At 46.3% G+C, this 144,179-nt stretch overlaps 1 protein-coding gene and 1 long non-coding RNA gene across 3 annotated transcripts; one reads left to right on the top strand and one right to left on the bottom strand.

Annotated features, from left to right (window-relative positions):
• Positions 1-49,373: 49,373 nt before the first annotated feature.
• On the bottom strand, positions 49,374-136,871 carry LOC135385168 (uncharacterized). Of its 2 annotated transcripts, none has more exons than XR_010420333.1 (3): positions 136,805-136,871; positions 136,035-136,182; positions 49,374-57,278 (listed from the first exon to the last, which is right to left on the bottom strand). It is a non-coding gene; the product is annotated as an uncharacterized LOC135385168 (long non-coding RNA). The 2 variants fall into 2 exon arrangements; XR_010420332.1 differs by having other exon boundaries at positions 136,035-136,125; positions 136,805-136,859.
• A 3,480-nt stretch (positions 136,872-140,351) lies between these two features.
• Positions 140,352-141,242, top strand: LOC135384296 (uncharacterized). Its single transcript, XM_064613503.1, has one exon. It carries the CDS (start codon positions 140,352-140,354, stop codon positions 141,240-141,242), a length of 891 nt encoding a protein of 296 aa, XP_064469573.1.
• The last annotated feature ends 2,937 nt before the right edge of the window (positions 141,243-144,179 follow it).

Genomic DNA, 144,179 nt, shown 5'->3' with positions numbered 1-144,179 from the left:
TTCCAGATCTGTCACCAAAGGGACCTCTGTTGCTGGAACAGCCCCACGGGTAATGATGGCTACTCCACCGGATGCACGGGTTGTGTCAGTTCGATCTTTCCGGAAAATGTTATACCTTCGGAATGGATTTTGTGTATGTGCATTTAGGTATGTTTCTTGGACACAAAAGCATATTGCATTGTACTTTTCAAAAAGATCATGAATATCGTCCAAGTTGGAAAGCAACCCACGACAATTCCATTGGAGGATTGTGTGGCCCATCAGAAGTACAGAACTGAGAAACGTGCGTACAATAATTTGTTATGTCGACCAGAAAGAAGGATTTCCATTTCCCATGTCTCCTAGGTCTTACTCCTCTGGGGAGGAGTAATCCTTGGCTTCCGGGGTTTTCTTCTGGCCTCCGCCAAATCCTTTTCTGATATCTCGGGGAGTGAACCACTCCTCGAGAGGTTTCCTCTTGAGGGTGTCAGAAATGGTGAGCTCGTGCTCCCCAAGGAGAGCTCCGAGCTCGAATCATCATCACACTCCATAGAGCCCGCCTCCATGGAGGGTGATGACGAGGGTAGGACTGCTGTCGCAGTCACTACCGTAGTTTCATCTTGGGGCTTCTTTTTTACCCCATCTTCACTTGCTGATAGTTGGTTACTATGTGGAACATATGTTTGCGTGTGTACAGTTACCATCTTTGGTTTCTGTTGAAGCACTGCCGAGAAGGATCTCTGTGTGATGAAAGGGGATACTCTTTTCCTTGCTTCGGGGTAACTGATGTTTTCAATAACCTTGATACGTAAAATCTCCTTTTCTAATTTCCATTTAGGGCAGGATCTCGAGTAAGAGGGGTGATCATTAGTGCAGTTCACACAACAATCAGGCCCTCTACACTCTTTCGTATCATGGCCCTGCTGGCCACAACGAGCACAGCACGACGACCCACGGCAGGCATCAGCAGCGTGCCCAAAACGGTTGCACTTAAAGCAACGAAGAGGGTTTGGGATATACGGACGGACCTCCGCAGACAAATATCCAACTTTCAATTTATCAGGCAGTGAAGGACGGTCGAAAGTAAGGACAACATTTCTGGTGGTAATATATTCATTGTTTTTCCTTATCTTAAGCTTTCGAATATCGATTACTGCCTGCTCCTTTAGGTTTTCAAGGATCTCCTCTACTGGGACATCGATCAGCTCAGCAACAGCTATCACACCACGACACGTATTCAAGGTCTTATGCAAGGAAGCACATATGGGGATACCAAGCATTTCTCGGGCGTTCAGTATCTTTTTGCAGTCTGTCTCTGATGTGCATTTGATGAGAAGGTCACCAGATCGCAGTTTCTTGATTTCGGTGATGTGGTTGGAGAGGGAAGACACCGCCTTCTCAATAAAGAAGGGCGACATTTTCCCAAGTGGTGTACTTTTTTCTTCTTCCGGAGAAGTAGCCGACAAGACTATGTATTTCGACAGAAAAAATTGAGCATTAGATTTCGAGACATCGGTCCGGGGGCGTTTGCCGCCCCCGATCGGAAGGGAAGAGAAGTGTTTAACCATACAGGTTTGTTGAAACGAGTATTCCAAAGAGTCGCCCGTACTTCATACTCATACATACGGGAAGGTCCCGGAGTTTTGACAACCCATCGGCCGGGGCTTGACCGCCACCGTTCAAGGTTTCTACCCTTCACCTCACATCCCCTCGGCACGGTACGGATTACACCTTAGGACTGGGGGCTGGGGTCCGTGGTGGCGCCACTCACCAAACACCAGCCGAAGCCGGTGCCCCCTGCGGGGGACTGAGCTGTGGCTTTGCCGTTGTCGATATGACATCCTGATATATTATTTGAATGCTGTGTCTCTGTAGCAAAGCCATGTCCCTTCCTAATCGAAAAGTTTCATGGGGAACAAAAAAAAAGTACCAGTTCTCGCAAGCTCTTGGATGAATGCAGCAGTGTTACTGGCGACTACAAAAAGAAGAAAAGAAGGCAGTATTTATGTATGGAAACGAAAGAGCCCTACATGTGGGTGGCTAACCCTGGCATGCGTGGGATTCACCGAAGATGGTATGATACAAAGCTTGCTATAGCTTGAAATTATAACACAAATATGTTTGCGCTCCTCCTTTAGACACATATGGTGAGGCAAGACAAATGTTGCCACAAGCAGAGAACACGTCTGACCTAAATGTAGCAGAACTGTATGGGCGAGGCAAGCGGAAGCGTCTTGTATTGTTAAGGCTGCGGTCCCACTATCCTCCTTTCACTTTGCGCTTAAAAACGGGTCACCAGGGGGCGCCACCATCCCTATCTAGTTGGTGTCCAGCAACTCCACGGCTCTCTCTGAACATGTGCCCTACAAAATCCATACTCCCAAAACAGCTGTCAGGAATGTGTTTCCCTACAAGCCTATATCCCTTCACAAAGGCGAAGGTAAAATGTTTTCAAGAGGGATGAATGTTTTCGGAAGGGTTTTCGAAGTCCGCGTGTAGCAGCACCGGAGGATGAAGTGTAAGTTTGGCGTGAGCTCCGGTGCTGCGAGATCATGATCATTCATTCCGAAACGGTCTGCCAAGCAGAGCAGCACTTCGATTCCGGCAACTGCTACCATGCCAACCATGGTGCCGACATTTTCCAGTGGGCAAGGGACTATGGTTTTTCGATCGTTGCCATATTGGACACACGACCCCTAGCTCTGGTCTGCCCGGGTGGACGCACACTTCGCCGCGCACAACACTGATTCCTAAATAATCAAATACGGTTACTCCATCGGAGCCTACCCTGCGGGGAACTCATCTCAAGAACTACAATATCTGCGCAGCGACGGCTACCACAGCTGCTCACAAATCAAGAACTTGAGGATCAGAAACCCACCGTGCCCTGGTTAGAGAGGCTACTATGGACCCCTCCCTCATTCAAGAGCATTTTCTGCAGCAGTTGCCAGCTGGGACCCGTCGCATAGTAGCTGCGGCAGGCAATGCCGCCATAGACGACCTCGCAAAGCTGGCCAATCGTATAATCGACTTGACTCCTCCACCTCCTCCGATGTTAGCTCCAGTCGAGCAGCCGCCAGACCATAACCTCCCTGAGCAAGGCTTCTCCAGCATCGCAATAGCAAACGCAGCAATAGCAAATTTGACAGCGATGGTGGCTGGCATTTCAACTCGGGAACGATCTCCCCAGCGTTATAGCCGTCCGTACAATCGTCGACGAAGCTCACCGAACCGAAGGCGCTCTCTCACCTGCTCACCAGCCGTACTCGGACAGCAGCCCTTTCTACTGGTAGCATTATAACTTCGGTGCAAGGGCTCAGCAATATCCACCCCTATACAATTGGTCAGGAAACGACCCCACCAGCAAATGAAGGCGGCAGCAGCTGGTGACAACGAAACCCGCCTCTTTATTCAGGACAAAATCACCAACACACACAAGATTCCCGGTAGGTACCAGGGCGGATCTCAGCATTGTGCCACAACTCTTCCGAACGGAGTCTTGACCTGAATTAGTCTCAAAGCCATAAAGGGGTCATCCATCTAACCTTTCAGGCGCCGTTCTCTCACCTTAAACCTTTGCATGCATCGAACCTTACAATGGGTTTTCGTCAATGCTGCAAGCCCCAACAGCATCTTGGGAGCAGATTTTCTGCGCCAATTTGACGTGATGGTCGATGTCAAACACCACCGACTAATCGATAACGCCACCGGGAATTGCGAGCGCTCACCAAGCCACTAGCAAGACCATCTTACGGCCTACCACCTCGCCCCACTACTTGGCCATCCGCGATGCTTCACCTGACGTCTCCAATCTGTCCTGATGCTCCAGTGCGCGACTCCATCACACATCACATCATTACGAAAGGGTCGCCACTGCATGTGCGGCCGCGGCGTCTTCCACTTGAGTCCTTGGCTGTAGCTCGTAGTGAATTCGATCACATGCTGGTCCTCTGCATTGTTCGCCCGTCAACCAGCCCGTGGGCCTGAGCATTGCACATGGTGCCTAAGAAGGACCCTGGGGACTGGAGGCCGTGCGGAGACTATCCTGCTCTTAAAGGCATCACGGTGCCTGACCGCTACCCTATACCGCACATCCAGGATTTTGCGGCGCACCTTCACGGAGCATCGGTATTTCATCCACCGTCAACGATTCTGCTGATGATGTCGTGTCATACTGCGTCTACCGCGTGCACTCGTAAGAACAAAAGTTTTGCGGGCGTGACTGCTGGACTATCGCAATCTCGAGGGCATTCAAGTTTGGAAAAATCAACATCACACGACGTGGACCTCAAAACAACATTACGCCGTCGCCACAGACCAGGAGCCGGATTAGAAAGGCGAGACTAGCCGTAGCCGACACGAGCCAACCCAGTGTTGTGTCTGAGGGAGTACTGCGCTTTGCGCTCGAATGCAATCTTTGAAATTCGATTACTCAAAGAAAAATGGATTCAAAAAGAAATATTTCGTAACTGAGATGTACTCTTCCTAGGCTTTCATAAAATCATAAGATAACCCTGGGTTGAAATTCACTTTACAGTTCCTTTAAGAAGGTTCAACGCCCTCACACATCTAGTTTTCAAGTCCTTGATGTGGGCAACAAATGTAAGTTTTTTGTCAAAGATGACACCAAGGAATTTGTTTTCGCTCTTCACAACAAGTTCTTGACGGTTCATTGTAAGCGAGGAATCGGGGAACTTCCCTCTGACTCTCGAAAATGGGACACACACAGTTTGTTTTGTTTTTTGTTTTTTTTTTTCAGCTGAGAAGTTGAAACCGTGCTCATTCGCCCACTTTGCAATTATTGATGGTGAGTTGAAGTTGTCGCTCACGTCTCGATATGCTAGCAGAAGAGCATGAAATTTGAACATCGTCCACATATAGAGAGTAATAACCGAAGGGGGAATGACATTTGCGATGGAATTCATTTTAAGAATAAACAGGGTGACACTGAGCACAGATCCTTGCTGGACACCATTTTCTTGTACACATGGGCGTGACAGCGTTGTGCCAAGTTTGACCCTAAAGGTGCGTCCCCTAAGGAAGTCAGTGATACATTGCAACAGTTTACCACGTATTCCACCAGAGTACAAATCACGAAGGATACCATACCGCCACGTGGTATCATAAGCCTTCAGTAGATCGAAGGCTTCTCACAAAGGCTTCTCTGATGGACGTTTCCAAGCGAACAAGATGGCCAACAGTGGAACACCCCGCTTTGAACCCACACTGGTATTTGTCTAATACAGTAGAATCTCGATGATACGATCACGGATGATACGAATTATTTTCCGGTCCCGGCCGGAATGCCTATTCTTCCCATGTATTAGAGTTCGGATGATACGAACGCGTTATCTTGCCTTAAAGCATGGTTCACACTAGTGTGTTCTGCTGCGTGCGGGCGCCCGCGTGCGTTGTAAGCAATCCGTTCCGCTGTTCACATACATGCGTCCAAATGCGTGCGTCACCAAACCGTAAGCCAATGAGCGCCGAGCGGGTTTTCCACTCCGGTGGCCGCCATGTTGAAAACAGTCTCGCAGAGAGAAACCTACTGCGCACGCTCGGAAGGCGGCCTCGCGATTCGTTCTCCGCTTGCGGGCTGCTGCGTGCGTCGGAAAAAGTTGAGCTCGGGCGAACTCCTTGCGTTCTGCTGCGGTAGGTCGCGCAGGTATCTGTTGCCATGGTAACCAGCGCCCGCACGCATCCGCTCGCAGCAGAACACACTAGTGTGAACCATGCTTTACGGTACGGAATGAGCCGAGGATGCGACAGAGGTCGTTCCCCCGTGACGCGAGAGCGCGCGAGTCATGCTGCTGCGTCTTTCGAAAAGGGAGGGCGATCCTCACCACGAACTCTCTTACATCATGTAGTGCAATGCAAGCAATAACTTTCCTTTTGGTGGTGTTGGTGGAGATAAGATCAAAGGGATTGAACGGCCCGGAACCTTATCACCTTATCTCTGTTTTGACCTTTGTACCCCCTTCGCAACAATAAACCGCGAAGCTGTGTGACATCGCTCTGGCGGAAAACAGCGACCAGAACTCCAGAACACGTGGAGGGAACATATCAGGACAACTTGTGGCAACATTCCGCGTCATCATTCCGCAAGTCGGCTTCACCTAACGCCTTCTCACTTTAGGAGAAGCTCGCTTTAAGGCCCGTTCCGACATACAGCGCTTTGCTCCAGAGCAGTGGAAAACAGCGCTGTTTTTCCCTCCTCTCCCGGCTGCGACTCGATGGAAAACAGCGCTTGGCGAAGTTGAGCTTCGGTGAACTTTCCCATCGGTGTCTCCCAGCGATAGGCTCCCTGAACCAATGAGAACGCGGCGCCGCGTTCACGTGACGGGGCTGCCTTTTTTTTTTTTTCGATCACGTGAGATCACCAAGTACAGCGCTGGGACAAGCGCTGCAAGTGCGAACCCCACAGTGGAAATACAGCGCTGCTTTGCAGTGCTGTTGTGCAGCGCTGTGGAGCAAAGCGCTATATGTCGGAACGGGCCTTTAGACCACTGTCGCGCGACTCGCGGGTGAAAAGCACGTGCTACGTCTTTTGAATCATCTCGCGAATTTGGGCAGCATTGGCCAAAAACGGAGACGCAAAAGCGTTACAATCGACCTCTTTAATTGACAGTAACGGAAAATGAACAGTCACTGTCTATTTTCTTGCCTCAATTTTTATTTTGGTTTAATTCGTTCGATACGAATTTCCGATTATACGAATTTTTTCCGCGACCCAGTGAGATTCGTATCATCGAGATTCTACTGTAACCCATTTTGTTCAAGGTAGTGTACAAGACGATGGTTGACAATTCGCTGGAACGTTTTCCCTAGGCAACTTGTGAGGGCTACAGGTCTGTAGTTGGATGGATTTGGGGGATATTTCCCTTGTCTCAACAGTGGGATAACTGTAGCCATCTTCCATGATGATGGCATCTCCCCCTTATCCCAGACCTTATTGAAGACTTTGAGCAGACCTTGTTTTGACCCCTCTGACAGGTGCATAAGCATGGAATATGTGATACGGTCTGGTCCAGGAGCACTGATTTTTACTGAAGACAGTGCTCGCAAGAGTTCCACCATTGTAAGAGGCTGGTCATAAGAATGCCTCTCCCCACCTTTGACTGGAATAACGTGTCTTTCAGATTGTTGCTTCACGAGGAGAAAGTTCTTGCTGTAGTGAGAACTGCTTCATACATCATGAAAATGTGTTGGCAAATAAAGAAAGCGACAACATACGTGCATATAGCGCGCGCGCTCAGCCCACTCGACGCGGGACGGTTGAATAAACTGTAGCAGCAGCGTCATAATCATCACCAGCACCGCCATCGGTTACGCGCAGCACTGCGCGTGACCCGAGCTCTCGTTTTCGGTTCATCGCCATTAACCGTCATTAAACCCATCAACCTCAGTAGAGCCTGGTCGCCTCATTTCTCGCTCTACAACTGGTGACCCGAACGTGATGTCTTAACGTTCCACCATCATGAACGGCGACCAGCACTCCACCAGCTCTTCGCCTCCCAGCCGGCCACCGCCACTTCCACCGCTTGAGGCTTCCGTGGCACCGCTCCACCTGCCGCCTTTCTCCATCTCCGACCCTCAGCTGTGGTTCGCGCAGGCGGAGGTTCTCTTCGACGGACGCCGCGTCACTTCTCAAGACTCAAGGTTTGGCTACGCCATCGCAAACCTTCCTCCCGAAGCTGCGGCGGAAGTCCGCGACCTAATCATCCACCCTCACCCCGAGTTACCCTACGACACCTTAAGGGACGAGTTAATTCGCCGCACGTCTGCTTCGGAGGAGCGGCGATTGCAGCAGCTTCTGAACAGGGAGGAGCTCGGCGATCGACGGCCCACACAGCTACTACGCCGCATGCGCGACCTCGCGGGCAACCCTACCACGGACGACTCACTACTACGCGAGCTCTTCCTACAACGTTTGCCCCACAACGTACGCATGATCCTGGCCGCCGGCGAAAATTCCCGCCTGGATGACTTGGCGAAGATGGCGGACCGTATTATGGATTTTGCTGGCCTTCCATCTCCAGGAGCCGTTGCCGCCCTGGCCCCCCGCACCTCCCCTCCACCGGTAGACGTTGCAATCAATGCCATCAGCACGTCGCTCCAGCAACTCCAGACTACGGTGGCGGCCCTGGTGAACCGGGTGGACGCCATTCCCCCGCAGCGACCACGTTCCCCTCGGCGCCCGTTTTGCCGTCGCTGCTCGCCATCCCGTCAACGGTCTCCTTCGCCCTCTCAGCACCACTTCTGCTGGTATCATCGAAAATTCGGCGATGCCGCAAGGAACTGCCATGCCCCTTGCTCGTGGCCGGGAAACGCTCCCCCCAACCATTAACGGCTGGCATGGCTGGGGGCGACAACAGCCGGCTCTTCCGGATCACGGACCGCGTGTCCGGCTGTCGCTTCCTGGTGGATACCGGGGCTGACGTGAGCGTCGTTCCACCAACCCCCGCAGAAAAACGACACCGACAACCAGACTTGGCTTTGCAGGCCGTCAACAAGTCCACCATCTCAACTTACGGTCAACGCTCCGTCACCCTTGACCTCGGCCTGCGCAGAGTATTTCGTTGGGTTTTTACCATCGCCGACCTCCCCTTCGCAATCCTTGGCGCCGACTTCCTCCACCATTTCGACCTTCTTGTGGATATTAGACGCCAGCGCCTCGTCGACAACACTACTTCTTTGCACGTTTATGGAGCCCCAGCGCATATAGCCGCCATTAGTCCCACCATACGGCTACCGTTGCCCACTGCTTTCGCCGACATTGTCACGGAGTTCCCCGCTGTCCTGCGCCAATCGCACGCCTCTTGCCCACCTCGCCACAGCGTCACTCACCACATCGTGACACGAGGCCCCCCTGTCTTCGCTCGCCCCAGACGGCTGGCTCCGGAGCGCCTCGTCATTGCCAAGAGGGAATTCGAGCACATGCTCGAACTGGGGATCATTCGGCCTTCCTCCAGCCCGTGGTCTTCCGCTCTCCACATGGTGCCCAAAGCAACACCTGGTGACTGGCGCCCATGTGGGGACTACCGTGCACTCAACATCGTCACGGTACCGGACAGATACCCGCTTCCCCATATTCAGGACTTCACCGCGAATCTTGACGGAGCGACCATCTTCTCCAAGATAGACCTCATCAAAGCCTATCACCAAATTCCCGTCCATCCCCCTGACATCCCGAAGACTGCTATAACCACCCCTTTTGGCCTCTTTGAATACGTGCGGATGCCCTTTGGCCTGCGTAATGCTGCGCAGACATTCCAACGATTCATCAACGAAGTGCTCCGCGGCCTGGACTTCGCATTCGCATACATGGATGACATCCTCGTCGCAAGTCCATCTCCGGAGGCTCATCGCGCCCACCTGCGCGCCCTGTTCTCGCGCCTGGAGGACTACGGAGTCTCCATCAATGCCGCGAAGTGCGAGTTTGGCGTTACCACCCTTACCTTCCTGGGACACACCATCACCCCGCAAGGCATCCGGCCACTCGCATCCAAGGTCCAGGCCATCCGAGACTTTCCTGCCCCCACTTCTCGCAAAGGACTTCGTTCATTCCTCGGCCTCGTGACTTTCTACCGACGTTTTGTGCCTCGCTGTGCTGCCTTGCTCCAGCCTCTCTACGCAGCTCTCGGCGCTGACCCTCCGAAAGGGGCCCGTGCCGCCCCTCTGGAGTGGACACCGGCAGCAGAACGCGCGTTCGAAGAGGTCAAGCAGGCCCTGGCAGATGCTGTGCTGCTCCACCATCCTCGTCCTGACGCCGAGACAGCGTTGTTCGTCGACGCCTCCACTGCTGCTGTCGGCGCAGTCTTGCAGCAGCGTCAGGATGGCCACTGGAAACCTCTCGGTTTCTTTTCCCAACGCCTCTCGCCAGCCGAAACACGCTACAGCACCTTCGGGCGTGAGCTCCTCGCCGCCTACCTGGCATGCAGACACTACCGCCATTTTCTCGAGGGCCGCCCGTTTGTGCTGTACACCGACCACAAGCCTCTCATGTTCGCCCTGCGATCGGCCTCCCTCAACCACTCGCCTCGTGAAACCCGCCACATGTGCTACCTCTTGGAGTTCACGACCGATGTGCGACACGTCGCAGGCGAAGACAATGCGGCTGCCGACGCACTCTCGCGGCCGGACGTCAATGCTCTCCATCCGCCCCCCGCGGTCGGTTTGGACGGCATCGCCCAGGCGCAACAGGCTGATGAAGAGCTCGCCGCCCTTCGTTCATCCCCCGCCTCATCCACCACTTTTCGGGAGATCTCGCTCCCCGGTTCGACGGCAAGTCTATGGTGCGACACCTCTACTGGTACCCCGCGCCCTTTCGTTCCCCTGGCCTTCCGCCGGCCTGTTTTCAACGCCCTCCACTCGCTGTCCCACCCTGGCGTGCGCGGCACGCAAAAGATCGTCGCAGAGCGCTACATATGGCCTCGCATGAATGCCGATGTCCGTGACTGGGCGCGGGCCTGCCTGGCCTGCCAGCGGTCCAAAATCTACCGCCACACCATCTCGCCTCCATCGCGGTTCCTTCCGCCAGATGCCCGTTTCGACCAGGTCCACATCGACTTGGTCGGCCCGCTTCCTCCGGCCAAAGGCTACCGCTACCTGCTCTCGTGCATCGACCGCTTTACCCGCTGGCCGGAGGTAACATGACCCTGACATCACGGCAGAGACGGTGGCCCACGCATTCCTCTTCTCCTGGGTTTCCCGATTCGGCGTCCCGTCCACTGTAACCACGGACAGAGGACGCCAGTTTGAATCGGCCCTCTTCGGTCACCTGTGCAGCGCCCTCGGAACCCATCACATCCGAACCACGGCCTACCATCCGGCTGCCAACGGCCTGGTCGAGCGCCTTCATCGGCAGCTCAAGGCGTCCCTCCGCGCCACTGACCACGGCGACACAACCTGGCCCGAGCGTCTACCCTTCGTCCTGCTTGGCCTTCGCGCCGCGATCCGCCAGGATGACTGCAGCGCGGCCCACATGGTCTACGGCTGCCCGCTCCGCCTTCCCGGATCATTCTTCACCCCCTCGGCCCCGCTCGTGCACGACCCTTCCTCCAACATCGACCGTCTCCGCCAGCTCTTCCGGGACCTCAAGCCCACGCCTACCCGCTCCGCTCCCGCAACACGCGTGTTCGTGAGCCCCGACCTTAATCAAGCCACCCACGTCTTCGTCCGCCGGGACTCTGTGCGCTCCAGCTTGCAGCCTCCCTATGACGGCCCCTACAGGGTCATCTCGCGAGCCGGGAAGTTTTTCCACCTCGATCTTCCACGGGGACCTGACACTGTGGCCATCGACAGGCTTAAGCCCGCATTCCTGGAGTCTGCACCTCTCGTATCGCCCGACCCGCCCTCCCTACGTCCGTGCTCTGCTCCTGTCTCCAGCATTCCTTCCCCTCCACGTCGGGTGCATTGGGCGCCGCAGCTCGCACACTACGAGCCGCCCGCCGCCTCGGGTCCGGCTCCTGCACTCCTTGGCCTCGGCGCCCGACCTTTCCGCCAACCTCGGCCCTCCTCGCCAGCCTTGTCATCCGCCACGGGGGGGAGCCCTGTAGCAGCAGCGTCATAATCATCACCAGCACCGCCATCGGTTACGCGCAGCACTGCGCGTGACCCGAGCTTTCGTTTTCGGTTCATCGCCATTAACCGTCATTAAACCCATCAACCTCAGTAGAGCCTGGTCGCCTCATTTCTCGCTCTACAAAACCATACTTGTTCTACCGTCACTGGATTGCTTTTCTTCTATCCACATCAGGTTATGGGCCCAGCACGCTCAAGGAATATCAGGGGAAGATATGTCTGACTCACGACCATAACACTAGCACCTAGCCCCAGCCCCACTGATGCAGTTTCGCCAAGCGGCCGCCGCGCGTGTATGGCGCTGAATACGGGACCCTCGGCAGACGACGCATGCGATGCGGATACCGTTGCTGCCGTCATTCGCGTTTGTTTTTTGCTATTTTTCACGCGGTGGACAGTGTTTGTCTCCAGTGCATGGTTTGGGCATGGTGCAGACGTGATGGAGTACTGCACCGTCCCGCTTTGCAAGCCGAAGAAAGCAGTGTCGAACACAAGTATTTCATTCCACGTGTTTCGCCCAAATGCTGTCTTACGTGAGAAGTGGCTCGAAATATATCGCGGAGTCTTGACACAAGTAACTTCATTGCGAATTGCGATTGTTTCATTTTATATAGAGTGCACTTTATGGATGGCAGTGTGTACCATAAATAGTTTTATCTAATATAGCTGAGTAGCTTTTACGCATCTCTCTCTGAAAAAACGAATAATGAACCGTGGCTTCCGACCAGGAGTGGACATAAATACATTTTTTGAGTATTTAAATATAAATACAAAATAATTTCTTGAAAGGGGTGTTTAAATACTCTTCATAAATGCTTTTCGATGGGTGTGTTTAAATATAAAATATACAGTATTTAAATGCCGTAACTAGTACCAAAATACTGTGACGAAGATGTCATCTGGAATTACAGAAATAACGATGATCATAACAACAAATCAGCAAGGAAAAAGAGCATTTATTTGTTAGATTATCACGGTAATTTTAATATTAGAAGTTTTTGACTGCATCACTTAGGATTCTTGTGTTCGGCCGTACAATCAGATTCGCAAAGGAGAACAGCATCTTCACTGGTGCCGATGAGCAAAGGCTTGCATTAAATTTGATGAAGATGCTTCGTACAACAAAGTAATAAGCCGCGACCATTGTCTGCAACAACAGCGAAAAACTCTCCATCTAAAATCGTTTTTCGCCTGCATGCTAGCTCGAACTCTGCGTGTTCTCGGCATTTCAATGCCGAAGACTTTAGCATCGGCGCAAAGCGCGAAATTCTCAGACGTGGCACAGTGGCTACGGTACCTACGTTTAGTGATCACGAAGTTTACACAGTCTTGCATCTCCCAGGAGTGCAAAACGAACACAAAAAAGGCACCACAACGTAGCGTCGCAGAAAAGCCACCATCAATAAAAATTCTCAGAGTGGCTTCTATCCGAACAGCATAATAAAGGTTAGCAGAGCATTGTAATGGCAGATCGCAAAAGAAAAAAAAAAAGTGTAAAGTAAAATAAAAAGGGATCAATAAGTAGGAAAACAAAACAAGCAACTGCTGATTTAAAACTGAAGTGCTTGCTTATACAACAAATTATGTTGGACGTCGTAACTGGTGTCAGTCATCTCGTTGCCAGGAACAGTTTCTTCTTACGGTCGCATTCACCCATTCTCTGTGACTGCCCTGTATGTTAACACGGAACGCCTCTCACGTGAAACGTAAAGCCTGAACGCGCGTGCGTCTGTCAATCATAAACGCATGATAACTGGCCCAACACACAAGATGCTGCTGCCAAGTTTATGTGTACGATGTACGGCACATAGTGCGCGAGTTTCACAGTTTTACATGCCACCTACGCTTCAGAGCACAGCCTATTTCTGAGTATTTAGTTTCAGAACTCTTAGCTCTACATGAACAGAGAACCTGCGACAATACACAAACATGTACGCACGAAGAATTAACCACAAGGACCACTCATATTGCACACAGCTGAGCTACAACAGGCGCTCTTCTGGGTACCGCAAGTGGCGCCCCTGGCGGACGCTCCGCGCGTAAATACGGCACTTCCGCTCCTCGAGGCGCGGACGGAAGTCCCATAGGCGAACGGGCGAGTGTTATGGTCGTGTATTATAGAGATGGTCGTGGTCTGACTCAAGCAAGTTCGCGGTGGCCAAGTTGGTGGACGGAAACTACCAGGCATGGAAATTTAAAATGAGGATGCTTCTCATCCGTGAAGAAACCTGGAAGTATGTCACCGAGGCAGCACCGGAGAGTCCTCCCAGTACGTGGATCGCAGGAGACCGTAAGGCGCAAAGCACGATTTGTCTCAGCATTGATGACAGTCAGATTATTCATGTGTGCAATTGTTCCTTGGCAAGGCAAATGTGGGAAGAGCTGAGAAAGATCCACGAGAGGGCAAACCTCACGAATAAGATCTACCTTTTGAGAAAGCTCTATCAGTCGAAGCTGGATAACGATGAAGACATGCAGGTATATATCAGGCGCGTTCTGGAACTGGTGGAACGCCTCAGAGGGATTGGTCAAGACGTCACAGATTTCCAAGTGGCTGCCCTTCTTCTGAGTGGACTTGCGCACAGCTACGAAGCACTTGTTACAGCACTCGATACTCGGCCTGGTGACTATCTCACATTGGAATATGTGAAAGGGAAACTGGCCGACGAGTACAAGAGGAGACACGAGATGACGGCTTCAACGTCTGATACGGAAACTGCGCTTCGCGCTCAAGGTCAGGGCACCGCAAGAAATTCAAGGGACAGCCGGGAATGTTTCTTCTGCAAGAAGATTGCCCACATTCGGCGAAATTGTACAGCATGGCAAGCTCAGAGGAGGAACCTTCAGCGACAGCGTGGGAGGCTGAGAGTCAGGACGGCAGCGTCCGAACGATCGTCATCGACAGAGATAGCCTTCTTTTCGGGAGGTGATTCTTCTCTGAAGAACTGCTACATCGACTCTGGAGCCACTAGCCACATGTGTAATGACCGCAGCTTCTTCACGAAGAATTACAAGGGTAAGGCGGTACTTGTCACCGTGGCTAATGGACAGCATGTCACCTCTCAAGGCATAGGAGACGGAATCCTTTATTGCCAAGTATCCCAGACAACAGTCAAGAGCATTCAAGTCAGAAACGTCCTTTATGTGCCTGCTCTAGAAACGAACCTTCTCTCTGTGAAGCGGCTAACAGAGCTTGGGCACGTGGTGACATTTGAGGACGACCGTTGCATCATTATCAGGTCCGGTGCAATGGTAGCTACAGGAAGAATTCAGGGAGATCTATATCGATTAGGTACAAGCACTACGGAAGGTGCCTACGTCACGAGTTTCGAGCCACAGGAACTGCATCATCAACTGTTTTCATGTCTGGCACCACCGTTTGGGACATAGGAGTTCAGAGGCAGTTAAACGGCTACACAGCGAAGCCTTAGCAGAGGGAATTCACATCCAAGACTGTGACCATATGCATAAATGCAGAAGTTGCATCAAAGGCAAGATGAAGCGGAAATCCTTTCCGAAAGAAAGCTCCCGTGCTGATCACATCCTGGATCTTGTCCACACAGACGTTTGTGGGCCAATGAGGGTGCTCACGCCAAGCAAAAACAGATAATTCGTTACATTTATAGATAATTTCTCCAGATATACGGTGGTCTACCTGTTGACATCGAAAGACTCAGTTTCTTCTAAACATCAAGAATATTTGGCGCTGGTGAAGAATAAGTTTGGGAGATATCCACGAATCCTCCATGCTGATAATGGTTCGGAGTACACTGTTGGGAGGACTAGAGACATTCTACGCAATCAAGGAATCACACTCCAGACTTCTGTTCCGTATAATCCCGAACAGAACGGCGTTGCAGGACGGAAGAACCGTACCCTATGCACCGTACCGTACCGTACCGTACTAAGTGCAAGAAGCATGCTTTTGGGCGCGGATATGCCGGAAATGTATGTTCAGCGAAACGCAAAAAGACTACAGAGTCCTTCTGAAAGGGAGCCGTAGAGTAACAGTAGCGCGCAGCGTAATCATTGACGAGAGTCAAGTGATAGAGAAATTCTGCTGCGAATCGAAACGCTATCCCACTGTTTCAACGGATGTACAAGAATCGGAGAGTGCGGGCAAGTCCGGGCAACATGATAACCAACAGCAAGTTCCGCCTATTTCAAATGAAGTTGAAATCGAAATACAGGCAGGCTCATCGAGAAACGAAGCTCTAGGGGAACAAGACGACATAGAGGACGACGTAGTCCCGCCTGTTCCTGTACCTCGTCGCTCACAGAGAAGCAACAAAGGAGTTCCGCCGGAACGGCTGACGTGCATCACACAGATCGCCCCTTCCAACGATCCAGGAAGCTGGAAGGAATTGCAAGCGTTGCCCCCTTGTGAACGAACAAAGTGGATAGATGCGGCGAACGAGGAGATCGAGTCCTTACGTCAACTGAATACTTGACCCTTGTGGAGTTGCCACCAAGGAAACGTGCGGTTGGGAACAAGTGCATTTTTAAGACAAAGAGGGACAAGGATGGAAACATCGATAGATACAAAGCAAGACTTGTCGCCCAAGGATATTCGCAAAAATATGGGGAAGATTACGACGCTACGTTTGCCCCAGTTGCAAAACTCACAACGTTGGGGATCCTTCTCACCATATCGGCTACTCAAAAAATGAAGGTGCGTCACTTTGACGTGAAGACTGCGTTCCTCAATGGTGATATTGTGGAGGATATCTACATGAAACAACCTGAGGGATTTATTGGACAGGGGGAAGAACATCTTGTTTGCAAGTTGCAGAAATCTCTTTACGGCCTGAAACAAGCCGCACGGGCATGGAATGTTAAGGCGAACACGGTGCTTCTGGAGGAAGGCTTTACCCGAAGCACGGCTGATCCATGTCTGTACACCAAAGTGATGAGTAATAGCCCCATGTATATCTTGCTATACGTGGATGATATGCTGATTAGCCATGTAGATGACTCGTCCATCACGGAAGTATGGCGAAACCTAAACAAATACTTTGAGCTGAAAGACCTTGGTCAAGTAAGCCACTATCTCGGTATTGAGGCGGAAAGGCCACAGGAAGATTGTTTCCTCATTCATCAAAGGAACAAAATAGACGCGCTACTGCAAAAGTATAGCCTCGTTGACGCTAAACCCAGTGCGATACCTATGGAGACAGACTATATGAAGCTTACAGGGGAAGAGGATTTGCTGACTGACCAACAAGCTGTTGGGGAGTTACTGTACCTAAGTACAACAACACGACCGGACATTGCATTTGCGATTGGTATTCTTTGCCGCCGCGTCAGTAAGCCGCGCACCCGGGATTGGAACGCCGTGAAACGGGTGTTCCGGTACCTAAAACATACTCGGGATTTCAAGTTGAAGCTTTCAGCAGACACGGAGATGAAGCTGGTTTGCTTTGTGCACGCAAACTGGGCTGGCAACCTCTCAGACCGTAAATCAACGAGTGGGTATTTTAACAACTGGAAGGGAGTCCCATTGCTTGGTCCACCCAGAAGCAGTTGACGGTGGCCTCGTCTTCCACCGAAGCGGAATACGTATCTGCTGCTTACGCGTCAGAAGAAGTTGTGTGGCTACAAGAACTGTTGCATGGATTTGGCCACAGTGAGTGCGAGCCCACGTGCATCTATGAAGATAATCAGAGTTGCATAAAGCTTGCACTCGGCGAAGTTCTTTCGGTAAGAACCAAACACATAGATGTTCGACACAATTATCTGCGAGACTTAATTCATCGCGGGTTGGTTGACATGCAGTATTGCCAATCAGCCGACGTGATCGCAGACGTCTTTACCAAGCCTCTGCCGCGACAGCGACTGGAAACCTTCAGAGGATGCTTTGGTGTTGTCAAGGGGGGGTTGTCGTAGTTGTCGAGGGGAGGTGTTGGCAAATAAAGAAAGCGACAACATACGTGCATATAGGGCGCGCGCTCAGCCCACTCTGCGCGGGACGGTTGAGTAAACCATTCTTGTTCTACCGTCACTGGATTGCTTTTCTCCGATCCACATCAAAATGTTGACCAAGAACGTCAGCCTGCCCACCCAAGTTGCTACACGGAATACCACTGACCTCAAGCAAAGGAACTCAAAAGCCATTGTAGTCTCCTTTAATCTTTCGAAGCCTATCCCAAACTATTTTGGATGGAGTTCTTTGTGTCAAAGAGGAAGGAAACAAAGCTACACCAGGAGGACCGCTTGGCCTGTTTTCTGGTCCATTTGGCCTTTGCACGTGCCTTCTTAAATGAAAGAAGGTTTACTGGGGTTGGGTATCGACGAAAGATGCCCCATGCCCAGTTTTGTTCCTTGCGTGTTTTCCTGCGTTCGTGAGTCCACCAAGGTTTGGGATGTTTGGGAAGACAACCAGATGTTTGCGGAATGGCTCATTCCAGCGCCTATAATTATTTGGGTGACAAGGTTATTTGCTTCCTCGATCGACATTATCTCAAAAGACAAAGGCGCCAAATTGGCTTCTTCTCTGAACACATTCCAGCCTGCCTCCGACAGTTTCCACCGCGGTGGTTGTGTCATGAGACTGCTTGTAGGGCCTCGGAAATGTAAGACTACAGGCAAGTGATCACTCCCCCGAGGGTTCTGTTCAACTGTCCAGTCAAGAAACTGGAAAATGGATGGGCTGCATTGCATAGTGAAATGTCTATGGAAGAAAAATTTTGTGTTGCAGAGTTCACATACGAAGGTAACCCAGTATTCAGAAGACAGAGTGACCCCGACAGGAGCACTCTTTCCAACATTTTCCCCAGTGCATCTACTTTTGCACTTTCCCACAAAGGATTGTGGGCATTCAGGTCACCGAAAATCATAAACGGCTGAGGGAGTTGATTGCATAGGTCTTCGAAATCTCTTTCCTTGCTCTATTACCACTGATGGGAGCAGGTAGAGTGAACATAACGTGAAAGTCCTGTCAAAGCATACTTCGACTGCTACTGCCTCCAAGTCTGTAACAAGTGGAAAGTGTTTTGCACGTATGCACTGTGGAAGGACTACAGCCACACCACCAGATGCGCGAGCACTGTCTGTGCGATCCTTCCTGAAAACATTATGTCGGCAGAAAGGGTTTAAGTTTTCTTTGTGTAGGTATGTTTCTTAAAGGCAGAAGCAGACAGCTCTGTACTTTTCAAAAATGTTGTGTACATCATCAATGTTACTGTAGAGGCCTAGACAGTTCCACTGAAGGAATACCGGTCCCATAATTAGAATAATAGAAGGTAATAATAAGAAGGTAAATAAGGAAGAACAAAGGGGTTCTGCACATTGTGTGTTAAGGGGGTGTGACCCTTGGCGTGGGAAGCCTCTGTTTCTCCTTTGACTTGCCTCTACCTCGACCTCCATGTTTTTCTCTTTGCTCCTTCCCTTGGGAAGGAGCTCTCAGGTCCAGTATACTTGGAAGACTTGACGATGATTTCTGCGACATGCAGTCATCACCGTCAAGCTCCACTGAGTGTGTGGCAGTCTATGATGAGCTCCCAGTGAGCCCATCCCAAACTGAAAACGCGCCATCAACCTCCGTAGAGAGATCCGAGGAGTGCTGTTATAGAATCTGCCAGATTCTTCGCGCCGATTGGGCGATCATCATTTGATTTGAACGAGGAGGGCCGTTGGCGTTGGAAGAGTGGCAGGTGGCAGACGCTCAGTCATGCATTTTCGCGTCTACCGTCTGCTTGCTTTTGTTCGTGTATTGTGTTCGCTCCGACCGTCATTTCCGTCCTCGCGGACGCGAGCGAGTACATAGTTTCAATGGCTTCGAATGCTACCGATTTAATTTAGATTGTGGCGAACTGCAGCTCCAGCTGATCACAGAGAAACGGAAAGAAGGTCATCGCAGGAAATCCTTCGTGTGAAATTCTGCATGTCTTCTTCCGATTTCCCGTCGGTGAACGGTAAGACAAGTTTGATGATTTCTACTCAAGGAAACAATGCAGAATATTCGGGGCGTTTCACTGTGCGGTGCTGTGATTTGTACAGCTTGAATGCCGCTATAATCATATTACGGGTTCTGGTTGTACTACAGTTATCTCACACGTCACAGTTATTAATTTGCTGTGACTTACGAACGTTTGTGACACGTACGCTTTGATGTTCAAACAGGAAATCAGCATGAATTGCCTGTGCACAACGCCTTCAGCGCTCAATGATAGACTGTTATGCGGCCACCACTTCACACTGGATTGCCTCTTGTGTGAGAGCTGAATTGAAAAGAACAGCTCGACGTGTGTTCGTTGCAATGAAACAGCCTAGCGTTCCCGTGGCCATCGCCGGAAATTTCACCTCTACCTATTGGATATGTGGACTGATTTGCTTCAATTACTCTTTATTGTTCAGACACGTAATGCTCCGATGAAGCCTGTGGCAAGACATGTGTATGTAGTGTTAACTTTTTGTACAATATATCAAGGGAAATAAATTTGGGTCATAAACCTGCATCGCCTCTCGTTCCACAACTTTGATCAACACATTACGACGTTACTCGTAATCACGCAAGGAAAACACGTGAAGTTGGCGAAGCGAGAGCAGACGACAAACCCTAGGAAAGAGTGGGGAGGAGGCTAGGAGGCTAGGGGAGGCGCGCTGTCTGCGCATGCGCACTTCACTCCCGCGCTGGGATCCGAGGAGTGCTGTGAATGGCTCCTGGAGATGGCGTGGTTCGGAGGCCCTCCATTTTCCATGGACGATTGCAACTATGGGAGCTTCCTGGGACAACTACATTACCCCAGTACTCGAAGAGGGCTAAAAGAATTCGAAGGAAACACAGCATCCACAAAAACGGCAAACACGACACGGGAGAAGAGCAACGAATCTCCCGCTCACCGTCTGCCCACCGTCAGAGCCGTATATGGAAAGGGAGTCTAGCCATTCACAGGTCACGCCCGTACCTGAAGCTCCACCCACATTTTCAGCTTTCTGGCCAATGGAGTCTTGAAATATGGGGCGCTATCAATCAACCTATCCTCAGTATTTGTCCACCTATCCTATACGAGCAGCGCCATTTTGGGTAGCAACTGGATTGGATGGGATTGAAATAGATACCTCTCGCAATGTGCACAACTAGTCGATTTTTGGTGCAAAATTGATTAACGCCACCAAGGGTGCGTAAAGCACATCGGGAATGTACCATTTTCACACACGCGTCGTCTCCTAGCGGTTTTCAAGGGAACCACACTCGGAGCGCGTCAAAACAAATCCACACAGGCAGTACAGCGCGACGACCCAACGTCGGTGCCCCGGCAGCGACCGACCCGACCAGGTCGGCTCCCGACCATGGTCCTGCATACGGTTTGCAACACGGGGATGTTAATGGTCCGTTATCGGCAGCCTGTATCGTACCCCAACGATTTCCCCGAGGTGCAGCCAATGCACACTTACGGGTACCTCCTACCCCCAAACGAGAGTTAATCTGCGCGATTTTTAAAAACAAAACCAATATGTCACTGTACAAAATTCTTTATTGCATCCGTCACAAGATACATGGGTTCTTTATGGCATCACTTCACCAGCAATAAAAAAAAAGAGTGTTACATTGAAAGTACCGTAATTTCACGCAGATAAGCCGCACCGCAGATAAGCCGCAGGACGCGTTTTTTTTGGGGCGTTTTGAAAATTTTCTGGCAGATAAGCCGCACCCGCAGATAAGCCGCGGGCAATACGAGACGACTGATTTGTGCGACAAAGGAGACCATAGAGAAGGCCATAAACCCTGTGGTCCATACTCCGGGATCGGCACAGTGTACAACAGAGGAGGTCAGTTCTGGAGTTCTACCAAGATCGGATTGTGCCCTTGTCGGGTGTTTTTCGTGGACTGATGGGTCAGTGATCTTCCAGAAGACGTGAATCACTGTCACCACTTTCCTTAAAGCTGCTTGGGGGAATGCACCAGGAAGATTAATCTACTCGAATGTGGACCCGTCCCTGTTACGCACTGTTCGTGCATCGGCAGGGCAGTGCTGTTCCAGAGACACTGTCGGCCCTTTCGTTAAAATCGGCGTATGGGGAAAATACCAGGAAAAAATAGTCATCAGATAAGCCGCACCGGTGGATAAGCCGCAGGGCGCCCGTGAGAAAAAAAAATCGCGCATAAGCCGCGACTAATACGCGTGAAAATACGGTATACAGGGTGTTACCCTATAAAAGTCTACCCGTACCGCCATGCCGTACTCGCCAATTACTCAATGCAGGTGGCACATTGTGCGATCTTCATATAAAGCTCATAAGGACATAAGCTCTTGGTGAATTTCGAAGTGATTAAGCGCCGCAACACAAAAGTTATAACTCAAAACGTGAAATTCCCGTAGCCAAAACAATCAAGATGGCGGCGTTGAGAAGAGCACTTGCCATGCTGCTCCCCAGACGACGACGTGTCGCATATCCTGCCAGCCGGATGGAACTGCAGTTTTCATTTCGCTTTCCTGTAACTGTCGTATTTTGCTCAGAAGTAAGCAACGTGAGGTACGAAAAACGCCGACGTACTCAGCAGACGACACCCAAAAGGGATGTCGTCTGCTTACTGAGAGGCGCCATCTTGGCTGTTTTGCCTACGGGAACCTCACGTTTTGCGCTATAACTTTGCGTAACGGTGCTCAATCACTTCGACACATGCCATGGATGAATGTCCTTATGAGGTTTATACGTAGACAACACATTGTACCGCCTGCATTGAGTAATTGGCGAGCACGCATGCCGACGCGAGTAGACTTTTATAGGGTAACACCCTGTACAATCACCAGTCCCGCATATGTACTATTTACTTCACAAATATTAACTTAACAGAGGTTATATGGAACAGAGATAGAAGTTGGAACTTTGATTTGATTTGATTTGGGTTTTTCTGGCGCATTAGCTACTAAGGCCATAATGCGCCAAATACCAGTGTAAGTTTTATCTGTGTAAAATTTGTGTATTTACTAAAACAGTGTTGAGTGCTGGGTTAGTAGTTAAAATCACAGATCCTTTAAAAACCCGGTATCTCTAAAAAACATATAGATATTTTCAAAGGGTATGAAACTTTCATCGCCCAGCAAAAGCGCCGGGTGCAGTGGTAAGAAGTTTCTATAGAATAAAACAAAATGACGTTCACGAAGATGCTGATACGCTGGGCATACAATGAGGATATGGAGGACTGAGAGTTGTTCCCCACAGTGATTGCACTGGGGAGGGTCTTCTTCCCGTAAGAGATATCCATGTGTTAAGTATGTGTGTCCCAAACGGAGCCGACAAGATAGCACCTCATACAGTCGATTTGATGCAGATGGGGAAGGGCCTATCTTGGGTTTTATAGCATGTAATTTGTTGCTTGTCTGTTGGTCCCAAAAGCTCTGCCAGTGTCTGTTAATGCTGCTTTTTAAACATAGCCTGAGATCTTTTGATGGAATGTCGAAAGCCGTAATGTCGTTTGTTAGGGCAGCAGCAGCTGCTCGATCGGCCTTTTCATTTCCAGGTATCCCAACATGGCTGGGTACCCAGCAGAACAGTAACCGATAAACCCTGTTAGCTATAGTGCTTGCAATGCGCCTTGCACGATGGACAATGGGGTCTTTTGTGCAATGAATGCTACAGATAGTCTGTAAGGAACTCAAAGAGTCTGTGTATATGACTGATGATTTGATACGATTTTGTAAGATATAATTCAGGGCTAAAATTATGGCATACACTTCCGCTGTGAAGACAGACATGGTGACCTTCAAACGATGTGACCTTGTAACTGTGCCAGTGACCATAGCGCACGATACCCCGGAAACGGTCTTTGAGCCATCAGTGTACAACTCTACATGGCTGCCAAAGCTATCCTTTAACACCTCAAATTCCTGCTGGAGTACACTGTTAGCAGTATCACGCTTGTTGTATCTGGAAAGGGATACGTTGCATTTTGGAGGGGGCTGCCATGGAGGGATTTTCTTAGTTGTCTCAAGAATCATAGAGTTGTATTCTGGAAAGCCATAGTGTTCGACTGCTTGTGACATTCTAACGCTAAAAGAAGGCACGGCTGAAGGTCTGTTCAAGAAGTGCTGTCTGAATTGTGTATCTTTCACACATTGATATGCTGGGTTCTCGGGGTGACCCCTGATTCTAAGTGCATATGAAGCAGCGAGGTAAAACCTACGTCTCTCTAAAGACCACTGATTCGCTTCTATGTATAGACTTTGTATCGGAGAAGTTCTGAATGCTCCCAGTACTAAACGCAGTCCTTGGTGGTGTATTGGATCGAGGATTTTGAGTGTAGATGGCCGTGCTGAACCATACACAGCACACCCATAATCCAATTTGGATAGAACAGTGGAGACGTAGATCTTCTTGAGTGTGTCACGATCTGCTCCCCAGGACCGCTGAGAAAGCACTTTTAGAAGATTTAGAGATTTAATGGCCTTTACCTTGAGGTGTTTGAGGTGAGGAAGAAAAGTCAATTTCCGGTCAAATATAAGTCCAAGGAATTTATGCTCAGGCTTTACGTTAATGTCGTGGCTGCCCATTTGAAGTGTTGGTTCGGGAAACACTCCCCGTACCCTAGAGAAGGAGACGCATACTGTCTTTTCCGGAGAAAACTTGAAACCATTTTCGTGCGACCATTTGACCAACTTGTTTATTGTGAGTTGGAGTTGACGTTCGCACCTAGCGACGCTGGAAGAGGAACAAGAAATCTGAACGTCATCTACATACAGTGAATACCTGACTGAAGGAGGAATGACACTTGCTATAGAGTTCATCTTTACGATGAATAGAGTTACACTTAGGACGGATCCTTGAGGTACACCGTTCTCTTGTATGAATGAGCGAGAAAGTGTCGATCCAACCTGGACCCGGAATAATCGTCCTTGAAGGAAATTGGCAATACAGCGAAACATGCGGCCGCTTATTCCCAGAGTGTGCAGATCTTGCAGAATACCATACCTCCAGGCGGTATCATAGGCCTTTTCAATGTCGAAAAATACAGACACACAATGCTGCCTTCGGACAAATGCTTCTCTGATGGCACTCTCTAGCCGCAACAGATGATCTGTTGTCGAGCACGCAGCTCTGAAGCCACTCTGGAATTTATCTAGGCATTTATTTTCCTCAAGGAAATACATCAGGCGATCATTAACCATGCGCTCAAAAGTTTTCCCTAGGCAACTTGTGAGTGCTATGGGTCGATAACTGGAGGGGTTTGTGCAGTCTTTTCCAGGTTTTAACAATGGGACAACGGTTGCCACCTTCCAGCCAGACGGAAGAAAACCCTCTCGCCAGACAAGATTAAAGAAATCAAGAAGGGATTCTAAAGATGTGGATGATAAATGCTGGATCATGGAGTAGGTAATGCGATCAGGACCTGGGGCTGTAACTTTACTGGATGATAGAGCCCTTTGTAGCTCAGTCATTGTAAAGAGTGAATTGTATGGGTACTTGTCACCGCCCTCACTTGGAATAGTCTGTTTTTCAGCAGATGATTTTATTTTCAAAAAATCCCTGCTATAGTGAGCTGAGCTGGATACATGTTGCATATGTTCCCCAAGGGCATCGGCCTGCTCTTCCAAATTCTGACAAACTACGCCATTTACCTGCAGTAATGGGACAGAGAAACTTGTGTAGTCTCCTTTGATTTTCCTTAGCCTGTCCCATATAAGTTTTGAAGGAGTGTTACAATTCAAAGAAGATACAAAACTTTTCCAAGATTCTTTTTTTGCCTGTCTTCGTGTCCAGCGTGCTTTTGCACGTGCCTTCCTGAATGCGACTAAGTTTGGTGTGGTGGGGTGCCTCCGAAACACACCCCACGCCCGATTTTGTTCTTTGCGTGTAGTCTCGCAGTCGCTTGTCCACCAAGGCTTGGAGCGCTTAGGGAGGCGACCGGATGTTTGTGGGATAGACTGTTGAGCAGCATTTATAATGGTGTCCGTAATAAGATTATTGACATCTTCTATACTTAACCCTTGGAAAGATGGTGTTAGGAGATTGGCTTCTTCCTTGAAGAGATTCCAATCAGCCTGTGACAGTTTCCACCGACGTGGACGTGTATCTAGGGTGGTTGGTACATTATGTACTTTCAGAACTACGGGAAAATGATCGCTACCTCGAGGATTCTGGTCCACTGCCCAGTCAATGCTTTGGAACACTGATGGGCTGCACAAAGAGAGGTCGATAGCGGAGAAAGACTGACTAGCGCTACTTACATAAGTGGGACTTCCTTTGTTAAGAAGACAGATAGCTCTAGAAAGTAATATCTTTTCCAACATTTTTCCTCGCCTGTCGACTCTCGAGCTTCCCCATAAGCAGTTATGGGCATTAAAATCTCCCACTAAGAGGAAAGGCGGTGGGAGCTCGTCAATTAAAGTTTCCAGTGTGTTTTGGTCTACCACAGCTGATGGTGGTAGGTATAAGGAACATACAGTTATGACCCTCTGAAGACATATTTGAACGGCAACTGCCTCAAGTGCTGTTTTCAGTGGAAGGTGCTTTGTAGGGAGGGATTTTGATGTAAGGATAGCAACACCTCCAGATGTACGTGTTGCATCAACCCGATCGTTTCGGAACAGGTTCCATCTCCGGAGTGTATGTATCTGTTGTGGATTAAGATAAGTCTCTTGTACTGCAAAACAGAGTGCATCATACCTGTCCGAAAGATCATTGACATCATCAAGATTAGTGAGAAGCCCTCGACAATTCCACTGAAGGATCGCCATAGTATAGAAAATGAAAAAGGTGTGCACAAGAGGCGTCTTCGTCATTGGAAAGTGTGTACTGTGTAAAGAACCTTTCATTATTTCTTCTTTGGGGGCATTATGGGCTGCCTCGGAGTTTTCTTCCGAGCAGCCGCAAGTTCCTTAGGTGATATATCGGGGAGTGAGCCGCTCCCCGACATACTGCTCTTAGGCTTCCTTTGTGTTTGTGAGCTCACGCTCGTAAAAGAGCCTTGCGAGCTCGTGTCGTCATCGCATTCCATGGAGCTTGCCTCCACAGTTTGCGATGACGAAGGCGGCGTCTGTGAAAATGACGTCGCGGAAGAGGGTTGTGAAACTGTGGTTACTGCTACAGGAGTTGGTGTTTGAGAAAGAGTTGTACATGTTACTTCACTTTGTATGGTATTATCTGTCTGTGTTGCACATGACATCATCCTTGGTTTCTCTTTAACAACAGATGAAAAGGATTTCTGGAACGAGAACGGAGATGCCTTCTTCCTGGCTTCTGGATAACTTAGTTTCTGTGTGACTTTGATGTGCATCACCTCTTTCTCAAACTTCCACTTTGGACAAGACCTAGAGTACGAAGGGTGGTCCCCTGCGCAGTTGACACAGTGATCCGGCCCTCTGCACTCCTTAGAGTCGTGGTCCTGCCTGCTGCAGCGGGCACAGCACGCAGAACCTCTGCAAGCATCGGAAGGATGGCCAAAGCGGTTACACTTGAAGCATCTGAGTGGATTAGGGATATATGGCCGCACCTCTGCAGTCAGATACCCTACCTTTAGCCTTTCTGGTAAAGTCGGACAGTCGAACGTGAGGATTGTGTTGCGCGTTGTTATATACTCGTTGTTTTTCCGGATTTTTATTTTCCTGACATCAATCACTTTTTGGCTTTTTAGATTTTCCAGTATCTCTTCTGATGGAACGTCAATGAGTTCCGCTAGTGACACGACACCACGGCAGGTATTAAGGGTCCTATGCAAGGTTGCTGATATTTTGATCCCGTGCATCTCCTGTGTGTTCAGTATACGCTCGCAGTCGGCTTCAGACGTGCATTGCAGCAGTAGGTCACCTGATCTAAGGCGTTTGATTTCTTTCACGTTCTTTGACAGAGATGCCACCGCCTTTTCGATGAAGAACGGTGACATTTTCCCGAGTGGAGTGTTTTTTTCAGTCTCTGAGTTCACACTGCTTACAACAATGTATTTATTTTGAAAGGCGTCAAACGCCTGTTTGAAAACTTCGGTCCGCGGGCGCTTACCGCCCGCGATCGAGGAAGGAATAGAATTTTTACCCATATAAGGTTTAAGTAAACGAATGTTCCAGATGGTCACCCACACTTCACATTCATACATGTGGGAAGGTCCCGGAGTTTTAAAGAAAACCCATCGGCCGGGGCTTGACCAAGACCCCGACCGCCACCGTTCAAGGTTTCTACCCTTCACCTTAAATCCCCTCAGCACGGTACGGTTAACACCTTAGGACTGGGGGCTGGGGTCCGTGGTGGCGCCACTCACCAAACACCAGCCGAAGCCGGTGCCCCCTGCGGGGAAGTTGGAACTCGTTGACAGTTAAGTTAGACTGTTGAAAGATAAAAGTCACTGAAATGTTAGTCAGAACATAATTGTAGGCCGGTTCCACGTTAGCTCAGACAGGAAGGTCCCATGGACCTCCTAGATTTTTATTATTTTTTATATATATTTAGAAGCTCATCGTACACGATGATTAAAGCCCTTCTTTTTCTGCTGCGGCAAATCCTGAATTCCGCAGCAGGGAACCATGAATTCTGCATTTTTCCGCGGTAAAACGAAAATTGCCAAAGTTCAGGCAGAAAATACCCCTTTTAGCTCTTAGTGTGGAGGAACACGGTTACTGCTCCAAAAACTTTTGCGACTTAGCGTAACGAGGTACATTGTACCTTTCTTCTGAGAGGGAGTGACGTTTGTCACTGACTATCAAACTGTACAGAGTGTGTGCAGAAAAACATGACGCGCATTTTTACGTGTAACTCGTTGTCTACTTATCCGAGGAACTTCCGGTGGCGTACGATGGCGTATTGATGCGTGCGAAAGCTACAAAAAAATCCTGGAAGCCATACTCAGCATAAAAAAAATAAACAGAGCGCGAAAACATAGGCTTCCATGCATTAGAATAGGGCAGCATGGCGGTCTGAGGAGCGGTGTGACACGTACCGCTAGGGGCGCTATCGGTCCCGAAACCGAAACGGAGTTCCACAGCGAAGCTCGTTCCTGCTATAAGAAATTCAGAACCACGGAAGTCTGTCAGGTTGACACCTGACGAAATTTAATTCCGTTTAGTTGAAGGATTTTCCGCCTATCAAGCGGTGATTATGGCAAGTCGTTTTCTGATGTTTGGGACTGTTTCGAAAGCAGACGACTGTTTGTCGTCTGTTTGGTTCTCCGAGCTCGCATTGAAAGATCGCCTCCGTACACTCTTATTTGCTTTCATATTATCTTTGTTTGTTCTCGTATTATTTCAAGTTCCTTTATCTCTTTTCTTATTTCATATCTTACACGTATTCGTTAGTTTTACTTTTGCTGTGTTTTGTGCTTTTTATGTGACTTTTGCCGGTATGCCTCAACTGACAGTTCAGGGGCGCACGCAAGTCGTTCTGTGGTATAATGAACTTCGAAGCCTTAAACAGGTGCGCCGAAGGTTTCGGGAAAGTTTCACCGCCGTCCCCCGTGTAAGGAGACTATTCTTCGTTGGGTGTCACGCTTTGCGGGAGAAGAAACCGTGCACAGCAAAAAACACGACTATCCAAATGTGGTTGCCACAGACGAACTCGAGTGTGCGATCGTAGGAGCGTTTGAGGTCGCCCCTCACATGTCTGTGAGAAGAGCCGCGATGCTTTTCAGCGTTTCGATGTCCACAGTACGGAAGGCATTGAAGTCTCATGTCTTCCGTCCATACAAGATGCAGCTAGTCCACGCAATCAACAAGGATGACTACACAAGAAGAGTGCAGTTCTGCATCGACGAGCTGTCCAGGATTGAGGCCAATCCACTCTACCTTCAGTTTTTACTGTTTAGTGATGAGGCGACGTTTCACATAAACGGCCACGTGAAGAGACACAACGGCCAGTACTGGTCGTGAACTAATCCAAACTGGCTCTTGGAACAGCCGGTGCAGTCCCCGAAGACGACAGTCTGGTGCGGTCTGTGGCTGGAGGGCATCGTTGGACCATTTTTCTTTGATGGCACCGTAACGGGGCACAACTACCTCACCATGCTGCAGAGGGAGTTCCTGCCCGAACTAGCATCCCTTCACATGCAGAAGGAAGTTTGCATATTCATGCAGGACGGCGCGCCTCCCCACTTCGCGACAGAGACTTTCCCAGGAAGGTGGATGGGGCGAGGCTCCCCAACAATGCCTTGGCCTGCCAGGTCGCCAGACCTCACCCCTTGCGATTTCTTTTTGTGGGGGTACGTGAAATCGAAAGTGTACAGCGGACAAGTATCAAGCCTACAACTGCTTAAGGCCAGGATAGAGAACGTTATACGGTTTCTCGACATCGACATCTTGACAAGGGTATTCGTGGAATACCGTAAACGCCTGCAGAAATGCATAGACAGAAGAGGCCATCACATTGACTGCTGGGCAGACCGTGACTGACCGCCCACAGGTGGTGCAAAAAAACGGCCCTTTTCAGGGCTACCCAAAAGATATGCAGAGGCTGCGTTGCAAAAAAGAAAACCCTTCAATATTTTACGAATATCACAACACACTCAGTTCCTAAAAATGCAGAGACCCTCAGAGAACACTCTGTCATAACATTTCTTGACACCTTTCCATGTCACTAATATTTCCCGAATTATTTGAATTTCATTTCGAGGGGTCGATGTTTAAACAAACCCAGCTGATTTCTTTGGGAAGTACCGCCACAGTGAACGTTCCATCTTTTAAACGGAATTAAATTTCGTCAGGTGTCAACCTGACAAACTTCCTTTCTCAAATCAGGACGAGCTTCGCTGTGGAACTCCGTTTCGGTTTCGGGACCGACAGCACCCCTAGCGGTACGTGTCACACCGCTCCTCAGACCGCCATGCTGCCCTATTCTAATGCATGGAAGCCGATGTTTTCGCGCTCTCTTTATTTTTTTATGCTGCGTATGGCTTCCAGGATTTTTTTTTGTAGCTTTCGCACGCATAAATACACCATCGTACGCCACCGGAAGTTCCTCGGGTAAGTAGACAACGAGTTACACGTAAAAATGCGGGTCACGTTTTTCTGCACAAACCCTGTACTTGCTAAGTGACCTCTCTGCATGTACATACAGAGTTTACTGTCACACAGAGGTACTTGACGGCTACGGACACCGAAGCAGGGTTCAGCGTTTGCATTCCACTCCAGAATCCCAGAGAGTCGAGGGTTAGAGAGAGAGAGGGTTAAAGAGAGGAATTAGAGGCTGTTCCAGCACACAGATGGGGCCAAATCACGACCTGGTGGCCTTATCCGTTGGCGCATCTATGCTGTAACGCAAGCCGACCCGGTGCGAGCAAAGTTCGTTCATCTCGCGCATCAACTAAATTAACCACGCGGTTTCTGCAAAATTCTGCGCAAAACCTCATATTCCGCGGCAGACCCACAATTCCGCGAATGTTTGCAGAATCGCAGAAAAAGAAGGGCCTTAATGATGATCAACATTGGTAAAATTTATCATTCCTACAGAATACTTTGCGTGCAAAAAATCGAGAAATCCAGCCCTGAATTCGATTGTTGCAATTTTGCCGTGTTTGCACGTGTGTACATCCTGAGTTTTAAAAGATATCGTAGTGAAATCTTTTTATGCTTTAGTATGCCTACCTACAAGCAGTCACAGCGCAAATTTTGGCGCACAGGTGCAACACTATGCTGTATAAAAAGCGGCGAACATGCTATGTCGCGCAGTTTTGTTCCACATTCGACGCTTCTTGCTCTGGCTGTAGATATCTCCGACAGGTTTGTACGTAGTAGGGCCGCGTTTTAAAGCGGTAATCACCAGTATACGCCTTTGGACAATAATTTTTTGCGTTAGATGAAAGGCCTAACATCGGGCCATATCCTGGCAAAATATATACGAAATCAAGAGGGACCTTTTTGAGAAATACCGCTCAAAATCCATGTTTTTTCGAAATACGCCTAAACATTTGCCTATTTCAGCACATGCCGCTAGGAAGTATAGGCAGGATAGATGTATCAGATGAAAGAGCATTAAAAGCTGAGTGAGCTAATACCAAGTATGGCAATCAGGGACATCTATAGCCAGAGATACCACGCGTCGAAATTGGGACAAAACTGCGCGAGAGGGCATGCTCGCCATTTTTATAGCACACAGCGTTGCACCTGAGCGCTAAAATTTGCTCTCTGACAGCTGGTCTGTAGGCATAATAAAACATCAAAAAATATTCACAACAATATCTTTTAACACCCGGGAGATATACGCGTGCAAACACGGCAAAACTGAAACACCCGAATTCAGAACCGGATTTTCTCTTTTTTTTTTGCACGGAAGCTACTCGGCAAAAATGATTCATTTTACCGCTGTTGATCATAATACACGATGAGCTTATAAATATAAAAAAAATACTGAAAACCCAGCAGGTCGCTGGGACCTCCCTGCCTGAACTCACGTGAAACCGGCCCGTAACTAAATTCCAAACCCTGTTACACGAACCTAATGAAAATTGACGTGAAGTTCCTAAGCTACTCCAGAAATGTAGCAAGTTACCTTCAAGGTATTTGTTACTCAATAAATTTACTTAGTTCTTGACCTGTCTATATTGTTAATTCAGATCTTGCTGTCACAATGGGTGATTCAAGACGTTTCAAAATAGTCTTAATATATACAAAAACGATATCAATATCTGCTACGACAAAAGAAGCCTACATTTATAGGCTTCTTTAGTGAGGGATTTGATGATTTTGATCACGCAATAAGGTACGTGAATGGAGCACAAAGCAAGTTTATGCTCTATAAGTTGTCCCCAACGCACATATCGTAGAACCGTGCCAAGTTTTAACCCCGCTACTCAATGCTCTCTATCATTATCAATAAACTGCTTATCGTTAAGATGCGCGATACCTCAGCTTCCTAATGCTCGGCTAAAACATAATTTGTAACATTCACCATGTAACAACGGGAGTTAGACGCGCCGTGCACGTGTCATCTTTCATCTCAAGTCATGGGGGGAGGACTCAGCCTGCGACGTTTGTAGACCAGAATCGAACAAAAGGAACTTGGAACTTTCTTCAAGTTACTTTGACAAACTTTACCCCCCACCCCCGAAACAAAAGAAAAAGGGAAAGGAAACGAACTCCTCAAGAAGTTACTGAAGCTCAAAAGCAAAGAGCTATGCAAAAAGTTACTGAAAATAGCTAAGCCGAGTAGCCTGGTTACAGTATCGAGTTACTGGTAACGAGTTACCACCAACAACATGGAACACGTGAACAACTTGAGAATCAGTACTACATGTGTCATGATCGTTCTATACCTTCTTTAAGAAAATAGAAGAAAATATTTGCGCACCTTTGCTAATGCGAGGGCAACATACATACAATTTTAGAACCACAATCTAAGAAAAAAGGGTGTGATAAGATGGTAACTTCCTTAGATACCTCGTAGCTCAACATAGCGTCTGATAACAGGTGTAAAAGGGTGGTAAAAGAAATTATCATCCATCCAAATTGCGACAAAAAGGCATACGTCGCCCTCCGCTCACCGAATCAGAAGCGGTAGCTCTATCATTCGTAGGTATAGTAGGTAAAACTTCGCAACTTTTTAGGCACAACATATGCGGCAACTATTACCACCTAAAAGGTGTATAATTGCTCCGCCTTTTTTTCTGAGAGTGCAGTATGGCACATGTAGTGTGACTCGTACCTTTGTCTTTAGGATACTGCGAGAAATATTAACGTATCAAGAAGATGCCTTTTCTTATACATTGGCTTTCTTGCTATGAGGGCCTCTTATTATGGATACCCGAAGTCCTTGTAAAAGAAAAACAACACAGCATACCAGATTGTGTTTATTTCAAGCAAACATCACGGCGCGATAGGTTCATAGTGTTGTAACCGAAGTGCGAAGCGCGGGGCAGATTCTGAAAGTGGAAGGTAGCTTGAAGTCAGGGTTACACTGAGAAAAGTACACCACAAGACGAAAACGTTATTGAATACAGACCAAATAGCTAAACTTACAGTTTTCAGCATGACACGACCAGATCCGCTAGAAAAATCTTGACCATCATCACTGGCTCTGAGGCAGAGATCTGGTGGTGGGCATTGGTTTCTTTAAGCACACTCTGGTAGTGGTCCAGCATGACATTCTGAATGAAAGATCAGGATAGCTTCCATTCACTCACAATTTCAAACAAATTGACATATCATATGCGTCGATCATATTACGCAAACAGATTAAAGCGGAAGAATTTATTCACTTCGGAAGTTCTTTTTTTTTCTTTTTATTTACAATGACTACAAAAACGAACCTTGAGCTGAAGTCCTCCAGCATTCCAGTTTTGTAGGCACGCAGGAGGTGGAAAGCACAGTTGCAGCACACAGTCGTGCTGAGAAATGCTTATAATTCATTTGATGTCAAATACACAATACATACGATTACACACTTTACTGAACCATATTTTCACCAAAACGTAGCCCATTATCCTAAAAGCAACGCATAAACCACAATGGATCACTGAAATCGAAACTATATGCGATGCTGCGCTGCATAGTTTCGAGAGAAGCCTTCTAGAACGGTGTCACTGTTGAAAAGCATCTATGAGTAACGTTTATCAATGTGAGGAATACAACAAGAAGAAATAGCACTTACCCATCGATAAATCGCTTAAAAATGTCGGAATTCTTCGAAAGTTTCGGGAGCATGGTCGAATACGTTCGTTTCTCGCAGCGAGGACGACGGGGACTCCGATAGTTGTACAAACACGGCTGGACGATCGAGGAACATCATTGGCCAGATTCGAAACTGCTGGTCACGTGATTGCAACACTCGGCGCCTGACAGTCTGGGAAGAGAACTCCATTGCTCCACCCCGGTCATGTGACTGATTATCGTGAAGTGATCAGATCAGCATCGGGGAGCGATCCTATATTTTGGTCAGATGACCAAGATCAGTCCAGACCGGGAAATGATCAGAGCAGCATCGGCGAGCGATCCTATATTATTGTTTACATGACCAGAAGGAGACAAGAGCGGGAAATCATCAATGCACCGTCGGGGGACTACCTTATCTTCTCTTATGTTCTACCTCCTCCGTTCCCACACCGCTGGGAACCAGTCGGGCACTATCGCCCGTTCAGGAGCCGAAGCCCCAATTGCGTTCCCATTCTTTTCCCGAGGGTTTGTGTTTCCTGGGCACGTGGGTAGCACAAAGGACCAATGCCGGTTCGGAGTGGGAACGACGAGCTCGCGCCGTTCGTGCGGTCTCCCCACGGGTCCCCATTTCTGTCGTCCCCATATAGCGCCATCTAATGCAGACGAAGGTAGCCCTCTCCGGCGCCTCAAAACGATGCACATGTGAAAAAGGTCAATAAACCTCTACCCGACAAACGTCATCATGACGTTGGTAGACAGACCAAAATCAAAACAGATCGGAAGGGGAAAGCTGGGTTCCACGAATGAGCAATTGTTCGCTGAAAGAAAGTAGGACCGAAGGTCGCGTCTCTTTCAGAGACCATCGTAATCCCCTCAAGACCGTGGCTTTCAGGCGCGACCTTGTTCGCCACTAGCTTTGAACGTAGTTCAACTCTACCAAACTCGTGGCGCTGTCGAACATTATGACGTCATTTGTTTACAAACAGGTAGAGGTCTATTGTCGTCTGCTTCCGTCATTGCACCGCTCCCGGCAGAACCACCGGCTGGGGCACATTCTGTCTACGGTACGATTTTTAAACACGTGTACATGAATAGTTGGAATACAAAAGGCAAGAATGTTTACATCCACGAAAACCAGCAATTAAATATAAGATTCTACGGCACAGTGCCGTTTTTGTTATGACTTCGTTGTGATCGCCGTGCTCACTAGGCCTAGCACCGGCGACAAAACGTATTATTTTCGATTAGATATCGATGGATGAGCATCAGTTGAAACTGATTTAAAAGAACCGTATATGAGGATGCACATTTGCAGCGTAAAATCAGAGTAGTCTGTGATTTTTTTTAAAACCAAATCCCTGCTTCACTGTGTTTTCGTCGCCATTTTGTATGGCAGCAAAGTGTCATGGCAACCCCCTTTTGGTAAAAAGCAAACCGATCAGAGGAGCGAAACTGTGATTGACAGGTCGAGACTGTTTTTGTGACTCCTCCCCATGGCCCGTTGTGCCAGCGCCGCTTGCAGTGTGGAGACCACGACCTACTAGATTATAACGACCATGTCACAATCAGCAACCCCTATGAGGAGCCCGTCCGCACGATCCGCCAGGGGCGCTACTCATCGGCACGCCACGATTGGACGATGGAAATTTGAATTCTGAACGCGCAGAAGCGTATGAACGACTACCGTAGCAGACGGCAGCGATAGCTCCTGTGAAAACGCGTAGAATGATGATGATAATCGACCTCAGAATAAAACATCTGTGGAACGTCCACCGCTTGTACAGAAATACCGAGGTAAGCTGAAGTACAAAGTATAAACCTCTACCTGAGAAACGTCATCATGACGTTGGTAGACACACGGAAACCAAAACAGATCGGAAGGGGAGAGCTGGGTTCCACGAATGGGCAATTGTTCGCTGCCCCCTACTGAAAGAAAAGTAGGACCGAAGGTCGCGTCCTTTTCAGAGACCATCGTAATCCCCTCAAGGCCGTGGCTTTCGTGCGCGACCTTGTTCGCCACTAGCATTGAACGTAGTTCAACTCTACCAAACTCGTGGCGCTGTCGAACATTATGACGTCATTTGTTTACAAACAGGTAGATGACTATTGCAGAAGTTGAGGAAGCAATAACTGGGACGATGAGAAGCGCCACCGCTAGCTTCCAAAAATGCGGCGCTGGGAAGGGGTGCCCACGACATATGGTCGTTATAATCTAGTAGGTCGTGGTGGAGACACGCGTCTCGGCGACGCCATATTGGGTCGAACATACCACTCCTAGCGGTGCTCGTTATTCAGCCGCAATTCGTTTCCTAAACGAAACTATTGGTGAATGCGCGCTGTAATGGACACATGCTGTGAAATTTTGTTCCCAGAGTGTGAGGACTGAATACGGAATATTTCTTTTACCGTTAATTTTACGAGAGGGATTTACAACAAGTACATCTACCATACGTTAGGCCTCCTTCGTTATGTGTATAAACTTGGAGATCTGGAGGTATTTCGTTTGGCGATTTTTCTATATGATTATGGGCGCTTTGTGGGATTGATACCACGAGCTCATAATGCAATGCTAGATTTTGAGCTTTTTGTCAATGCATAACATACGAGGTGCTGTAACTCCCGAGAAGGCCAATTGCGCGTGAAGATGAAAGCGCGAGAATTTGAAAGAAGACAGCGGTGAGGTTTGGTACTGTATATTTGGTATATGCAACTGACAACTGAAGCAGCCAAGTGGCTGTCTGTGCATATTACTTATTCTGCTGTCCTAATAGTGGTTCGGGATCTTCGCTAAGTACCAGCTGATAGCTGGTGGTGCTACGTCAACTGTCAATCTCTGAAGAACCGTACAGTATTAGCAAGTACGACTGATCCATTTCAATCACCTGATGAGCTTGATAATATCCCCATTGGCTTCTGGAAATTCCTTAAACGTAGTACAACGTTGAAAATGGTGCAGAATGAAACAGTCTAGTCAAAATAGTTTGTAATAGAACGCATTTATTAACTCACTGTAACAGAAAGTCGAGGATGTGACGCCTAGAAAACCAGACGAAGCGTCACGCTTTCAATGCGGCGCACCAGTGTCTTACTGCCGTAGGACGCAGCTGTGTCTGTTCAGCCAGCTGTTCAGCCTGCGCACATAAATGTGCACATGATAAAACATAATAAAGCTTAATAATAAGGCATAATGCACATAATAAAACATAATGTGCGCACATAAATGTTGCAGGTTTGCACCTGCAACGGTCTTACTGCCATAGGATGCAGCTGTGTCTTCAGGACTGTTCAGCCAGCGCACATAAATGCGAAGTAGTATGGCTACAAATCGGTCCAATAACTTATCAATAATGTCTGGGTGCTCATCACTGAACACGTCTGGGAGCACGACATTTCTACAAATCATTTCTTTCAGTTTCTCCATCGGCCTATTCAGAGTTTCAATACGTTCATTGTCAGAAAAATATCTGAAAGCACTTTCACACTGGCAAATGATGTTGAGCACTAGCTCACTTGCATATATGAGTTCCCATTCCGCACATACTCCTTCAACTGCACTAGCGATGCTCTTCTCCAGGCGCCTCCGACACAAACAGCCGCGTGCAGACTGAGCAGTGTTCGATGGAAGGGATTACGGGCTTTAGTAAAGAACCTGTCAGATGCGCCAGTATATTTCCATCAGTGGGAGACACAGCTTCTAGGTCAACTACGTCCTCACATCCCTCTTCACTCCCGCTATCTCGTCCACACTTTTCACTTGCTGGACCTCTGCTGACAAGAAATCGACCAGATAGGTGCTGTCGTCAATCTCATGGCCAGATGTCTTCGGCACCTTCAAGAACTGGCTCATTTACACGATTTTTAGTGCATTCTTCAGTTCAAATTCGTTCGGTACAGGTGCCTTCATTCTGATTACAGAGAACAAGGTCTTGAGGCAATCCTGCACCAGTCTATGTGAGCACGAACTCATACCCCCACTCCTCAAGGAGGAAAACATGGAGCTTCAACACAATACTTGTGGACATGAGGAAACCTGCCTGGTATGGTTTCCAAACCTTCCTTACTCCAATGTTCAATCTCCTGATCACATCTGATGCAAGGGTTAAGGTCAAAATTGCTTGCTCATACTTCGCCTTGCTGAAGAAACTTAACGCAGTAACTCGATGTCGTGATGTCATCAATGTGTACCAGCGGAACACAAGTTAAAAAAAAAAACACGCTGTTGTCGTAGCTTCAGGTGGGAGCTTTTCGTTTTCATACAGACAACATGCATCATACAGACAACATGCTCAAATAAGACGTCAGCAGTTGGCAAGTTGAATTTCGAAACAACGTTATCACTCAGATGGAAGACGTGTTCTCGCACAAGGTGGCCTCGAAGGTTCTTTAGGATGTGAGCTGGGTCAGGCATGAAGTAGAGTTCTTTTCGATCATCACATGGATGAGGAAGAACACTGCACACAGTCACTGAGTTGTGAGTGTTTCGTGTCCTTATAGGACGTTTATTGAACTGTATAACTGGTTGACTACATTGCTGCGTACAGAGAGCGAGGTACAGTTGCGTGCACACTATATATATATTTGTGGAGCGTTACTTTCAACACCGAAGACAACTTGGTCTCGTATCATTTTGTCAGTTTGTGCTTGAAAATTATATGCTTTGGCACGCAGCTTCAAGTCCGTTAAGAACGTATCAAAGGCCTCATCAGTGCCCTGAACTCGGCAGCGAAAGGAGTACCGTGCTTGGATTTCGTTTTCCTTAGGCGCAAAATACTTGTCAAGCTTCTCTATAACCGTGTTCCACACTAAATCTGGCTCTGGTGTTGCCTCGGTTGCCTCTCCGAAGTCAAGCGTGTTATAGACATCAATGAGAGCTGTGCCTCCAAGCGATAAGAATAAGGCAACCTTCTCTGCATCCGGTTTTTTACTGCCTCCTGTTGCTAGTAAGTATAGTTTGAAGCGTTGTTTGAAAGACTTCCATTCTGTGGCGATGTCACCTTTAAAACACATTCCTTGCGGCGTTTCAACTTTGGCCATCGCCATTCCGAAACTATATGACAGGCCTACCTTGCTGGGCGGGCGCGCGAGATCAAAGGCGTCTTCAAAACGTCGTGCTCACGATCGGCACTCAAACTTCTGTTCTGTCGGAAAGCCGCTGTTGGTACACCTTGCTAGATGAGGTGATGCAGATGACATCAGGTACATAAGACCCCATAAAGTGGTGACTTGCTTCCAACGACTGTTGAGCCCTCCTACCATAAACACCGGGGCATGGTTTGCATGCTGATCAGTTTCTCGTAATGTTGTGGTCCCAATGAATGAGCCAAGCTCCACCCCGCTTCTTATTTCCATCTCGTCTCAAAACAAAATGCTGTCTCTTTCAATGTCACTCATCGTGGCAACCTCCATCTTCATGACCTCGAACATTTCCGTGAGTACGACTGGTTGAAATGGTAGGTGCTGAAGCCTTCTACAAAGGGTTCTTTTAGATGGTAATGCTCAAGGAGCAAGTCATAGCCGGTGGAACCACAAGCAAACTTGAGCTGAAGGGCCTTTCTGATGGTTTGTGCACTCCAAGCACACCATTTCTTGTTTGCGCTTTGCAAGGCTACTTTCTGGTTTTCATTCAAAAACTGAAGGTTCAAAGTCAGCGTTGACATGCCTCCTTCGAGGCGTCTCGTCTTTTTGGATTCTATTCTGAGCTTTCTCTTCGCATCTAAAAATTTCTCAAGCAATGCTGCATGTTTCTTTTGGAGGTCTTGCAAGAACTTTGCGAGTTCAGTTGAGGACAGAGTATGTATTTGTGTTAGTTAGACCTATTAAGTGATCAGTGCTCCTCTCAGTTTCCTCGAATCTCCTCATCACTTTCTTCAAACGGATTGTCATCACAGCTACTGAGGAGCCTGTCAGACGTGGAGACATCTGGAATTCAGATTCACATTCGTACCTGGAATCAGATACGTGTAAGCTGGGACATGACCTTTCACTGGGGGGCTACCTTCGACTGGTTCGCACTGAAAAACAAGTTAAAAATTCGACATGAACTATTAGGATGAAGCAAACACTTCACATCGAAGGCCAATTATTTACAAACGAGCCCTCCATACGAATGAAATGAGGTTTAATCACGCCTAACATCGAAGGTAGCATAGCTGTCGGTTTTAAAAGGCACCCTCCATCCTGGCGATAGGCTTCAAATTGGTCTGAGTTGAAGTGCAGCTAAAAATAAATGCCACACTATAAACATGTGACAAGAGCGAGACTTACGTCGGGAAGAGAATAGCATTCTCTGTTCAAGCATTACAAGTAGCATATCTGGCATGCGAAGACAAGGCTCATCAACAAAATACTAGCACGATCCAAGTACCAAGCAACATCTCTGGCTCACGTAGAAGTACCTCAGTGGCAGCCCGTGGACGACGAGGAAGACGTGCCTGTGCTGGCGCCACTGATCTCGATGGTAAAAGGCTGGATCGCGGATAGGGAGCGCGAGCGTGAAGAAACCGGCCGCCATCTTACGGTGCCCACAACAGTCGCCGCAGCGATCATGGCAACTTCTTGCAATTACGGTCGTACCAACCGTACTGGCAAGGTTACAGGGCCTAAATTTATACAGGTGAGTCACTCTTTATCGAGGAATAAACAGGCGTTCATTCTGTATATTTAGTTGACCATTATGAAGTGTTTTTTTGCCGAAAACGAGCACTGGATGCAGGTTGCTTGATCGCTCTTCCGACGTTCAATCGAGCACACTTGCATTTTACCCGGCGGCAAATACAGTTTGAGTGCATAATATGCTTGAAAGAACACGTTACACTACACAGGTAGTGTTGTCATCAATATATGTGCGAGCACTCGAGCGCTTTTTTGCATGCATTGCTAGCATGGTACACGGTGTTCTCTGCGGAAGCAAGTGCCACATTCATTTCTTGGAATTACCTTCACGCACAAGTTCGGTATTACGTCATAACGAGACCACGATTGTCACCTTTTTTCATGTATTGGTATTGTTTTGTGCCTTGGTTTGATTTGCGACAAAGAATCCTACGTAACGGTGGTGTGGCGCGACTTGAATAACGCCTTTGTGTCTGAGCTGTATCGTCAGCTTGTTACGATAGTAATAATCTGTAGCGTGTCGTGCTATTTGTAGCAGTTTTTAAGGCAAAAGTGGTCTCTCAATACAGGTTTCGTCATGAGGGCTACCCAGTGAATAATCTGTGCAGTGTGGTACGGCTGGGTGTGCAGGTAAGTATCACGTTCCTCATCCACTGGTTTCTACTTTACAGGAAGGAACAACCTCCCTGCACGCACTGTGGTTAGCCTCTCTCAGTTTTGCATATTTTCTTACATGTTCACATCAGAAACACACCATACACTTTAGGCTCCTTCACCCAGCAATATAATAATTAGAGAGTATAATTCTTTTTAGAAGAGTTCCCCATATTCTTTTTAGAATAGTTTTTAATCTTTTTAATTTTTAGAAGATACAGGGATTGTAAACCATGTTTTAAACTGATGTTTTAACATTTGTCCAATGCATTTATTAAACAACATATTCATTTTTAACTGGTTGCACCCAAACCAATGTTCTGATGTATGATTTCCCTTGTTGTCGATACACCATAAAAATTGGAATAATCATCATCAATGCAGGTTACTTCACAGCTGCCTCGACATACTCAAGAAATGGGTGCAGAACCTGCGTAATGCCCACAAACTTTGATTACCACAGCACCTCCAGAAAGTATGTGTCACATGGGATTTTTAAATGTATTCACAGTATATAATACCTTGTATTAACTGTTGTAGATCTAAGCCGTCTCTACAGTACACTCTCAGAAATTAGAACCGTGATAATTGTTTCAGTTAATAGGCATGCACATATATGCTATAAGAAGAAAATTATTTCTTGAGAATGCACTTCTCTGGCTACTGGTGTTGTTTACATCTACTGTTGATCACATTCATTTATCACATATTATATTCTTATATATATTATTATATTAAGACATATTTGATCACATTAAATTCAAAATTCATCATATATGAGAAAATACCAGGAGGGAAGTTGCTATTCATTGCTCATTCTAACCTAAAATTGAGTGTTACAAATTTAGAGAGAGTACCTGTCCATTGTCATTCCTAAAATATATATTGTCATTGTAGCAAGGTCATAAAACAATAAATGTAGTCTTTTGTGACCTCCCTGCATGTGACCTCCTGTTCATTGTATCCTGAAACGCATAAGTGCAAGAATTAACTTGAATAAACTTGATGTTGTATAAACTTGATATAAAATGTTGAATAAACTTGAACTTGTATATTCTCTTTACTCACCATCAGTGACCTTCTTTACAAAAGCATATCGTGTTAGATTTTTTTTTACAAGGATGCAACCCGAGGCAGGGAAATAAACAACAGACAACAATTTCCTCAGAGGAAATTGTTTCCATTGTTTTTCCATCTGAGGAAATTGTTGTCTGTTGTTTATTTCCCTGCCTCGGGTTGCATCCTTGTCATCACGAACCAGCTTGTCTGCGCGCTCTCTCTGTTGTAGATTTTTTTTGTTTACGTTTCACAGACGGGGTACACGAGGGCCGAAATGACAAAATCACAACTGTTTCAAGCTCCAAATCGTCCTGCTGCAATTATCCTGTTGCAGACCATACGTGTGTAGTGCAAGAAGGCCCTTGCACATCAAAATGTAAGATGGGAGTCACAGTTAATGCAAAGTGGTTCCTATGAGAGACTTCGATGCTGAACAAAATTGTGCAAACTGCGGAAGGTGCCATAGAAGATATTCAGAAAGCGTGTCTGGTCTCACAACGGTGCTACGACGCCCTCTTTTAGATGACGATGATACTCATTGGAGTTTGATGTGCAGCTGCATTTTTTGAACGTGCTCCACATAAAAAGCATGACAAAGTCAGCACTGGATAGCAGACCGCCGTTCCTAAGCAGCTTTGCTCACGCTGCAGTTGTATTCAGCAAAAGCATGTGAGTACTCGAGAAGGACATTCAGTTTGGCACAACCGCGCCTGCAAATAATCAGAACAAATGAAGGAAGAAACAAACAAACATAGAAGGGCTGTACTTCAAAAAGAGGTAAATCTTGTGTCTCAAGGAGGTGTTACCACTTTTAAGTAACTTAATTGATTAAGCTTACATCACTACCTGATTAACTGTCCTAACGAGCGTGTTCTAATTGCGTGAAGCAATTAAATTACGCTCACAACGTATTTGGGCTGCTTCGGTGTGTCCATATTTGCGAGGCAAAGGACCGCAGTCGTTCACAAAAAAACACTTTCTGCAGCGGTGCTTGATATAAATCATACGGAACCGATACACGGCCTAATAAAACAACGGCTGTGATTCTACAGAACGATCTCTTTCTGCCATGCGAGTATATCCTTTCCCGGACATCGTTTCTTGTTGAAATATTGGCTGGGAAACGTACTGTAGTACAATCCCCAGCGCTGCACTGCTGTGACGGTCTAGTTTCGGAATGCAAAACATAACGTAATTAAGAATCGAACGGCAGGACACCTGTGAAACACTGTTAGGATACATCAGTATACTGGCACCTTACAAAATTGTGTGATGACAAGCAACGATCAACGCCTGCAGCGCTATAAATACTCACAATCTCCGTTGCCTCCCATTGTTTTCTATGGGCGCACACTGCTCTTTAGGGCCTCCCAACATGGCGGCCCGAATGCACGCCTCTCCCCCACGAGCCCCTCTCCCATGCGCCATCCAGCCTTTATAGATAGAGATCAGTGGCTGGCGCGCGTCACTGCGCCTGCCAGTCAGTTCTACTGGCACCGTCCTAGCGTGAAGCCACAACCATCTGCCCGCTGGGACATTCCATCATCAAACCACTGATGGAGCGCTCAGTGCGTGCTACACCTACGTATTTCACTTCGGCCGCTCGCTCTAAACAGAAAGTGATCGTCAAAATCGCCGGTCAGGATTCATGTAGAGGAACACCACCACCTCTACATTTGGTGACCTAAACAACGAACGCCATGTTCGGCATAATTCGGCCCAGTACCATCCCAAATTTCTGCAAGACCACATTTGAAGCCATCACTCAAGGTTCGATGCACCGTTCTACCAAGGAACCGCTAGGCGACTATGTCAATTCACTGCGGCTCATTCAACGTACATAATCGCAAGTCGCAACGACTGGCTGCTCAACACCATGGTTCGCTCATCTACCCAGCTCACGTCGCAATGGTCTCTCACTCTGCGTCACGTCGCCACATGCTTCGCAATGGTACTCCTCGGGCTTTCACCAGCCCGAGCATCAAGCTCCCATACCGGTCGCAGTGCACCTCTGGCGACTGCATGGCCCCATCCTCATCGTCATGCCAGTCCCAAGAACCCTGCATGCCTTGCCTTCCCACCAGGCTTCGATACAGGGTGCTGGCAGCCCATCCAATGGCGCTCAAGAGGCACCGGGCCAACATTCCACCGGGGACCCGCACGGAGGCCACTGAGTTCTACTCCCGGTCTCCTCGTGCTTCGCCATGGTCTTCCCAAGCACTCTCCTTGGCAACAACATTAGCTCACTGCTCATGTTCTGTCGCTGCCATCTCCGCATCGCATCGGCCTACCTGCCTGCTCACCGCGTTGGCCCATCCCTGGATCCATTTGGGAAATGCTGCTGTGATGTACATCAATTTGCACAGTAGCCACGTAAGGAAGACCAATGGCTGGAAAGCGATGGTTCAGGAGGAACCACGGCTCTGGGAACGTATATTCTGTTAACTGTGTTCACCGTGCCCAGTAAGGGGAAATGGCTATCATGTACGTACCTCATGGAACTGTTACATTACCCCGTGCTGTAGTGTCGAATGTGACAAACGAAAATAAATGGGCAGCAAGCCGTTGCTCACACGACTGATTTAATGTTACCGAATGGATATTGTTCAACGGCGTAACGCGCGTGGGTCCCTGGGGGCGGAACGAGTATCGCACCCCCAAACACACGGCCCGTTCGTGCATCCATATACTGTACCCTATGTACTGTCATATACAGGATGTTTCCTTTTAATCTGAAACAAGTTTTCATAAAAAGGGGAGTTGCCTTAGGGCGGTTCTACTTTTGTCATTGGATTATTCGACGGGGCTGCTACTAGGAAACATTTTTTTTTCTCAATTAGGGGACTAATTAACATATATTTTAATCAACTCTTTCTTTATTGACTTTAGGGAGCACATTGCAATTGCAATATTAAAGCCTGATCACCACATGATCCGCTCGAACCACTGATGGAGCGCTCAGTGCGTGCTATACCTACGTATTTCACTTCGGCCGCTCGCTGTAAACAGAAAGTGATCGTCAAAATCGCCGGTCAGGATTCATGTAGAGGAACACCACCACCTCTACATTTGGTGACCTAAACAACGAACGCCATGTTCGGCATAATTCGGCCCAGTACCATCCCAAATTTCTGCAAGACCACATTTGAAGCCATCACTCAAGGTTCGATGCACCGTTCTACCAAGGAACCGCTAGGCGACTATGTCAATTCACTGCGGCTCATTCAACGTACATAATCGCAAGTCGCAACGACTGGCTGCTCAACACCATGGTTCGCTCATCTACCCAGCTCACGTCGCAATGGTCTCTCACTCTGCGTCACGTCGCCACATGCTTCGCAATGGTACTCCTCGGGCTTTCACCAGCCCGAGCATCAAGCTCCCATACCGGTCGCAGTGCACCTCTGGCGACTGCATGGCCCCATCCTCATCGTCATGCCAGTCCCAAGAACCCTGCATGCCTTGCCTTCCCACCAGGCTTCGATACAGGGTGCTGGCAGCCCATCCAATGGCGCTCAAGAGGCACCGGGCCAACATTCCACCGGGGACCCGCACGGAGGCCACTGAGTTCTACTCCCGGTCTCCTCGTGCTTCGCCATGGTCTTCCCAAGCACTCTCCTTGGCAACAACATTAGCTCACTGCTCATGTTCTGTCGCTGCCATCTCCGCATCGCATCGGCCTACCTGCCTGCTCACCGCGTTGGCCCATCCCTGGATCCATTTGGGAAATGCTGCTGTGATGTACATCAATTTGCACAGTAGCCACGTAAGGAAGACCAATGGCTGGAAAGCGATGGTTCAGGAGGAACCACGGCTCTTGGAACGTATATTCTGTTAACTGTGTTCACCGTGCCCAGTAAGGGGAAATGGCTATCATGTACGTACCTCATGGAACTGTTACATTACCCCGTGCTGTAGTGTCGAATGTGACAAACGAAAATAAATGGGCAGCAAGCCGTTGCTCACACGACTGATTTAATGTTACCGAATGGATATTGTTCAACGGCGTAACGCGCGTGGGTCCCTGGGGGCGGAACGAGTATCGCACCCCCAAACACACGGCCCGTTCGTGCATCCATATACTGTACCCTATGTACTGTCATATACAGGATGTTTCCTTTTAATCTGAAACAAGTTTTCATAAAAAGGGGAGTTGCCTTAGGGCGGTTCTACTTTTGTCATTGGATTATTCGACGGGGCTGCTACTAGGAAACATTTTTTTTTCTCAATTAGGGGACTAATTAACATATATTTTAATCAACTCTTTCTTTATTGACTTTAGGGAGCACATTGCAATTGCAATATTAAAGCCTGATCACCACATGATCTGCTCGAACCACTGATGGAGCGCTCAGTGCGTGCTATACCTACGTATTTCACTTCGGCCGCTCGCTGCAAACAGAAAGTGATCGTCAAAATCGCCGGTCAGGATTCATGTAGAGGAACACCACCACCTCTACATTTGGTGACCTAAACAACGAACGCCATGTTCGGCATAATTCGGCCCAGTACCATCCCAGATTTCTGCAAGACCACATTCGAAGCCATCACTCAAGGTTCGATGCACCGTTCTACCAAGGAACCGCTAGGCGACTATGTCAATTCACTGCGGCTCACTCAACGTACATAATCGCAAGTCGCAACGACTGGCTGCTCAACACCATGGTTCGCTCATCTACCCACCTCACGTCGCAATGGTCTCTCACTCTGCGTCACGTCGCCACATGCTTCGCAATGGTACTCCTCGGGCTTTCACCAGCCCGAGCATCACGCTCCCATACTGGTCGCAGTGCACCTCTGGCGACTGCATGGCCCCATCCTCATCGTCATGCCAGTCCCAAGAACCCTGCATGCCTTGCCTTCCCACCAGGCTTCGATACAGGGTGCTGGCAGCCCATCCAATGGCGCTCAAGAGGCACTGGGCCAACATTCCACCGGGGACCCGCACGGAGGCCACTGAGTTCCCCTCCCGGTCTCCTCGTGCTTCGCCATGGTCTTCCCCGGCACTCTCCTTGGCAACAACATTAGCTCACTGCTCATGTTCTGTCGCTGCCATCTCTGCATCGCATCGGCCTACCTGCCTGCTCACCGCGTCGGCTCATCCCTGGATCCATTTGGGAAATGCTGCTGTGATGTACATCAATTTGCACAGTAGCCACGTAAGGAAGACCAATGGCTGGAAAGCGATGGTTCAGGAGGAACCACGGCTCTTGGAACGTATATTCTGTTAACTGTGTTCACCGTGCCCAGTAAGGGGAAATGGCTATCATGTACGTACCTCATGGAACTGTTACATTACCCCGTGCTGTAGTGTCGAATGTGACAAACGAAAATAAATGGGCAGCAAGCCGTTGCTCACACGACTGATTTAATGTTACCGAATGGATATTGTTCAACGGCGTAACGCGCGTGGGTCCCTGGGGGCGGAACGAGTATCGCACCCCCAAACACACGGCCCGTTCGTGCATCCATATACTGTACCCTATGTACTGTCATATAGGGACAGCACGCTAAAGTTTACGGCCGACACCCGCGCCCCCACTAGGCGAAATGTGGGTAACCTCCTGGTACCTGCCGCGCAGTCACGTACAACTGCATCCATTTCGATCACCGCTCGGAAGGGTTGAAGTTAGCTAAAGCTGGTTACGACACCGAGACCGTGATACAACAACAGTCAGACGGCTCGAGAGACATTTACGTTCACGTTTTGTGAATGGGTTCTGGACGAAAACGGAAGAACGGCGGCTATTGCTGCGTAGTAAGCTGCCATAACAACAGGGCTCCCGTCAAGGGAAAGCAACCTGCCATAAAGTTTTATGCTTTCCCTTTTCCTTTAATGTAATGTAAGTTCAATGTAATTTAGAAACTGGTAAATCAACTATTAGGTGGTCTTATGCTTGTTCCTCAGATATTATTATTATTATTATTTTTTTGTATATTGCCTAGGATTTGGCAGCAAATGTTCCTGTTTCCTAGGATATTTGGAGCAAAGCAGAAGCGCACGCAAACAAGCGACCAGTCACATGTCAGTCTGGCTGTGCCGTATTTGCAAAGAACGGCGGAGAATAATAGTACCGGGTTATGTGTGGTTTTATTGCACGTTATGTGAGCGATGGGTTCAAGGGGGTTGCATAGGAGCCTACGAGCTTTACATTGTATGATTGGATTGCAAAAACTAATTTGTATAGTTAATTACCACGGCGTGTCTCATATTTCCCAACTCGATGTCTTGTCTCGCCCCGAGGGTTGGGCAAGGTGAGACAACCTGCATTTTTGAATTTCTTGTTCTGTTATCTTAGACCGCCTAAATCCGTTCTGCGTTTATAGGTTAGAAGCTCTAGACCCCTGAGAATTCCTATGGCTAGATGTTCTTTTTCTTTTTTTGAAAACACGAAAAATTTAAAATTTCATATTCAAGTGCAAATTTCTGCCTCATTTTGCCCCACCTTACCCTACATGTGTTCGTCTGCACCAGACACTGTGCTGTCAGTTTCGATTTTCCGTCACTGAAGACTTCCTCGCGTACGGCTTTCACGTGTTTTGCATTCCGGAGCAGATTTCCTTTCTTGACAGTACTTCCACAGAAGTAGTCTGGAAGGTCAATGGGAGGAAAGCCGCCAAATAAAACACGCGTGACTGCACGTACGCCGTGATACTGTTCAAAACGTACCAAAGCAATGAGCGGCTCCGTGTGGTACTGAGTCAAAATGTACGGAGTCACCATAGAGGGCGCGCTCAGGGAAACCACTTCTAAACTATGCGTAATTATCTCACGAAATTTGCACTTCCCAAAGGAAATAATTAGCATGAATGTTCCTGAAGGTACTGTGTTCATATCACGTGGTAAAAGAATTTATGTTCAACGTGTGCACATTACCTGTGCTATATTTTTCTTAAATTGTCCTCAATTTGGCAACTATGTGCATTTTATGTGGTAAAAACTATTGCAGCAAGCACACGTGCAAAGAACATACATACTCATAATGGTTCGTCTTCGTTTATTATTTGGCCCCCACCATCACAAAGCTTGAAATGTATCTTGTTGCTTTCACACGTCAGGTGCCACAGAGTGCACTGCAGTCCTCTTCATGAATGAATCGATGTGCGATGGTGTATGTTCTTGAGAGGTGTCAATAAGGAGTAAGCTGACACAGTTCATCTATGTTCAATATGCTATGTTATGAGAGAGAGAGAGAGAGAGAGAGAGTGATTATGGGTTTAATGGCACAAAGGCAACAAAGGCCATCGAGCGCCAAAACTATGGTGAGTGTGTGGTGGTGTGGTGAGAGAGAGAGAGAGGTTATGGGAGAGATGAGTCGCTGTGGTCAAAAGCACACGGAACTGTTACCACACAATAGCGTTCTCCTCTCTCATGACAGCGTTGATGCCGAATAAGAGATGTTCGCTGGGTGAACGCCTTGTTGCAGATGGTGCACTGGAAGGGTTTCTGTCCAGTGTGTGTCCTCTCATGCCTTACAACATCAGAGCTCCTAGTTGATATGTATGGGCAGAAATTGCACATGTAATGTCCGTCTCGCTTTGCTGGCCCTGAAAACACACGCAAAAATAAAATCGTGTTTAGTGGTGGGAAAACAACAGCAACATAGTTAGGAGAAGGTCTTATGCAACTGGTATAGTAACAGGTTTGTCATCTGATGTCTCTGAGGTGCTGCAGCACCATAGAAATGAATGAAGGGAGTGGCGCACTGGGCCACACTGACTGTACAGCTCCAGGACGGAGATGCTGCTGCTGATGATTAGAGTCTTTATGGCTTAGAAACTATGGTAGGAGGGAGATGTGGTGCAACACTACACTTCATATCTTCACTACACTTGAATGATTTTCAACACGGCTTCCGAAGAGGACTTTCAACTGGAACATCTTCGCTCAAACAGAAAGAATTAATACCTCGAAACCTTCAATCTAAGTTATTATCCCAAGCATTTGAGCAAGGTTGAGCATGTGGTGCAAACTTAACTACCATGGAGTACGAGGTATCGCCTTAAACTTAATACAGTCACACCTAAAACACTGTAAACAATATGCACACTTGGGATGTCAGATTGAATCATCTATTGAAAATGTTGATGATGATGATGATGATTGGGATTTTTTTGGCGCAGCGACAACGAAGGTCATAATGCGCCAAGGTTGGTGAAAGTTAAAATATATTGAAAATGTTACTTGTGGAGTACAACAAGGAAGTGTACTGAGACCTCTTCTGTTTATTGTGTCCTTGAATGACTTGGTTAACTTAGCTATCAACTGTGAATTCATTTTATATGCAGACAGCATGAGTGTATTTCTCAGTGGCTACGACATAGATTTATTAATAGATACTGCAAATTAGGTGCTCCGTAACCTGGCAAAATGGGTTAGCTTGAAGTTGAACGATGAAAGATGAATGTCACTGAAAAGGTTAGCCAGCTGTAGGACTTGAACCCACATCTTCTGGATTACCAGTTGCCGCTTGCCAATTGCCGCTTGCGTCGATCCCGCCGTATGAATGTGTGAGCAAAAATGTAAGAGTGAAAGGAGGATGAGAGAGAGAGTGGCTGGTTTGTCCCTTCAGATGACGCACCCTTGGAAGTCGCTGAGGAGGCGTGTTAGCTTAGCTCAATTGGTAGAGCCCTGGACCGGTAATCCAGAATATGTGAGTTCGAGTCCAACAGCTTGCTAGCCTTTTCAGTGACTTTCATCTTTCATTGTTCATTTCTTAAGCAATTTGAGGCTTTGTATGTGTTTGTCCTTTCTATGTTGTTCAGGCCTCAGAACATCAGTTCTCTCTAGCTTGAGGTGTTTATGAATTAACACTAGCAAGAATAAAGTTATTTTTTGCCCTCAAAATATTTTTGTTAATTTAAATAAAGAGATAATGTATCACAATTTCCCTCTTGATGATAGTGAAGTTCGTGAAATGCTTAGGGGTTATCTTTAATGAGAAGTTACTCTGGGACCAGCACACAGAGTATGTCCAAAACAAACTGCCCAAAATTTTCAATATCACCTCTAGATATTGACTCATGTTCCCCTTTTCGTGTTAAATTAAACAGGTGTGAGAAATATGCGTGCACGGTTTAGGACCTGCCAACAAACAGGGATGCTACAAAGTTAGAATGGGTGCAAAATGCTGCAGCACGGTTTGTGACTGGTGAGTACGGTATTAGTTTTAGTGCGACATGCGCTACAGAGTACTTAAACTGAGAACTTCTTGAAGTATGATGGAGGAAATTATGTCTAGAGCTTTTTCATAGTATCTTCCACTCCAAAACCAGTATTGGCAGGGACAGGTACTTCCTAGCTTCACATTACACATCTGAACACTTGGATTCCCCATACAAGGTGCGTGAATATGCTTGTGCCACGGACACATTTAGAATGTCTTTTTCCCCCAAAACGATTAGGGATTGGAACCATTTGCCGTCTTCTATCGTCACAGCTTTGTCTAATGAGACCTTCTTCTCCATGCTGACCTAGATTATTAGTCGGAAGTGTGGGTAAATATGGTAGACTTCTTGAAGAACTTTTGTATTGTGTATGTCAGTCATTGTTGTTGGGCTTTTGTTGTGAGCTGGCCTGATGTTATTGCTTGTTTTCATGTGTGTAACCCCCTAATTGTAATGCCGAAAGGCGCTGTGGGTATGAAATAAACAAATAAATAAATAAAAAAATTTACTGTACAATCACTACTTATGTGTCACTTAAACTACGGTCACCCACTACGGGGAACTACATCGGGGGAAATTTAAATTGACTCTTAATCATGCAAATGGTGATTTGAACTGTACTCAACATTGGTCACCATGAGCCTACAGAAAGGACGCATGACATTCGACGAGTAAATCAATGGAAACTACCACAATTAAGAGCTAACCATGGTTTACAGACTCTTTCCTATACACTACCATCTCTCCTCAACAGATTATCTAACCATAACTTTGAAATCAATACTCATTTTCTGGGTTGCAAGCAGTGGCTTAGTTAGCTATTTGCACAGTTGAAGTATATATGTTTATACATCTCTCTCTTGCTGATATGATATATTACTTATGTATTGAAAGTCTGTTTATACATAAATATGTGTTGCATTTGTCATATTATTTTGCTTAGTGTAGCCCGTCAGGCTGTAACCAGCTTTTTCTCCCAATTCCACGTCAACTTTCAGACCAAATAAAGGCTTTTAATTCATTCATTCACCATACGTGACAACCTGATGCCACACCTCAAAAGATGATGATGATGATGATGATTCAGGTTTTCTTGGCGCTTAAGCAACGAAGGCCATACCACCTCAAAAGTAATAAACTTACAAAAATTCAATTTCTTTTATGTGATAATCCTGAAGGTGGTCAATTACATTTTCAAGACTCAAAGCCCTAATTCACAATAGTTATTACAACCCGACTAGAACAGGAATTCTACAGAATTCCCAACTGATTACTAGAATTTCAACTTGTTTCATCTGAAATAACTAGAATCTCATTTTCGTGTAGTGTGTCACTGCCATGCATAGAAGTTGAGGCAGCGCTGGTTTGTACATGTCCATATCTGATGCAGTAACATGAATTAAAAGAAAAGATACGCAGAACAGGCTGCAGCTATCAGCCACTTAACCACACAAACTTAAGCCTGGGATGAGTGCTGTAGCTTATCCTGTGAATATTTTGCCCCAGCTTTTCACCATGACTTGTAAATATTGAGGAACATCTGTTTTGCTTTTCATACATATCAGTGTGTTCTCAACATGTGATGCATTCAGGGATAGACAACAAAAAAAGTAATTCACGTATCTCTACATAAGCGTATCAGTGAACACATAAGGCACATATTATCTATGTATATAGCACTTGAATATAGTTCATGGGTGAACAAATGTATGGATTGTGTTGAGCTGCTGCCAAGCCTTCACTGCTGATGTGATTTCCTGGAAGGGAGAAATAGACTACGTATTGAAGTCTGCTACATTACACAATATACAAAATGTCAACAGTGTCGCTGACTAAAAAGTTAACTTTGCATTCTTGAACTTCAACACTCACAATAAGGCTGAACTGAAAATGCGTTGACCGAGACAAAATATGCATAGGAATGTGGACAGCTGATGTGTGTCCCAGATTTGGCACAAGTGTAATGCACAAATATTATTAGAACACTAACTTTCTAACCAATTTCTTACTCACTTCTCCTTACACACCCAGTCACAGTACATGAGTGCCTGTGCAAGTGAAGGGCTTTGACACGTAATTTAACATTGGCTGCGGAGTAAATCCTCCGTCACTTTGATGAAGGTACTTTAGAGAGCATGTGACAATAACACATCATAGCTAGAGGAAGTGCATGACACACCCAAGAAACTATTACCGTTACCATCTGGCAATAGTCATGTGGGTGCTTTGCAGAGTCAAAAAGAAAGAACAAAATCTCTGGTCAGAAAGACAAATGTTGCCTTTATATGAGAACAGTGCCTGCCGGGTTTGTTTTTGCTTCCACTTATTTATGCTTAGAAATATTGCCAGTGCAACCAGCATTTCAATTCCCTTCACACGGTTCATTTTTTTAAAGTTTTCACTCGCTGAACTTGTTCGACATGCTAACAATCTTTGTTTTAGACCAAGTACACCAAGTACACATTTACGGAACTCCATACTCCCTATCATTTTGTTCATCAACATCAACATTAATGGCATGCACAGTACGTATCTGGGCAGTTTTTTGCTGCTTCTGGTCAACTCAGAATCAGCACTTCATTAATTAAAATCAATCACTACAAAGTCAGTAATTTGTCTTTTCTACAGGGTGCCATGGACGACATGATAAGTGCATGTAGAGCCTATAAGAGATGGGCAGTATTTAAATACATTGTATTTAAAATATTATTTAAAATATGTACTTAAATACAGGCAAGAAAAATGTATTTATATTTAAATACCATTTTAGGCACATTTATATCTAAAATACACTTAAATACACATATCTCATCCTTCCGTATTTGTGGGCTTCTCTCGACGTCCACATTGTTAGCCTCCAGCGATGAAGGGTATCTTGGTTAGAGGCTACAGGTCACTCATCCCGTGTGTTTGGGGAAAACAGCACAATGTGCGAATGAGGGCATCGCCACCCCCGTTGCTTCAGTCTTGGAAGCGGGGAGAGAAATGAGAACACCAATTTGGGAAAGATGTGATTCGTAACCCTCTTGCGTCACTTGACAAAGTCTGTTATCTAAAGGGAACCCCTAAAATGCAATCGTTAGCAGCAATTCTACTCAGTCATTCACTGGGAACTCAGGAGAATGGCTGCAGCGCACCGGACAATTTTTTACTAGAGTCGCTAAATAAGCTTCGAGTCACTAAATAGCTTATTAGTGACCCTATTTGTGACGGGGAGTGTTTCACTGTCGTCGCTGAAGATGGAATGTCGAAGGAGGCAAGGAAGCTGGAGTATGCGATTGGGCGGAAACATCTCCTTGAGTCGGAGGAGCAGCAGGGGGGAGGTAGGGACTGGACAGGACAGACAGCAAACAAGAACTGACAACAACGACTCAAAACCAGCAAATGAGCAAATGAACACTATACTCAACATAGAGAAAGTGGAAGAAGCGATAACAAGTTCATTAGCTGGTTTTGAGTCGTCGTCGGTTCTTGCCCCGTGTCTGTCCTGTCTAGCACCCCTCTCGCTGCTTCTGAGACTCAAGGAAATGTTTCCGTTCCATGAAAAGTCGGTCCACACAAGATGCTGAAATCATCACACTGCATCATGGGAAAGTAAAGAAGTATGTGGGCATTGTGTCCAGTCGAGATGCATCCACAGGTGCTTCATTTATTATAGAATTTTAAAGAATAATGTCCCTGGACGGCTCAAAGTATTTACGGAAGTAGTTACAGTATTTAAATACTGTCTTAATGTATTTATATTTTGTATTTAATTACTTTCATCATAAAGTATTTATAGGCAGTATTTAAATACATGAAAACAGGTAGTATTCTGTATCTATATTTAAATACCCGAAAAGTGTATTTATGCCCATCCCTGACACGGCATCACAGAAAAATAAAGAAACATGTGGGCATTGTGTGCAGCAGACATGCATCCACAGGTAGCTCTATTTATACACTAATTTAAAAGAATAATGTGCCTGGACGTCTCAAAGTATTTACGGAAGTAGTTATAGTATTTAAATATTTTCTTAATGTATTCATCTTTTGTATTTAACTACTTTCATCATAAAGTATTTATAGGCAGTATTTAAATACATGAAAACATGCAGTATTTTGTATTTGTATTTAAATACCCGAAAGGTGTATTTATGCCCATCCCTGGAGCCTATAGATGAGCAGGACTGGCAAAGAAGGCAGGCATGTTCCAGTGTGCCACTGGAAGGGGAACCAAACAGATTGTGCAACATATTCCAATTTGCATGCTTCACGACAGAAGGTTAAGATAGCCAAATATGCAATTTCTTTATCTCTAGTGAGCGTATTTATCAAGGGACAATGCTCTCACAAAGCTTCCACGTATCACAGCTGTCCTTAGGGACTTGAGATCAGGAACGTTCTATACTTGGGAACGAGCGGGGACCCGTTGTGACAAGCTGTGGTGCTCTGAGTCTACTGTACTTTTCACACACAGTGACCTCGTCAGGATGCACATGGCACTATGGAAACAGCAATGCGAGATACATATTCATCTTCATTCACAGAGCAATAATGTGCTCAAAAGATAGTGTGCTTACAAAATGGTACACTGCACACTTTTGGTATGGAGATGGTAGTGACAGTGATTGGGGTTTTTATTAATGTGCAAACGTACTGTACTATGACACGTTGATGGGCATAGCGTCAAAATGACATGTGGCTTTGCATCGCAAGGCAGATCATGGATATGAAAGAGTGCAGTGAAGGTCTTGTGTGGTTTGCAGTCATTCAGTGTTCTTAGAACCAGTAATTTTTTTTAAACTTTCAACATAATACAGCACAGCAGAAAAAAAATACATACTTCACTCTCACTTTAAGCATCAACCCGAATGTATTACCTGAGGTCAATGATGTTGATAAGAGACAATATTGCTACACAGAGCACCCGAACCAGATGAACATCCACGTTTAGTCAAATTTACTTACATCTTTTCTCTAATTCTAATCTAATCTAGATACCACATATTCACCTGATTGTGAGTGGCAGAACTAAAATGACAGGTGCAAAAAGCCTGTATTTATTACAAAGAGCTTGCTAATTATAAATGTGACTGTATAGCCATGTTTATAGATTTTAAAAAATGTGAACCTGAATGTAGTGATGACAAAATACCAACATTAGTATGTGGCTACACCATTGGTGGTCCTGATACTTCAGAAACCGAACCAACTGGAATGTATTTCACATCAACATGCATTTAATGAAACACAATTTCCAGTTGGCAGTCTGTTAAATTTCCCCTCTTTCTTTTATGACTCGAAGAAAGCTATAAAAACAAGTGTGCAAGCAGAGTGCAAGCAGTGTGCAAGCAGCAAGTGTGCAAGCACTTTGTGCAAGCAGATCAAATAGGGTCCGTATATGTTCATTTTTGTGTGCAGGGCTGAACTTTGCAACACCCAGATACGGTATGAAGTATTGATGCTGTGGTATGATGAACCCGATGGCAAAACTACACCTCCATAACTTCACAGCCTGCAGGACAGATGCCTCAAACAAACAGTAGGCTGAAGCAGTAACGAAACAACACGGGTACAGTGAAGAACATGCTTTTTTGAGGTGCACTCCTTTATGCTGTGGCTGTCGCTGGACTTCATGGGTTTTGGCTACCACATTGTACTTGTGCCTCAGCTTTCAATGTCTTGTTGCTATGTTTGCAAGTCCCATCCTTGTTTCTTTTTCATTATTCTTCTGTCCTGTGGGAAGAGAAGTACAACTTTGTGATGAAACCCTGTAAAAAACTTTCAGTTCCAAACATGTTGTGAAAGCAGGTAACTTAACTTGCACACATTAATCAGCACACAAATTTCCTCTGTACTCAATATTTTTTAGAGGAATGAACACACTCAAATATAGCCACGTGTGTTCCCGCTCGACTCGCTCCGAGGAGGAGGAGAAGACATCATTGGTGATGTCAATACGGTCCAAAGGGTACAACCGCGCTTCTGTCGAGGTAAGTGCTGACCAGTTCTCTTTATTTATTTATTTTTTATTGCTTTCTTCCTGTCCAGCGGTGCATAATGGAGGACATCGAAGTGCTTGTGGAATATTGATACATGTTCCCACTTTCAGAGTGAGAAACTGGGACCTTGCAGGTATGCAGAATGATGAGAGCTGTACGCTGTACGGTCTTACGGTCTTAATTGTACGGGCTTTACGTGTCGGCAGGCACAAATTTAATCGATGTTGTTGGTCGCCATGCGGTAACGAAACAAAATGCGCTGGAACGGCTCGGATGAAATCAAACACCTGGCATGTTTATGTCGTCCATTTTTGTAGCCTGCCTCGATTCATTCTCATTGTTTAGCTCTATGATTGGTAAGTTGACCATAAATTGTAGCGGTTTTGTAGCATTGCTTGGCTCTGTAGGGTCTTTGCACGAGTCAATGGATGGTTTACAACCAATCTCTGGACAACGTCTGCTGCCGCGACGTGCAGACGACAGCATTGTGTTGGGTTGCTGCTGCTGATTGGTACTTTCATGGCGCAGCAGCGACAGAGGCTTTAAACGTGTTAGGTTGCACTGAATCGTGTCTCAAAACGTATTAGCAAGAACACACCTCCAGCTGAATGAGACATTAACTGAATGATCAATCAAGTTGTTAATGGTCATAGCCATGTGCCAATCATTTTGAAGCATGCACTGAAGCCACGCTTAGTGTTGAACTGTGTTTACACTCATTGCGATCACGCAACAGAACAACAGTAACAATCATCCCGATAAGGAAGACGGCAGATATCACAGACACGGACAGAACAGAGTTGAACTGGTAACTGAAGTTTATTTCCACAACCAACCTACTCCGGAAAGTCGTGGAGACAAAAGTGAGCTCAAGCATGCACAGGCTGAGCAATATTTGTCTAAGGTTGTTCGGGGTGTTCTCAATGATGGTGGCCTCAACAATCTCATTGCCAAACTATAGTCCCTAGAAAAATGTATAGTCTACCGACCGCGCTCATCTTTCGATGCAATGCAGGGCGGTGGCTTGGATGAAGGCTTAGGGGGGCGCTGTGCACGGTGGCGTGCTGTGTTGTCGTTGCGCTGCACGGACATGACCTGTGAATTTCAAGTATTTTTGAAGTTTTGGGAGGTTCGTCTCCTGTCCTTACTGCCACAAATTATATTCAGGGTGTCTACCAAACTGTAGCCTTCAAAATCCCTGACCTTTCCAGGTTTTCCCTGACTATTTCAAGCAAATTCCCTGACAAAAACAAAAGGGAACTTGGTGCCTCGTGCTACGTTTTGATACACATCCCTCATAAAACAGACCATTTATTATGTATTAGTGAGGCTATCCTAATTTTCTACCTGAGAGCTTGTCATACTGGCGAACTTCTACTCATGGTAACGTTGTTGAGGCATCGCCGCTCAACCACCGGTCAACACTTGCGATTCGCCATGCGTCATCACGGCACCTGCCTGCGATTTTTTCTGACTTCAGCAGCTTTTTGACCATATTCCCTGACAATCCCCTGACTTTTCCAATTACATGAAAATTCCCTGACAATTCCCTGTTTTCCAGGTTTTCCAGGTTGGTAGAAACCCTGATATTTGTGAAGCCTTCTGGAAATAGGTATGTCATTGTGAAATGAAATCTTGTAGTGTTTACAGTGCCTCGACCGCTGGGAAGAAACCGGTACATCAAGTGTCCTTGGTATGGCATCAAAAGAACAAATTCTTAATTTCTTCAGTGTCTACTTGGGACAGTACGTATGGCAGCTTGTCAACCCTCTGCCAGCTCTTGCAGATGTCGGCCATTTTGGAGTGCCGTGCCAGCTTTCTATCGTGGCATTTAAGGAAGAGGATGTTTCTACAAGAGCTGAAACAGTGTTTCGGGCCTTTGGAGCCTTCGGGAGCACACAAAGTACAAATGCAGGGTACTTCGTTTGGCCTAGGCTGAGACATACCACCAAAACCCGCACGTTTCTGACTACTGCACACGCAGTCGGTGAACTCATTTGGGATGTGAAATTCATATCATCCTTCGTCTTCCAGAGCCACATCTTTATGAGGAACCAGATTCTTGAGTCCACTTGAGCGGTCACGAGACAGCGTTTTCCAAAGAAAATGGAGAAATGGAAATCTCATAACAGCAACATTTTACTGACTGAATGTGGCGAGGTCTCGACAAACAGTCTGGAGGTGCTGGATAAGGGTTCCAAGTGCTGCATCCCTACATTTTTCTCGAAGCTGCACTTAATGGACATGGTGCACGAGGTCAGCAAACGTGTCTAGGAAGTATACAGGCGCCAGTATACTGAACAGGCCATTGAGGTTGTGAGGGGTGCGAACAGAGATCAAAACAAGGTCGGCTAACCAAAGGCATCGTTCAGGAATTAAAAGGCAAAATGAATCACCTTCTCCTGGCGGATAAGTCAGGAAAATTTGTTGTAATTGGGGATAAGGCCTTTAAGGAAAAAGAAAGAGGCAGCATTGCAAAAAAAAATATAAACCAGCGAAAGGGAGACGCAGTAGGGAGATAAAAAGTAGGGCCAGGAAGTGGTTTGAAAACAATGAGTTAGGGCAGTGTTTCCCAAACTTTTGGCGGTGACGGACCCCCGGAAGCGATGAGAACCAATTCACGGACCCCCCCCCCCACGCACACACACACCATCACAGCCAGTGCATAACCAGCAACCTCGTCAGCTGCTGCGTGCTTTCGATACAGCTTCACAAACGATTCCGGGCTGGTTTCTTCCTCTTGTTTGTAGTATATGTATGACGCGGACAAACGTGCATTGCAGGACTTTTCTATCAGAAATTAGAATCTAGCCGTTGAAGCATGCTTGTAGCAATTTTGGAAGTTCTGGGTGTTTGGAAATCGGGAAGCATGTATGAGCGCGTGTTTGTGGGGACGAAAATCCTCACTGAAATGTGAGAGACGGTCGCGGACCCCCAGGGGTCTGCGGACCACACTTTGGGAAACACTGAGTTAGGGCAATATGTAAATCTGTTGAAAAAGGCTCCGGGCTTCTATTTGAGTGCCTTCTACGCAGTGAAAATTCATAAGGTAGGGAGTCCTTTGAGGTCCATAGCATCAGAGATAGGTTGTTTGCAAGGCGTGGTTAGTACTTTTCTCTAGAGCAAGCTAGCACTTTTAAGTGTAGATGATCTGTTCCAAATTTAAAAAATTTGGAAGGGGTTATTGCACAAATTGAGAATTTTAAAGGGAAGGAAATGAAAATTTTGTCATTGTATGTGAAGGACTTATATTACAGCATTCCACAAGGTAAACTGATGCAAATTGTAGAAGAAAGCATCGATCAATTTGGGTTGGCGAGGTTTCAGAATTTGTCAGGTTGTTCTTCCCAACAACCTTTGGACCTACTGCGGTTGTACTTGGACTCAACCATGGTGGAAGTAAAGGGAAAAATTTTCATTCAAAAGAGTGGTGTTCGTATTGGGTCGCGAATCACACCGAGCACGCTTTTTATGGCCAACGTGGATCGCGAAGTTAAAATGAATTTAGAAAATAGTAACTTAGGAGTTAGAGGAATATGGAGGTATGTAGATCATTTCTTGCTTTTTGCTCCAAGGAAATTGCAGGTGCACATAGTAAGGAACTTGTTTGAAACAGTGAAGGATAACGGACGTATTTTGGTTACCGTTTCCATTTTCGTTACTGTTATATTTTCGTTTGCGTTATCCGTTTCTGATACCGGCCTTTCAATTTCGTTTCCTTTCGTCTCCGTTCCTGTTTCCGGTAATGGAACAGTTGTCACAGAGCTGCGGGAGGACAGCCCGTCTGGCTCTATCAGCACCCTGTTTTGCCAAGTGCTGCTTCGGTGTCACGTGTACACACTAAACAAGTAATTTTACGTCGTTGGGATGCGCACATCTTGCAAGATAAAAAAAATATATATATGTGTAGAAACATGTTCAGTCTTCAGTCACTCGGAGTCCAGCAACTCAAGATGGGCATAACTTTAATCCAATGTCGCATTCATAAGTGGACGCTCTCGATAGTAAATAATACCGCCATGGCCACAGTGAAAAGAAAAAAAAAGACAAAATAAGTAACTAAAAATCATAGGCTGGCATCCTCGTGCTATGGTGGAGTATAGTCACGTGTCGATGTCATCGAGTTATGAGGACTGGGGAGAGGTAAGTGAGGGATGTACCCTCGAGATCCATTTTGCGCTTTCTTTCCGTGCTCTCATGTAGTATTTATACGAGTCATCAAAATACAAAAAAGATAAAAATAAAAAGTCACTCAAATGTCATCGTACAACAGGAATAGCCATTACCCGAATTCAATGCTGGACGATAAATTCGTTTCTGTTTCTGTTAATGGAGGACTGTGGTATGCGTTTCCATTATCGGAGCGCTTCAGACACACGCACACGCCTACGGGCGGCAAGAACGATGTACACGATTTATGCTTTTTTTTTTCTTTCTTTTTCGTCATGTCTGTGGAAATGTTCCTCGTAGCTGGATGGGTGACCTAAGTTGCCAAAACTTTCGGAAGAAAGCATGGCGTGGTTTGGCTTGTCACAGCAAAATTTCACAAGTTACAACTTTTGACGGGGACGAGGATGGTTGTGTTATAAAAGGGGGGATGTTTCACAAATAAAAGTCTGTGGTTGGCAGTACAGTGCTGTGTTTGTCTGTCCTTTGTGCTTTTTGTTGTTCCCTCGCACTGGGGGTTCTTATCGCTCTTAATATAATATCTTAGCCCTATCAAGAAGAAACTGTCTGCAGAAACACACTGCAAACTTCAGGAGCAGTTTCGGCTTTTACTCAAATATATTCGATACCCTGACTACGAAAACAAAAGAGAGGGACAAATTTTCTCGCCATGCAGGACTCGATTTTGACGAGATGAAACTATCTGAGCACTCGTATGTAAAACCAACCGGTGAGGTGTTCGAACAGGTCCACTCTGTTCATTGTTGCTGCTTGCGTCATTCGACATCCCTGCTTTGTAAATTCTAGGTGATTTAGAAGGGTTTGCTAACCTTGCACAATTCACCTCCAATGTCCAAAAGGAACAGCTTGCAGATCATGGAATGGTTGTCCTTTTCCAACCCTTTCAAGGTAATTTCTAAATTTATTTCATTTCTCTGAAATTAATATTTTGCAATCCTAACTTTGTTTTCTTTTGTTTGATAGGAACATGGACACAGATCCTTGGCATACATTAGCTTCAAGGAGTAATGTCAAGGAGTAATAAGAGATGTGTTGGCCAAAATCGTTGTGGAAGCTACAGTACTTTGTGAGAAAGCAGGCCTCTTCGTTGACTATGTCACCTGTGATGGCGTCAGTTGGGACAGGTCCATGTGGAGGTTCTTGACAGTACGAGGTAATACCATCATTTGATAGGAAGCAAACCATTTTGTCTTGGGTACTTTTTACTAACCAATCTCTTCTTTCCTTCAAGGTGGATCCAACGGCACACAGCGCAAAACACCACATCCTGTCGATGAAGTGCGTCAGTTGCATTTTTTATCAGATTTCCCTCACTTGATAAAAAAATGTGAGGAATGCCTTCAGAGCTAAGGGATTTAACACGCCTGATGGTCATGTGCATGTGGGACCCATAAAAGAAGTCTGGCACGCTGACAATCAGAGCGCCTCACTGAGGGTCATGCCGTCCATTACAAAGAGTCACCAGTGCCCAAACTCATTTGAAAAAAAAAATGTGGGTTGGACCAGCCTTTCAACTGTTTAGAAATGAGGTAATCAAAGTTTTATTCCTCTATCGATCCAAAATAGAAAGTGCCTATCGCCCAGTGGGTCCAACAAAGCTTTCTGAAGAAAATTGTTAAGTTGGTCAGGATTACGACCTTACGAATTTCTGTAGTATATCCAACAGTGGGAAGAACATTCAAAAGACACAGGTGGCTTTCTCACTCAGAGCACCGTGGAGGGACTCCATATCACAACTGAAAGCATTCTTAGTTTGCTCAAGTATCTTGTCAATATTGGCTTCAGATACCTAATGAATGCAAACTTGAGTCAAGATAAACTTGAGAACATATTTGGTATTATCCGTCAGTCATCAGGGGTGGATGACCATCCTGCTGGATTGGATTGGATTGGATTGAGGTTTTACTGGCGCATGAGCAACTAAGGCTATAAACCGTCCTGCTGCTGCACAGTTTTTAGACAATGTGAATGCACTTGCATCCTACAATCTTGCGGGGCCACCAAGGTCATGAAATTGCTCTCCTGAAGTGATTTCCTCACTGCGGCCGGGCACCAGGAAGCAACCAGAACGGCAACGCATAATTGATTTCCTGGACAGCATGATTGGCATTGGGAGACTCAACAAGGTCAAGGCAGCTCTTTACACTTGACTTCCGCCACGAACGCTCACCAAACATGCCTCATGACTGGAAGGCCTCATGATATGGTGACATACAATAGATCTGGTTACGTAGTGAAAAAGTTATGGCAGATGCAAGTTATTGCAGTGTCGTGCCTTTGCCATCTTTTTGACCTCTGAGAAGGAAATAGCAACAGCAAGCGACAACACTTCGGAACTCACAGCAAACTTTGATAATGCAGGTTTGCTGTACCCGTCTGGACCCCTGAAACTGGCAATCACTACACTGGAGGATTCCTTTACAACATTTTTCAGTTTCAATAAGCTGCATGAAAGAAGCATCACAAACTTTTCATCATTTCTGAAGAACACTGAGCTACCTCATCTAGGCTGTCCCGAACACAGAGCTGACATCACAAAATGCATAATAAAATTTTATGTCCCCCTCCGGTTCTATACAAAGTCACTTAATGGCGAGAGGTCAGCACAACAGGAACACCTAAAGCAGCTAAAAATGAGGCAAAATAGTGAACTGGCTGTAGCGAGGAAATGAATAGTGAAATAGTGCAAATAAGTGAACTGGATCTGGAAGCATATATAATTCTAAATATAGTGCAGCCTACTGCACGAAAGTCTTGTTTTTTATGTATATGGTAAACAGTTGATGCTCTTAACCGTCTTTGTTATTTTTGATTCTGCATCGCCGGAAACTTGTACATTGTTTTTTCTTCACGTTCTACGATGTTTTATTTATTTTAGTTCTAAAATATTTATTTGTATATATTTTTATAGAGTTCTACCAATTTTCTACCTTCCAAATATTTTATGGCCTTCACATTTTTATTTAAGGTGTGTGCAAGTACTATACTGTTCCTAATGCTACTACCTTAGGCCATCTGACCATTGGTCCACTTTAATGTTGTGCAATAACCCTGCCATTGGTCTGCTTTTGTGTTGTGCAATGTATATATGTCTATGGGTAAATAAAGGAAAGTGGAGTGTGTGTTTTTGTTGCGTGTTACATTATTTGCGATTGCCATTACTTTTCGAGGACAGACACTTTTACGCTAACGAAATAATGAAATAACTGACAAAAGCAGCACACTCCCAGACACTGTAAACCTTGAGTGCAGAGGTGCGTTGAGCATCTATTTTCAAAATATTTAGGGGTTGAGTGCAGCAATGAACCTGTGCTTCAAAGCCAAACAGAATGACACACATGTCCACATATTTCCGGATTTTATTAAATTTATAATTCTGCTGTGCAAACAAAGAAAAGCCTGAGTGCATAGTCCACAGCTGGAAGCGGCCAGCGTCTCGCATAGCATGCAGACTGCGACTAGCGCCCCGGCGCGACGTCATTCCGCAACAGGCACAACATTTTCCTAGGGGTTATAGCCCAATCTTGAACCATGCCTTGAGCAGTGTCTGTGGACCAATATTTGTTTACTGTATCTGATAACTCGAAGAATAAGCAAAAAGAAACACTTCTTCCACTGCTGTGGCTTACTATGTTGTCCAGAGTGAAAAATAGCAGACGACGTTACTCTAAAACAACCAAGCGGGCTGTACCACGGTGACGTCAAAATGACATGAGCGGTTGGTGGGCCCGTTCTAGGCATTGCCACCATTGCGCACGATTGATTAAAATCAGAATCTGCGATATTTATGCAACCGTTGAATAAATCACTTTGCATGGTGCATCTCAATAGGAAGGTTACTGGATTGGCTTTAAAAAATGGTAGTGATTGAAGTGCTTTCTGGACTCCTTTAAAGCCTGATCTCCGCATGAGCCGCTCCAACAACTGATGAAGCACAAAAGTAATCGCAGTTCGCGCTGCAGACCAAACAATTTCGCCTGCGCTGTATGCTATGAACCATAAGTGACTGGCAGAAGAGCGACAGTGGCATCGATACCTCCGCCCTTGCTTAAGAGGCCATACCAGTCGGGGAGCAACTCTCATTCACGATTGTCCTGATTCTACATGGCGCCATGCTCGCCGATCGTGTCACGCCGTTCGCCTCCGACTCCGAAATAATCCCCATTGTGCATGGTTGAGGTCGCGAGTTTAAGGCGGCCCGCACCCTCTGCGCTGTTTGCCGAGACGTAAAGTCACGGACTTTGCCACAAAAGGTTCGCAGTTCGATTCGAGACATTCATATATTTTTGCTTGTCTCCTATTGCTATTGTTGCCCTTTGTGCCATTAAAACCATAATCTCTCTCTCTCTCCTATTGCTATATGAGTACTTTGTTATTTTTATTTTGTTGTTATATATTTATGCTACAATTATTCTTTTCACAAGTCACTGGCATCTGTACTGACTGATTATGGAATTTTAGTTGCTCTTCGTATTGTTTTACTAGTGCATACTTACAGTATGCCGACGTACAAGTGTGATCGGATAGTACGGATGGCACTGTGGGCAGTACACACACAGATGGTAATATAAACGAATGTTGCCAGCGGTGAGTCTGAGCACAAGGCGATTGCCAATTAAGAAATCAGGAAATGGCCAAGGAAAGGTAACTTCATATGCTATCAAAGCTCGCTCTAGATGTCGGTATCTCGGAGGCTCTCAACTGGATGTACCAGCGTCAGTAAATCAGGCTATAAACACACAGCGCTTACAATGCCAGTCAGGAGAATCTACAGCTTTTTCCGTTGTTATTAATCCTCTTGTCGTACATTTTAATCCTTTTGCCACCCAAAAAAACCTTATATCACGGTTTTTAATCCTTTTTTTCTCACAATTTAATGTTCATTCTATCTGATTTAATCCTCGTTTTATGGAAGTTAATCCTTATCGATGAAAGATGAAAGTCACTGAAAAGGTTAGCCAGCTGTAGGACTCGAACCCACATCTTCTGGATTGCCGGTCCAGGACTCTACCAATTGAGCTAAGCTAACACGCCTTCCCAGCGACTTTCAGGGTGCGTCATCTGAAGGGACGACAAACCAGCCACTCACTCTCACTCATCCTCCTTTCACTCTTACATTTTTGCTCACTCACACACACATTCATACGACGGAATCAACGCAGGCGGCAACTGATGAACATGAAAGAACTGATGTTCTGAGGCTGGAACAACATAGAAGGGACAAAGGAGAATGAGTGAGAGAGAGTGGGTGGTTTGTCCCTTCAGATGACGCACCCTGGAAGTCGCTGGAGAGGCGTGTTAGCTTAGCTCAATTGGTAGAGCCCTGGACCGGCAATCCAGAAGATGTGGGTTCGAGTCCTACAGCTGGCTAACCTTTTCAGTGACTTTCATCTTTCATCGTTAATTTCTTGAATTGAGGCCTTGTATGTAGTTGTCCCTTCTATGTTGTTCCAGCCTCAGAACATCAGTTCTTTCATGTTAATCCTTATGCTACGGTTTTTAATCCTTTTCCCACCCAATTTAATCTTTCTGCTATGCAATTTAATCCATTTTTCATCCAATTTATCTCATCATAAGACTGAGAAGGGACACCCTTTGCAGTAAAGCAGGGCATGACTATATGCGAGGATCATGAGATTTCATGACATTTCTGTATTTCTTACTATCAATGGCCTGTCTGGGACTACTCGAACTATTTGTAATATGACATGATACTGCATGGCTGTATGCGAGATTCATGACATATCCTGACAATTTTTAATATTTCTGACTATCAATGGTCTCTCTAGGACTACTCGAACTCGAACTATTTACAATGACATGATACTACATGACTTTATGCAAGATTCATGACATTTCATGACAATTTTTAATATTTCTGACTATGAATGGTCTGTCTGGGACTATTCGAACTATTTGCAATATGACATGATACTACATGACTATATGTGAGATTCATGACATGATGATGATGATTCAGGTTTTCTTGGCGCATAAGCAACGAAGGCCATAATGCGCCAAGACAATGATAAGGAAAGTACTAGTTAAAAGTATAGTGATAGATTCATGACATTTTATGACAATTTTTAATATTTCTGACTATCAATGGTCTGTCTGGGACTACTCAAACTATTTGCAATATGACATGGTACTGCATGACAGTATGCGAGATTCATGACATTTCATGACAATTTTTTGTATTTCTGACCATCAATGGTCTGTCTGGGACTACTCGAACTATTTGCAATAGCGAATACCATAATTATTTAAGGAGTAAACACATGGAGCAGTTTTCCAAAGTTTTGGACCCGCGCGCGTGCTCGGCGTACGTGTAACCTCGGAAAAAACAGTTTTTCAACGAGCGCGGATGGTGTACGCCAGAATCTGTCGACTACAGATATTTGGGCTCGTCTCAGCACGTTTTTCCGAGAAGTAGACAGAACGATGGCTGCCGTGCGGGAGACAAGGTTGCGTGTGAGTAGCTCGCATGAACGTTATGCACCGCACTAAATTTATTTGTTCATTTTAATGATATCTGGAATAAATGAACGCAAGAACCACAGGAAATAAGAGAATCGGCACGTTCAAACATACATTTGTGGTCGACGAATATAGCAACAGTAGCACGCTTCACTCGCTCCATACGCGTCCCGTACGTTTCGGGTGATCGCCTCGCGGGCGTTTCTTTGCCGCGTCTGCAAGCCCAAGCCGTGCGCACGACGTTTTGACGCTAGGAAAACGTCCCATGCGTTTCGCGCTTTAAAGTGCGGCGTAATAGCGCTGACTATATGCGATATTAACTATACATAATATTTCCCCAAATGCAGCTAGCTACGCGTTCTTGTAACGGGATACAGCAGTAACATGACAATCATGAAGACATTTCCGCAACAATGCTGCACGGTAGCCTGTGGAGACTACGCAGCATCATGCTATAAGGAGATAACCACATTATTTTAGAACTGCTTTGACGTAACCAGCTATGCTTGGAAGCGCTTAGACCTACGGCCGCTCATACTGTGTAGCATGTCAGCTGTGAAAGAGGAAAAATTTTGAGATGTTTATTGCCGTAAATACATGAAATATCACTGCACTCAAGACACACACAAATACACGTCAGGACACATGTCACATGTGCCAGTGTCATATGTTAAATAGAAACCGCGAAGTCTATTGCCGTTTACAATGGGTGTGACAGAACCGTTCTAATGCATGTCACATATCAAGTCCCACTAGCGCGTTATCTTGATCATGGCTGCCTCCGCAACAGCGAGCAAAATCGAGCGCCTATGCTCTTTCAGGGTCATGCCTTGCGGGCGTTGTAATATTTCCGCGAGCATCTCGCTGAGCAGCGCTTTAACGCCGAACTTAAACTTAGAAAAGAATTCTGCAATGGGATTCAGACAGGGACTATATGGCGGCAGGTACTTGATGGAATGCTGATCACATATTGCTGCTTCGTTAACGCGTTTGTGAGCTGGCGTATCGTCGAGGACAAAAACAATGTCCTCGTTTGGCTCTGCCTCAGCAGCAAGCCGTGAGGCCTCTGCGACAAACTCGTTGCTCTGCGACAAACTCAACGTCAGCCAAGACACTTTGTCTACCACCTTCCAGTGATGCAGTCCGCTTGCAGTCGTGCAGGCGATAATATTGATGTTTGCTCCCTTGGAGCTTGTTGTTGTACGTACCGCCTTAGTACCACGTTGTGAGCGGCCGTAGCTCCTGGAGCACCAAATATTAAAGTTTGTCTCGTCGATGTAATAGCGCAGCATCTGCGGTCCTTCCCTGCTACACATTTACGTGCGCCCTTTTTTGACGAGCTCCTCAATGCTGAACCGTGTCGTCTGTTCAGATTATTGTCGTCTGCTTTTCAATGTGGGTTTTGCGGTGTTGTCTGCTCGCAATGACTGAAGCAGACGACACGGTTTCACGGTTGCAGCACACGACACCGCAAACCACATTGAAAAGCAGACGACAATAATCTGAACAGATATAGGCTGCGTTCCAGAACTCACCCGGGTCGACCCGAGAGTAGGGAGTAGCTACTCTCCGCGTTCCAAAACCTACTCGATGACGTCGCGACCCCCGTTCCAAAAGCGGGTTGCCTACTCGAGAGTAGCTACCCGAGGTCGACTCGCTCTACTCCCTATCAGACGGGAGTAGGTAAGAGTAGTGACGTCAGAGCTGTGGTCTGCATTGAAATCTATACGGTCGTCTGCTTTTGCTGCTGCTCGTCTCAGCAGCATCATAGCGGACCCAGGAAAGTTCCAGTGCGACCTGATGTTTTCTTCAGAGCAACATGAACGGAACCATACATAAAGCACACATCAGATCGTTGTATGTGAAGGTCGAAACCTGTTTCTGTGCGTTTCAGAGCTAGCTGCGGACAAGAACAGCGCTACCCTTTCTCGGAACGTGTGGTAAATACCCCAATTCGTGGTGCGAATGCTTTACGAACCCACGCAGATGTCCCCATACCGAAGTCAACAGCGTCACACTAAAACGAAGCAGCGGAGAGCGGTTCTTATGTCGCGGGGCCCAAATGTCAATGTCGACTGCTGTCGCCAAGTTGAGAATCATACTCGCGCCCGTTCCACAACCTACCCGAGGGTTACCCTCCTCCCATGGTCACGTGGTACAACTCTGTCACGTGACCAACTTCTACTCGAGGGTTAGTTGTGGAACACACCCATAATAATATGGTTTGCGGTGTCGTCTGCTTCAACCGTGAAACCGTGTTGTCTGCTTCAGTCATTGCGAGCAGACGACACCGCAAACCACATTGAAAAGCAGACGACAATAATCTGAACAGACGACACGGTTCTGCACTGAGGAGCTCGTCAAAAAAGGGCGCACGTAAATGTGTAGCATGGAAGACGGAACGTCCCAAGCTCGTGGGCCTCGCCGGACACAACCGGACGCTCCGAAGAGGAGGAATAAAGTTATATCTCCGCAAGACAGGTCGAAAATTATCGACTGTGGAAGACACGGCGGAAACCTGGTCCAGCTTGCCAAAACGCTTGACGTCAACATCAAGACAGCGCGCTCTATTGCGAAAACAGATAGGGAAGATGCTCAAAAGCATGGGGGTCAACGTCGCAAGTTTAGCGAGCAAATCGTCACAAAAATCAGAGAGATCGTTGACAGCAACCCCAGTTATACGCTCATGCAGATCAGGGACGCTGTAATGCGAACGTCACCGGAACTCGACATCAGCGTATCAACTGTAAACCGCCTTCTCGATGGACACAGCTAACTAACTGCTTTCTAACCAACCGGCAGATCGAAATCGTATTGGTGTCAAGGAAGCCAGAAAGGAATATGCTCAGTGGCCCCAGAGGGAAGGACCGCAGATGCAGCGCTATTACATCGACGAGACAAATTTTAATATTTGGTGCTCCAGGAGCTACGGCCGCTCACAACTGGGTACTAAGGCGGTACGTACAACAACAAGCTCCAACGGAGCAAACATCAATATTATCGCCTGCATGACTGCAAGCGGACTGCATCACTGGAAGGTGGTAGACAAAGTGTCTTCGCTGACGTTTAATGAGTTTGCCGCAGAGGCCTCACGGCTTGCTGCTGAGGCAGAGCCATACGAGGACATTGTTTTTGTCCTCGGCAATGCGCCAGCTCACAAACGCGTTAACGAAGCAGCAATATGTGATCGGCATTCCATCAAGTACCTGCCGCAATATAGTCCCTTTCTGAATCCCATTGAAGAATTACTTTCTAAGTTTAAGTTCGCTGCTTAGCGAGAGGCACGCAGAAATATTACAACGCCCGCAAGGCATGACCCTGAAAGAGCATAGGCACTCGATTTTGCTCGCTGTCGCGGAGGCGGCCATGATCAAGATAATGCGCTCGGATTGCGCTGCATATGACAAAAACCATTTCAAGTATGTTCAGGACGCGCTAATGGGACTTGATATATAACATGCATTAAAACGATTCTGTCACAGGCATTGTAAACGGCAATAGACTTCGCGGTTTCTATTTAACATATGACACTGGCGCATGAGACATGTGTCCTGACGTGTATTTGTGTGTGTTTTGAGTGCAGTGATATTTCATGCACTTACGGCAATAAACATTTTGTGCAAACAGAATGTGCAATCGTCCGCGCACTTGTGTGGCCACAACTGTTCGGAAACGCTCTGCATCATCATCAATATAGCCATTTACATCCTGTCGCTTCGTTGCTTTCTCTGAAATCAATCAGTGCGATGGTGTTTTTACTAGCCCAAGCTTTTTCATAATTCGTATCCTCGTGCACGCATTAGTATTTTCAATAAGGATTCCAGCTTTCCAGAGTAGCCGAATGTTTTCACGACTTCTTTGACAGGTGGCCTCTTAATGCATACGGTCTCAAGATTTTTCCTCTTCCACAGCTGACACGCTACGCAGTATGAGCGGCCGTAGGTCTAAGCGCTTCCAAGCGACAGGAACAGACGAAAACATCAAAACAGGCATGGGGCATTTAGTGGTGCTTTTTAGTGGTGGTAGTGCGTGTGCCACCACTGCCTCCGCCACCTTCATATCCCTTCAGTGGTGCCTCCACATGGTTGTGTCACCTGTTCTGCACAGTATGCACATGTTTGTTGTCTGGAACGTAGGAGTGGTGTCAGTATCACGGCATGGCTCACCCTCCTTGAAAACGGACTATCGTACAGAAAGCAAGTTTACTGAAAATGCTGGACGGGAACAAGTGAACATTAAAACAATGACAAGGAGGAGACCGCAGGCAGGGGGAAATTTACAGACAACCAATTTTCAGCTTCAACAATAAATTGTCTGTTGAGAATTTGTTTTCTGTTAATTTTTCCTGTGTCTCGGGTCTCCTCCTTGTCATTATGAACCAGCTAATCTGCGCCCTTTCACTGTTATCGATTAAGAGAAATTAAGTTTCAGTGTCCTCCATCACTTGCTATCACGAGTCACGTTGCCTTTCCTTTCGAATTCTGCTATAAATAGCTGCCCTCTAAGATTAGGAGAACGAAAATCCAAAAAGGACTGCCAGGTACACGAACACACACAAAAAAAGGGGAGGGGGAACTGGTGTACCGAAGAGGGGAGCAATGAAAACAGAGTAACGTTTCGAGTGGAAGCTCTTCTTCAGACTATAGGAACAGAATGAGAGATGTGTGAGGTTCTAATTTTAGAGAAAGCAATGCTGGGTTCTTCCCTCTCCTGATGCCACTCCCCAATCTGTCTGCCATTACCTTTCCTCTTGTCTCCGTATGGAGTGATCACCTTCATCTCTACTTTCAGGTACCACTTGTGATGTCCTGCTCACGTACAGGCTAAATGACTGGGAGAAAAAGGGATCCGCTACACCGCTGTCAACGCTCTCTGGAAATGCCCAAACACGGTACACCAGCTAAATTAAAGGTACAGCAAGAGACAAGTGTGCCACAGAAACTGGAGCTACTCTTCTGCATTTTAGACTCGTAATAGCAGGACATAGCCCTTGGCTGGGACGCACTCCTGACGACATCATTGTTGACAACCAGTTCCAGCCACAGAGGCTCATGCAAACCAAGTGCCCTATCAGAGGGAAGATAAGCAATGCGGACACAGTGGTAGAGGAATGTAAACATGTTATAAAAGTGGAAGACTTCCCTTCGCTCAAGAAGCGTCGCAGTTACTATGCTCAAATGCAGCTTGGGACGGCCATTCTGAACGTTCGAAACTGCGACTTTGTTGTATATATGCTAGTTTTGACAGCACCATGAAGGTCATTCAGGTTGCTTTCGGCCCAGAGTTTGCATGGGCCATGCTGGCTCGCCCTAAAGGTGTCTATTTCGAGTATGTCTTGCACGTTCTTTCAGAAGAGCGTACTTAGGCCAAACTGTGCTCATTATATCTATATAGTTTTATTTCAGGAAGTAAAGCATAACCACAAGAAATTGCAAATTACTTTGAGATTATCACCCTTGAACACATCAGGTTCACATGAAAAGACAATCTGCCAAAATAGGTTGAGCCAAGTTTCTTAGCCCTGCATAATGTCACGTGAAAAGCGTACCAAGTGCCATGGTAGCCTATGCATAATCATTTTAAAGATTTTCACTCCCTGCATAGCTTGTTCCACAAGCACTCGAGCTGAAGCCTTTTTTTTTCTAATTATTGATTCACGCTTAGATAGCTGCTGCTTTAGTCTCAGGAATGGTGGCCTTATAACCTGGATCATCTTGCTTTCACAAATGGAATCTATTAAAAACCCTTTATCTACCATCGTATGATCTTCCAATGCTTTCAACTTGTCAACAAGTTTACTCTCCACAAATATTTGCTTGTCATACGCCCGACTGCCATATGCAGCACCTACATACGTGATGAGACCACCTGGCAAAATCTCGATAATTTATTTAGCAGTGTGTGTTTTCTTGTAGTATGTCATCACTCTGCAGTGTAAGCAGTTGGGAAGTGCAATAGGTATTTCTGTGCAACCTAGCACAACCCTCACTTTTTAAAAATCCCTGAAAGAGACAGGCATGTTATTTGCGATCTCACCTTTCATAGCAAGGCAAGAGCGGAGATTGTGCTTTTGATAATGCTTCTATGTGTAGCTGGAGAACACAAGAACGGATTTGCTACGAAGCTGAATGTTAACCCTTTGAAGGGTGGGCAAAAATGGGTAAGGCTTCATAGACGATGTACAAACCTGATGAATTGTGGGAAGCTATTCGTTGAGTATTCCTATGAATATTCCATAAGCCTTTGACAGTGATACATTGTATATACAGTCGAACCTCACTACAGCGAACATCGTTAGTGCGAATAATCGGTTATTGCGAGTTTTCTGTCTTATTTGGTTGGTCACGCTTTATTTCTATGGGGATCCTGCGTTTACAACGAAGTGGCTTCCCCATTTCCTAGCCTATTATCGGTTACCACGAAGTGATTCATCGTGACTTTCCAACGCGCGAGCACATTTTTCCGGCACATCCAGGAGATTAGCTCCCGTTTTGGAAAGGCAACTGGCACGTGGAGGCGAATGACCCTGATAAGAGAGCAACGCGTTCATTGGTTCCGTGCTTCCACATGCGTTCCTCCTCTCCACCGTGCGTTCGTCATCGCCACTGCCGAATTGACCGTGGATTGAAACATTCCTGAAACTTCCCGTCATCGAGTAGCCGGCATGCTGCGGAAACGTAAAGCGCTGAGCATCGAAACGAAGGTGAATATTCTTCGTGATGTCGACAGCGGCATGAAGAAGAAGGACGTTGCGTGCAAATTCGGCATCCCGGCCAACACTCTGTCAACGATACTAAAGGCAAGAGAAAACATCGAGGGCACCTTCCAGGGACAAGCCATCGCCAGCAACCGGAAAAGGCTTCGCAAATGTTCCTTCCCCGACGTTGAAGACGCACTTCTCGCCTGGTTCAAAGACGTGAGAGGAAGGAACCTGCCGGTGTCAGGTGCGTTGTTGCAAAGAAAAGCATCAGACTTTGCATTTCTTCTCGGTCACAACGCGGAAGATTTCTGCGCCAGCAGCGGCTGGTTGCAGCGTTTCAAAGGCCGGCACGAAATCTCCTGCCATGTGGCCGCCGGCGAAGCGTCCAGTGTTGATGAGGAGAGCTGCAAAAAGTGGCTCGAAAGAGTCCAGCCGCAACTACGTGACTTCGACGAAAAGGACATTTATAACGTGGATGAAACTGGCGTTTTTTTCAAGCTGCTGCCGGAACGATCTCTTTCAGTGAAAGGACAAACCTGTCATGGCGGAAAACGAAGTAAAGATCGGCTGACAGTGCTGTGCGCGACAAACATGGACGGAACGGACAAGCGGAAACTGGTCGTGATTGGAAAGTCCAAAAATCCGCGGTGTTTCAAAGGTATCCAGCGGCTGCCTGTGGATTATTGTGCCAATGGAAAGGCATGGGTTACAACGCAGCTCTTCGAGCAGTGGCTCATCGCTTTCGACCGGGACATCCTCAGGCAGGGGCGACGTGTGCTTTTGCTCCTGGATAACTGTTCAGCTCACAAGGTCTCAACGCCGTTGCGATCTGTGACGCTTCTGTTTCTGCCCCCAAACACTACGTCAGTCATGCAACCACTAGACCAGGGTATAATTTGGTCACTGAAAAGCCAGTACCGCAAGAGGCTTGTGTCCATATTAGTGTTCGATATGGATCAACAGCGAGCCCCCACTGCGGTAACCAGACCTGCCAAGTTGGGGGGAAAGGAATTAGGGAGACTCCGCTGAAAGGGGGGGGGGGGGCGTTTTTGCGATTTCGAGACAGTCTTCGCTTCTCGGTGCCACTCGACGTCGACACACTTTAAGAGAGCAGACTCGTTGCTTTTGTGGGTACATTTGTAGGCATTTATTTGTACACTATAAGTTAAAGTATAGCAGCACTTTCTATTGCACGTGTAGGAACTATGTCACACAGAACGTCACATCACACCTGCTACACCAGTTCACCAGGCTGTAGAACCTTTGTGGCAGCAGACCTTGCTCTCTTCAAAAACTCCTCTGAATATGTCTGGCTGTGACATGGTACACTGTTCTGGCACTTTGCCAACAGAACATGCCCAAGGGTCTTATTCGACATGGATGCCCGGAACTGTGTCCTTGTTTTTGTTTCACAATGCTGAATTGTCGTTCACACTCAGCATTGCTATGCGGTATGGACAAGATACTGAGCATAACTTTTGCAATACGGCCAAGCACCACGTTCGCATTGTCCGATCCAAACGCTATACAGTTCGCGATTGGAATGTCAAGTGATGCGAACGCATCGGTGACCAATTTGGCGATGTTTCGCCCACTTGCTTGTCCCTCCAAGGTGCTTAAGCTAAGCATATGGCTTTCGATCAGGCCCGTCTCCTCCACATAATATGTCACAACAATCGGGTACAGCTGTGCATGGCTATCATTGCTCCCATCAAGAGCTACTGAGAAAACACTTTGTTTCAGTGCGCGTACCATACGCTCCTGTGCGTAGCTTGCCATTTCACCAATAATTGCCGTAGTCTTAGTTCTAACAGAACCGTACCGCTTCGCGATGTCCGAAGTCGGGAACATCTTGCGAAGCAGAGGACCCACTTGGTCGGCTACAGTCAGAGGGATGCTATGCTCCAGTAGAAACCCGGCAAACAGGCACTCGCCCGGATAACATCGTTGCCACTGTCGTGTTTTTGAAAAAAACATGAAAGTTCATGCTGATTCTCCTGGCACTCAAGGTGGCTTGCGTGCTTCACGGATGCAATGTGGGCAGCAACGTCAATCTTCCCGCCGTGCGAAACGCTTATGTCACAACAACAAACTGTGCAGAAGGCATGGTGCTTTCCTTTCCGTGACTCCACAATACGACCAAATTCATTCGTATACTGCTTCAAAAATCAGTGCAGATACTTCTTCCGGTTATGTAGAGCCATGGATGCAGCACCGACGGCATCAAAAAGCAGAGAGAAACGAAAGTTATTCTTCCGCGAGTTTTCTCACGAGTTTACTCCTTGATGCGTCCTTCGTGCGCGCAAAAATGTAGCTCCTCCTTTTTATTGGCTAAAGTATGGATGGCAAACAAGTGACCTCTACCCCCTTTATCATTGGCAGTCTCGAAAATCGGATTGGATCGACTGGAGCATGGCTCGGGGTTGCGGTTTCTGCCTATGTGGCCAGACCAGAAGGGGGCACCTCGCTAGATACGGAAGAAACTACGTTTTCCGGGAGATTTCGGACGCAGTCGTACAACCGTACAAAAAGATCAAAATCCGGGAGTCTCCCGGGTAATCCGGGAGACTTGGCAGGTCTGGGTAACTGTGAAGGCTGCCATTGAGATGCTCTACGGAGCCTGGAATGACGTCACCAGGAGCACGATTCGAAACTGCTTTCTAAAGGCCGGATTTGGGTCCCCTGCCACGGAAACTTCGATAGAAGACATGGGACATCATGTTGAAGCAAGTGTGTGGAGACGTCTCCGCGTGAACGAGGTCACCTTCGACGACTTTGTGTCGGCAGATAACGACGTTGCCATGGCAAGTGAGCTGACGGACGCAGAGATCATTGCTGGGGTCAGCCAGGAAGGCAGCGGCGAACGTACAGAAGTGGTGAGTGACGATGAGTGCGAAGAACCGGAAGACACGGACCGCCGACTAACGCAGTGTGAGGCTCTCTCCATGGTACGTGCACTGAAGGACTTCTTTCTGGAACATCCAACGGCGTCCGATGAAATTGTTCGTGATGCGTTTCATTCGCTTGACAAGGTTGAAGTGATTGTCGTGAACAGTGCTGTTGCCACGAAGCAACAGAAAATTACTGATTTCTTAAAATAAAACAGTTTTCTTTGCCTTATTGTGTTTTGAATAGATTTTGAAATATTGCGGATGCTATGCGTGTTCTGGCGGGAATTTGTTAGTCTCATTTCAGTGCTGTACTTTTACAGCGAATATCGCATATAACGAACCAATTTGCGATTCCCGTGCGACTTCGCTCTAACGAGGTTCGACTGTATGCACTTTTTATGTATAACAGAACATGTTTTGTGTTTTTCTACTTGTCTGAAAGGTTTGGGAGAGTGTAGTAGGTACCACTGTATGCAGAGGTCTTTGTCGCACTCAACGCATACAAATTCCACGTCTTTCTATCGCTGAGCGCGCAATGTTGTCTGTTAGCGCAGGCAAACGCATCCTGTGCATTCAGCCTCACTGCGACACCATCCGCAGTGCGGGCGGTGCTCACCCTCAAATAATACTACCAGTATATTTGTAAAACTAGCCCACCCACAGATGGCACCACAGATCCCCAGAGAAGCCTCAAGCAGCCAAACATCACTCCCAGAGCAGCAAAACAGGACCATAAAGAGAGGGCGCAAAAATTCGAACCGACACCTTTAGATGCACTGGTGCGTGCATACCCGCAGCGGCACAGTCGCTTCAGACGCATCGGTGCACCCATGCCCTTCAAAGGGTCAAAGCATGCTTCACAGCCATCATCGTCATCACAATTTTTGCCTTCCAGTTTGTCATGTCCTTCACTGAACACTGGTGCTTCTTGCTAATTATCTCTAGAAACACATTAAGAAGCTTCATGCTTCCTATGCCACAGATTGAGCGGATGTCGCCGTCATTCAACATGTCAGTGAACATGACAAAGTCCCCACTTGCACCACTTGGGTACCACCGTCCTTGGCTTCCACACTGCCACGTAGTTCGTGCAGCATGGCATTCACCTCTTGTGCATCGCCACCTTAAGTACTGGCCGCATCACCCAAGTAAGATGGGTCACGTTCAAAAGCAACAGTGCAGTCGTTTTCACTGTAGATTCCTGTTGTGCTGTGCGCTGCGTGCATTTCGAGCATGCACCTAGAATGAGAAAAATACTGGATATGAGATGAAACAACCCACATGTACTGCCTTACTACTCACAAACTTGTTTTAGAGGGGGTAACTGCTTACTCTGAGGAGCCGTTGTTGCTTCCTTGCGTCACGATCATTACAAGGATGCATGCGTATGCGCACGCGGAGAAAGTAGACGCCGCTGGTGGGCAAAAGATCGAGAAGGCGCTTGTTGTGTATAGAGTAGTTCACAAAATATCTCGTGTCCAGCTCTTGCTGGTAATGGCTGCATACGCTGATTAGTTCAGCGATCTTAAAGTAGCACAGAAGTAATTTTTAACACCCTGTTTTCTTCCTTTAAAACTGTTAAGTAGGCCAGTAAGATGCACCATGCAAAGTAATTCACACCATAGGGTCCTAATTGAATTTGAAATTGAATTTAAAGTAGCAATAAGCGACCACGCGCACCGGCGGTGGAGAGCAGTACCAGCCTGTGATCTGCCTGGGACCTCGTGCGGACGCTACAGGCGTCACGCTCGCTAATTAGTCCAGAGAAATGCCTGTGACTCCATTGTCGTCTGCTACTTGGCTGTTCGGGGTGCTGAAAAAGCATAGCTCCTGGCTTGGCCATGATTCAGCCACTCCTTCTATCCCCAATTCTCCAGGACAACTGGCAAAACTGGTTTACGGCGGCAAAGGGATAAGGCGCTGATCCCCACTGACCGGCGAACCAGAACGAGTTCCCACTGTAACATCATTGGTGACGTGGCATCTACCTTCTCATCCTCGTTATACCCGAAGTGGCGAGTTAAGGGTGAATGCGCGGAGCCAGCGTTTTTTTGTGTTTTTTTTTTCTGGGAAACAAACTGCACACATCAAAACTTTTCACGCTATTCGGTAAAATGACACACACACTTTCGTCAGACGTCTTAATCTGAAAATTGTTTGGATGGCCCTCTGTACCACTTTAAGAACGATGGTTATGTGGAAAAACTGTGCATCCATGGTGCTGCATACACTGACCCATCTGTTGTTCCTAAGGAAGTGTGGCTGGAATAAGATGATGCCAAACAACGCTGACCGGCTTTGACAATCCCGGCAGCCGTGGTTTACTTACTCTTCTCAAGCAGCAACTCCACGCCTGAAACTCTATATGCATACAAGTCTATGGAAGCCTGTACAATGCATTCAAAGTGCAAAGCAAGTATACCGTGCAAAATGTCGGATTACTGGTGTATTGCTTTGTACAGATCACATCGTCACAAATAACTTGACTAATTACAGCTGCTTGACTAACGCAAGCTAGTCTGACGCTGGGTTCGTGAAGCAGTGTCGGCTCTGGCTTCCCGACAAAAATTTAGAATTTCCAAGAGCGCAAGTGATGCTGTCCCCATGGAAGGAACAGTGAGCGGGTTCCGCCGCTTCGAAAATATAATGGCCACTGCATTTTCCACCAAATTGACACTGCACTGTGAAGAACATTGCTGCTCTTGAACTAGAATAATTTCCCATAGCTGCATTAAACAAGTTCAAGTGCTTGTCACTGACAGCCGAGCCAACATGGTTGATTGCTGGTTTTGGTGGAGAAAATAGTACACATCATGGTTGTAACGTTCAGTACTTCACTTAGGAATCGCAGGCGAAAACATTTTGTAGGAATCAGTTATGTTTCGTCATCACTTAACCAGTTCAGTTAAGCCATAATACTTTCAGGGTACATACCTTACAAGTACATTTTTTATGTTCGCTTTTATGTTCGCATTTGAGCGTGCATCAAGCACGGCCTGTTAGCATGTGATCTCGTGCCGCATTTGTGAGAATGTAATCTTTAAGCACTTTACCTTGAAGGAACGCCTGAAATACTTATGAACACAAACCACCTTCCTAAACGAAATATTTTTGCCCCTCACAGAGATCGAGAGGGTCGGAAAAGACACAAGACAGCAAGGTAAAAGCCTGCTGTGGAATGAAGCAAAGTTTGGGTGGTTTTCGTCCTCCCTCAGTTACAGGGTATTTTGTGTAAATTCCTTTTTTTGTTGCTTTTGTGGTGCCTGGCAAATTATTGTATGTTCGATAATGTGACATAGATAGTACACGTATATTCTACGAATCAGATAAGAAAGCTAAGACAGTGCAGGTATTATGCTCTTCCTTCCAGATACAGCCATTAAAATCGTCTACATCACCAGAGAGCATATTGGATGTGGTTCTGCAACATCGGCACGCTCTACAGTCTTAGGCCATGAAGTGGGGCCTCGACAATGGAATAAATGCAAAACAGCAGTATGCTATAATTATGTGCTGCACAAACTTTCGTCTCTGCGATGTTGGGTTTGTTACTGATCCAGTGGTAAGAACCATTGCATGCAATTGTTCCTTAAATGTTGCTGGACCATTAGTACAAACTGCAGTGCATGCTGTGCGACTACATGACATGATGAGCCATTCCCTCACTGCATGAAAATTTTGATGACTTAACTGCATATGGCACTACTACAACGGTGCCTCGCATAAGTTCAATGAAGCTTTTTTTTTCTTTTTACATTTGCTCTATCAGCATCTGGGGCAGCATATGTCAGTGGAAGGTTTATTTACACAAATACTATTCACACTTGCACGGTTCGCCACAATATTTCTCCTTTTCAGGATCACTTCCTCGGTGTCTCCCCTGATGAAGTGTGTGCTGAAAGTCAAGTGGCCTTTCTCCCTCAGGGAACCAAGCAGGACAGTAACCACACAGAAAAAATACATAAAATCGGGGTGGTCGCTGGAGCAGTTGGACTCAATGTGAGGGAAATCGGACAGCCATACCCGCTTCATGCAGTTCGGTTACTGGGTTGCTGTTGTTTAATGAAGAACACATGTAGTTCTTGGGAAGCAGCCGGAGTTCATGCAGGAGAAAGCGATCAGTGTGCCCGCTACGAGCAGATTAGTTTCTGAGCCGGCGACAACACGTCATCCGTGCGTGCACTCACTCTATTTGCTCTGTACATATCACAGGTTTCACACATGCGTGGGTTTGGACAACTTAACAACCATTTCAAGACAGTAATCCGAAACATTAGGAGTCATAAGATGCCAAAATTATCTCTGGTGGGTACCTCTATGTCACACGTACGTTTATGGCCTTTGTACTTAAACTTTTCCAAATGTTATCACGGTGTGCATGAAAACATGCTGCACCTATGGAAAGAAACTCTTGTTTCACTGCCTTGATGCCCCCAGTGGTCCCACACGTGGGTCTACAAGCACAGCAGTGTCATGCACGGCAGCAAAGTTGGTGTTCCATGGCAGCACTTTTATGAGACGCAGAGCTCAAGCATCTGTTCTGTTGGCGATATTGAAATCATGCGGGTAAGAACTGTAATTTCACACACACTTGGCATGTATGGCATTTTGCTGGGAGTATGATATCAATTTCCCGAAGCAATGAAACACAACGTCCACAAAGTACGTTCGCCACAACACAACAGATAACACAACCGCACCTTAAACACAGCTAAAAGCTTCACTCGATAAGCACAAAATTTGTTGTCACCAGCTCGCCTGTTTCCTCACTCTTCATGCGGCACATGATCTGATGGAGTAAAGAAAAAGAAAAAAGGGTCCCGATATGCCCGATCCCGAAGAGCAGGAGAGGGCGTCATCACTCCCTCGTGATCTCCAGATGCGAGAGGAGGGAGCAGAAGAAAGAGAGGATTTTGTAAAGAAAGAGAAAGTCACGTGATCCTTTAACCACGCCTCTTTTATCCCCCTGCAAAGATGTCATCCTTTTTCCCTCATAGAAAAGGGTGAAAGTTTTGCACCCTCTCCTCTTTTCTGCACAGAAAGGGTGTAGTGGTTGGGAAGCCACCGGTCAGTGGCGCCACCTAGGCGAATGGGTCTCGAGGTGTCATATGTCGAATAAAGACTTCACTTGTTGTTTTGGTATTAGACGAGATGGGTCCTCTTCACTTAGGCTCCGGCTGCCCTAGGTCCTGCCTACTGGGCACGGCCTCCGCGACATGGTGTCAGAAGTGTTGGAAGAACTTCACTCCAAAACCAAAGGCACCGACCTCCGTTTGGTAACTCAGCATGGCAAAAACCTCGTCTGACGCAACCGGCCAGCAGCCTTCGTGGTTAGGCCTAACGCTTCAACAACCGGAGCCATTCAACTTCAACAACCCAGCAAGTTGGGCCTCGTGGAAGACTCGCTTTGAAGATTATGCCGTCGTTTCCGGATTACAAGAAGCTACTCCGGAGGTTCGAATACGCACGCTACTCTACTGTATGGGGCCCGAAGCTCGCCCGCTTCTCGGCACTTTCTCACTCGACGCAGCTTCGCTACAGCCATACGACGCAGTAGTCAACAGTTTCTCCGAGCATTTCGTGCATCTGGCGAACGAACTTTATGAGTCCTCACGTTTCCACAAACGTGTTCAACAACCAGAAGAGAGCGTGGACGGCTTCTATGCGGAACTCTGTAAGTTAGTGAAACGTTGCAACTATCCTTCGGGGACAGTGGAAGAGCGGCTAGTCCGCGACAGGTTCGTCGTTGGGCTGCGGGATGCAAGGCTCTCAGAACACTTATGTCGTAACGCGAAGCTTACACTCAAAGAAGCATGGACGCAAGCCCGTCAGTCGGAAGACGCGGACAAGCAACAAGCAATGGAGCAATCTCAATCTTCAAGTGAAGTAACCCGGGTGTTGACCATGGACGCTGCGCAAGCTCAGAAAATGCCGTCTCGTCGACGCTCAAACGCCAAACGAAAAACTGTTCGCCCAGGTGAAAAGGACGGCCGTTATGGCGACTCGACATGTTTCTTCTGTGGCCGTGGACTTCACGCGCGTACAGATTGTCCAGCGCGTAACTCTGTCTGCAATTTCTGTGGGAAAAAGGGCCATTTTGCGGAAGTTTGCCGTTCGCGGAAGCAGAAGTACACCAACTTGAACACTATTCAGCTGCACTCTCTGGGTTGCCCACCCTTATTGAAGGCCAAGTTTGTTGACATTACGGTGGACGATTACACTTCACAGTTCAAGGTAGACTCCGGAGCCGAGGTTTCTGCAGTCCCCAGTGGATTTCCTACAGTTCCAGCGGAGCTTGACAAGGTTGAGGCCCTCTTGACAGGTCCTGGAGGCCAACCTTTACAAGTACAAGGCTCGTACGTGGCACGCCTTTACTGGCACGGAAAAGAATCCTCGCAGCGTCTCTACGTCGTCGATTCACTCACAGTGCCTTTGTTGGGTTTTCCGGCTATCCAAGCCCTCGGAGTTGTCAAATTTCTCGGTACCGTGGCCACTCCTGAAGCTACGCTGAATGCCGAACTGTTCCAGGGCCTTGGTACGCTGAGAGAGGAGTACACCATCCGCTTGAAGCAAGACGCCGTCCCATGTTCACTGAGCGCACCTCGTCCAATCCTTATTCCTCTTCGGGATGTTGTTCGTCAGGAACTTAACAAATTGGAACACGACGGTGTGATTCGCCGTATCGAGAAACCTACTCCCTGGTGCTCTGGGCTAGTGGTAGTCCCGAAACAGGATGGGAATTACCGTCTTTGCGTTGACCTCACCCAACTGAACGAAGTAGTTCTCAGAGAGCGCCATATCTTGCCAACGGTTGAACAAGTTCTTGGTCTTCTCGGTGATGCTGCCGTCTTTTCTAAACTGGATGCAACAGCAAGTTTCCATCAAGTCAGGCTGTCTCCCGAATCACAGGACCTGACGACCTTTATCACTCCTTTCGGTCGCTATTGCTTTTGCCGGCTCCCCTTTGGAATCACCTCAGCACTTGAGTATTTCCAAAAACAGATGTTGAGGATTCTGGAAGGTCAGGAGGGAGTTGTCAACATGATTGATGATGTCCTGGTGTTTGGACGCAACCAGGAAGAACACGATGCAAGACTCAAGCAGGTGCTGTCTCGTCTTGTTGCCGCAGGAATCACGTTGAATCGAGACAAGTGTTGTTTCGGTGTGAATGAAGTTTCGTTTTTGGGTGTCATCGTTTCGGCACAAGGCATAAAGCCTGATCCAGCCAAGATTGAGGCAATCCAGACAATGCCACCTCCCACAGATGTCGCAGGCGTCAGACGCCTCAGACATCACCGCACCAATTCGTGTTCTATTGAATTCCAAGGCCAGTTGGGTTTGGCAGCACGAACAAGAGACTGCATTCACAAAGATCAAGGAACTGCTAACGTCGAATCGGTGCTTAGCAAAGTACCACCCATCTTATGCTACCACAGTTTCGTCTGATGCAAGCTCTTTTGGACTCAGGGCCGTTCTCATCCAAACGCAACCAAGTGGCGAGCGCAGGCCGGTGGCCTTTGCTGCCAGGGCAATGACTCCCACAGAACTCAGGTACAGTCAGATAGAAAAGGAGGCCTTGGCGACAGCATGGGCAATTCAACGGTTTGACGAGTTTATCAGAGGCATTGCCTTCACTGTGGAAACCGATCACCTGCCCCTCGTTTCGCTGTTTGGCAAGATGGAACTGGACATTTTACCTCCGAGAGTTCAACGACTAAGACTAAAGACAATGCGCTATGAGTTCCAGATGCTCTACGTTCCAGGGAAGTTGTTAGCCACAGCTGACACGTTGTCACGCTGTCCTCCTGCACCTCATGTGGATGCGGTGGAATTCTTTGCAGTAGAAATGGTTGCTGCTACACCAGAAGTGTTGCCTGTTAACTTACAGGCTGTAAGAAACGCACAAATCTGCGATGGAGAGTGTAGCACTCTCGTCTCCTTTTGTGAACATGGCTGGCCACATAAGTCAAAGTTGCCAGTCCATGTGGCTAAGTACTTGTCAGTGAAAGATGAACTTTCTGTTTGCGATGGACTTCTTCTCAAAGGCACTCGCCTTGTCATTCCGGCATCACTGCGAGCAGCAGTTTTGTGTCTTCTTCATGATGGACATCAAGGTATCAACCGTACGAAGTCCCTTGCTCGCGAGTCAGTATGGTGGCCGGAAATATCAGCCGAAATCAAGTCTCTCGTCACAAACTGTGAAAAGTGTGCGGGTACCAGACAAAACCCTGCACAACCGCTCATGTCCACTGACCTGCCCAGTCGTCCATGGGAAGTTCTAGGCTTAGACTTGTTCCACCTTAACGGCCAAGTGTTTGTAATGGTCGTGGATTACTACTCGCGCTACCCAGAGGTAATGACACTGAGAAGCACCACAGCCCAAGTTGTAATTGGGGTACTTAAAAGCCTTTTTGCCCGGCATGGGATCCCCCAGCAAGTACGTTCGGATAACGGACCCCCATTTTCGTCGTGTGACTTTGCAGCCTTCTAGCCCTCTCCTATGGCTTCGACCATGTTACAAGTAGTCCCCACTACGCACAGTCTAACGGAGAAGTCGAGAGGATGATTCGCACAGTAAAGGACCTACTACGTAAAGCAAAGGACCCGCATCTAGCCCTCCTGAACTACAGAGACACACCGGGAGTGACCGGTTTTAGTCCAGCGCAGTTACTCATGGGGAGGAGACTCCGAACACGAGTCCCGAAAACTGAAAATCAACTTCGTGCACAGTGGCCGAAAAGGGAAGAGGTGGCAAGCAGGGATGAACCCTACAAAAGGAAGAAGGCCCAGGACTTCAACAGGCATCATCAGGCTAGATAGCTGCCGTCATTTCGGACTGGACAGCAGGTCTGGGTGCGTAGCACGCACGTTCCACTTCGCTCGATCAGCGTCTTGCTCTCCGTGCAGTTCCCACGTTTTCCGATGGCACCACCGAAGATTGCACGGAAGTGCATTACGCTCCAGCAAAAAGTCATGCTTATTAGAGAAGTTGAAAAGGGCAGCAGAGCGAAATCTGATATTGCCAAAGAATTCGGCATTCCAGCATCAACGCTCTACCATATTGAAAAACAAGCAGGACGTGCTGGATGGTTCCGAAAGCAACTTTAGGAAGGAGCTCATTGGACAGGAGGTGTATGATGACGATGAGGCAGATGACAACTTCTTTTTTGTAATGAAATAAAAGTGCTACCATGCTGATAACTTCCCAAGGTATGTGTCTTTTGAGATACCATTGTTTCTGCGCAGTTCAGACACCACTGGCAGCATTTTTAGGCGTTCCCGCCTTTATCGAAATACCGCTTATAAGGAATTTTTATAACGACTTTGTTATAACAAGGGATTACTGTATATGTAAGAGAATACATACATATGTTTTGTTTGAAATGTATAATCTATATTACATTATACACTCTACTGTTCATGTTCATCTAGCCATAGTTCATTTGGCTGTCGGTATTTAATCGATCAATAACAAAGCGCCTCAAGAACCAAACTATGTGTTTTCATATTGCCAGTAATGACACAAGACATGCATGTACTAACAACAACATATATTGAACTGCGAACTTCAGAACATATTGGGACGAAATTGGCCCAGAGGTACTTGAAGATATTGTGCTGAGCATCTCAGAGATATTGTGCCGACAGCGCTGCCCATCACCAGCCCTACTTCCTGTGTGGACGTCGGCCCAATGATATGTGCGGATATCCATTTGATATTGTAGAATGTTGCCAAATAATATCGGCAAGATATTGGCACCAATATTTTCTAAATAACTTTGGCCGACGTTTCCCAGTATTGGACTGATAGTCTCTCGAACGGATGTGGTACTTGGGCATGTAGATGTAGACCAGATGTAGACTCAACTACATGTCTAAAAAAAGAAAAAAAAGTTAGTTGAGCACCTACCTACAGTTGCCCCTGAAGCCAATACAACAAAGGGAGAAGCGGTACTACAAGCACGACCTCGTGCCTAAAGACCAATGCCAGTGCCTATGATCAATGTGGTCACGGTGCTGTCCACGATGACACACAGGAGCGAAGGAGATATGCTTTGTACCCACAAGGAGTGTCAAGCTCCATTTGTTCCAAATGGAAAGTGTTTTTGTGCCCCAAGGGCACCAAGAACTGCTTCATCGACTTTCACCACACTTACACCTGTGACGGGCACTTCGGCAAAATTTTTTAGATTTTGTTCGAGCCGAACCAAGTGCAGCAACACACATTTCTTAATTTGACTTTTTTTTCTGTACCCGTTAAGACTTCAATATGCAAAAATGCAAAAAATAAATGAACATTATTTTTAGTAGTGCTCATTAAGGGGTTAAGACAACAAAGCAGGGTACTGTAAAGAATGACACAGAACAACGTACAGACAAAAAAGAGGGGGGAAAACAAGGATGCAAGCTATGTGTGATGCACCAGCCAGAGTTCTGTGGTGGCCTTTCCATTCACATTAAGGGTTTTTTCATAGTGACAATGGCTGCTGACAGACAATTGCTGGTGACATATGATAAGACACCCTGTGGCATGTCGCAGCAGGGAGACAAGGATCCTGTTCCTGAGAACCCTGAAAACTTTCATGCAGCCTATTGCCCTTTCTACATGAATATTTATGCTTGAAATACATATAGCATCTTCTCTTTCTTGTTCTTCAAGTTGCTTCTTCCCCATAGTGAAAAGAGAAATAACAAGTTCAGCCCCTTTCCTTGCACTTCATTCCTAATGAGAATAGCTTGGTGGCCTAGCTGTGAAGGACAAAGGATGCTCAGTGTGGCATTTAATGCAGTCTATTGTGGCCTGGCAGTTAGGCTACAGTCTTCGTACATGGGTTAGAGGCCTCTTTTGTATATCTTTGTTTTTTATCTCAATAGCAAGTGCTGGAAGGCATGCAGAGATTACATGTGCAGCTGTGCTTTCAGTCATACCAAACTGAAAAGCAAGCTCCCTGCTGAGCAGAGCCAGGTGTGGCTTCACTAGTACGATGCATGCTGCGTCATGAACATTTAGTTGTCACGGCAGGTACACGTTTGCTCCGCTGACTACCCAACAATAAAGTTGAAAAAGGCTCCAGTATAAAACACAACTGAGGCATCATTTATGCCCCCTGCCAGGAATGGCACCACGTTCCTTCGTGATACTAGAGTCCTCAGTGTGCCGTTGTTCCTTTCGAGATGTGCAATGCTACTCTGCAGTTGCCAACATTTTCTTCAAGCTCCTTAAACCTGGCAGCTAAGTAATCAGTTAGAAAGGGTGACCATGCCAAATGCTACATGAAACACATCATGTACAGCAAACTCACAACATATGGGGCAGAGAATAGTACTCATCAGGTCAGTGTGTGCATACTGTTCACACATTGAACTTTCACATTCAGCTGCAACTGTATCGTCTGGAAAAGCTGTGCATGATAGAAATAAGTTACGTCAAATCTTTTTCTGGCACAAATAACCAAAAGAAATATACATAAAAGATACGGTACCACTAAGTCCAGCTGACACAACATGAAAACGGTTCTGTCTTCAACAAGGCAGGGTTCGGATATTGTTACAACAGCTTAACAATTAATTTCAGCTTCATTACGAGAACAAAGTCTTTGGGTGACTTAATGAACAGGCTTGAACGGGACTTTTTGCCCACCAGCCAGAATAGATCCCGACAACAGCGCCACCTCCTCTGTGTGACGTGACATAGTGAAGTTGGTTTATGCAGTTCCTGCATGTTCATTTGAAGGACACCGGAGAGTAAACTCCACCTTCAATCTGGCACCAAACCATGAGAAACAAAAATAAAAGCTGTATATAAATAACCTTTTGCTTATTGGAACTGCACCAGGTTGTAGATTCTTGCGATCTGGTGTCTGGTTAGCTGGTATAAGGGAACTGCTGGCATTTAAGTCTCATGATGGTCATGTGCAGAAGCATAGCTTTGAATTCAACATTTTGTTGTTGTCACCTACTACAAGTGATCACCTGTGAAAATTCACAGAGCATCCATATGCATTCATATGATACTTGTGCAGGCGAAACACAAGTTATAATTCCATCTAGTTCATACAATGCAGTCCCTATAGCAGAGTACAACAAACCAGCATACTGACAGAAAATGGCTCTGAAAAATAGACACAGAAGAATATTTTCATTTTGGAACAGCTGAGCACCTGTGGTGAAAGCTTTTCAAACAGGGCATTGATCTTGCAAGTTGAGAATGGAGACATCCCCAAGGATCTGTAACAGCCTCTTGGAGGGCACTCTCAATGGTGTCACTAGGGGGTCCCAGTCTCACCGAAAGCAGTGTTGAAGGTACGAGGTAATCGTAACTGGCAAGGACTCGGTAAAAGGGTGAAAACTGGGAAGGCGCGACGTTCATGTCAAGGTGTAGAGCGTCAAGTAGCAAAAAGTCCTACATGTTAAAGAGGCTCAGGAGAAAACGACATCGGGCACCGAGAAGCGAACAAGACGGGGATGCAGAAACGAGCATTTACGCACATAACCAAGAGCGTCTTTTTAGCCTGGTGCACAACATCCCCGTTAGGCCGCCTCTCGAAGGTTCCGGACGGTACGTTGGTCAAAACTGCGCGGCGTCCGCGTTCACACTTCCTCCTCCCCCCAGGCAGCACACCTCTAACGCTTCCAGTCTGAATGAAGCAGTGTAAGCCACACACGAAGCTGCAGTTGTGTGATGTCAGATATACAGGAACTGTGTGATGTCTGCGGCGGAGGGATGGAGGGTCCTGGTGAAGAAGGGAATGAATCTGCCATATCATCTACCTTTGCCACTGCTACCACAAGACTCCAGCCCCAACAAGTATCAGGGTAAGGTGTAACGAGATGGTCAAAGAAAAATATAATATGTTTATATACATGGTGAACAAAATTAAGCATTCACGAGCGCTTGACAAGGAGAGTGATAGAAGGAGAACAGAGGCTATACTTGTGGTACTTGTGTTGGAAACCCATTTTCTTTTGTCGCTCTATATAATCAACAGCCTACGGAAAAAGCGCTGACTTTGCAGCTCATCTTACTACATATGAGGAACCCCAGATTAACAGTGAAGACACAAACGAACCACGATGCCCCAAGCAGCATGCATCTAATTTGTAATTTGTTTTCTGTGACACTGTGAAGAAAACGCATTCACCTCTCCTTACTCGAGGGAATGCTCACTCGTCGTGCGCCGGCATGGAGGAGTGCAGAAATCAAAACGGCCAAGTGGGGCTCAACAGAGGAAAGCCAGAGAAAAAAAAAAGACTTCAAGCAATCAAAAAACAGGCTGGAGCCATGCTTCAGTATGTCAAAAAGGGAGCGATGTCACAGAGGGCTCATCAAGGATGTGGCCCAACGGTCTGAAGCTGAAGCTGAAGCAGATTCTTCGGATACCAGTACAGAGTCCAGAGAAGACCGGAAGGTGATGGAGGTGTCAGACGAAAGTGGAGAGGTGATTAACAGTGGCTCCAGTTTACAACCTGCCGATGCGGCAAACGATGTTGCGAATGACGGTTCACAAGCGCTACATGATGTGTCTCTCTGGAGCATTCCACTTCAAAATAGTTGTCGGATTGAAATCACCAAAAAGGGAAGCGCTTCTTTCCAGAATAAAGACTGTCCACTCACTGCAGTGTCAAGGCAAGAGGTGAGAGCAAAAGGAGAGCTGCATCAGCTCTCTAAAGACTGGTTCTACGCAGTAATGCCAAATGGCCAGAAAATTCTGCGGTCATGGATGGTTTACTCCCCTGTCAGCGAGCAGCTTTACTGCCTCCGTTGCTGACTGTTTGCCATTAATGTCACGGAGACGACATCCAAGTTCGTGACTGGGTTTCAGGCTTGGTGGAAATAAGGCCAAAAAGTGCAAGACCACGAAAAATCCCAGGACCACCTCCGTTGCTTCGAACAGTGGAAAACTCTGGAAACATAGACAAAACTCCACAAGACTATTGACACTGAAAGCGCGAAAGTTGTGGAATCTGAAACAGAGAGGTGGAGGGACGCCTTGCACAGATGGCTTGACGTTACACTGTTTCTGTCAAATCAGAATCTGGCATTCCGTGGCCACAGAGAGGATGAATCATCACAGAACAAAGGGAACTTCTTGGAGTTGGTTCAGATGTTGTCGAAATACGACCCAGCCAAAGGAACACGCAATGAGGTTGAAACAAAGAGCTGAAACAGTGAAGGTCTCAGCATCCTGTCTCTCACCAACAACTCAGAACGAGTTTATTGGAGCGCTTGCAAGGCATGTACAGCGGAGTTCGGCCGAGGAGATCAAGTCGGCACAGTATTATACGATTATGTTTGACAGCACACCCGACGTGTACCAATGTGATCAGATGTCTCAGGTGATCAGATATATAAAGATCGGCAACAGAAAGGTTGAGGTGAAGGAAGTGTTCCTGGGATTTTTTCCTTTGAAGGGTAAAAAAGCGGCAGACCTCGCTGATGAAATTCTAATAAAGAAACAGAAATGTAAGTCACCGTAGTTTTCAGCGTATGATGTGCTCCCGCAAACGTGAATGAATTTGGGGAAAAAAGAAATAATCGACGCGTTTAAAATTAACTGGAAGGATGGCCTGACTCACACTGCAAGAGGTTGCAAGTTTCTTTCTTCTTCTTTGAATTTCTTCTTTTTTCTGCAGGTCGTTGTTAGATGCGATAGCTTTCCAGTAACTGTTGCAAATGCAAGGAAGTGCTGCAAATAAATATGAAATCAAACGAATGAAGGAAGGATAGCCAAGCCTGTTTTCTGCAAGCTGGGATGCATCTAATGCAGTTTTTTTTTTTTTTTTTTACCTCAGGTGCCTTGTCAAACCCACAAGCATTGGTCCATCCAGCAGCCATTGCCGACTGGTCTCCATGATACTCAAGGTGGTAGTGAAGCAACGGTAAGCAGTGGTGTGACACAGGTGTTCAAAAACCCCGTTTTGTTTCAAAACATGGCATTACAAGTATGGCAATGATCTTGCCCATGTTGTAGCTGGTTTAGCATACTGTAGGTGGAATGATCGCATAGCAGGAAAAGGTGTTCTACAGATTCCAATGCTGTGACTGATTTTGTAATGACAGCCACTCTACAGCAAAGCACAGATGATGATGATGATGATTGGAGCTTTAATGGCGCACTGACTACATAGGTCAAAGCACAGAAGAACACATCTACTTATAGTTAGCGTGTTACAGGCAGCTAGTTAAATTTAGTGAACACAGCACCAGATAATGCTAATTCTATACCAGCTTTGTATTTGTAACCATGGCTTGTAATCATCGTATGAGATATGTATCTGGAAGTTGCAATGCTGTATAGGTGGTTAAATTCGTGGGCTCAATAATTAGTGAATTTGTGAGGAGACAGGATCAGGCAATTATTTGCAGAACCTTAAATTTGCGGTACCGCAGAGCGGAGCCCCTCCATCAGGGTCTTATGGGCCCTCCACCTCAAACTTCTGGGAAGAAGTTAATAAAAGGTATCACAACTGGGCAATAACCAGTTGCATTGTTGCGTTGTTCCTTTTGAGCAATTAGGGGGTCCTTAATTGCCATGTCTCCCATCATTCTTGTCACCGCATCAAGCAGGGACGATTGGCACTCGACAGTGATGCTGAAACTTTTACAAATTCTGATCAGCGTGGCAGCATGCTTAAACCCATACACGCTTGCTGGATGATCCAGGATTACAAGGAACTAGAATTACAGGATGCAGACGTCCACGCGGGATTTGTGATGGCTGGACTGTCTCCATTTGCACCGGACAAGAACTGAACACTTTGTAAGGCAACGCAGTGCATGCAATAGCGTAAGAAACTGTGTACATAAGTTGCCTCAGGAATGATTGGTCAAACTCACTACTCATTTCGTTCGCATATTTTTGTGTTATTGGTTTGAATATTTTGTGGAACTTTAAGTTCGCAAAAAAAAAAAGAAAAGAGCACTCGTGAATTTCGCGAAAATTAGTTCCTCGCAAAAATTACTACTTATATGCATGTGCAATTACAATTATAATGCAATTGCACAACAATGCAATTACATAAATGCATTTATGCATTTAAGCGAGATGCAGAACCTGTGTAGGATGTACCATTCACTTGTTTCCCATTTGTAATTATTTGCACCAATTCTTAACTTTTGTCGTTTTTTGTTTAAAGTTGGCAACCCTTACTGTGACTTCAGAAGAGGCTTGTGAACCATGTACCACCACCCCAGCTTCAGACACACAGTTTTTGTTTCTTTCTTGCATGTAGCCAGGTGAAAGGGAGACAAGTTGGACAGCAGAGACATTCAAGAAGAAACGAATGAAGCTACAAGGAACCAAGAAAAGGGGTGCATAACAATGCATATCAAGCACATCCAGCTGTTTTGAGAATTCAAAGTAGGCTTTTTCCAGACTCCTAACAATTACCGTAATTTCACGCGCATTAGCCGCGGCTTATGTGCGATTTTTTTTTCTCATGGGCGCTCTGCGGCTTATCCACCGGTGCGGCTTATCTGATGGCTATTTTGCCCTGGTATTTTCCTCATACGCCGGTTTTAACGAAAGTGTCTCTGGAACAGCACCCGCCAGCAAATGCACCAACAATGCGTAACAGTGGCGCGTCCATCCCAGGGCCGCGTAGACTGACCTTCCTGGTGCCTTCCCCCAAGCAACTTTAACGAAAGTGGTGACAGTGATTCGTGTCTTCTGGAAGGCCACTGACCCGTCGATCCATAAAAACACACAACAAGGGCACAATCCAATCATGGTTGAACACTAGAACTGACCACCTTTGTTGTACACCATGCCGATCCCGGAGTATGGACCAAATGGTTTATGGCCTTCTCTATGGTCTCCTTTGTCGCACAAATCAGTCGCGTCGTATTGCCCGCGGCTTATCTGCGAGTGCGGCTTATCTGTTGGAAAATTTTCAAAACGTCCCTAAAAACGGGTCTTGCGGCTTATCTGCGGTGCGGCTTATACGCGTGAAATTACGGTAGTTTGGGCATAGTGAACCCTCTACCATGTAAAAAATGACACATCTGTGTTCCTTCATTACCAAGAACCTCGCTTGCAAAAAAGAAAGAAAAAAATGAAAGTAAACAACATCAGGGGATTGGAGTTTTTTTTAGCCACTGCATATGTAGCTACAGTAAACCGTGAATACAGAGCAAACGGAAGCCGTAACGACCCAGCAGCATCCACACGCACAAAGATAGTGATGATGATATGAGAGATCCACCACCAGTGTGGCAGCACACTGCCCATGTTTAAATATGGGATATCCATTACCTAGTTCAACTGCATTAGGTGAATATTGTGGGAAATGGTATCATTGGTATATTTGGATCTGTAGCATCTATATAGTGGCTTCATATGTTTTTCACTTTTGCTTAGGTTAGGTTAGGTTGCTGACATCAGCAAGACCAAGCTCAAGGCCATGAAGTCAGAAAAACTGAAGCTGGTTGCAGATTATCTGCTATCTGGGCACAGTGTGTGTACAGAAGACAGGTTCTACATCAGAATGTCAAAAATGTGCTGCCATACCGAACATGACTTTGGCAGTGCTCTAGTGTATGGGCAAACTGTTCATCCGACTGTGTCAGAACGCACCAAGGAACTCGCCAAAGAAGGAATTACATCCGTGCGTGAAGTGAAGGAGTTCATCATGTACTATGTACAAGATGTGTTGTTTTCTGGTGAGAAAATCACAGATGATTCATGTCGTGCATCTTTTCCGATGCAAAAGGATATTGTTAACCACATACAGGCTGCCCTCAGGGTGGACAGTGCCAGTGGTGTAGACCAGCGGACACTTGACAGGTTTCTTGCTGGGCTCCGTGAGGAAGAGAGCGATTCCAGGATATTGTTCAGACCATAGGCAAAGTCTTCAGTGACACAGCAACTCAACGACAATGATAATACTGAAGAAGCTGTTGCACAGGAGTATGAACAGAACTTGTTGTTCGGCTACCAGTGAAAATTCATGCGAGTGATGATGGACAAATATGGGAAACATTGTGGCATGCTTTGACACCACCTACAAAACGACAGACTACACCACACCGTTGTTTTTCATTGTCCTGAAGTCACTGGTTGGATATGTGATTGAGGGCGTATTTATAACTCAGTTTGAAACCGTGGACTGCATTGCTGAAGCCTTGTCTATCTTCAGAGACTGGTGCCCAACGTTTCAACCGGAGTACTGGATGATCGATTGTTCGCAGACAGAATTATCTGCGATAACAAGAAGCTACCCTGAGAGTAAGGTCGTGTTCTGTGATTTTCATTGTGTACAGGCGTGGGACAGGTGGCTCAAACGAAAAGAAAACAATGTTTCTGCAAAGAAACTGTTGTTGCATACTTAAGAAAAATGGCACACTCTGTGACGGTTGAAGAGTTTGAGATTGCTTTGTCATCCCGGCAGCATTCAATTGGGAAAATGTGCGGCTACAAACCTACATCACAAGTCATTGGCTACCATATAAGGAGCAGTGGGTAAAAATGTACAGAATGGGGTTCCATGAAATTTTGACAATGAACAATGGAATGAAATCTCAAAACAAGATACTTGAAGACAGATACCTGACATCAAAATGTGGGAAACGTAGCTTGAGCGGACTTGTAAGGGTGTTAACAAAGGAGTTCCTTCCAGACAGATGGAATCCCGATCGAAAAACACGACAGAAATTTCTGTCGTGACAACAGGATTTTTTGTCGTACAACAGGCGACTTCTGTCGTCACTACAGAAATTTCTGTCGTCATGACAGAACTTTTGTTGTAACTACAAAACAAGTCTGTAGTTACGACAGGGGCGCCTGTCATAACGACAAGCACTTTTGTCGTGTGACGTCCACGTTTGTCGTCACGACAGACTGTTCTGTCGTTACAACAGGCGGTCTTGTTGTAACTACAAAAGAGTCTGTAGTAACAACAGGAATGGATGCTGTACAACAAGCAGCTTTGTCGTACGACAGACATATTTCCCGTCGCCGTAGATAGTAGATCTCGCTGTGGCGACAGGTACTTGTCGTGCAATAAACAGCATGGGAAAGCGGCACCTAGTAAAAAACAAGAAAAGGAAAAAAAACACGAAGTGTTGTGTTGTTATTATTGCTGTTATTATATTATTATTGATGTTGTTATAGTTGCTGTTCTTATTCGTAGCTTGGTGTGTCGTCACATTTGTTTGCTGGTGCCCGGCTCTGGGTGCCGGAAACAGCTGAGTTGCCGACAATGGTTTGAGGGCGCGGGCTCACTAGCATCCTCTCTCACAAAATGATGTTCACTACATCTATGCTGACGACAGCACAAAAAAGAAAAAAAGAAAAGGACAAAGGCAGCAAGTACTGGCACCAAAAACAGCGGCGCCGATATACGACGATACACTTGAAATCGCATTCCGTGCGCGTTACTCTGGCCATGTTGCAAGACAGTCAACCAAAAAATTTAGAGAAAAAAGACAACGAATTATGAGCAAGAAGCGTTCCTTAATGAACAGTTATTTTTTAAGTACAACGAAACAAGGAAAACTTGACGCGTGGTTTTCCTGGAAATAACTCGATGAAACGTAAAAAATTTTCCAAAATTCGATTAGTGATGTGCTAGGAAAGTTTGTAGGAATTTATTTCTTATTAGTTTAATGTACTGGTCATCTTTACGCCTCACGCGCACATTAATTCGTAATGGATATTTCCTCTCCGTGTGGCTTCCGATGACGACTAACATAGTGCGCCACCTGTACGCGTAATAGGCCTGATAGGCGTAATAGGCCGTTGACCTGGATTGACGCGCGGCGCTGTATTTTCAAAGGTCAGTCTGTTCTTTGGAGTTTATTTTGGAAAACAATATGGGGACAAAGGAAAAACCAGACCAAGTTCATAAATAGAGACGTTGCATCCAAAGACGCGTCACTGCCCATCCTCATCGCCGGAGACTTCAACCAGCATATACTTGAGCTAGACGGCAAAGAGGAGAAAACATGTTATGTAAAAAAATTATGCACAAAAAATAATCTGAACATAGTAAATCAAATGGATATTTGTACAGGCCAGTACACATGGAGCAGGGGAGCACAACAGACAACAATTGACTACGTCCTGGCAAACAAAGCTTGTATTGAAGACAGATACAAGATCACTTGCATACACATCGATGAGTCAAAAGATTACAGCTGTACAAGTGACCACAACAGACTGAAACTGACAGTTGAGTACACGACGAGTCAACGACAAAGGAAGTGGACAAAGAAAACAAAGACAACGAAAAGGAAGTGGAACTTCGATTCGGGCTACAAAATGGCGGACTTCACTGCAGTACTAGAGAATGTACTCGATCCAGATGAAGAACTGTGCTACGAACAAGTGGTAGACAATATTATGCAGACTGCGGAGATGACCATAGGGCAAACGAACCTTGACTACAGGAGAACGAAGCACCCATGGTTTGATGACGAAGTAAAAGAGGGCATTCAGAGGCGCAAATCCCTGAATCGGAACCACAGAAGATCGATTCACCTAAAAGACGACCAGGAGATCTGCCAAACAGCATGAAATCAATACGTAGAACAGAAACAAGCCGTCAAGACCCTAGTTGCAAAAAAGTTTAGGGCACACAACCAAACCATAGAGGACAACATCCGGAAAGCGGGACGGAATTCAGGAAGACATCTGTGGCAATATATCAACTCACTACAAGAAGAAGACATAGCTGAACACCACGGGACTGTCAACTTACCTGGACCAAAGAACTGCGCAACAAAGGAGAGGCTCGGACAGTATTTTACAAGGCAACAAGTATTGTTAAATAACAGGCGGAAGACACCAGCCGATCAAAGGACGAAGGGACACAAAGTCGTCAACCGCAGCGAGGAATATCCGTTATACCTATACGACAAGATCACGACTGGAGAGCTCAAGCGCCACGTTATGAAAATCCAGACAGGAAAGGTGTCCGTCCCTGACGGTGTCCCAAATGAGCTTTTAAAGGTACTGTAGGGGACACGGTTGTCTAAAATCAGCACTCTGTGATTTATCTCATCTCAAATCTCCAGGTGTTGCAAGACTATTTCTTGTCGAGTAATAAACACGTGCAGCACATGGTCCACCTTCAAATACGATATTCGCACAACACTTTCAAGCGCAACCGAGGTAATATGGGACGGCGAAGTACTGACAGGCGATTTTAGCTAACCGTGCCCCCGACAGTACTTGGAGGCACCGCACTGGAGGCGATAAGAGAAGGCTACAATGCCGTGCTCACAACAAAGAACATCCCCACAAGTTGGAAGAAATCACGAACTAGACTTATCTGCAAAACCAGGAAACCAAGCTCAGAAATTACTTCTTACCGCCCGATAGCAATACAGAGCAATCTGTATAAACTCTTCGCCTCGATTCTGAACACAAGGCTACAAAATTACTGCGAACATAAAAAAATATATAGCGAGGCCCAGAATGGGTTCCGCCGAAATAGGCAAGTAAGCGACAATATATTTGTCTTAACACAGCTCATCGAATTGGCCAGGAAAAGAAAGGAAACAATGTACGTTGCCTTCCTAGACCTTGAGACGGCCTATGATGCTGTAGACCACAAAATCATGATGAGAAAGCTTGAGGAAATAGGACTAGAGGAAGAAGAAATTGCTATTCTGGAAAACCTCTACAAGGACTGTGAAACGGTCTACCACTTGGGACCAAACAAATCGAATTCCGTAAAAATTGAAGTGGGACTAAGACAAGGATGTCCCATGTCTCCCACCCTCTTCAACTTATACGTTAACAACCTACTCATACGGCTACAAAGGGAGGCACAAGGGATCAACCTGACAACAAAAACGACCACTGGACAATCCGTCGAGACGACAATAATGGCACTCACATTTGCGGACGACATAGCCTTGATAGCACCATCGGTGGAAGCTCTGCAGCAAATGCTAAACATGTGCACAGAAGAGGCCCACAAGGACGGCCTGAAATTCAATCCGTCAAAAAGTTTATGGATGGCGTTCAAAAGCGAAGAAGAAAATGATCCCTCCTTTCTCCTTCAAGGCAACCGACTAGCTCACGTTCAGGAATATAAATACCTGGGAATTACTCTGACATCGAAAGAACAGTACCTCGGAAAACACGAAATGGAAGTAATCAGAAGGTCAAACAGGTTAAAAGGACACTTGTGGAACTTAGCAAGGCACTCCTACAACCAATATAAAGTCGGAAGATTGCTTTGGAAGACGACAGCGGTGCCTGCCCTCACATTCGCAAATGATGCTATCGTCTTCTCCAAGGACACGATCAAGACCTTAGATCGTCACCTAAGAGAACTCGGAAAATGGATATTGGGGGGAAACTTCGCAACGGCTAACGCGGCCATACAAGGCGAAATGGCGTGGTCAACTTTCGAAACACGGGACGCAAGGTCGAAGACACACTATTTAGGGCACCTCATACACGCACCGGACACGTCATTAGCAAAAAGGGTATTCCATCACGTCCGCTATTGCGGGTTAAAGTCGGGATGGATGAAGAAAACAAACCAGTACGACAAGAAGTACAGCGGCGGTACAAAACGACACATAGCGCGCTGAGAGAAACAATGGACAAAAATCACCTTGGAAGAAATAAACAAAATTGAAAACGAAGACTGGAGAAAAAACGTATCGAAGAAACAAAGCCTCCAATGGTACGGCAAGCAAAAGCTGAAGCCAGAAATTTGTCACGAATACAGAGGAGACAGAGAAAGCGCGCTGCTCTTCCAGGCACGAACGGGATGCCTGCTAACGAATGTCAGAAGAAGCGAACTATTCAATAACGTCAACCCATCATGCTCTTTATGCGGAGAAGAAGTGGAATCCCTAAAGCACATCATCTTCGAATGTACAAGAATAGAAGCACAGGCACCGCAAGTCGACACGAGCCACAAAGATGACATGGACCATCTCTACCAGCAAACTGAAACTGAAAATGAAGTAGCATCGTCACGTGATGCATTCATAAAGAAAGTACACCGCCGACTGGTGGAGTGGGAGCGAAGGAAGAACCAAGCGACAAACCTTCCGCTGGTCACGAAGACACCCTGACCTCTCTTTTTTGTTGTTCTCTCTGTTTTTCTACTGTCCCTTGTCTTGTACATATCTTAGTTCATATCTTTCCCCTCTCATCTCTACCTCTTTACACCTGTGACTCCATCTGGTAGTCTGCCCTGCATCGAAAGGGAAGAGGTGCAGGACTCTACTCTACTCTACTCTACTCTCTCTGACTCTACGCTCTACTGATCCTGATTCTGTTTCTGGGTGTTTCTGAACATGACGGCGCCATTATTATTTGTGTCGCTCGGTGCGGTTCCCTTGGTTGGCAAGTTTGCAGTTATGTTCCCGTTTATTCAATGTGAGAACGAATCGGAAAAGCACGTCGTCGAGCACAATATCATTGTGAACTTCCACGCAATAGAATACTACGACAAACAAAACTTTTTCGGGGCATTTTCGAATGCGACGAGACGACACATGTTACACGACAGGTAAGGTGGTTTCGACAGATCATTTTTAATAAGTTTTCTTACTTCTTTGTCATACAAACATTCCAGAAACAAGGCAGGACGAATGATCGGCGCTGAAGCAGGTGTAAAGTGGATCACGAGCCACTTGCAGAAGAAAAAAAGGTAAGGACCGGCACTTGTATTGCGCCCCGAAATGATTTATTCTGGTGTTCTAATGGCTGATTAGAAGTGAACACATGTCAGATTTTGCTCGGTGTACGCCAGTATTCGCTGATCGAAACATGTCATCTTTGCGGCTTTTAGGCAAGGCAGGACAGACAAGCACTGCACGAAGGCATGCAGAAGAAGACACTGTTTCTGCCCCTAGATTCCACGAAAATCAGTGAACAAAGACAACGAGAGTTTGAAGACATGGGACGTTTGCAGACAGAAGTGGCAACGCTGGCGCAAATTAATCGTATGCTGCAAAAGGCCATCGCTTCAAAAGTTTTTCAAAGTGGTAAGCAGAACTTTGCGTATGTATGCTAGCTGCGCCAACTTGTTTGTTTTCAAGTTTATTTATGAATGTACATAGGTCTTTATTCACAAGTGATTTTTATGATGCAGTTTTGATGTCTTCCTGCGTGTTGCACTTACTGGTGGGTGAGTACTTTTGGGCAAATTTTGTGAATATATATATGATTAGCATTCTTTGTCTGTCAGAGAACACCAAGATCACTTTCAAAGCTAAGTGTACATGCACTAGAGGTACATACATGCACTACGTCACACTGTTGCTCCGTTCTAACGGGTGCTGTTGACCAGATATGACTGCGACCTTTTTCTCTTTTTCGTTTTCTTACTAGCAATAAATACTGAAGCCATGAATGAGAAAGATGCTCGATTACTTGAGCCAGTGTGTTGAAGTGTCATTTCTGCTAAATTTGACAGGACAATAATTTGTCGCAACTTTTAGTAATAAATGTCAGAGGTAAGATTTACACGGTTACAAACATCTCATAGTAAAAACAAAAAGCTTGTGCAGTAGGCTCCATATCACACTTTTTAAAAGTATATAAATGCTTGTGAGCTCCTTATGTTTTGAACAGTAATAATTCAGAGCGCACGTATTCAGAGTTTCAGAAATATGAAATCGACAAAAAAAGTTCCTTACAAGTAGTTCGCCGGGGGCTAAAGCATCATGCACTGTAACTACAAGTCCAATTATGCTTTCTATTAACTAGAAACTACTTTGACAGATTCCGATAAGACCTGTTTTAGCACCTCTTCACTCCCAGTCTCTCTAGCAGCCATGACAAAAATGGTACTAGATGATTGGAATGTCCTCACATTTTTATAATTTTGTGTATTGTCAAGGTCTAGCTTTTTTCCTAGTTTGCATGCATATAATCGCATATGAAAGATATACGAATATGACGCTTAACAAATGCTATCATATTATGACACTGATATAGTCTCTTTTTTTTTTTCCTTTCGTACAGGCTACAAGAGGCCCCATACATCCTGCTACAGTGAACAGTGCATATGTATGAGTTTTGTAAGTGTACAGTGTTGTTTGTCGTATTTTTCTGTCGTTTTTTTGGAAGCCAATGTACAATGCTCGTCACAATATAGAAGGTATCACAAGGCAGTTCCAGACTACTTACATAATCGACCACCCAAAGTTGTGAAGCATATTCTTTCCCGATTTGATGGAGCATGTGCATACAAGATGGAAGACATTTTTGCTCTGTCAGACGAGGGAACTTTCTCTGTGAGATCCGAGACCACGGAGGGCGTGTCTCACGTTGTAAACTTCATGGTGCCTTCATGCACTTGCATGGATTTTTCAAACACAAGCTTCCATGTAAGCACTTTTGTGCAGTTTTTCGTTTGCTTGAGGAATGGCCCTTCAATAAGCTTCCTGAAGAATACCGAAATGGGCCCTGCCTTACGCTAAATGAGAGGGGTGTATTGCATGCACCAGAATTGCCTCAAGATGTCAACAGCAGCTGCACCACCAATGAAAATGAAGAGCCCCACATGGCAATGGAGGAACTTCCACACAGGAGTAAGAGAGGCTTGACAGCATTGTGACGTGATATACGAGAGCAGGCTGAAAAAGCAAAATCATTGGCTATATGCTGCACTGACAAAGGCAAGCTTGAAGAAGCACTGGAGCTTATGCAGAGGGTTTAGCAACTGCTCGGTGAAGGATCCCCCAGTATCGGTGGGCTTATACTGAGGGGGTCACCAACAAAGGGTCGCTCAGGCCAGTCCAAAAGATCCTACACCAATACTGCTGGGGGCGCACCGTCTGGGTACCTACCTCTCAAGCGGAGAAAAGTGCGGTGCGTGAGCGAAGACTGGACAACCCTGCACAGGGTTGGACAATGTGTTGATGTCCTCAGAAAGACTCTGAATGTTGACCCCCTCAATACAATGTACTAAGACAATGTAATGTATGTAGTAAGATCAGGGGGCACAGTGACGATGGCAACGCGGCCCTTTGTCTTTTTATTGTTTGTTTGATTTCCTCCTCTTTTTTCTTATTTCGCCGTGACGCAACTGAAAGTACGTGCCAGGGAAGGCTATCTTTCAACCAAAGCACCTTCATCCTTTGTTCACTTTCGTCTCCGCATGCACACTTTTTGTTGAATGCTCTGCAGATCAAATAATGCCCTATTCCAACGAAGAAAGAGCTGACATGGTGCTTGCCCTAGGTGCTGCACAGCGCAATAAGAAAAAGGCAGTGAAGATTTTTCAAATGTGGCATCCTGGCAGGAGACCAAACCCTGCGATGGTTGTTCGTCAACACGAGACGCTGAAAGAGTTCGGCAAGTTTTCCCAAAATCGTCGTAGGTCATCAACACCTTCAGATGGTATTCAAACCAACATCCTGGCCTCATTAAGGGTTGCAGCAAAAACATAAAAGATCCAGGGAACCTTAATTTAAAGGTAACTGTAATATTTTAGCAGGCAACGCTGTAGACTTTTAGCCAAAAGGAACAAAAGGCAATATGATCGACAAAAGATTCTTCCTCTCTAACAGCTGATGATGTTATCACACTTGTCATGTCCCCTGCGCTAGAACTTCATTTCACTGTTCAACACCCTACCAATGAGTGCCTAACATTTCTTGATCTGACATTCATGACTCAGGATGGCCTTTGCTGGTGTTATGGAAAAGACAACGCCAAGCCTCTTCTTCTTTACTCGAGTGCTCTTTCTAAAATTGTGAAAACTGGCACAGTTTCTTCCTTGTTGAGAGCTGCTACCACGAAAAGTTGTATTCATTGTGTGACTTCAAGCGTAGAAAAACAATGTAAGAGGTTACTCCAGGCAGGTTATGATCTCCATGTGCTTTCTTCTCGGGCATTCATTGAAATTCGACGACTGTCTTTCGTTCCTGAAAAAACGTCTGATGACCCTCATAAGCAACTCCAAACTGTTGTCATCCCCTATTATCACTCTGTTTTGCATGACATACTTTTTGAACAATTTACAAGAATACAACATGAATTTTGGTGTTAGAATTGTATTCTCAAACTCTTTCAAACTAAGCCTATTGTCACCCATTAATTCTGTGAAAACCGGATGCCTTGTTGCCCACAAAAATCCTTTTGTACACTGTAAGGAGAACGTTGTGTACTGCATTCCTTTTGAGTGTGGGTTCTGTTATGTGGGTCAATCAGGTCGATGTTTGAATCTTCGCCATTTAGAACAAAGCCATAGTACCCAGAAGAGTTACGTGTCTAGTGAACTTGTAGCCCACAACAGGAAATGCAATGGATGTCAGCCTGTATTCAGTGACACTGCAGTTCCGCGTACGGAAAGGAACAAATGGAAGCATTTGTTGTTGGAGTCGGTGGAGATCGCCACGAGGGAAAATTGTATTAGTAACCCCTCGCTCATTCCCCTTGCCCCCCTTCGGAGGTTCTCTGGGATATAAGCGGTTCGTTGTTATTAAACCGCTGCTGTGTAAGAGAAATTTTGTCATCTCCGTGTCTCAGGTTCGAGCCTACACGAAAGGCAACAGTGTGGACTTATAGGTAAAGGCATATTTTTGTCAAATTGGATGAAGATGTGGTAAGTACTTATCAGTTTGTTCCTAAATCAATAATAAGGATGATTATGGACCTTCTTATGAATTTTGAAGCCTGAAGAACTTGTCTACCATTTATTATTGCGAGCGAGTTTCTAGTGTATCACACGTGTTACAATGGGCATTTGGCATGAACCTTTTTTTAAACGTAGCATGTGTGCTACGTTTTTTACTGACGTATTTTCATGTGTCTGACGGTTTGTTTGCTTTCTTTTTCAAGCTCCAGGGTATCGTGATGTTCTGCAACGCATCGATGATGGATCTCTCAGCGAGGTTAGTGACATCAGATGATGATGATGACGAGTACGTTCCAATTGGAAGTTCCCAAGCTACAACTGCAAGATACGACACCTCTGTGTCTCTTGAGGACTCATGTGGAGAGACTGATGATGATGATAGCGATGCGTACGCTAGTGGTGATGGTGCTTGTAATGTGGGGTCTGTTGACAGGGGGCTCTGGAAGAAACAACTCTTCGACGCGAGCCTGCCTGCCTTCGGCGATGCTTTCTCAAAGCCCATAGCGGTAGCGTCTCCACTTTCTTACTTCAGGATGACTATCACCTCAGACATGATCGACAATGTAGTGTACTACAGCGTACAGACCAAGTCCCTGAACGTGACTGCAGCTGAAGTGAAGCAATTTATCGGCCTATACACGATGATGGGCCTAATAATGCCTCATGTTCGTTGCTATTGGGAAACGGCTTCAAGATATGATCCCATTGCCAACGTTATGTCGAGAGGCCGCTTCGAGAGCATTATGCGTTTTCTCCACTTTGTGAACAATCTGGCAGTGAAAGAGAGAACAAAAAAAGACAAGGCATGGAAGATAAGACCGTGGTTATCAGCACTTTAGGAAAGCTCTGCAAAAACCGAGGCAGAAGAATATAACAGCGTTGACGAAACCATGGTTAGCTTTACTGGCAGGTGTAGTGTGAAGCAGTACATGCCAGGAAAGCCCCACCCGTGGGGTATAAAACTATGAGGTTGAGCTGGGTCTTCTGGCATTTTGTACCAATTCGATGTTTATCAAGGCGAAGCAAATCGGGATTACAGATTTGGCTTCGGAGGTCATGTTGTGATGACAATGTGTTCCCAGCTTCCAGAAATGAAGGGGTACAAGGTTGCTGTGGATAATTTCTTCACTTCAGTGGATCCACTTTGCAACTCTGCGACTAAAGGAACAAGCTTTGTGGGCACAGTTCGAAAAGACAGACTGACTGTCGTATCTGAACGGCAGTGAGAGGTATGTTGCTTATGCGGTAGGGTTATTGCAAGACGTTGCACCCGTTGTTGATAGCTAAGTGTGCGCACAGCACATTGCAGGTTCATGTGGCTTTGTCCCACTGCCTTGTCTGTCGTGCCATTTTTCACGCTTGGCGCGTGAGGTATTGGCTTCGACATCGATATACATCGTGGCCTGTCACCCAGTATTATATGAGTTTTTGTGATATGATGCTTCTTGACACTGGAAATAGCCATCATGAACAAATTCAGCGACCTGTGATCGCCTTCACTGGACATATGTTCTAACTCTCGTTTTTTCGTGCTCGACGATGCGAGCCCAGCAATTTTATCCGGAGAGGACAGCGAGCGAGATTTATTCCTGAAAGCACCCTACAGCACCGAGGACCCTGTCGTATACTGGGAAAAGAAGCAGGCAACAAATCACCAGCTTTTCCAAGTTGCTGCTGTGTGCTTTGGTGTTCCTGCATCAACGGGTTCTGCTGAGCGACTGTTTTCGATTGTGGTGCACTGCAGTCAGCACACCATTCATCTCTATGCCCAAGGACAATTGAGCACCATACCAGTTGGAGAGAAGATGAGGCAAACATTGAAGTGAAGACTGCAAGGAGTCCGGAAGACCAGCAGTTTACAGTCCAAGAAAGTCTTTTTTTTTCTCTCCAGATTTGTGAACAAATATCTGTCCATACAGTTTAACACAAAACCCACTCTTGCCTATTTTAGTGTCTTGCCTATGTAGTGTTAGTAACTTTATGAGGAACTTCCCAAAAGTATCATGAGCAAAAGTTAGAACTTACTTTCTATTTCGCTTGTTGTTCAAGCAGGCAGAATGCAGAACGCGGGCTCCTTTCTTTTCATTTTGCTGCTGAATGGCAGTGACCCAGCCCCTTGCCACATGCGCGGCGCCAGCCTGTCTGCTCCGCATTGCTGCGCGATGTACTGGATGTACGGTACCATGTTTTCGACGTGTTTCAGAGTCACGTTGCAGCAGAGCTTTCGTTTTTTGGAGTTACTCATGCATTTTTTCAATGGGGCAGTGATAGGGCCACACTTGGCAAGGTTCTATGAAATGTGCGCGGAAAATTGGAACTTGCAGAACTTGGAATTCCAATTCTTGCTTTGTACCCAATTGACGAAGTATATTCAAACCCCCTCTCCCGACTGTGATAATACTAATTGATTATGCAAGCAAAGAACTAATTTCAGCATGGTAGCAGTAAGAACCTTCATTTCTCATTGAATTCCGTTTTGTGAACTTGAAAGTTGATAGTAACTTCGTTACATATCTAGCTCAATAACATAACTCATAACTAGCAACTTTTGGGTGGTAATTAACTTCCCCATCTCTGCTGAAATGTACTTTTTTGGTGAAGCATATCTAAGAAATAGCACGTGCATGCTTTACCTAATCGAACACTGGCGTACTGGCGAACACGCGCACGGTACAGACAATTCCCCAAATATGACCTATGCACCTCAGATAAATAACAGAGCTATAGTGACTCCTGCGTATTACATTTAAAACAAAAGACGTCCACAAAAACAATGCCAGCCCGACCTTGCGCTATTTGGATCCCAATCAAAGTAAAAAAATGCGATCTAAGAAGATGCAAAATAAGTATCAATTGTAAAACGTGGGTCGTCAGCACGACAACAATCTACCGTCGTCTAGTAAAACGTGCATATGCGACCCAAGGTGAAGACTCATAAGTGCTTGCAAAACGTATTGGATTCCCGTGAAAATTTTTCACACTGAACCACAAACATTGGTTTTACAAGGTGCGCATGTAATCAGTATTTCTCTCTAACACAGTCTTGTTCCGGCTCGGGGCATGACACGCCCTACCGCAAAAAGAGTAAAGGTACAGACAGCCCACTAGTGAAGCCATTCTGCAAGACTACAGTATGGACAAAAATCTCCAAGGGAAAAGCACGTAGCAACAACAAAAGAAGAAAAAAGGAGAGACACAAATAACCGTCCTATATATGCACATTATGGCAGTAGGCGAGCAAATGAGTCCAAGAAAGCAACCGTGATGTGCAGACCGCAGAACGCCAAATCGCCTCTCCATATAATCTACCGCTTGCATTTGCAACCTACAGTTACCTCCAGCTACATGACATTACCCTTCGCACCCTGCTACGCAAGAGAGTAACACCAGAGAAGGCACAGTAAGCGGGTTTCGCCGCGGTGAAAATAGTGTCACTGCTGGCATTTCCTGCCAAATTCCGGCTATTTACTTTTCATTGGCTCAGGTCCCCCACGTGACCTTTCTCGATCATGATTGGCTGAGGCTCATTTAGCCGGTGGGTTCGCTCGCATTCATTTCTCCGAGGCGCCGACCCGTCTGACCGTTGTGTAGCTAGCGTCTATGTGGGCAGATGGTGATTTTGTTTCGTGGATTTCGAAGATGTTCGAGCCATGGACGAACGCCTGAATGAAAGGTAAGCAGACAAACGTATGATGCATGTCAGTGATCCGACGTTTAATACTGTCGCCTAACTGTGTGCATGGAGGTACGCCTTGTCCCGTATTATATCACTTTCTACCGGTTATCAGTCATGATCTGGTTGATGTGCTATTCTGCGTGGTGTTACTTGTTGCGTTTTGTTCCGCTATTTGAATGGGTCTGATGTTTAATACAGTGGTGTGCATGAAAAGGAAAACAGCGAGCATCGCGTACGCCGGGCTCCTCGAATTTTGTCGTTAGTCGACATTAGGCGCGTAACGATAGCATGTCTTACATAGCGTATTCAGCCAATTAACGTTGCCTATGCTCGGATTTACCATATCATTAACAGGTTCCTTTTCTTATTTTTTTTTTATTCAGACACCGACAGCTGTTCGTGGCCCTGCGATCCGCGAGCATGTGGCCCCTGTCACCTGAAAATCCTACAGTTGTGCTGGGATGAAGCGGATGGCTTCTGCGACTCATCACGTGCTATTATGTGTATAATAATATCTACTTTCTCCAAACTGAATAGGTTCCCTTAAGGATTGTATAATATGACAGTCGCGCTTTCTGTTGCTCGGCACTAATTATTCTTTATTTATTCTGCAGTATTCTGTAATAATTGTGTAGATTTCCTTGCATTCAAATGTTGCTACCTGTTTATATGTTTACCGTGTCGTTAAATTGGTACATGTGAATTCCTACGTCTTCTGGATTTTCATTTTCTGCATCCCGATAATATTAGCAGATGGCCTGGCCTGGCAAAGCGCTCGGGACAGGAAGGGGGGGGGGAGGAGAATTCGAGCGAGAGGGTATGGAGAGGGCACGCAGCGCACATGCGCAGTTCGATCAGCCAGCGCGCGCTTTTTGGCGCCGTTTTTCGGCTACTTTGTTGTGATTCGTTACGGATGATCACGTGGTCAAGGGGGCCGGTGGTTTTCGTGGCGAAACATTGCAATCATCACAGCTGCAAGATCGTCCACATGCTCCAGGTCACGCCTGGCCCAGTAGTTCAACATACCGCTGTCGACACTTTTGATGATTTTAAAGAACAGCGAAAGGATCGTGGCCAAGTACGGCAAGATCTATTCGTCAAAATGTTCACGTGCTCGCAATTAAACTTTCCCAGAGCGCGAGACTGCCCTGGTCGCTTGGCTGAACAAGATGACTGTGGGAAAACTCCTTGTGCATGGATCCATTCTCAGACACAAAGCACGTGATCTCGCCGAAGAGCTGGGATGTGAAGAGCTCACATGTAGCAATGGATGGTTCTCCCACGTCAAGATGCATCAAAATCTATGGTATCTGAAGGTATCTGGTGAAGGTGGCAGCGTGGATGAGGAAGTCGTGGACAACTGGAGGTCGCCACACACTTCAGCCACTTCTGCAAGAATACCGCATGGATGATATTTTCAACTTGGATGAAGCTTTGCTGTTTTATAAGATGCTGCTTGACCGTACGTTTACAACAGCACCATGAGCCTCGGGAAGGAAACAGAAGAAAGACCTCATATCGGTTCTGTTGGTGCGAATGCGTCCGGAGCAGAGAAGCCTGACTTTCGATTACTGGCAAGCACGCCAAGCCGAAGTGCTTTAAGCACGAGTGACTGCCGTCAGCAGACGAGGCAATTTATCGCAAAACCAAAGCCTGCTTAAGCTCAGCACTTTTTGAAGAGTATGTGCATCAGGTGGATAGGAAGTTCAGTGCAAAGGGTCGTTATGTTGTGTTCATCGTGGACAACTGTTTGGCACGTGGTGCCATGCAGAACCTCAACACCATAAAGATGGTCTTCCTTCTTCCAAACACGACAGCGATATCCCAGCCAACGGACGAGGGTGTGATCCTGCAAACCAGGAAGATATACTGGAGCCACCTTCTGAGGACAATTCTACTTTTCTATGAAAACAGGAAGCACTATGAAATCAACCTGCTTGGTGCAATATTACTGATTACATATTCCTGGTAGCAGCTACAGCCCAGCGTTATTCAGCAGTGCTTTTGGCATGCTGGATTCCACTCCAGGGAGGCAACACAGGATTGCGTGGTAGCAGCGGACAGTGAGGATGTGCACAAAGAGAATGTGGAAAGTCTCTGGCAACGGGTAGCATCGAACTTCTCCTGCACTGAGGTGAGCCCCACAAATTGCTTCGGCTCTTTTGAAGACTACGCGCAGTTGGAGGATACCTAACAAACATGTGCCACCACAATCGCAGAGGACATCCTACTCAACACTACGGAGGCAAGCGACCTATGCAACGACAATGGTGATGAACCGCCCCGCGTGCCCACATTTTTTGAAGTTGTTGGTGCCATTGACATTGTGCGCAAAATTGTGGACACCAACGGCTCGTGCAGTGACATGATGGATATGCTAGCCAGTCTCGTATGAGCGGTGACGTGCAACACTAACTACCACACACGACAAACGAATATACGCGAGTTTTTTGCGCGCTAACACTCGTTACAGGTAATAAATGTTTCTTGTATGGGTGTATGTGTCAGGGTTCACTTAATTCGTACACCCTTTTTTAATTCCTTTTTTTTTTTGCCGTCTGCGCAACTTCGAATTAACGAGGTTCTACTGTATGTTGTGTGTCTCTGCTTCTGTATCCACTGTGGACCTTGTTCAGAATTATGTAGTAGTACACTAGTAGAACATTATCAGGGTATTTGTACTGCATGTTCACAACAAAGTTTTCATAATTACGTTTTTGCTGGACAGTCTAGAAACACCGACTGCAGTGTCTGTTCAATGTGGTTCAACACAGTTGTCAAGTCCCTTCTTTGTTTAATCCATTGTCATCCTTGTGTTTTACTTCTTCATGTGCCTCTGGTGCACCATAGTCGCGTTACTGAAGTGTCATTCACAGATATCGGAAAGGAACTGTGTATTCACACGAGCGACATCCTCACGGAATATTCAAGTGGAACAAAAAGTGAAAACACGCTCACAGAGCCGAAGTTCCGTATTGTGTTCTGTTGAGCGCTCACATGGTGCGGAGTATCGGGAGTGGCATACTGCGCATTTAGCAGACGACACCATCAGCATGTTTGCCTGTCGTCTGCTACGCAATATATTGTGGCTGTGCAGCAGGATAGTCCCCACAGTTAGGAGTGTACGTGAAGACACGACGTTGAGCACTCGCACTCACGTGACAGCAGAAAGCTATGACGCTTTTTGCATCTTCCGCTTCTGGGGGAATGTCGCTCGTGTGAATACACAGGAATAGGCACGTTCTCAGTGTACTCAGAGGGAGTTGCAACAATGTGAGGACTGTGAAGAGTAATTCAAAATGGCTAAGAAGCAAGCGATCTGGTAAAGATGATGCATAATGTAAAAACCCCGAGACTAGGGTTCGTGTTCCCTAGTCTCGGGGTTTTTACATTATGCATTATGTGAAGAGTACTTCGTTGAAACTGAATGTTGTTCACCACAGCTGCGGTGTTTGTATTATGACGTCCTTGTGCTCCTGTTTGCCCTGGAGCATCAGGTTTGCAAATTGAATAATGAATATTTCCCAGTTGCAATTATTTCTTCCTTTCATTTGTTGTGCACGTAGTGACCGGTAATATTTCACTACTGGGTAACAGACACGTGTACAATTTTCAAAGCGCGGTGGTTACTCTGTCATTCAAGAAGTGCTGTATAATGAATGTGATTGACAGTTCTGTGGACTTGTTTGTTTACGAGGAGCTGAGCAACGAAGAATCACTGGAATCCTTGTCAGACAGTGATAGCGACTCGGAAAACACGGAAGCAGCGGGTATTCACTTATGTTGTATTCACTCAATATATCATTTGGAAACTGTTCGCATTTTATCCACGTGTGTCACCTGTGCCGTTGTAACTATTATCGTAGAGGAATGCAAGTATCCTGCACTGTATATTATTTGCAAGTTCGAAGTAGCTTTCCTACCATGGGACAGTGAAAATGTCACTTGGCATTATACGCAGGATCACATTATGTGCACTCAAGTACTGAACTTTTTTCATCGGTCCTGACCAGAGTTGTATGTAACTCGGTACCAGGCAATGCGTAACTTTTTTTGGTAACGAAGTAACGACTTGGTAACTTTGTCACAAATTGTAACTAATAAAATATTCAGTTACAAAAATAGGCAACTCATTACCCATATTACATGTTCCTTATCTTCGTGTACACTCGGCTTCAACATGAACGGCATTGTCAATTAGTATGTGGAAATTCTGTACGCTTCTAACACATGGTGACCTGACCTGGATGTTCAGCTCCTGAAGTGTTTCATCGACAGTCATTGTTTTTATGAGTCCTCTAGTCCTAGGTGAACGGCATGACGAGTACCATGACGTTACCCGGGCATGTTATTGACCGCGTAAGCATTCTTGGAAAAATACCCAAGGAGTTTGTGTTATCTCACAGCTGCTGCCCATGGACAAACAAGAGACACTATAAACTCTGCGTGTAGATGGAGTAATTGATCAGCGTTGCGATACAGCAGGGGCTGCCACAACGAAACTCACCAAAGTAACCCATGCTCATTTACACTACCAGCTATTGCTGAAAGAGAATTCCATGTACGTAAATAGTCAAATCAAATAAAACACGTCAATTTTGATCTTGATGTATTGATCATGGCTCAGTAACACCATGGTTAGGTAAGAGTAACCTGTCAGCTTGTTACCGTTGAATAACGGGCACGCGTTCCATTTGGTACTTCGGTAACGGGTGATGCATTTAGTCCCTTTTTTCATGGTAACTAGTAACAGTACTTAGTTGTTTTTTTTCTCTAACGTGCAGGTAACGTCTGGTCATGATGTACCATTTTCTTAACAAAAACTGTATTGCGCTTTTCTTCCCCCCTACTCGCACCTTGCACTGTTTTGACTTCATTGTCATTGCGTGCCTGTCCAGTTACAAGAATTCCGTATTCAAGCCTTGTGCAACTGTAACACATGGTGTGTTCTGCTGGCTTCTTTTTACATACAATTGGAAATGTGTTTAATCAGAACAGAGTGTGTGACGTTTTTTGTTATCCTTGGCTACCTGCATCCGATTTCTTGTGCATGATGAAACTGACATGCTCCCTAGTATGCACATTACTTTTTTCATGGGCCGAGGCATACCATTTTCGAACTGTATTGCAATTATTTTGTTTTTCCACTCGCAACTTCCATTGTTCTGTCCTCGAACACATTGTGTGCGTATCCAGTTACAAGAATTCTATCATCAAACCTTGTACAAGTGTATCACGTGATGTGTTCTGTTAGCTTCTTTTTACGTACAATTGGAATTATGCATAATCACAACAGGGTGTGTGATGTTTTTTTGTTATCCTTTGGCTACCTGCATCCGATTTCTTTTGCATGGTGAAAATGACAGGCTCCATAGTATGCATATTACTTTTTTCATGGGCCGAGGCATACCATTTTCGAACTGTATTGCAATTATTTTGTTTTTCCACTCGCAACTTCCATTATTCTGTCCTCGTAGACATTGTGTGCGTATCCAGTTACAAGAATTCTATCATCAATATTTGTACAAGTGTATCACGTGATGTGTTCTGTTAGCTTCTTTTTACGTACAATTGGAATTATGCATAATCACAACAGGGTGTGTGACGTTTTTTGTTATCCTTGGCTACCTGCATCCGATTTCTTGTGCATGATGAAACTGACATGCTCCCTAGTATGCACATTACTTTTTTCATGGGCCGAGGCATACCATTTTCGAACTGTATTGCAATTATTTTGTTTTTCCACTCGCAACTTCCATTGTTCTGTCCTCGAACACATTGTGTGCGTATCCAGTTACAAGAATTCTATCATCAAACCTTGTACAAGTGTATCACGTGATGTGTTCTGTTAGCTTCTTTTTACGTACAATTGGAATTATGCATAATCACAACAGGGTGTGTGATGTTTTTTTGTTATCCTTTGGCTACCTGCATCCGATTTCTTTTGCATGGTGAAAATGACAGGCTCCATAGTATGCATATTACTTTTTTCATGGGCCGAGGCATACCATTTTCGAACTGTATTGCAATTATTTTGTTTTTCCACTCGCAACTTCCATTATTCTGTCCTCGTAGACATTGTGTGCGTATCCAGTTACAAGAATTCTATCATCAATATTTGTACAAGTGTATCACGTGATGTGTTCTGTTAGCTTCTTTTTACGTACAATTGGAATTATGCATAATCACAACAGGGTGTGTGACGTTTTTTTGTTATCCTTTGGCTACCTGCATCCGATTTCTTTTGCATGGTGAAAATGGCAGGCTCCATAGTATGCATATTACTTTTTTCATGCGCCGAGGCATACCATTTTCGAACTGTATTGCAATTATTTTGTTTTTCCACTCGCAACTTCCATTGTTCTGTCCTCGAAGACATTGTGTGCGTATCCAGTTACAAGAATTCTATCATCAAACCTTGTACAAGTGTATCACGTGATGTGTTCTGTTAGCTTCTTTTTACATACAATTGGAATTATGCATAATCACAACAGGGTGTGTGATGTTTTTTTGTTATCCTTTGGCTACCTGCATCCGATTTCTCTTGCATGGTGAAAATGACAGGCTCCATAGTATGCATACTGCTTTTTTCATGGGGCGAGGCATACCATTTTCGAACTGTATTGCACCTACCGTATATTGCCGCGTATAAGTCGACCTTTTTTTCTAGAAACGTGGTCGCTAAAATCGGGGGTCGTCTTATACGCGGAGTCGACCAATACGCGGAGCAGTCTGGCAACCTTGAGACCCGATACCCCGTGTGGTCATCACGTGCGTCATACTAGCTGCGCCGGTCCCCCAACCGTGGACGCTCTGTGTGTTTCGTCGTCGTGATGGCTCCAAGAAGGCAGTACACGAGCGCATTCAAACAGCAGGCCATCCTCTATACCGAAGAAATGAACAACGTCGCAGCGGAGAGGAAGTTGAGTGTATCTGAGAAGTGCATACGGGGATGGCGTGCGCAGCGCGAGAAGCTTTTTGCTTGTTCCAACACGCGGCGCTCCTTCCGCGGTCCGAAGCAAGGCACCCACGTGGAAGTCGAAAAAGAAGTTGCCGACTGGGTCGATCAGCAGCATGACCAGAGACTGACAGTCGACAACGAAGACAGCCACGAAAGCTAAAGCCGTGGCAAACAGTCTGGGAATTCCGCGTGACGTGTTTAAAGCTTCGAAGAAGTGGGTAGCGAACTTTATGAAGCGGAACGGACTTTCGCTACGACTGAGAACAACAATCAGTCAAAAGCTGCCTGAAGCATACGAAGAAAAACTGCTGGCGTTTCAACGTTACGTGATCAGTCTCTGCAAGGAGAAGGAATTTCTGCTTGGCCAGATTGGCAATGCGGACCAAAACCCCTGTTTGGTTCGATATGCCATCGCGGCAGACCGTTGCGAAAATGGGCGATCGGCAAGTGAGTGTCATCAGCACAGGGAACGAAAAGACGCGATTGACGGTGATGCTGGCATGCACTGCCGATGGCCACAAGCTGCTGCCCTTCATTGTTTTTCGGAGGAAGACGCTTCCAAAGGACGAAAAATTTCCCCGGAACGTGATCGTGCGAGCCAACGAGAAGTGCTTTTTCAACGAAGACACCGTTCTGGAGTGGCTCCGTTTGGTTTGGTGGAGGCGTCTGGGGGCGCTGTTTCTGCCGAACAACATGCTGGTGTTGGACTCTTTCCGCAGACACATCAGCGAGAAGGTGAAGAAGGCAATGTCTGACGCCGGCTCTGACTTGGTGGTCATTCCGGGTGGACTCACGCCGATCGTCCAACCCTTGGACGTCGCCCTAAACAAGCCGTTTCAGGACCGCTTGGCAAAGTCCTATAAGGAATTGATGAGTCGCAAAGACCTTCCAATGACTCCATCCGGTCGCGTGAGGCGGGCGTCCCTCGTTCTCGAAGTGCGGCATCTCCAACGCTCTCGACGGCACCAAAGACGACGAATTGTGGGAGAACAGTGCGGAGGAAGAAGACATTATCGTGGAAGACGTGTCCAGTGATGACGACAAATAAGTGCTCGTTTGCAATGAAGACATTATTTTCGATGAAGGCACGGTGGCGTTATTTTCTATATGCGTTGTCAGATTTAGGTGGTCGTCTTATACGCGGAGTCGACCTATACGGGGCAATATACGGTATTTTGTTTTTCCACTCGCAGATTCCACTATTCTGTCCTCGTACACATGGAGTGTATATCCAGTTACGAGAATTCTGTCATCAAACCTTCTGCAAGTGTATCATGTGGTGTGTTCTTTTAGCTTCTTTTTACGTGCCATTGGAATTATGCATAATCACAACAGAGAGAGAGATTATGGGCTTAATGGCACAAAGGTATATCACTTGGTGTGTTCTGTTAGCTCTTTTTACGTACAACTGTCATTATGCATAATCACAACACAGAGTATCATATTTCGTTATCCATGACTACCAGCATCAGATTTCGTGTGCACGGTGAAAACTGTACATGCTCCCTAGTATGCATATTACTTTTTCATCGCCATGGCCAGTGCCTCCTTTATACTCTCAGTGCGTGGCAAAAGCTCCTCCCAAGGCCGTCGCACTGCTCCTTGCAGCGTCCTCCTTGCAGCGTCCATCACTTCGTTTTGATTCGAGTGTTGTGTGCTTTTTACACTCACGTCGTATGGCTACTGTTGTGCGCCGCGATGCAAGTCTGACGAGAAAAAGAAAGTTCCAGGACTATCCTTCCATGAGATTCCTTCGGATGCCCACTTGAGGGAGAAATGGCTAGCTGCTATCCGACGCGACAGCTGGACGCCAAATTCAATGTCGTGCTACACAAAGTTATGTAGCCGGCATTTCCCGGAAGACGACTTCATCCAAGGGAAAAGGCGGCGATTGAAGAAAGGTGTGGTGCCTACAGTCTTTGAGGACTGCCCACTTGCAGCCGCAGAAAAGAAAAGAAAGAAGCATCGCCAGCATTGCTAAATGGGCGCGCTATGAAGTTGTAACCACCACACCAGGTCCACCCAGTGCCAGTGACTTCTCACCAACAATTCCTCAAACTCATTCGGATGGATGAGCTCGCAAGATGAGACACAAGACTCAACACAGGTGTCACACATGTCTACGCGCAACGAATGCGCCCAAGTCGACAGCAAGTTGAATTTGCTTGCAGCTGAACGACATAGGTGGAGGTGGAAAGAACCAGACTTCAAGAATCAAATTCTACGACTCAAGGAGACAGTCGACAGGTACAAAAATGAACTGCAAAAGTTGAGTTGAGGGCTCCTCAATGGCAGATCTATCCTATATAAAGGAAAGAGCTGTTGAAAAAGAACCTGCGGCAGTGTTCCTTATAGACCAAATATCCAACATCCGAAAAAAAAAAAAGGCCCACCTGGTCTGAAGAGACAAACCGTCGCTCCGTAGTTGTGTGGCATTTGTCCACACGAGTTTATGAGCACATGCGGGGAGAGGTGCTCTTGAAGTTGCCTAGCCGTAACACACTGACCAACTATATATGAGTTTAAAGCGACAAGACAGGCTTCAGCAAGCTCGATGAAACTCGGCTTCTAACTGATTCTCAAAGTTTGGGAACACCAGAGTCAAGATTGTGCTCCCTCATCGATGACGAGATGAGGATAAAAGAAAAGCTGCAGTACAACAACACAGCGGGACTGCTTTGTTGGCCAAGCGGACATTGCAACAGAGAACCAGAACAGCAGCCCTGATTCGGCAAGCTCTCGTCTCTAGTTTGTTATTAGTGGACTGTCGACATCATACCGTATCCCAGCAGCCTACTTCTTCACGAAAGGACTGACTGGCCCTCAGCTCCATAAGCTCATGTTGTTTGTAATGGAAAAAGTGGAGTCTTGTGGGTTCTGGATTGTGAGGTTAGTGACGGACAATCACAAGGTTAATGTGAATGTGATGAAGCTTCTGGGAAATGACCTACTAACCTACAGGACTGAGCATCCCTGTGACTACAGTACACTGCTTTTCCTCAGTTTTGACCCATGTCATGTGTTGAAAAATATTCGGTCACAATTCTTGGCACATGACATAGGCCCACAAGGGGAAATTTCATCCTCCCACATCAGAAAGGTGCCCGAATTGTAAACGAATATTACAATCAAGGCAGTGCGTTATCTGAGTCAGAAGCACGTGTTTCTAAACAACATTGAAAAAAATGAACGTTGCAAGGGCCGTCCAAAGTTTTGTCTCCTGATGTCACTTCTGCTTTAGAGCACCTGAAGGATCAGGCTCGACACACCTGCAGCATCTCGTTCGCGGATGCAGGACCAATCATTATGTTCATGAAGTATATGTACCGGTGGTTTGTTCTTCACGATACGAGCAACACAAGACAGCACATCCGTCAAACGTTTCCAGATACTCAGCAATATTATGATCATGATGTGGAACATCCTAGACTGGAATGGCTTGCGGTTACTTTGCCCATGTACCTGGAGGGCCTGAAAAGCAGATGCCAGCATCCACGCAAATTCCTGACAACGGAAACCTATGAAGCATTTCTGCTCACCACGTATTCCACTGTAGCCTGCATCAAATATCTGCTAGCAGATGAAAAGTTCATATTTGTACTCACATGCATGTTCAATAGCGACCCTATAGAGTCACTTTTCGGGACATTGGGAATGTCGTTCGTGCAGTTCCCTCAGGACTGGAGAAAATTCTGAAAACACGTATTGCTGCATCTAGTGAGTGCTCTAATGTAGCCCACAGCCAGCCTATTACCACATCAGGGTCACTCCCTACTGAAACCTCACTGGAAGTGGTGCAGTCAGAACCTCAAATTGCAAAGACTGCCTTGGTCATACTGGAGAGACTCAACACAGTAGTCTTGCCTAGACACCTGCCAACATTGCAAATTTCTGCCACTGCATATGTTGTTGGATATATAGCACAGGTGATAAGTGAAAAGATGGAGTGCGTGTACTGTGTCTCTGGAACAACAAAGCCATTGACACACCAGCCAATCTTGAAACTCACTTGTAGCCAGGAAAGAGGTGGGCTGCTGTATCCGTCCGACCAGCTTCGTTGTTCGTGCTGAACGTGCCTTGCAGGAACCTCCACAATAGAGAGCATTGGCTACAAGCGTGTACACAAGCATTGGAGGCCGTCTGTTCACGACCCTGTTTAGGCAGCGGCACCTGGCAGCGGAGCGCTGTACTTGTGCCGACGGCGGTTGGTCGTTGTTCTCCTCGCCTTTTGCCAGGCACTGAGAGTATAAAGGAGGTACTGCCATGGCATACCATTTTCGAACTGTATTGCACCTATCTTTTTTTCCACTCGCAACTTCCATTATTTCTCTCCTCATTGTCATTGCGTGCATATCCAGTTACAAGAATTCTGTCATCAAACCTTCTCCTCGCCTTTTGCCAGGCACTGAGAGTATAAAGGAGGCACTGCCATGGCATACCATTTTCAAACTATATTGCACCTATCTTTTTTTTCACTCGCAACTTCCATTATTTCTCTCCTCGTTGTCATTGCGTGCATATCCAGTTACGAGAATTCTGTCATCAAACCTTCTGCAAGTGTATCACGTGGTGTGTTCTTTTAGCTTCTTTTTACGTACCATTGGAATTATGCATAATCACAACAGAGAGAGAGATTATGGGTTTAATGGCATGGCACAAAGGTTTATCACTTGGTGCGTTCTGTTAGCTCTTTTTACGTACAACTGTCATTATGCATAATCACAACAGAGAGTGTCATATTTCGTTATTCATGACTACCAGCATCAGATTTCATGTGCACGGTGAAAACTGTACATGCTCCCTAGCATGCATATTACTTTTTCATAGCCATGGCCAGTGCCTCCTTTATACTCTCAGTGCCTGGCAAAAGCTCCTCCCAAGGCCGTCGCAGTCCTCCTTGCAGCGTCCATCACTTCGTTTTGATTCGAGTGTTGTGTGCTTTTTACACTCACTTCGTATGGCGCACTGTTGTGCGCCGCAATGCAAGTGTGATGAGAAAAAGAAAGTTCCAGGACTATCCTTCCATGAGATTCCTTCGGATGCCCACTTGACGGAGAAATGGCTTGCTGCTATCCGACAGCTGGACGCCTAATTCAACGTCGTGCTATACCAAGTTATGTAGCCGGCATTTCACGGAAGATGACTTCATCCAAGGGAAAAGGCGGCGATTGAAGAAAGGTGTGGTGCCTACAGTCTTTGAGGACTACGCTTCCCACTAGCAGCCGCAGAAAAGAAAAGAAAGAAGCATCGCCAGCGTTGCTAAATGGGTACGCTATGAAGTTGTAACCACCATCCCGGCGGACAGCGCAACACCGGGTCCACCCAGTGCCAATGCCTTCTCACCAACAATTCCTCAAACTCATTCGGATGGATGAGCTCGCCCAAGACTCGCACTTTGAGACACAACACTCAACACAGGTGTCACACATGTCTACGTGCGACGAATGCACCCAAGTTGACAGCAAGTTGAATTTGCCTGTAGCTGAACGACTTAGGTGGAGGCGGAAAGAACCAGACTTCAAGAACCAAATTCTACGACTCAAGGAGACGGTCGACAGGTACAAAAAGGAACTGCAAAAGTTGAGTTGAGGGCTCCTTAATGGCAGATCTATCCTATATGGAGGAAAGAGCTGTTGAAAAAGAACCTGCGGCAGTGTTCCTTATAGACCAAATATCCAACTTCCGAAAAAAAAAAAAAAAGGCCCACCTGGTCTGAAGAGACAATCCGTCGCTCCGTAGTTGTGCGGCATTTGTCCACACGAGTGTATGAGCACATGCGGGGAGAGGTGCTCTTGAAGTTGCCTAGCCGTAACACACTGACTAACTATATATGAGTTTAAAGCGACGAGACAGGTTTCAGTAAGCTCGATGAAACTCGGCTTCTAACTGATTCTCAAAGTTTGGGAACACCACAGTCAAGATTGTGCTCCCTCATCGTTGACGAGATGAGGATAAAAGAAAAGCTGCGGTACAACAAACAGCGGGACTGCTTTGTTGGCCAAGCGGACATTACAACAGAGAACCAGAACAGCAGCCCTGTTTCGGCAAGCTCTCGTCTCTATTTTGTTATTACTGGACTGTCGACACCATACCGTATCCCAGCAGCCTACTTCTTCACGAAAGGACTGACTGGCCCTCAGCTCCATAAGCTCATGTTGTTTGTAATGGAAAAAGTGGAGTCTTGTGGGTTCTGGATTGTGAGGTTAGTGACGGACAATCACAAGGTTAATGTGAATGTGATGAAGCTTCTGGGAAATGACCTACTAACCTACAGGACTGAGCATCCCTGTGACTACAGTACACTGCTTTTCCTCAGTTTTGACCCATGTCATGTGTTGAAAAATATTCGGTCACAATTCTTGGCACATGACATAGGCCCACAAGGGGAAATTTCATCCTCCCACATCAGAAAGGTGCCCGAATTGTAAACGAATATTACAATCAAGGCAGTGCGTTATCTGAGTCAGAAGCACGTGTTTCTAAACAACATTGAAAAAAATGAACGTTGCAAGGGCCGTCCAAAGTTTTGTCTCCTGATGTCACTTCTGCTTTAGAGCACCTGAAGGATCAGGCTCGACACACCTGCAGCATCTCGTTCGCGGATGCAGGACCAATCATTATGTTCATGAAGTATATGTACCGGTGGTTTGTTCTTCACGATACGAGCAACACAAGACAGCACATCCGTCAAACGTTTCCAGATACTCAGCAATATTATGATCATGATGTGGAACATCCTAGACTGGAATGGCTTGCGGTTACTTTGCCCATGTACCTGGAGGGCCTGAAAAGCAGATGCCAGCATCCACGCAAATTCCTGACAACGGAAACCTATGAAGCATTTCTGCTCACCACGTATTCCACTGTAGCCTGCATCAAATATCTGCTAGCAGATGAAAAGTTCATATTTGTACTCACATGCAAGTTCAATAGCGACCCTATAGAGTCACTTTTCGGGACCTTGGGAATGTCGTTCGTGCAGTTCCCTCAGGACTGGAGAAAATTCTGAAAACACGCATTGCTGCATCTAGTGAGTGCTCTAATGTAGCCCACAGCCAGCCTATTACCACATCAGGGTCACTCCCTACTGAAACCTCACTGGAAGTGGTGCAGTCAGAACCTCAAATTGCAAAGACTGCCTTGGTCATACTGGAGAGACTCAACACAGTAGTCTTGCCTAGACACCTGCCAACATTGCAAATTTCTGCCACTGCATATGTTGTTGGATATATAGCACAGGTGATAAGTGAAAAGATGGAGTGCATGTACTGTGTCTCTGGAACAACAAAGCCATTGACACACCAGCCAATCTTGAAACTCACTTGTAGCCAGGAAAGAGGTGGGCTGCTGTATCCGTCCGACCAGCTTCGTTGTTCGTGCTGAACGTGCCTTGCAGGAACCTCCACAATAGAGAGCATTGGCTACAAGCGTGTACACAAGCATTGGAGGCCGTCTGTTCACGACCCTGTTTAGGCAGCGGCACCTGGCAGCGGAGCGCTGTACTTGTGCCGACGGCGGTTGGTCGTTGTTCTCCTCGCCTTTTGCCAGGCACTGAGAGTATAAAGGAGGCACTGCCATGGCATACCATTTTCGAACTGTATTGCACCTATCTTTTTTTCCACTCGCAACTTCCATTATTTCTCTCCTCGTTGTCATTGCGTGCATATCCAGTTACAAGAATTCTGTCATCAAACCTTCTCCTCGCCTTTTGCCAGGCACTGAGAGTATAAAGGAGGCACTGCCGTGGCATACCATTTTCGAACTGTATTGCACCTATCTTTTTTTCCACTCGCAACTTCCATTATTTCTCTCCTCGTTGTCATTGCATGCATATCCAGTTACAAGAATTCTGTCATCAAACCTTGTGCAAGTGTATCACGTGGTGTGTTCTGTTAGCTTCTTTTTACGTACAATTGGAATTATGCATAATTACAACACAGTGTGTGATGTTTTTGTTATCCTTGGCTACCTACATCCGATTTCTTTTGCATGGTGAAACTGACATGCTATTACTTTTTTACCTAGTACGCATACCTAGTAGGCATATTACTTTTTTCATAGGTCATGGCATCATGGCATACCATTTGTGAACTGTATTGCACCTATTTTGTATTTTTGTTTACTTGCAACTTCCATTATTCTGTCCTCGTTCTCATTGCGTGCATATCCAGTTACAATAATTCTGTCATCAAACTTTGTGCAAGTGTATCACGTGGTGTGTTCTGTTAGCTTCTTTTTATGTACAACTCTCATTATGCATAATAACAACACAGAGTGTCATACAGTCGAACTTCGTTACAAAGAACTCGGATACTACGAATTTTCGGTTATTACGAAGTTTGATTTAAGTTTGGTTGGTCGTGCTTTGTTTCTATGGGAATCCAGTTTTTATAACGAAGCAAGCCTCCCTAGGATCCTCAGAATTTTCGCTTACAACGAAGCGACTTTGCTTCCACTCCTGAAGAATTTATGGTGCGATAAGCAACAAACAAAGCCTCTTCTCCTTGGCGGATTAGCTCCTAGGTCAAGAGGGGAGAGAAAACGGACGCGTGTGAGGCCAACGAACTGGCAACCTTATTGGCTGCGCGTTCCTACCCTTTCGGCTTCGCCCTCGCTCTCGAAAGGCGTACCCTCACCCTCTTGACATTCCGACCTTTGCGCGTGCGTTTTGTTTGTGTTCTCCACGACCACGTGCTATACTGTTTGCCTTCACATCGTGTGTCCAAGCTTGGCATGTCAAGAAAACGAAAAGCCGTATCCCTGGACATGAAGATCGACATTCTTCGAGAAGTTGACAGTGGCAAGCGGAAGAAGGACATCGCAGAGAAGTACGGAATTCCTGCAAGCACTCTTTAGACGATTCTCAAGGCCCGTGTGAACACCGAGAACAGTTACCAGGCGCAAGCAGTGGCAAGCAGTCGGAAAAGGTTGCGGAAATGTTCTTTCCCCGATGTTGAAGAGGCCCTGCTTGAATGGTTCAAAGATGTCAGAGCAAGAAATCTGCCAGTCTCAGGTGCCCTCTTGCTAAGAAAGGCAATGGACTTCACGTTTCTCCTTGGCCACAAAGAAGAAGATTTCACTGCAAGTTCTGGCTGGTTGCACAGATTTAAGTGTCGCCACGAAATTACGTGCCATGTGACTGCCGGTGAATCGTCTGCCGTCGACCAAGAGAGTTGTGAACGGTGGTTGGACAGTGTTGCGCCCTTGCTGCGAGAATACGAGGAAAGGGACATTTCTAACGCCGACGAGACCGGAGTGTTCTTCAAGTTGCTCTCCGAGCGATCGCTGGCAATGAAAGGAGAGTCGTGCCACGGCGGGAAATGCAGCAAAGACAGGCTGACGGTTTTGTGTGCCACGAACATGGACGGTTCTGACAAGCGAAAGCTCGTGGTCATCGGGAAGTCCAAGAAGCCACGCTGTTTTACCCTTTACCCTTATCCTTTTTACCCTTTACCCTGTTTTACCCTTTATCCTGCATTGTAGCCTACAGGCAACGCAGCCTTTCATATATTCTGCTGGGCGGCGAAAACTTCTTTCGCGCGCAACCCAGCGTTGTAGCGCTGGAGCAACACCTGATCTTTCCATACAAACGGCTGCCAAGGCTCTGGTAGTGTAGACGGCCGGTAGATGGGGGGAGTGCCGGGCCACCGCTCGCTCGGTAGCTGCTCGTGTATCACTGCTTGCTTTTGCATGTGCTTTTCCTTGGCCTAGACTGCTCCAAATGGGGAAAAAGTGAGCTATTTTTTAAGTCTGTGAGCCGAACTGTTGTTTAGCTGCTTGGACACGCTCTCAGCAGCCCAGATTATTGTGTAGGGGACTAACAATTCCGGCTGTTGCCCATAGGCAACACTGTCGACTTTCGGTAGCGCCACGCGTGAAAAACGTCACGCAGAGACGACGCGCTTCAGAACGAACTAGCGCGGTTCTTTCTTTTCTTCTGTTTCTTTCTCGTTTTCTATCTGAAAGAACATGCATTGCAGTACGTTTTACGGGTCATCTCGGAGAAATCGAAGGTCAGCACGGGTTCTGCTTCCACCTGTTGACCCCTCCGTGTCTGACGGCGAGTCTTCAGACGACGAGGAGAAGGTTGCTACGGTTACGCATGACCCTGATTATGCTCCGTTGCAAGTGGGGCAGAGCATCAGCAGTGAGGACACAACTGACGGCTCCACTGATACTGAAGAGCAAGGTGCCTGCCTTACATCGAAGAGTAAAGCATCAGCCCCCGCTGACAACAGAAAACAAGAGTCTTACAAGTGGCGAAAGAAAGAGCTCAGTAGTCAGCGCCCACCACAGGCGCATCTTCCTGAGCCTCAGCATGAATTGACTCCGCTGCAGTACTTCAAAAAGTTTTTTGATGATGATCGCCAACATTGTTGAGCAAACAAACCTGTACTCCGTGCAGCAGTGTGGGGTTTCTGTGAACACAACTAGCTCAGAAATAGAGCATTTTCTCGGGATTCTGCTCTACATGGGTATTGTGCAAATGCCGTCGTACGAGGACTACTGGGCACAAAGTACTCGGTACCCTGCCATCGCTGACGTAATGGCACGGAAGCGGTTCGAAAAGCTACGTCGCTTCATTCACTTTTCCGATAACACAGAACGCGACGCGTCGAAGGACAGATTGCACAAGATCAGGCCGTTTTTGAATCAGCTGACAGGTAACTGTCGGGGTATGGAACAAGAGGACTGCTTCTCCATCGATGAAATGATAGTGCCATACAAGGGTACCAGAGCAGGTAATCTACGCCAATACATCCAAAATAAACCGCATAAATGGGGCTTCAAACTTTTCGTAAGGGCTGGCGTTAGCGGCATTGTGTGCGATATCCTTCCGTACACTGGAAGTACAACGTTCGACGGCATCGAATGGACTGAAAAAGAGAGCACCATGGGTCTCGGAGCGAAAGTTGTTCTTCAACTGTGCAAGTCTGTCCCTGAGGGAGGAACACCACAAGTGTTCTTCGACAACTACTTTTGTAGCCTGCCACTGATATCCTACTTGAAACTGGAAAAGGGCATTGAGAGCGTGGGCACACTTTGCAAGAACCGGACAGTCAAATGTCCATTGGAAGAAGACAAGGAGCTTCTGAAGAAGGGGAGAGGGTCGTACGACTACAGGTCAGATGAAAACAAGCAGGTCTGTGTTGTCAAATGGGTAGACAACAAAGTTGTTACGCTTGCATCTTCCTTTGTGTGCACGGATCCGGTTACGTCTGTGAAGCGCTAGGATAAAAAGGAAAGGAAGAAGGTCGACGTCGCTTGCCCAAGCATCGTGACCGCTTACAACAAACACATGGGTGGAGTGGGTCTCCCTGACATGTTGATTGAATTATATCGGACGCCCACAAAGGCAAAACGCTGGTATTTACGAATCTTTGGCCAAGGACTCGATATCAGCGTTGTAAACGCGTGGCTTCTGCATCAACGGCACAATGAGGGCACCAAAATAACGCTCAAGAGCTTCAGGTCCAGCGTTGCCGAGGAACTACTGCTTTCGCGTAAGCAAAGATGCGGCAGGCCTTCAAGTCAGACCTGTCCAAAGCGCAAGCGGTCAGCGTCCACCCCGAACCCCGTCGGTGACGTCCGCTACGATGCAGTAGCGCACTGGCCCACCTATGGGAAGAAGGGCCGCTGCGCACTCTGCAAGTCCGGGTTTTCAACCATGCACTGCGCGAAGTGCGACAAGGTTTTGTGCCTTGTCCTGAACAGAAACTGCTTCGTGACCTACCATGTGTAGCTTTCGTGAATTCATGTATCTATTGGTACAGGCCGAGGATACTGGCTTTACACTGTGCTCGATGCTTTGTATATTTTTACGGAATATATTCTCGAAAATAACCCTGTGTCGGTTTTGTTTGGAGGCAATTTGGAGACAAACATAATTGATAGCAACTACCTGTTTGCGGCAGTGTTGCTTCAAGTTAACATTGCGTAACTTCATAATGTACGAGTATTTCACCGGGAAAAATGTGTTGGAGCATTCCTCGGGCTGTATTAACATGGAATTCAATTCGTCTGTAATTTTTTTCAACCTCATTCACAACACACCGGACAATGGGTTAAGGGTATCCAGCGTCTGCTGGTGGAGTACTTTGCGAATGGAAAGGCGTGGGTCACGACAAAGCTTTTCGAACAGTGGGTAATAGGTCTCGGCGCCTCGGCCAGACGGCGCAGCGGTCGCTGATCGTCAGCGCCACACTCGTGAAAAATTTGAACTGCTGGGCCGTGCTCCAGTCGTACGGTGCACTGTGCAGTGTTTACATTGTGCAGTCAGTGGCCAGTATGTATCGCATTTATTTCGGTTTCAAGAAGTTAGTTTCCCTCGACGACTTCTTTCGTGATTCAAATCTTTCGAAGGGCCAGAGACTAGTTAAGCACGTATTTGGAGTGGAGGAGATATCTACCTGCGACGAAGTTGTTATTGAGGCCAAGTGCGTGTCCCAAGTTAAGGACAGCGTCGTTTACAACGTGCGCCTTGAGGTAAGCTGTCGGACAATTTTTTGTTCAGACTCTGAGTTAAACCAATATTGTAACGGGTTCTTGGACTTCCTTTTCAACACAGGTAGCCAGCAATGGTCCACGCACAGTACAACGGGCGTCATGCACCTGCAAAGCGGGAGTTGCTGGACGGTGTAAACATGCTGCAGCCGTGTGCTGTTACATAAACGAGGAAGAGGAGACCTCGTGCACAGGACAGCCTCAGAGGTGGGGCAAACCAACGCCAAAGCCGCAGAGAGATATGTCAAAAGGGATGGACGACTTGTTTCCCGGTACGTAATTCGGATATATGACGCGCACGAACGGCCCTGTTCGACGCTGTTGGTTTAAGTCTGTCTTGTTGTGGTTTTAGAGCTGATGAGGCTACTCCTGTCGTCTCTGCTGAGCGCTGCTGATGTGGCTGCCTGCATCACTGATCATTGGCTGCTGACCCAATGATCATTCATCTGCATTCTGTATGTTTCCTGTACTGACGTTTTACCTTTCTCTGAAGAGAAAATGCTCTGTCGGCCATGACTATCACCCAACTGTAACTAAGGTGGTGATTCTCTCAACTTCCTTCTTTTTTGTACGCACAGCTGAATCAACCAACCATAACCGGGCCCAAAAGAGGAAGACACCAGCAGATGTCCTCAAGGCGTACCCTGGGTTTACTTGCTCGCTTACTGTGGTTATTGAGTCTGAGGCAAAGGGTGCAATTCAATGGGATTGCCAAGAAGTGCTTGATGGAATTTTGGACGCTGTGGTCATGAGGGAGGAGGAGGAAACGCTTTCTACTCTTCTCAGTGTCACGAAAGCTACCAGGTCACTGTTCCACCACGACAACCCAACAACCATGCCAGGGGGAAGCTTTGTATCGGCAAGTTTACTGCAGAGTCTGTCAAAGGAGGCCACGAACTTCTTCGAAGCAAACATTGCGTTGCATGAGGACCCCATGAGCGTTGCAGTGAAAACTACAGGGCAAAGCAAGTCCCCACGGTAAGCTTACAAATTATTTGCATATGACAAGACAAGTGTTTGTGTTGAAGGCGGCAAAACAGAATTGTTATCCTTTGCTCATTGTTGATTTCCTACTGCAGTTGGAATGCTGAGCGAAAATTCAGCATATCAAGCACCAAGGCACATGGTGTGTGGATTAGGAAAAGGGACTTTGAAAGCCTAGTAAACAGGATGCTTTCGCAAAAAAAGTTCACAAGTCGGGCTACCTCATACGGTATGTTCCTGTCTGTCATCATTTCCAGGTTTTGCAGTCTGTGTTCCAGATATGCCCTTCCAATTTTTGTTCTTCAGGCACACGCAATGAAAGCGTTGCACGGAAAGCACTTGAGGCGCTGTTATCTACAAAGATCTTTGAGGTAATAGTTTTCTTTCAAGCTTGTTGTGTTTGAATGACATGAATGGCTGCAATTTTTGCAGACTGGACTGGTAGTTCTCCCGTGGCTATGCTGCTCCTACCAACCATGGCTATGCTGCAGCCCAGATGGCTTGGTCTGCATCAACGGGGAGACCGTCGTGACAGAAATTAAGTGTCCATATTCGAGAGAGGGCTTGCCTGTAGTGGACGAAGCAGGAAAGGTGTCCTTTGTCAAATACCTAACATACGTCGATGACAAGCTCACCCTGAAAAAGTCTCACGAATACTTCACTCAAATCCAGGTCCAGATGTATATAATGAACTTGAGCAAGGCGATCTTGTACGTGTACAGCTCTGTGCAAAGTGTGTACCTCTATATTAACAGGGATGACGAGTTCCTTTTGCCCCTGATTGCAAAGTTGGAGCATTTCTTTTTCACTAAACTGTTACCGTGTCTTCAGCCACAAAATGTTTGTGTTTCTTAATGTGCATATTCGTTTCGGCATGTGTGATAGCTCCTGTACATAGTTGTAATAAAGCGTTTAATTCTCTGCTTTTGGCCTCAAGAGGGTTGTGTTTAACTTAGCACATTGGAGACAGCAAGAGAGGTGCACCAACTACAGGGTATGGCCATGTTTTGCTTGGCCGTTCACGTTTTTATTATTGGACTTTGCAAATTTACAAGTGCTCCACACACTCTCATAATTTTGGACATGTGTGGTATTAACGTGATTGGCACTCTGTTGTTCAGAACATTGAATATCTTCAGTCTTTGAATGACCCGTTCCACGTGGATGCGAACTTGGGCTACTTGATAAGTTCTTTCCATTTCGGCCTCAGAAAGTTGGGATCCACATGAAAATGGTGGCATCACAATAACTGCACCACAACCTTCAATACTTGTTGTGATGCTTGGGAAGCCCTTATCACTAAGGATCACATCACCAGGCTCGATCAGGGACAGAAAGCCAGATTCACGGGTGATGAAGGCATCATTATGGCGGCCGCCGTATGCTTGAGAAATCCATGCCTTCCATCGTTCGGTTTCCCAAGGCCTTCCGGGGAAGCGATAAAACGAGATGGCTGGCACCCTGCCTTTCACGTTTTCCTCGCTGTTGTGACAGCCAACGACGCAACAATATCGCGTTCCTGTTTTCCGAGTCCGTTTAGAACCATTTCTTGCTGGCGAAGACTCCTCAACGTGTCTTTTTCCGAGCGGCAACATCCCTTCCGCACGTGGCAAGCAACCACGCCAAACAACCCGTACGGCCCACAGCTTGCGCGCGCGCCCGCTTGGGCTCATGCTGGCGCTGGTGTCGTCGGGCAAACTTGAGCGCCCGGAGCCTATGGCCCTGGACCACGACATGCAGCAGCAAGGCAGGCAAGTGCTTCTGGTTCTGGATAATTGCTCGGCCCACAAAATAGCAACGCCACTGCGGTCTGTCCGACTGTTATTCCTCCCGCCGAATACGACCTCGGTAATGCAGCCCCTAGATCAGGGTATCATTTGGTCCCTGAAGAGCATGTTTCGGAAACGACTGGTTTCGAAGCTGGTGTTCAACATAGACCGGAAACGAGCTCCCACGACATTAACTGTGAGAACCGCAATCGAGATGCTCTATGGGGCGTGGAATGATGTGAGCAGAGTCACAGTGAGGAACTGCTTCGCTAAAGCTGGGTTTGCGCGTGCGACGGTACCGCCGGTAGCACCGCTCGAAGAGAAAAGTCAGGAGCACGTTCGAATGGATGTGTGGAGGCATTTGAACGTCGACGGTGTCACGTTCGAGGACTTTGTTTCGGCAGACGACGCCCTCATGGTGGCGTCTGAACTGACGGACAACGAGATCATCGCGGCTGTCAGCTCGAGTGCCACAGAAGCCACTGAGACAACGAGTGACAATAAGGAAGATGATGACGAAAACGAGCAGCAACCTCAAATGAAGAACGAAGATGCCCTCGATATGGTGCAAGCGTTGAAGGACTTTGTATTAGGACATCCGACGGCGTCAGCGGCAGATGCTTGCGATGCCTTCCGTTGCGTCGATAAGGTCGGCGATTTCGTTGTAGCTAACGTGATCGCTGCGAAGCAACAGAAGATAACTGATTTTTTCCGTTAAGCGTGTTTGCAAGTCCCTTAATGCATTGTGACGTCATGTGTCGACCATTTGTATCGCGGGTGCCGCAATAAAGTGTTCATTTATTGTTTTCTTTGGGCTGTTCTCTTACAACGAAATTCAGATATAGCGAACAAATTCGTAATTCCTGAGAGACTTCGTTATAACGGGGTTCGACTGTATTTCGTTATCCATCACTACCAGCATCAAATTGCTTGTGCACGGTGAAACTGACATGCTCCCTAGTATGCATATTACTTTTTTCATGGGCCGTGGCATACCATTTTCGAACTGTATTGCACCTATTTTGTGTTTTTTTTACTCGCAACTTCCATTATTTTGTCCTCGAAGACATTGTGTGCGTATCCAGTTACAAGAATTATATCATCAAACCTTGTGCAGGTGCATCACGTGGTGTGTTCTGTTAACTTCTTTTTACATACAATTGGAATGGTGCGTGTGATGTTTTCTCACAACACAGCGTGTGATGTTTTTTCTTATCCATGGCTACCTGCATCCGATTTCTTGTGCACGGTCAAACTCCACATGCTCCGTAGTATGCACAGATGAGTGGAATGCCTTTTGTAAACAAGTGTGTTGAACTGGTTTTATTTTGTCAAGACAATCACCTTGTAAGCTAAACTGCAGATAAGGGGTCACCAAATTGATCCATTTAACTCGAAGCGCAAAAAGACGGACTATTGTAGCGTACACTGCATGGTATCAGGCTAATGAGAAAAAGTGGGTGACGCAGGAACGGCTACATGCATTGCTAATCCAAATGCAATCGGCGATTATGGGGTCACGGATTAGTGATGTAAGCAATCCGTCGTCTGCTATTTCAGGGGCAAATTGATGCTGGCTGTTGCCATCAGTGCATGCTGGAAAACGACTCTGATGAGTATCGGGACTACAGTGGTGTCCAGCAAAGAGACGATAGAGTGTATTCACAAACTGAGGGACCTCAGTACCCTCAATGGACTGAGCAATGCGTACATCAGTTGCCTCGACGTTGTTGAGGACGCTACTGAGAAAGACACGGTCAGGTAACTATGCCAGTCTAAAATCACTGCACAGTTTCCAGGCTCAGAGAGAATGTTGAATAAACTGTTTTCTCTGCAAGGGATCTCCGCACTGTTCAGTCCGGTTCACAACATGGCGTAACAGGAAGGTGGGTGGCCTAAAAATGTGACATGTATTTGCTTATAGGGACTGCTGGACAAATTAGTGGTGCAAACTCCGGAGAAAGTACCTTGCGTGGCAGCCAGCTCTGTTTAGATGTGAAGTGTGAGCGTCATCGTCGTCGTCTTTTTCTATTTATTTTTTTGTCACAAGGAAACAATTTTACCACTAACTGTTCAAACACACGAAAGAACTCTTCACTAGAGACCAGATGTTTCATATCACTGATTTCTATGCTGCCAATACCACCGAAGGCACTAGACTCACAGCACGTATCGTTTATGATACCCAGTTTGGCCATTGTATGAGCTGTGCACAACATGAAAAGGTATATTCTATTTCTTTTATTCTAGTTTCAATGAAACTAAATGAGGACCTGCAAAATGATCAATGATTTACAGTTGCTGCTTTTGTGATGGTGAAATGCCGCTAGATACTGTGTCACCGTCAATGCATACAGCGAACGGCAGCTTTATTTGGAGAGGTAATGATTAGGGTGTTTCATCGCCGTGGGCGATGCTGCTCACGGTAATCTGCTTGACGAGTCTCACAGTGAGAACAGAACTTGTACGTTGCCCAAAAAGTTTACTATAATTACGCACCAACCATTTCACAACCATCGTGCCGCAGGCCCACGGCGGTAGCCGAAGTAAAAACACTTATATGGTTCTTTCTTTGAGGATCTCTCTAGGGTTATTACTTCTAAAGATATCAGAAAAACTGAAGCAGAAGTTCAGACAATAAGTTGGGACCACACATGCGATAAAGCAGACGCACAATGTAGATTTCGGTGACGAAGGTATGTGCATAATAACGTGCCAAAAGGAATACAAGACTCAAAAATGATGTCACAAGTGGCCGCAGTCAGAGGAATGTACATAGTCTTTGCTAGCAAGCTAGGATTTTGTGAGATGTCAAATGACTGTCCTCTCGACATACAGTTAAACCTCTATGTAACAAAGTCGGTAAACACATCGCAAAACTTCGCTATATGGAGAACTTTGTTATAGAGAACGTTAGCTAAATTCCGGTGGTTGTTACTACAGTTAAGTAGCCTGAAGTTCCCGGGAATATAACGCACGAAAAACAAGACTATGGAAGAGAAAGAAGCAATTTATTTGGCACAGAAATAGTCAGTTACTCGCTTTCGCACAGTCTTGAAGAACGTCGGTGTCACAGACCGTTCACAGTTTGCCAGCGCCGCCAGAGCGCCCTCCTGGTCCTTGTTCGATGCCGCGATCGTTGAAGCACGTCAATAGAGTCGAACACCTCCCTAACAGATGGCACACATATGTCCTCTTCAGTGTCGCTCTCACTGTCCTCGTGTGTATCCTTACGCAGACCGGCGACGATGTCGGCCTCAGTAAGCTCCTCTGTACATACTGCCGTTGAGTCGGCGTCCAAAAAGTCCTCCAGTGCAACATCATCCGGCACCCCACCTTGTTCTCGAAGTTCTTCCCATCGCTGGAGCACAGCGAGCGCGTCCGAAGTGTCTTCCAAAACGCTGGAATTCTACGGACAACGATTTCCGCTTGAGCATGTTTGCCATGGCGTCCACTTTACCCGCTCACAAGCGGAACCAAAAGTGACAACTGACCGGCAGGTGTAAACTGTAGGAAGAGAGGAGGGGGCCTCCTTCCTTCTCCTTCATCGAACGCTGGTTGCGCACGCCGGTTGCGCCGGTCACCGAACCCCCGGCGCCCTCCTCTCACCACCTCTCCTTTGTACAGGCTTCTCCAACACAAGGAGCGACCTAGATATGATGTGTCCGGCACCCCGGATGGCCCTGAATTCCAGAAAGTTCGGAACGTCGCACTATTTCCGAGAATCGGAGCGGTGTTCATCGTGCGCGGAACTTCGTAACACAGAGAACACGGGCAAACGCACTTCGCTGTACGGAAAAACCAAATACATGGGCTTCAATGGGACAAATGTACAACCATTTGAAAAAGTTCGCTAAATAGAGAAATTCGCAGCATGGAGAGTTCGCTATACGGAGGTTTAACTGTATCACTTCCAGGTGTTTTGACAGAGACAGATGCGAGTGGCTGTATCTCCTTCTGCACTGTTAGATACATAATAAATATGGTGGCTGCTTCTGTGCAGTTTGTCCCCCTTCTCTTCATTCGCATTCCTGAGAAGTTACACATTACTATTCTCACTTCAAAAATCAGACCTTCTAATTACGTGTGTCACCACAGAAACAACAGTTCCACGTGAGAATGCATAGAGTAGGTGGTGTGGCAACACGTCGGATACTTCCAAGACCGCCACAGGCAGTGCGCCCCCTTTAGGTGTCACACGGTCCCAGTAGTGTGGATTTTCGGTGATTCCCACGACATACATTATAAGCAGACTCCGCTGTAGATGTCAACTTGTGTTGTACGTTGGGGCTCCACAAAGGAGAACCATTAAAAATATTTACAAAACCATGCTCTGCAGTGTCAGAGTGAAACATCTAGAGCCAAGTAAGCCCTGAACCATGTTCCATAGTGTCAAGGCAAAATGTGTGGAGCCAGTTATGCAACGACACAGTGGCATGTTGCTGGAAGAAGCAATATACCATAATAACATTCAAGCATCATTCACGTTATTTGGTTCTGCATTTGAGATGCTTACTTTTCACTTTTATTTCCCGTCAATCAAATTATGGGAGCATACTCCGGTATTCTCCTTCACGTATGTGTGTGAAAAGATTGGACATGTTTCCATGTTCAAGATATACAAAATGACATCTGCACCTTTGCACTGAAGACCATTATTTTTCGCAAATACTGCTTCACGTGCGTTCCAAGCATGCAAAGTCGCTTCCAGCAGACAATCCGACATTACTTCCCCATAACATTTGTACCAACTTCAAGCATAGCTGAGGCACTCACCTTGAAGCACTTGCTTTCCTTGCACAGCATTGGCACCAGTCTTTGAAATTCCCCCTGATATTCCATGTGGCCCAAGTTGCTGGTGAAAATCCTGTTAACCACAGTAGTTTTGTGAACATCCACTTGTTGTGTCATTGGTAAAGAAAATCTAGGAAAGAAAGCAGGGTTGTTTTTACCACGGGCAGTATTATTAGCTTTAACTGCTCCCTTCATTTTCACTACATCTGTAGGCATCACTTCGTCGCAACTGATCGTTTCAACATGACAATGTCACAAGTTTTAGCAAACCGTTGATAACCTGCGTTGTGTCGAACCGTATGAATCGGAACCAATCACTGGATAAGGTTTTGAGTCACGCACAATTGCGATTTTTTTCAAAGGGCACGATAACCTTACCAACGGTTTGGTAAAACTGCCCATGTTGTGCTCACTGTTAATTTCAAAGCAACACAATATTTACTTCTATGTAGCTTCATCAACATGACCTATTTAGTATCTGTATCATGAAGTGTCGTAAGTCCTAGATCGTGCGAACCCGTTTGATCAGACTGCTTGCAGTATGCCAGAATAACAGAATGTCACGGCTTCGAAAGCGCTAAACATCAAAAGCTTTGGTTTTGGTGAGGTTGCTTCCACACCGTGCATCAAAACATTGAGTTATGGCTACTAAAGTAGCACTATCATGCTCGCAATGACATTGAGAGCATGAAATTTACTTTGACTTTATGCTGAGGTATACTTAACATTTGAAAGTTCAAAGTATACTGCACCTTTCCAGTTCAAACGCAACAAACCAAAAATACAGCAGTGATGACAGCAGCGCGACTTGGATTGGATTTGGATCAAAGCCTTCGCCGCCTTCGCGGATGGCTTCGCTCGGGCTTTGTTGCGGACGGTGGCTTGCGCCACCTAGCATTGAGTATCGGTGGTTTGTTTCTGGATGAGGATTGACGGCCGGAGCGGACCGGAGCGCGCGTTAAAAGGTCAGTTCGTTTTGATTTTACGCCCTAACCGATAGCACACAACCCCGGAACAATGCCGAAATCCAAAAAGCCCCAATAACACACTGTCATCCCAGGGCTATCCTAAGGTTGTCAGATGGGGACAGGTATGGCATCCCTAGGATGTCAAAATCTGATCCTCAGAATGTCATAATACTGCCACTTTGGCATATGAGATGACGTCCCCGAGGCTGTCCCTCGCCCATCCTCAGGGACCAATTTAGGACAGTTTAAGTACACATGAAGAACAATGCTTTCCATCAATTCTCTGCTTTGATTCGTTTTATTTTGCTTTTTCTGGCACGCACATCCGCCAAGTGCTTACAGAAGTCACACCAAAGTGCAATGACACCAAAGTTGAGGGAGCGTTTTTGTTGTTCCAGTGAGAAACAGAATCTTGTGAAGGACACTGAGGCCCGGATTCTCGCTCCGCCCTGAGGGTTAAGTGCACGCGCAGGGACCCTTCCGTCCATTCACGAAGCATGGACAGAAGGGCCCCTTCGCGTGCGCTTAACACTGAGGGCGAACCGAGAATCCGGACCTAGTCTGAGAAATCCTCGTATGGGTGGGACAAGCCTTAAGCTTGCCCACTCAGATACCCACTCCGAAAGGTACTGGAATTCTCTTCTGAAGCTAAAACAGATACAATTTGTTGCTTATAACGCGTCCCTCCGTAAATACGGGAGTCCTGCTTGCCTGCTACGCAAAACGAAGGGTGAGCACTCCATGTTTTTTTCGATTACGCAAAGAAAAAATACTCAAAGCGAGGAATCGATTGAAGTATTAGGTTTGGTTCATTCCAAAGTCTATGTTTCTTACTCACGTTGGTTTGAGACATTCAGGTAGGAACTTTGCAAGTCAAAAGCAGTGCGACAGAAACGCGCGTTTCTGTTCTTTCCACGAGAAATCTTTCATGTATCATAGACAGTCATTCCTTTTGGCGGCAGGGAATTTTACGCTGGGCCACCCTCTATTTAAGAAAAATGTCAGTCAGGTCCCAGGATCGGCCCAAAAACAAAATAAATGTGTTTAGGGAGTCTGAGCAGCTAAACTAAACAAAATAATATTTCTCGTCCCCCTAGCTACCCGCAGGGACGGGCACAGGACGTACCTGAATGACTCTTCACGGACAGTCCGCGAGTGTTATCCTCAGCACGTTATGGGGATATACTGCAAAGGACGAGGACATGATGACACTGTGGGGACATCCTGAGGACCATGTGTGTTCTTAGGGCGAAGAACCAGAACGACGGCATGATACAGTGCGACAAATGTCTCAGATGGATGTATGTTGAGGAAACACCATTCAAAACCTACGAGGATGCTCGCCTGTCAAACGACGAGTTCGCGTGTCATTTGTGCAAAAAGTTTGAACAACTAGAGATAACGCTGGAACAGCAAAGCGAGTATGTGCAGAAGGCAGAAACAAACATCAAACGTCTGGAAGGAAAAGTTGAATTTCTCACCACACAAAACGCGGAACAACAGGCGACAATATATAGAACAGCTGACATGTCAGCTGTTCTATATTGCGTTCTTGATCGCGGTGCGGAGAGTATTATTTTCATGCTCCATGCTTTCCAGACGTACTGCAGTACGTCTGGAAAGCATGGAGCATGAAAATAATACTCTCCGCACCGCGATCAAGAACGCAGAAGAAATCGTACACGACACTCTTGAAAGCAGCATAGCCACACTTGAGATGTCGTCAAAAAACACGCCCAATACGGACTATCAGGAGGATGCCCAAAATAGCGAAGCCACTACTTCGGAAGACCGAACATCCACACAAGGTCAGGAAGCTGCTAAAACGGGGCCAAAAGAAAATCGTGGCCAAGGCAACCCTGGAGAAAGCCCAACAAACAGAAGGCAGCAAGCTCGCGCACCTCTGCCGAACTGCCCGGACGCTTACCTGGAAAAGCGGGTAATACTCATAGGTGATTCTAACTTAAATAGAGTCAAAACACCCCTCTTAAATAAAGTAGCTAGGGATAGACGGGTGAGCATATATGGAAAACCCGGAGGAAAGGCGGAGGAAATCTTCAGTGATTTGGCCGACTTGCAGCTCGCCCAACAGGACAACAACCTGATCATAATCATGGCGGGCCTCAATGACATTTTGAATGGACTGGAACCAGACCAGATCGCCACGACAATTATAACTAAAGCGAAGCATTGGCTCGAAGAGCATCCGGGTCATAAACTATGGATCTGCATCCCTTTCACCAAGAGGACAAGAAGTGCAAAGTAAAACAAGACACGTGAACAGAGAAATACAAAGAGCGTGCAGCCAAACCCCACGGATGATGTACCTAAACAGTTACCACCTACTGAAAACTGCTGTAGCGTCGGGTATTGTCGACATACACTTCTCACCAGAAGGAAGCGAGATAATAGCAGCACAACTAGCAGAGGAGATATATGCTTTTTTAGAAATGAGGCCCTACAACAGAGCGACAGCGAAGCCATACCCCTACAACTGCAACCGCCACGAGGAAAGAACGTTCTACTACAAACCGACCCAAAAGATACTAAGGCAACATCGACAGGGAAGGAGAAACCGGCACCATAACACGGCTAGTCAATTAGGGATAGCAACGTTAAACATCCAAGGGGGAAGCATACTCAAATGGACTGAACTGCAACTGAACGCAGAAGAAGAAAATATAGGAATCTACGCCATCACAGAGACGCACCTAAGAGACCAGGAGAAACCGCTCCTAGAAGAAAAATGGGATTGGATTGGCGTAAATAGGCAAAAAGCGGAGAAGAAAGGCGGAGGAATAGGAATTATGTTTAGCAAGGAAGATGTAGAACTGGTATCAGTAGACGAATGCGTCGAACATATGTGGGCAACATTCACACTATTCCGTAAACAAGTAGTTCGTGTCGGAGTTGTCTATATGGTCACAGCAAACGAGGCACCAGAATGGAACCAGCAAATCAGCCACTGCATAACGCAAGACATCGCCCAGATGAAACAATCACACCCGGAACTACCAATAATGCTGCTTGGAGATTTTAATTGCCACATAGGAGAACTCGACAGGAAAGAAAACAGATCACAACACCTGAGAGCGATCGTGAAACAACTAAACCTAGACATATTGAACCTACACGACAATTGCACGGGCCAAATAACATGGAGTAAACGTGCATCGACTACGCTCTAGCCTGCCCACGATGGAAACAAGCCCCATTTACGATACACAGCATTAACATTGACGAGGAAAAAAATTTCAGCTGTAACAGCGATCACAACCGAATCAAAATACTGATTACGACTTCTCAAACAAAGACCCGGCGCAAGCACCTAATGCGAAAGCGGACGCCAAGGTGGAAGACTAACAATCAAGACAATATAGAGAAATTCGCTAACAAACTTGAAGAAGCACTAGCAACGTCCATGCCCCCAAACTACGAAGCGTTCATCCAGAAACTCGAAGAATCGGCGAGAACAACTGTTGGAAAAACAAGTAGTGGCGCATCAAAAGGCAAAGCAAGACCCTGGTGCGACAAAGAGGTGCTGGATTCCATTCGGGAAAGGAAGAGGCTATGCAGAGAATGGAGGAGAGCGAGAAAGAGCAAGACGGATTGCGAGGCTGAAAAAGAGGTCTACGAAAAGCAACAAGAGAAGACAAAGCGACTGGTAGCGGGGAAGTTGGATCAGTATTACAGAGGGATAGAGATAGACATCATGAACGGAGGGCGAAAAAACGGCCAAAAATTTTGGAGATATATAGAAGATATGAACAATCAGCGACAGCCCACAAAACCAGAAATCGTACTCTACGGCAACATCAAGGGGAGAAAAATAAACAAAAAAGAAGAACAGGAGCAATACATGACCCAGTACTTCCAACAACAACAAGAAGACATGCAAAAGCGAATCAGCCCACAACACGATCAAGCAGCTCATCCAGCTCACCAACCAAGTGACGCCAGGGTAGAGGAAATAAGCGAAGCTGAACTGGCGAGACATCTAAACAAGTTAATGAGGGGGAAGGCGACAGGCCCGGACGAGATACCAAACGAATTCTTGAAAGCACTGGAACCACTCTCGAAAGAAGCTCTGCGAAGAATGCTCAATTTTATACTGCAAACGAAACAGGTACCAAAATCATGGAAACACAGCACAGTATGGCTACTCTACAAAGGGCAAGGGAAACCCCGGAACGACCTAAAATCTTTTAGACCAATCACGTGACAAAGCAACGTTTCCAAACTATTTGCGGCCATCACCAACGAGAGGATAGCAAAATGCTGCGATAGTAAGCCAGCCCAGTCCCAAAACGGCTTCTTCCGACGCGACAGAAGGGGCAGTGATAACCTTCTCATCGTGACTCAACCGATAGAATTGGCACAAAAGACAGGAGAAGAATTATATCTAGCTTTCCTCGATTTAGAACAAGCTTACGACGCCGTACCACATAAAGTACTTTGGAGAAAACTACGAAACATGGGACTCCCAGAAGACCTGGTGTCCTTAATAGAAAAGATGTACGCAAACTGCACCACCACGTATCACCTGGAGGACATTAAATCACAAGAGGTCAAACAACTGGTCGGACTCAAACAGGGATGCCCGCTTTCCCCCACGCTCTTCAACTTATTCCTCGACGAAATGCTGAAAGAACTCGAAGGCAGCAAAAAGGGCATCACCATAACCACACAAGACACCAAAGGCGAAACAACGACAACGTACATATCAACACTCGCATTCGCAGATGACATCCTCCTTCTAGCGAAGACAGCACATGACTTGCAAGGCATGCTCAACATATGTACCACATTAGCCGAACCGAACGGAATGAGATTCAGCCGAGCGAAAACACAGTGGATGAAAATCGGTGGAGGAAGTAAAAATGACGATGTCTTTTGGCACCAAAACTTTCAAGTTGATCATACAAACCATTACAGGTACCTTGGCGTACTCCTCGAGAACAAACCAAATTATTTGGAAACCCACGAAAAATCAATCCTGGCTAACACGAACAAAAGGAAAGGCCATGTATGGCACCTTCCCCGGCACTCGTACAATCCGTATAACGTGAGGAAAATCCTCTGGAAGACCGTGGCGGTACCGGCAGCTACGTACGCTAATCGAAGTCCTGTGTTACAGCAACACCACAATGAAAACTCTTGAACGGCAGCAGAGAGAAATAGGAAGATGGACCCTAGGAGGGAACTTAGCGACAGCCAACGCAGCAATTGAAGGAGAAATAGGTTGGTCAAGCTACGAACATCGAGAAGCAAGATCAAAAACACGGTACCTGGGTCGACTAATCCACCTACCAAAAGAGAGACACATAAAGAAAGTATTCCAACATGTTAGGTACCGAGGAATCAAGACCGAATGGATCAAACGCATCAGTAGGATCGACTCAATTTACAGCAAGGGGACGAGCCGGCAAAAGGTGACGACCGCAACGGAGTGGAACAAGCGGACAGATAAAGAAATGCAGAAAATAAAGATTGACAGATGGAGACAACGGACCACCAAAAAGCAAAGCCTAGCCCTGTACAACCAACACAAAGAACAACCGGCCCCTTTCAACTTCTACCGAGGAGATCGCCAGAGCGGCCTGCTGTTTCAAGCCAGGACGGGAGCCCTCCTTACTCGATTGAGACTGTCACAGCTATTTAATAACATCGAAGCGACATGCATCCTATGCCATGAAGAAGATGAGAACATAGAACATGTTCTCTTCAGGTGCCCAGCCACGAAGACCACTCGCCCCAATGGAGAAGACATCGCTGCAGCCCTCGGTCTAACGAAAGAAGCAAACGCCAGCGACATCGCCGAGGTCGTCGAACGGGCCAAGCGCCATCTGGCGAACTGGGAACGACAGACAACGTGTACACTGCGCCATCCGCCGGAAGCTGCCGTTTACGCAATGGTCCACGGAAAATGGCGGGCGCCCAAACCACGTGATCCCCAGGAGCCACTCACAGCGTCTCCGCTGGCCAGCGCGGGAAAAAAGCTCGGGCCCAGTGCGCATGCGCAGATCGACCTCCTTTCCCAACCTCCTTCCCCTTCTCTCCTCGGGTTTTTCGTCTCTCCTCTCGTCCCCCTTATCCCCCCAGCCTCGTCCGTTTGTCTTCGGCGCTTGCTGTAGAGCAACGATCATGCTGTCCCAAAGCAGACAATCAAAAAGCGATGGTGTATGACAAATCAACTTTATTTGTCCTCGGAAACTGCCTCTAAAAAGCTACAGTACATATCTTTTTACATCTTGTAACAGGCTTCACTGGAGCTTTAGGTGCTTCGACATCGAAGGGCAGTTCAAAAGCCAATGCTGGGCTATGTGCGTCGTTGTTGCCGATGGCTGCGGGATAACTAAAACAAAACAAAAAATATTTTGATGATCCGTAACTCTGCACGAAAATCACTGCTATGATAAGCAATCGATCTTGATTTCGTATTTGAACACCGAGGCATTTGTCACGAATGTTCGTAGATCACAGTGAATGAACGGCAGCGACGTGCATGAGGGGCAACTAGCATAACCACACATAATAATTTGATTAACGGCATATCAGAAACGTACAAGTTACGGCAATGCACTGCACAATGAAACGCCGCTAACGTACCGAGTGACTCGTAAATGTTGTACGTAATGCACTTAACGTGATAAACCTGCATTACTTCCTTCAGTCACAAAAAAGTAATCAAACTTGTCTTACCGTTTACCTGCAGTACGTCGGAAAGAGTGCAGACTTCCTCTCTGACGATTTCTGCGTCCTTTGGAGGTGCAGGGATTCCATCACATGTTCGTCTTCCCGCTGTTGTGATGATGAGGTGGATGTGCCATCCGTTCTCACATTAGCAGTTCGCCACAATCTAAATCTAAAGCATTAAAAACCCTCAAACTACCCCCTAGCGTCTGCGTGCACAACGGTTGCAGTCCGAGAGAACACGCGTGGCCGAAGTCGAACAGACGTGATTCTCCTCCGTTCAACTGCTTCCGTTGAGCGGTTCGCGCGTTCGGATGCTCGCTCCTCAGTCAAATGACTCTCGCCCAATCAGCGCAAAGGAAACTGACGCCAGTTTTTTAAACCAATGAGCATCCAAATATTTATACATATATTGCGCAGCCAATCAGAGATCGTTAGCGTACGCGCGCCGGTGGCGACATTATTT

This window comes from Ornithodoros turicata, chromosome 2 (assembly GCF_037126465.1).
Source record: "Ornithodoros turicata isolate Travis chromosome 2, ASM3712646v1, whole genome shotgun sequence".
In the NCBI taxonomy this organism is placed as follows: domain Eukaryota; kingdom Metazoa; phylum Arthropoda; class Arachnida; order Ixodida; family Argasidae; genus Ornithodoros; species Ornithodoros turicata.
This window is presented reverse-complemented; position numbering and strand designations above follow the sequence as displayed.

Excerpts from the sequence above, each read along its gene's own strand:
- LOC135384296 (XM_064613503.1), top strand. The coding sequence starts at position 140,352 with ATGCGAAAGCGGACGCCAAGGTGGAAGACTAACAATCAAGACAATATA.